General features: G+C 41.3%; 2 protein-coding genes across 3 annotated transcripts; both read right to left on the reverse strand.

The window, feature by feature from the left end:
- Positions 1-4321: 4321 nt before the first annotated feature.
- On the reverse strand, positions 4322-98892 carry sipa1l2 (signal-induced proliferation-associated 1 like 2). Its single transcript, XM_079499964.1, has 24 exons — positions 98678-98892; positions 85982-86085; positions 52146-53806; positions 49586-49713; positions 48261-48449; positions 45428-45602; positions 44819-44922; positions 42478-42635; positions 41625-41811; positions 41112-41507; positions 39860-40134; positions 36669-36911; positions 31388-31534; positions 29822-29901; positions 29316-29410; positions 27346-27764; positions 26266-26481; positions 23302-23425; positions 18733-18967; positions 16566-16697; positions 9998-10045; positions 8979-9090; positions 8403-8484; positions 4322-7657 (listed from the first exon to the last, which is right to left on the reverse strand). Exons 3-24 carry the CDS (start codon positions 53503-53505, stop codon positions 7511-7513), a joined length of 5052 nt encoding a protein of 1683 aa, XP_079356090.1. The 5' UTR covers positions 53506-53806; positions 85982-86085; positions 98678-98892; the 3' UTR covers positions 4322-7510.
- Positions 98893-100439: 1547 nt separating this feature from the next.
- LOC306921788 (uncharacterized protein) lies at positions 100440-118447 on the reverse strand. 2 transcript variants are annotated; one of them, XM_079499088.1, is made up of 13 exons: positions 117696-118447; positions 113024-113136; positions 112622-112727; positions 112339-112416; positions 111459-111574; positions 107909-107999; positions 107426-107560; positions 106720-106872; positions 105675-105901; positions 104582-104765; positions 104104-104259; positions 103641-103982; positions 100440-103343 (listed from the first exon to the last, which is right to left on the reverse strand). In XM_079499088.1, the coding sequence occupies exons 1-13, from the start codon at positions 118173-118175 to the stop codon at positions 101952-101954; spliced, it is 3573 nt and encodes a 1190-aa protein (XP_079355214.1). In that variant the 5' UTR covers positions 118176-118447; the 3' UTR covers positions 100440-101951. The 2 variants fall into 2 exon arrangements, with proteins under 2 accessions (XP_079355214.1, XP_079355213.1); XM_079499087.1 differs by having other exon boundaries at positions 107414-107560.
- Positions 118448-123303: the final 4856 nt, after the last annotated feature.

Below are 123303 nucleotides of genomic sequence, written 5' to 3' on the forward strand. Positions count from 1 at the left end.
CACACACACACGTACACACACACACACACACACACACAGTGCAGAATTTGAGGACCCCATGCAAGGCCTGTGATGGCACATGGGGGATAGAAAAGGTCAAAATTATCAAATGAACTCTAAAACTAACACGCAGCCAGTGCAAAGATGATTTTTGCTGGATTTTTGCAAGGATTTTTTTTGCTATATCCATTTATGAATGCCCTGAAGACAGTTTGTATAAGCAAGGAAATTTCACTGAGGTAAATCAGCTTAAAATGGAAACTGAAGTTGTGTGATCTTATATGATAACCCAAAGCCATATATTGTAAATGGTGAACAGAATCGTGTCAAGCACTGAACCTTGAAGAACACAATGATGCCTGGGTTTCCTATTAATTAAAGTTTATATGGCCCTGGGCTTATTCCGATTGACCTCCCCGTGAACTCTTCAGGAAGAATTAGACATCTTGGAATAACGTGCATCATTAATTATGCAAGGTTGAACATCAATTCAACACGCAGACCAAACACACGCAGCCAGAGCCAGAGATACCTAGAGCTATATACTCCCTTCCTTCACTACTCACCGCACAATCAGTAGGATGCTTCATTTGTTTAGTGGTGGAAAAGTACATTTTTGAAGTATTTTGTAGAATTTGTACTTTACTTGAGTATTTCCAATTTCCAATACTTTTGCTCCGTTACATCTCGGATCCAAATGTTGCACTACATTTATTTGAAAACATTAGTTACTAGTTACTTTGTAGATTTGGATTATTATTTACATTTTGACCATTTGAAATTAGCCAATCTACAAGCTCTCACAATGCGACACATTGTGAGGTTGTACAGTATCTGCTATATTCAAAAGATTTATACATTTGAAAACTTGAAATGTTATTGTTACTGAAAGTACTTTCGGTACTTTAGGTACATTTTTACTTACTTTTACTCAAGTACAGTTTTAATTCTGGACTTTTACTTTTTAAGTATTGGTACTTTTACTTAAGTAAAAATGTGCATACTTTTTGAACCACATTGCATTTATTGCTCAATTTGAATGAATCTGGAGAGAGAGAGAGAGAAAGAGAGAGAGAGAGAGTCACACTCTTGATGACATGAGCTTTAAGCCCCTGCGAAGTTCCCTGCCTTTCCAACATGCACGTAGCACGACAAAGGTGTTAAACTTTCAGTTTATGAATTAATATTTCATTTGAAAATGAAATGATTATTTCCGCTCTGTGGTTGTTATTATATATATATTTATTCTGGAACAAAACATCTGCCAGCAAACTAAACCATCATCATACATGATCACATTTCTTCTTTTTCCAGTAGCCTACATATCTTCATATAGGCTACAGTACATCTTTCAAACATTATTCATACCGTATCTGAAGCTGCTCCAACCCACCTACTCAGAGGGTACAAAACAAGAAATAGTAAAGAGGCAGAAAGAAATTATTGGTGCGAGAGGACTTGTAACCTGTACAGGAACGTTTGAGAGAGCATGGCAATTTCTACCCAGAAATATTCCAATAATTCCAGTCTCTTCATTGTCTATTTAGCAGTACAGTGTTCCATTGTTGGCCACAGAACAACTTAGCTGCAATATCACCATCTACTCTGACATACAGCATAGATTGTATGACACTTTTGACCTTTTCAGATTGGTAGTGTAAGAATCGCAAGGCAAGATTCAGGCAACCAATAACACCTGAAAAGATGTCTTTTAGTGAAAGCACATTTGATTGTGTACAATAGATATATAGATATTATAAAGAAATAAGAATAAATACATAAATAAATAAGAATGTGCAACTTATTCAAGTCAGCAGGCTGAATGGAAACTTGGTAGTAACTCAAGTGGAGCTTGTTTTTTACTCCAATACTGTAGCTCCATATAGAGTAGTTCTCTCTAAACTGCTGAATTGATCCGGTCTCATCTCTCAGCAGGTTTCTTTTTTGGGAATAAGGCCATCAGCCTGATGAATTATTGAAATATAAATGACAAATCCAGGCACTTTGCCATCCAAAAGTCTTTGAAGCTGTGTACAGTAACAGTACATCTCGTTACTTAGAGCTACAAACACTCTTGTATGGATTTTTCGTTCTATTTTATTTATTCATTTATTGCTTTTTTTGCGTGCTCTGCATGCATCTAGGTGTACATTGTGCATCCATTAGGACTTTTGCTTCACCGGGTTGCCACGAGCGACTCGTGCATCGTGCCTCTGTCGCGCAAGGTCACAACCCGGCACAGTAAAAGCATTGCTCAGGTGTGTTGTGTTTCACTCGTCGTAACATACCTTATTCAATCCATAATGGAAATCAGTTCAGTGAGGTAGGACTCTGGGGTTTTGGAAATGTGGGTTAAAAGATGCACTTCAGTGTTGATGATGGAACATTTTTCCTTGTACGTTTTAATGTTTTTCCTTCAAGCTTATGTTAGTCTCTTTATTATGATCTACTCTGTACATTGGAAATAAACATTTGAAACAAAATCCCAACAATCCAATTCAACCCAAAGGATGCATCACTTGTAATATCAACACAAACATAATACCCCTCTAAACACATGCACACACTCACTCCTGCACTGCAACATGATCCTCTGTCACCCTGGAGGATAGAAGCTCTTCAGCTTGTGGCTCCTAAAGCTAGCTAAAATGAGTGTCTTCTTCTAACTCACAACACTGGGAAGAGTTGTGCATATTTGCCTATGCTGTATGAACTCATGCGACAGTACTATGCTTTTAACTTGCCTTGTAGGATTTAGGGAAAGGATGCAAAATCATTCAGACGAAGAATGTATGGCAGATTTCTCAGCTGACCTAAATGTGAGAGGTCCACATTCAGATTCTCAGAGGTCCAGAGAAAACACTTGGTAGCGCTTATAAAGATATAGTATAAGTAAAACCTCTTGTTTGTGTGGATTACAGAGTTAATATAACATGATTACTGTAGAACAACTGACCAGGTGGCTACCATGCTGCTCTACTGAACCAGTGGGCATGAAGCCAATAAGTACTTGTTTGTGCATCATGTTACGCACCAAAAATATCTACAAACTTATAACATGTGCTGTGACATGTTGTGCTTATAGATTTGTTATTTTCAAGTGCACAACTAAGTATGAATCAGGCTTTACATACTTTGCTCAAGGGTACCTAAATCTTTCATTTTCCACTTGGCGCAATAAATTGAAAGTGAAATTCAAGTCAAATCGGCAAAACTCACAGCAAACTTTAAGTTTGCATTTTAAATATTTAGTTGACATTCTCATCTAGAGACGGAGAGGTTTAGTGTTTTGCCAAAAAGGCAGTCCAACAACAGGACATGTACCATAGCTGACAAGGTCAGACACTAGCTGGAGCTACATCATTTAACCTGTGCCCTTGTGGGTACAGGATGGGCTCCAACCACCAGGCTATACTGTGTCTCTGACACCTTAAACCTGTCACAGCCCAGGGGTCCACATGATACAGCTGTGAAGCATTTACCTCATTATTGCTCTACATTATTCAAGAGCTGACAACAGAGGTGAGGTTGTAGGTCATTAACACACCACCGGTCCCTTCAGACCCGGTGAGCTACTAAGCCGATTGTGGTTCACAGGGGTAGCGTTAAAGGCTGGCAAAATTACACATCAAAATTAAGGCCCTTAATATTATTAACTCAGTCTTTTACATTCCACTTTTTTGAGTGGTGCAAACCACTCCAACAACTGGTTTTGTACCCGTGTTTGTTCGTACCAAAAGAACGAGCATGGTTGCTATGGTTAGCAACCAAAAAGACGAGCATGGTTGCTATGGTTAGTATGTGACGTCACTGACATCACAGATATCACGTTCGTTTCAGATGAAACCGCTCCTTCAACGCCTGAGTGACCTACCTTCAAAGGACACTGTTGAGACTGAATTCATGCGGAGAGTACTTATGACACAGATGCTTTCCTGGTTCTAATGTACAGTAACTATAACAATAAAAGTGTAGTTGCACCACTCAGTTCACACAGGTGTGATTTTTTATATAGTATTTGGGTTTTATTTAGACTGGATAGTGAAATGAGAAGTGAATTGAGAATGAGACAGAGAAGCTCTACAGCTGCTTAAGATATAAAGAAACACCTCATTAGAAAGTTGGTATGAAGATGATAACGAGGATTGGTGATGTACAGGTATTTATCCAGAGTAGAAGCTTTATAAATACTTAAGGGACAACTTTCATTCATGCATTTATCATGGAGAATTTGCTGTATTAATGCAGGAGATTCTCCATGATAAATGCATGGATGTGGACAATCTAATTACTACAAGAAAAAACTGCTCAGTTGATTCAATTTGTTTTCCAAAGTCCTACATTTATTTAAAAAAGCAAACACTTTTCTGTACCATCTTTCAACAAAACATTTGACAAAGAAACAAAAGGCATACAAAACAACAGGCTGACTCCTAGCAGCATCAAAATGTTAAACGTCCCAGAAATATCCACTTTTATAAGCATTTATATTTATATATTTTTCCTTTGCCAGCTATACACATAGTTTTGCCAATACAGTTATTTTTTTTAGTGCAGAGAGGAACAAAACTCTTACCAAAATAAACAATTTCAGGAGGGTTAAACAAGCTTAAATAAAAGAGTGTTAAATACACGTCACTATTTTGTTGTATAGTACAAAGCCCATCACACATTTTGGCATTGGATAAAAGTGGTTTCACAGACAAGGTATCATGGGTGAGGCGTGTTCTTAAAAAAACAACTCTGGTGCTAAGTTTAAACCTGTACTTGTACAATGCACAATGCTACATAAAGATGCTGTGAAACCTAACGATTTGACAAATGTTGAGTATACATATACCATTATGAGGTGTATTTGAATCAAATTTGTAAATGGGTAAACATTATACTGTGTGTATGAAGGGATTGGGAACATATAAAGATCACAATGGAGTCGAGCATGCTAATGAGAACTGCAATAGAAGGGTAAATGACATTTCTGCATACCTATACTGTAAGTAAGGGATATCCTTTTAAATTTCATTAAGCCAGTGGGGCCAAGTACAATGATAACGTACATTACTCACAATAACAATATTTCAGAGCCTAATTTATATTTGCTCGCTGCACAATAACCAATTTTCAAATCATAACTTATTTTTGGCAAGTGACAGTCGAACAAAGTATAGTAGACCACAACCTGTCACAAGAAACAAAACAAAGACAAATGTTGGTGTTTCACTTTTTCTTTCTTGAATTCAGGTCTACAGGGTCATTTACTGTATGGTTTTAATGAATGGTATGACCTTATAAGCCTAGACACCTGTTAAACCCCCATTTTGTAGCTATAAATGGCCTCAATGAGATGAGAATTATTTTGTTATATATGGAAAAGTATACCTTTTACAGATGGTCGCTGTCTAAATCCAATGGTATTAAAGGAGTAGTTCACCCCCCAAAAATACTTATTTTCTATCAATTACACGGCCAGTATGTCTGGTATTCAAATTATTCGGACAGGTCTGGTTTGAGATGCCGAACAGTGCGAATAATATCCAGTCAGAATACCAGCTTCTGTCAGCATCGTCCAATCTCAGCTCAGAGTATCAGTCAATGTACTGATATTCTACAGTACATCAGTCAATGTACTGTAGGAAGGAGAGTAGTACTAGTAGTATGTGTAGATGATCTGTGCAGCCACCACATCCACTGAAATATATTTTTTGTACACAATCATGCACATGTGCACGTTTTGACACAAATCTGGCAGCGCTAACTGGAAGTGATCATCATGGCCCTAAAATCTATGAGTTTCTGCCAGAGTTAGATTAAAAAAAAAGATGATGAATGGAAATTACAATGGCAAACTAGCCACATACCATAATGTCAGGCACGTTTTGTTCCTGCTACATAAATATGTAATTCCACAACACAAAAAAAGAGACAAAATAAAATAAACATCAGTGCTAAATAACAGTTTTGTGACTATCACCTTATTATTGCTTGTCTTTATTTCTTCTTCTTCCAATATCAGTGGTATTACTTATAAAACTAATTACAGTACAAAAGATGTTTGTTTCTTTCCAATACAAAGCACCTTGTGACCTTATACTTTGTTGTCCCGTCTTTTAATAACCCTGCAAGCTCAATGTTGAACATACATTAATCAGTTAAATTGAGTGGTTCGCTACAGAGACGTTTTTATTTTGGCAAAGGAATAATGTTCTAACAAGAATGACATTCCCTTCTCTTACACTTGTGTATGATCCCAAATAGCTCAGAATCATGAGATCTGATACATTCTTCTGTTCCTTACGCTCGTTAGGAGTTTCATTTCAAATAGATATAATGATACCAGGACCTTTCTGACACCTCTGCCCAAACATAAAACAAAAAGTTTGGTAGATTATTTTTCTGTTGTAACAATGTTGCTTGGACTTTCTTTTACCAAACATACATTTCCAAACCTTAAATGTAGCTTCAATAATATCACTTATGTTATTTGCCTTCTAAATATACAAAACAGAATTTAGAGCATGTTTTCTTGAGTTTTTTTAAATATTGATCAATACACATCAAGCGTCTTTTGAAAAATGACGTCACATTGTCAAAATGGATATACATATACACACACTGTTTTGGACTGCAACTCTTCCAAAATCTAAAATATTTGATCTCTGCTACTCTAAGCCCTTGTGTCCATCAGGAACCTCTGCTTTTAGCTAGCCAACAGCACTTTATGGATGCTTGTGGGAAAAGCTCCTGCCTATTGGTCAGTGCTGCCCTGCTAGCTAAAAACAGGATTCATTTAATTAACTGTAGGCATTGTGCAACAACACATCCTGTCCACTGACGACAATGAGAAAAAGAAGCTGTACACTGTAAAGAGAAGTTTGTTTTAGACAGCTGGTCTAACCATGTAACGTTCTGTGATTATTGCAGGCAGGTCAGAATGTCAATCAACCCACCTGCTACAGGCTATAGCACTGATACAATTGTTGGCACGCCAGTAATTTAACAATGAACTGCTTGAAAGTGTCTGGTGATAGCATCAATGCCAATACTTCCATAGTGTGTTGATGTTATGTCACTAGTTTTTTGCCAACCAGCATTTAATACGACCCACCCCCAACAGCTGTACAAAAGTCATAAACTTTCACTTTGAATCACAACTACAATCCCGCCCATGTGTAGCCATGTGGTACGGTAGTGCGTGTTCTTATGTTCACACGTTTGTGTATGTGTGTGTGTCTATGCACCTAGGCAGAAGCACACATTTGAGTGTATGCATGTTTGCCACTCTATGTTCGCACCTCTTTACAGTACACGTGTGCGTTCCGTGTATGTGCTAATTGCACGAGAAGTTGTGTATGCATGAATCTACTTTTGTATGCATGCGTCTGTGTGTGCAAATACATCTTTGTGTGCCATAAATTTATACATTATGTATATGCTAGTGTGTGAGTGTGTGTGCTTGCCTGTGTGTAATAATGTCCCTATGTGCATGCGTGTATTGCGTTAATGTCCTCTCTCAGGTCTTCCTGTCGACGGACTGGAGGAACCACTCTGTGAACCTGCGGAGCTGAGCGGCCGCTGTCTGGCTCTCCTCGTGGAGACGCAGATTGTCCTGCCTCAGGTTCTGAACCTGCTCCTGCAGTGACACCTTGTCTTCCTGCTCCTGGATGGAGGAGAGACCGGGGAGAGGAATGCTGTTAAACACTTTCAACCCGGTGTCATTATATTGTCCCCCCAAAAACTTGAATAGTGAAAATAGCCGTTCTACAAGCTTGTGAGCTTGTAGATTGGCTATTTTCACTATGATCTGATGAAGATCCACAGGATTGAAACATTGTCAGACAAATAAAGAAGTCTATTTTTATACCTAATATGGTGTGAAGGCTCCATCCATCTGTCAACTATTTTCACTATTTGTCATAAGACCTGAGTGCTGACATTTGGCAACGCTTAAATCAAACAAACAATCATAGCCTAATATAGTGGCATCTTGAGTTTGTAGAGTTTCCAAAAAAGCATGTTGGATTTGAAAATAAAATAATTTGGTGATGTTATCAGGGAGAGAAAGATGGACATAGACAAGAATGTGTATTAAAGAGAGGGAGGAAGACAGTAGAGATGCTGCACTACGCTTTCATGGCTGTACGTACAAATGTAACTGGTATTCAGTTACATTTGCTATTATTATTAGGGCATTGCACCCTGCCGGAGATTTGTACCGTACTGAGTTGCACCTTTCTGTTTTACGTCTCACTTCGGTGAGCAATGTCTTCTGGATGCCTGTTCCACAGACACCCTTCACACAGACAGCTGCACAGTCTGTGTGGAATCTCACTGTGCTTCAGGTGATGTGTAATAGTGTCGATTGCCGTTAGTGCAGATCCAGTGTGGTGTGAAGAGTAGCGTACCTTTCGCAGGTCATACTGCAGCTGCAGCAGGATCTCTTCCAGCTGGTTGACCTTGCCAGTGAGCAGGGCAGGAGCAGCCTCCCTGCAGGAGAGGAGAGGAGGGGAGAAGGTAGGAGAGGAGACGAGAGGAGAGGATTCAATATCAAGGTAAGAAAATATAATGTGGCTTTCAATTTCTTTTAAGGCAAAACACAATTTTCCAAACGTATGTACGGCCCTAGTTCTCATGAAGGTAGATGCAGAGCCCTACGGTTGTTATACAATAACACCGTATACAGTGCAGTGGTAGTACTAACTGTACAGATGTAGTAGTCTCATGTAGCCAGACTATCAGAGATCTCAAACATACGCCCACTGCTTTTAAAACCAATCCTGATACAGTTCCAATGTGAAGGACCACCATTATATATTATTTCCATTTAGTTTTTACATTTCTGAATGGTTTCTACCCAGTTTTAGCTCTTTCGCTGTCACCAAATGTATTGGTAGACAGAGATATCTGCTCATCTAGTTATGCAAGACTATAGATGTAACACTGTGGCTAGTTAACAGTATCCTATAGTTGCAATACTCTACCTGTCCAGGGTGCTCTCTGTAGCAGCCATCCGTCGACTGAGCTCCTGGGAGAGCTCTAGAGCCTGCTGCATCTGTTCAGCTTCTGACATGGAGCACAATGATGCCTGGTCAGCTGGAGAAACAAACACACACACACACATAAAAGGTGAATGATTATAACCATTTTGTTTTTACACAGGCAGTTAGAAAGATGATGGAAGGCAGTGGAAACGTGTTTACTCGTAGCTAGACAGTTGTTGAGGGAGGTGGGAAGCTGGAGCGTCACACTTTCCCCACCCAAATATTCAGTGTGTGTCAGGGGGATTGGAACCAGAAACCTTCTGATTAATAGAGTACAATTAAACCACACAGTGAAAGTAGAACCGTTAGCTGAAGATCTGCTAAAGAGAAAGAAAATGTGAGGTTGGTAGGCCAAAGGAGTGATTAAAACATCATAACAAGCATCATGAAAAATAACTAACATGGTCTTTGGGTATTTGTTCAAATCGAACAGTGAAGCCAAATCTAAATGTATATGGACAATAAAGGTTAAATTCTAAAAGATCTTATATAATAATATCTTAGACATGTTTTACTGCAGCAGCCAACCAGCAGTCATGCAGGTACAGTTGGGACCTATAGGGACCTATAGTCTAGATGTGTAGAAAGAGATGAGGCCAAGCAGTAAAGCTTGAGAAGCAAAAGAGAAGTGGTTTATAAGTAAGTTTATATTCCAAAATGTAAAAAAATTAAATAATAATACTTTATAAGTGATACATACAGTATACACTATACAGTATCAATACATTAATTATTTTCAAAGGTTAGTTTATATTAATTGGGAGCCAAATAAAGAAAGAAAACAGCACTGACGACCGCAGAAAGTAATAGGCACCCAATCTAACAGAGCATGATTTTGTTCAGTTTTGTTGTATTAGTAAGTCCTGGGAGAGAGAAAGGCAGGTGGAATATATTTAGAGAGAAAGAAAGCAATTTTCAGAAATAGAAGAGTATCAATTTGATCTGGTGTGTCCAGTCACCTCCTTGTGTTGTGTTTTTGGCACTGGCCTTCTTCTCTAGGTCCATGCCTGAGAATACACAGCAGATCAACACAGTTTTCAGACATACATTCAGCAGGATTTCTACTGCACCAAGACCAGAATGGCAGGAGGTTTTAGTTGTGTAAAAACAGCTGACATTAGTTAATATGAATAATATGTTACAGTAAATACACATTCAAGTCAATGCCAACTGACGTCATGAATGGTTTCTGACTTTGAACTAAATCAGCAAATGGAATCTGTGAGGTAGTGAATGAATGAATGAATGAATGCTGTCTGGCTGCCTTTCGCAGGCCATCCCTCACAGGATTATTCAGACACACTTTACAATACATTATATTTCCTGTGCAAACACGGTGAAAAATATTAAACAAAAACAAATATCACACAATGTATACATTACACTGATCGGGAGTACATTCAATAGTCCATTTGGTCAAGATAGAGACTAAAGTGGAGGGTAGTAGGCTAATACAATTCTGCTCCAAATATGGCCTGTTTTCCCTCTTTATTTTCTAAAATAATTTCTACTTTCAACGTATGGTAAATGCAATAATTGCACTATGACATTGCAGACTGCAGATGACAACTTATTTACAACAGCAACTGATGAATGGTGGAATTAGACAAACTGTGCTTTCTTCAGGCACACAATCAATCTTAAAGCATTTATGTGTAGCACATGGAGTCAAAAACCTAACAAAAACACAAAGATTAATGGTGGCCATTTGGGATCGTTTACTAGAAAGTACGTTTCATTTTGGACACAAACGTGTAAAGTGCAGTTTAATAAAACAGCAGTTTGGTCTGTGTATGCACAAATACAGCTCAGCTGCTAGGACTGATGTAAATCACAGAACTGGCTAGTAAATAAATAAAAGGGTAATTTTACTCCAGATTGTAAGATTAGCTACATAAAAACATAATCGGTTGTTGACGCCTGTAGTTTACATACTTACAAACAAGTGTCTCCAATATACAGTAACAGCTAGCTAGGATGCTTCCTCTTCAATAGTAACAAGTTTGTCAAATATCTTACAAGACTGATAGCACCATTTCTAAATTAAGATACTTCCTAAAATAACATTACCCGTAATCACCAACTATCACCAAATATCCTACAGTAGAACACAAATGCTTTCTGATGGAAGTCTTTTACCAGGATGTCAAGAGTCCACAAAACAAAATGCCCTCCTGAAAATCCACAACACCACCACCCTGGAATCAATATTCCAACCAGCCCCATCAGTGACTATTGTAACTATGATAATACGGGTTAATAGGGTCAACCACGCAGATTTTAGAGGTTAAAAGGCGAGTGAAATTGATTTAGCATGGTTATGACCAATCACTCTGGGTTCTGGTCTAAGCCAGCTACAGCACAGCACAGCAAAACCCAATTGATTACCTTCCAGATAGAGAGCATACGACAACTCTGAATGACAAGAGAGAAAGAGAGAGAAATAGGAAGGGAAACAAAGACAGATAGAATGAGCGAGAGAAAGAGACTTTGAGAGGTTATGAGCAGAAGATCTGTGTGACTGGTATCACATATCCACTTAGAAAGCCAGCAGCTTAGAGAGGAAATTGGGGTTAAGCTCTTAGCCAAAGGCCAGCCCCTGCACCTGGGATATTCTCCAGCCTGATGAAGGGAGGTGATGCCACTCTGGGATGAGCAATAAGATGACAGACCTAAAATCGAAACACGGGGATGAGGGGGAGAAGATAGATTGAATTGAAGTCTTAAAAGAAAGACTGCTTTCTTAGAGGCCTAACTGATTTTTTGGTGCACTGAGGGATTTTCAGCTCATCCCAAATTGGCACTTGTGCTATTGGCTGGCTTTTGAAATTGTTGACTTTAATTTAAGACCTTTGGCTGGCTCTCTTAGCTTGAGTAATTGGAGCAACATACGTTGATATGGTTAACATGTATGTATATTGTCATGTGTATGTGTGTATATTATATTGTGAGCTTGCAGATCTGGCATTTTCTAAAAACCCTGCTCAAAATAAGGATTCCAGGGTGAAAGTGGTTATGCCAAATTTCTCCGTCTGTGTCATGCGACACTTTGTGTATTTTAACAAGTCTACAAAAACGTCTGTCTATGAGACCAGAACTCATAAGGTTAAAAGAGTAGTTCAGCCAAAAAATGATTACATTATTGGCTTAGGAATGCGACAAAAACAGTCATAAATATTTGATGACTGGCAGTCTCCTACTGAGTCTCTTATTGACCTTTTGATTACTGGCTCAGAAATGACAAAAACAAATACTGTACATCCCCATGAATTCAAGGCTTCATGGGGTGTGTAATTGATAGAAAATAAGTACTTTTTTCCAGCGCCTTTAAGTGGTTTTCTGATGGACTGAAGGACAGCATTTTAAAAACCCAAACTTTAATGGTATGCACACTGAGAGCTGGCCTGAGACTGTAGCTGTGAACATCCAAACTATAATTACACCACTCTCTGTCTCTTGCCGTGTCTCTCCCACTCTCTCTCCCTTTGCTCCTGATTAGTGCTCTCTGGGTTTTAATTGACACTCTAGACTCGTGTGAATGCTCGGTGACATCAGTAAATCTCACACAGAGGTGATTATTACAACAGAAAACCCAAACCCAAGGGAGGTGAGACAGAGAGATAGGGAGAGAGAGAGAGAGAGAGGTGGAGAGAGGGAGGGAGAGAAAGAGGGCTGAGAACAGAGAAGAATGTAAGAACAGAATGTGAGAGAGGGTGTCAGAGTCCACATTTCAATTATTGGTATATAATTCATTGCTGCTGTTGACAACATGATTGTGGTCAATAATTACTGTTGAGGACAAGACTAAATGTATGATTTCACAAGATGTATTTGTGAAACCAAGTACCATTTTAAAAGTACCAAAGCTTGTTTTAATTGGCAATGGCTCTATGAAATCGGAATCAAAAAGCTCACAACGTCAACTCCTTCCCAAGCATCCAGGGTATTGACTACCAGGGTACTAGAATGCTTGCACTTGGGCTTAGCAACGTAGCCCAGAGAGACAAACAGCCAGTGGTCGGCAAACAATTACTATTACAACCCACACGCAAGCTACTTGACAATTGACAGAATTAATGTTTTTTTTCTCCAGCATTTTCTGCTTAATTTGACAGTGAGCAGAGATAAAGGGAGGGAAGGCAGAAGAGAGTGAGTGGATGACATGCAGCAAAGGGTTCAGATTCTAACCTGGGGCAGCTGTGGGAAGAACTTTAGTGCTCTACAAGGAGAGCCAACATGGCACCCCAAGATTTGACAGAACTTTTATTACGTGAGTGGCCAGTCCACACAACAGCTATGCTGTTGACATGTCACAAGACACTAGATCTGTACCTTCTGAAATTCCTAAAAGGAAGTACAAAATGTCAAGGACTCCCATACACAATAGCAGACAGGCTTTGGACTGTAAACATGCTTTTGACATGTGAATGCATTATGTGACAGTGCTGAATGCACACAGTAAGTGATATGTTTAGTCTACTATGTCTTTCCCCCTAGAATAGTATTATGAGGTCCTATTGTACTTGCACAATGAACAACTGGACTGTGAGAGCTAACAGTATTCTGTTAAGGTATAGTCCTGTCCCATTTGTGAAAGTCGAAATTGAATGACTTTAGCCTGGAAGCCAGACAAATCGGCCAGTGCTAAAAATAAAATAAAATAAAAATAGCTCTGCTGCAGTGATATTGGTCTGGCCATGACAGGCAAAAATGACTTTGCATAGACCTTTACACAGAGAGACAGTAAATACTGTACTCAAAACAAAACATTTTTGGCCCGGAAGGCTGGCGTAGACATCCGGGCACCTAGGCTGCTGCTAATCCAGCCTGACGCGTGTCGTGGGTTTGAATCCTGATCCCAGTGTGTCACTCCACATCTCTCTCTCCCCATTTCCTGTCAGTCTACTGTACTATCAAATAAAGGCATAAAAAACACACATGTGTAAAGTGAGGGGCACCCAATGTATTTATATCGTCCATATGACGTCTTACTTACGCTGTCATTTAGTGCCCTAATAAAACATTAAAGTCCATAGACTTGGATGGCAAATGATTTACGTTATAAGTTTTCTAAACAAACATTGTAATATCCTCAAAGTCCATAGCCTTGACTGGCAAACGATTTACATCACTTTAAAAATCCCATAGACTTGGCTGCAATATGACGTATTCTTCAAAAGCTCAACAAAGCCATAGCAGTAGAGGCTGTTGGCAATCAGACACAATCGGTCACAGCTTCACCACCCGGTCCGCCCAGTCCGTGTGTCTCTGAGCAAGACGCTTAACCCCCCAGTTCTCCTGGAGGAGTCATTCTGTCAGCTCCGTGTTCATCACTGCCCATCAACAGACAGGATGACAGCTTATAATCGCTAGAACCACCCGTCACTGCTCTGACTGAGCTCTACTGTTACCTAATGCTACCTGATTATACACAGTCAGTGTCTGCATTATAAACATATTTTTGTAAAGTGATCGACATAGTGCTGTACTGTATGTCTATTGTATCATGCTGCAACTACTTCACATTCATGTTCAGTATAAAGGGTTCTTCAGACAAGGAACGCCTGCGTTCTTGCTTGGATCCACAAGGTCGCACTGTGCTCCTTGTGTGAATAGACGTGTTTCAGCGCGTCACATCGAAAGAAGCTTAATGCATGCAACTCTTGTCGTGGACGGGCATATGCGTGAGATGACCATGAATGCGTCAGTTTCACGGGAGTGTGCCCGCTTATGTCAGATGTCAGATTTCCTGCGCCTCCCTACTGTACCAATAACAACTGTACTGTATAGTGCAGTATCCTGTAGTAGCTGAAAGCACGCACTGTACAATCCCTAGTCTTTATTAATTCAAGTACCTTTATCTGAGTTAAATTATGATTGTGCTATATGCAGTGGTGGCATTTTTGCATGCATGTTGTGTAGAGTGATATGCATTGTCCACACTGCATGTCTAACACTGCTCCTTTGTATAACTTTAGTACACCCACTCTCTTTGTGTCTCTCTCTCTCCGTTTATAAAATGTACCACTAGGGGCAGACATGCTCCAACATTCTTTCCTGGCTCAGTCAGTACAGAGAAAACCTAATTATTTTCAACTGTTACAGTAACAATTGCCTGTCAGCAGTCTTTATTCAACATCTGATGCAGTTCTATCCCTCGGGTCAAATCAAGAGAACAGACTGGTTTTCAAATCAGATACTGCCATGAGCCAACTACTAAGTCAAATAATGGTCATGGGACAGCACCAGCAACTTTGTCAAAGTAGCCAATCACCATTTAGAGGTCATATTCTCACAAAAATGTTGTTGACTGATAAAATAAAAAATAAAAAATAGCCAGCCAGGGACACAGCCAGCCAGGGACACACATTGCTGGGCAATGGAGTGGCTGCAAAACTCAAAAATATAAATGGTATAATAGTTGGTACATCATACATTGTACTCGATACAAAATAGCTTTAATGCCTGTATTGTGCTGTCAATCAGTGTCAATTCAATCAATTTATTCTGCATTATTTTATTTTTTTTATTTAAGTGAAGAACACGTGGTGACCTCTTTTCCAAAAACATCATTACCAGTTATTGTACTAAAGTACTAAAGACACCTACAATCCTTTTAAGATATCATTATGGGTTTTTTTTGGTCAAAGGACATGACAAATATATAATTTTAACTCATTTTGGAATAGAACTCTCTATTTAAAGTTTACAGTACACCATGCCAATCCGTGTAGGTCAAAGGGAAGTCAGGACAGGAAACCATTTAGTGAAAATGACAGGGGTACAAGTCCCACACACCTATCTTCACCAGAACCACAACTTGCTGTCCTTGCTGCTCATAACCTTTACACATAGCAATCCCCTCAAACACTCTCAGAATGAGGTAGAGGGCCTGTAAATTGCCTGAGACAAAGTGTGTGTATGTGTGCGTGTCAGGGAAAAAGGCTGCAATTAAGACGCTGAGGCGGCATCAAGCCATTTCCCAAAGTGCTTCCTTGGTGTGCTCACAAAGTGATAATAGCTTCGATTTCTCATTTCCCAAAATACACACGCATTCTCTCTCTTAGCATCTAATTATCACCTAGAGGTAGGAGTAGCCTCCTCTCTCTTCAGAGGTAGAGAACACTAAAGACTTGGATTGGGTCAAGATGACCGGGGGGGCCAGCTTAAAAAGAATGGACACAACCAAATTACTTAACTGAAGATTGAATAGCGCATTCAAAATTACTGTCAATAATGGTCTTATCCAGTACATTATATAAAACAGCTCCTATCCAAGTAGTATCAGGACAAGAGTTCAATACCTTTGTAGACATCAAAGAGGAGAAGAAAATAAGGTTGTGAATTAAAGAAGCTCCAAGTCCTGTATAAAGTACTGTATAAATAGGTCAAATAAGCAGTGAGGTTATACCAAGTGGTTGCATTACTGTATATAATATCACACACAGACATGCCAAACATAATCCCACAGAGAGCAACAAAAAAAATCATCTGCGTCATTAAGCAGGTTGAGATCTTAAGCCATACCTTCAAACGCCCTTGCAGCGTCCAACAGGTGAGTCCAGTCCAGATGGGAGGAGGCACTCGGGAGGGGCATCAGCCCAGCCTCTGCCATCTTGGATCGCTCTGCCAGTGAACTGTCAGAGAAACACAGCTCATCTGAAGGAGGAAAAGACACTTTGTCAGTTACCTGCACAATGCCTTAAGTACAAGTTTTTATTTTTAAATTTAACTAGAGGATAAGCCCCTTCAGTTGCAGCATCCCGTTTTCGTTCTCCCTTGTTCTGGCAGTCTCACCTGCTCTTTGCATTATCTTTCTAGGATCACAGGAATATTGTCTGGGGATTAATGGTTTCACACTTTAAGTACAATCCACAGATTGAAGCATTGGTCTATGTTTGAATTTATAGTATTCCACTGAGGATAAGTGCATGAGCTAAATGTCTGACAATGGAATGTCAATCAAAGTGTACTGTAAAATTTGATGTTTTTTATTTTAATAAAAATCAAAGTCATGGTACAACTGTACAATTACGTAAACAGACAATCACAAAATGTACGTATAATGGACATGTTTCCATTATGCAACATGCAATACAGCTACTGAGATGAGATCAGAGCAAACACATCTGGACATGTCTTCAGATCAATATTGGACCCAACTGTGTCATTAAAGACAATTCATTCTCGGTCTGTCTGGACCCCTGTTGAGCTACAAATGAGAATTCCAACCCTGCTAACATCACTTGATCTTTTGTTATTGTCACCATTCCTGCACACTAACCTTCAAATTCAAAGAATAATGAAGATGCTGAAGGAATTTAGAAGGATTTGGATTAGAAGGATTTGACATAATCTCCAGTGTGCACTGAATGGGAAAACATTACATTTCCAAAATGTGTCACCACCATAAGTTCCTGTGCTTTTATTGTGTTGTTTAGAGATCCTAGTAGCAGGTCCTTTTATTGTGTTGTTTAGAGATCCTAGTAGCAGGTCCTTTTATTGTGTTGTTTAGAGATCCTAGTAGCAGGTCCTTTTATTGTGTTGTTTAGAGATCCTAGTAGCAGGTCCCGGAGCACTAATGGCACTGGTAGACATAAGTGGTTTGGTTTCTGGACATCCTATAACCAGAGTTGACATACTACTGGCAGCAACCTCATTTCTACAGACAGCTATTGATATGATTTGACGTTTGGCATTTGACACAGAACATTAAACTGACCTTCTCACCCAGGCAGAAGGAGCCATTAGAAAAGTTAGATTGGGTGTCTTACTCAAGGGCACTTCAACAGGACACATTTCTATTGCAGAGATTAAACAGGACATCCTGTCACCTGAAATTCACTTAATCTATTCTTTGTCTTTGTTTCTGCCAAAAAATAACCGGACCCAACAATCATACCCTCACACAGCCGGCTTGATGCCAGGGACCAGTGCTACATTTAGTCTGCTATAGAGAAACTCCTTATTATACAGGCAGCCTAACAGGAGATTTCCAAACTCAGACACACAATTAACCTGAGCTAAAGAGGGAAACAGCATCTGGGGAACAGATTACATTGTGTCTGTGGGGTTGAGAAGGGGGGGGGGGGGATTCCCATATAGCACAGTTAGCTGGCCACCTATTTTTGATCAGGTGATCAGATTGGGCTACTGAGTTGAACAACCATTTTTTTTTTACACTGTCTGACACGCTAAGTAGCCTTGCCGAGCCATATGGCCCATAGGGCAGGAGCCTATCTCCTGTTTCTGTAGCGTGAGGCAGCTTGATGTACAAGTACACCCCCTGGACATGACGCTAGTATGTCGCAGGGACTTACCCCCAATCCAACCCTTGATGCTGAGTGTCAAGCAAGGAGGCATTGGGTCCCATTTTTAGAGTATGACCCGGCCGGGGATTGAACCCCGACCTCCCAGACTCAGGGCGGACACTCTAACCACAAGGCCACTGAGCTGGTCTGACACGCTAGCCTTGGAAAATGGTCAAGTGATCATGTGCCCAAAAAGGTTTCCCACCCCTGCGGTACAGCTACTATGGTGAATAAACGTCACCATGGTGCTTTAGTCTTACAATCAGATAGACAATGTTAAGCAGCACAGTAAAATCCTCAGTGTAAATGTAACTCCGCTAAATGGACCGTTACGGGTCAATTTGCGTGTGAACCATCAGTTGAATGAGAAAGGGTGCACTCACTCTTGCGTAGTGGAGCCCATAGGCGAAGGCTCATGCGGGGGGGCAGGGTGCTGTGGTAGGGTGCAGCGTTGCTGAACAGGATGTCACTGGGCAGCGCCTGGTCCAACAGAGAGCTACGAGAGCTGACCAGGGACAGCGTTCTCCTATGGCTGCTGCACAGACTCTCGTCCGACAGCGTCCGGTAGATCGTCCGCCGCGGGGATGTCGGGAAAACGCCTGAGACGCAGCTAAGATTCTAAGAGGGGAGAAAGACATTGGTGCTCTGTTAATAATTAAAACTCACATCTAAACAGAGGTTACAATGTTCTTTACAAACATAAGACAAGGGATATGAAAAAAAGGGTGTGGAGATGGTTGGAGAAAGAAAAGATGGATGACCCTTAGAAAAGAATATGAACCACTTTCAAACACTCCTTTCCTTCCGTCTCAGGAGTATTGTTTTACATCCATTGTCATGGACTCTTTAACCCTTGCATTGCATCCCTTGTTGGCTGCTTATAATGTTGCTGTTCTAGGAATTTATTCTTATTCTAGGTTCACACTGTATGGCTGCCATTTTGAATAATAGCCTCAGGCAGCTAAAAGCGTAACGTTTGTACACTCCCAGTTAAATAAACACTTTTTGGCCTGTCTGGATATTATGTTCTACAACCATACTCTGGATCGCACTACTCTTAAACAGACCGTGTGAATAGAGCCGTGTGAATATATTAAATAATATTTAAGCCACTGTAAAATGTGTGCCAGCATGTACTGTGAAACTCAAGGAAGTTGTCTCCGCAAAAAAGTAAAGACAAGTTCCTCTACTACTCGTTTACAAATCAGGAAACATTAACATCTTCATCAGTGCTAAGACAACATCTTCCCTAGCCGTTGATTATCCAAAGCAAGCTGTTAAGTCAGAATGTTTGTTTAGTCCATATGCTATGACAGCTGCTATCACACTCAAGCTCACTTCTCTAACCTTTAAGCCTGATTTATACTTGGCCATACCTCATACGATGGTGTTCTGTGTCAAAAATAGAAGTTCTACAGTCTCACGGCACATTGCAGACCTACCACAACCCCATTTTCACATCATGCTGTATGTGGCCTCACATTGTTTAAGGACACAAGATTCCAGCCATGTTAAAGAGGATACAAATGACCTTTAAGTTGTGTTTCAGCGAATGAGACATCTCTGTCGAGCTGCCCTAGAGCAAGGCACCGAACCCGTACTACGCAGTCAAGGGATGGATTGCTCCTGGCTGGCCCTCTATGTAGTGATGTGTGAGAGTTCTGCATGTGCATCTCAGATGGAGAGATATGCAAGATAATTGCCTTGTAGATGCTTGAGTCCTCGAAGATAAAATAAAATAAAATGTGTATGGTTGTCATAAAATGCATTAAGCCTTGGCTGTGAACTGGCCATCTGCTGTCCATTCTCATCCCGAACCTGTGTTATGCTCGTCATGATGTAGTGCAGTGATGACTATACTGTATTCAAATTGTTTTTGATATATAGTCTATATGTGCAGCGATGAATGTAGTCCTAAATCTGCATCATGTAGTTGTTGTCATCTCCTCCCGCCAACAGACCCTAGCAATTTGGAAATCCACACATGCATGGAACAATTACTTGATGTCTGTCTGGAGTTATTTAAATGGAAAATGGTGCATTTATATAGCGCCTTTATCCAAGGAGCTGTCAATGATTGTATAATTATCTGGATGTTTTCCATTCTCACGAAGCCAGCACCTGAATCATCATAGTGATACTAAATCTATTCCACATCCCGCTTTCTTTTTTTATGTAGCTCTCAGTTTCTTATTTTTAAACAGATCTTTTCTGCCTGAGCCATTTCTGTTCTAGTGGCTACTAACTCTGTGCTGCTCTAATTTATGTCTGGAAGTTGGAACTGTCTACTAGTACCATATTTTAGGAGAAGCCATGTGTTTGTGTGGCAAATCCTGCATGAACATATTGTTGTTGCTGTCTGTTTCCATACATTAATTAGTCATCCTTTAACCACATATATCCTAGTTTATACATTACAATGTCACACAAAAGCAGCGAAATAGCAAGCATACAATGCGTGAGCATGTAGATCTTTTTGAGGTTTTTGTCAAAAATGTAAACCCTATTGAACACCCTTTACGTCTGTGTGTTAATATATCCAATATACCGAGGCTGCCAGGATTGTTTAAATACCTTTGGAGCATACGCCGAAGTATTTGCGGCTTTGATCCATGAAAGTCTGCTTGATTTGTTATTGAGCCGACAAAAAAGCCACTTCCTTGATCCGGGTCTTACTCTAAGAGCAAAGTGAGCTAAGATTGTCCCTACACCATCTTCACTTTGCATGGACTCTGTTTCCCAGAAGCCCTTGCAAGCCGGCGGTTGGTTGATTTCCGCTTACGTCTTCATAACATGTTCGCCTCGTCACCAGGCCCGTGACAAATCCACTATTTATTTTAAATTATTACAAAACGGCGAATTAAACACATACAACAAATAACGGGTTTAGCGTATTAAGCAGCATCAAAACATGGATTAAATAGCGTGTAAAAAGGGTTATGCAGTAGAAGTGTGAAGAAAATATTGAACCAATGAAAAGTATCAAAAAGCGCTTCTGAAAACAAACTCCATTGGATCCTCAAGCTGTCAAACAGCACTAGAGCGGAAGATAAACAAACAAGCGACGCAGGGTTTTTCCCCCCGTAGTCTGTTAAAAGCAACTATGTACCCGTTTATCAAACTTAGCACCGACACCAATCTTATTGGTAAATGGTGCATTTATATAGCGCCTTTATCCAAGGCACTTTACAGAGATTGTGCATTACATTCACCCATTCACACACACATACATACACCGATGGCAGCGGAAACCATGCAAGGCACCAACTAGCACATCGGGAGCAATTAGGGGTTCAGTGTCTTGCTCAAGGACACTTCGACAGTAACTCTGCGGGAGCCCGGGTTCGAACTGGCAACCTTACGGTTACCATCCAGGCACTCTACCCCTGAGCCACCGCCGCCCCCACCTTATTAAATATTCACTTATTTCAAATATCACTTATTTTTTTGTTTTTCCCTGTCCCCAGTTAACCCCCGGGGTAAAAAGATGAAGGCTGGTGGCCCAGCCTTCATCCAATCAGGATAGAGAGGGGCCTTCCACCAATCATGATCGAGCGGGGGCGGGCCTTGGTGTGTGTGCTGTTGGCCTGTCGCGTGTCCCCCCCACTGTAGTGGGTGCATGTGCACATCTTGTTACCGGGGCGGACCGGGGGGTTTTCCAAATCACCCAAATCACTGAATGCTCCTTTAAATCTATTTCTAAAATCTATGTAGTGTTTTCTGAGGACAGCAATGTGACAAGAAATTAGTTAATATAGTATTGCTCTCGCTAGTTCTACTGAATCTGCAACTCTGTCTCCACAAACCCCTCTTTGCAGAAGTTATTGTAATATTTAAAGTCCTGCTTATTATTGTAGGCCTATATAAGCAGTCTCATGAGTATAGTATATATGTATAGTATAGTATATATGTATAGTTAATATGTATAGTGTCATTATATAGATATGTTCTAGTTACGTTCTTAGCTTCTTAGCTTACGCATGTTTCTTGATAAATGCATTTTATATATGTGATGTATTCCCATACTTTTGTTCTTGCCTAATGTAAATCGCTCTGGATTAAGAGCGTCTGCTAAATGCCTAAATTGTAAATTGTAAATTGTATGACAGAGAAAACCTTGAGCTGGATTCGGTGGTGAAAATATGCAAGTATCTGACAATATACAAAGTCACAATACCAACTATGATGAGGAAGTATTGCTTTGATTTTCTTCATTATCTGAAAAATAAACATTTAGTTGTTAGCTGGTTTCTGCCTGACAGCAGATATGTTGCTTAGTGTCACACACTTGATTTTTGAAATTGTACTGCATATTTGTTTTCTTTTGAAAGATTTTACCCATGAACTCATTCCCTGCCAGCGATGTAATTTGACACAGGTTTTTTGTTTTTACACTAAATAACCTACAGTAAGATTCACTGTTCGAGTCCCATTAAAAGCAGGAACCAGGAAATCACGTGGTCTCAAAAACAGCTCCCATCCACTCTCACTGAAACGCCTCTATCTCCACTCCTGTGTTGTTCCACGTCCTTGTCCACCAACATTGCATTTTCGACAGACAAACGCACAGTGAACGGCTCTGTGATTATCAACGGTCTGGGGTGCGATCGTAGTTGAGTTGAATATTCTGTGGCTACTTAAAAGATAAGGAAAAACTAAAAAAGCTGGCAGTTGTTGGTAATTTAGGTATTTCATCTGGCAGTGAATGGAGAAGCCCAAAATATGGAAGTCAGTTTTAAGGTAGTTACTGTAGGTCTATCTGTGAGTTTTATAAATATTGAAACAATGAAAATTATTAAAAAGAGCTTGTGACCAACTACATTGGATGTATCTGAAAACAGGTTGCAACAGGTTTGGAGGTTTACACCCAACAGTGGCAATATGCAACCGCAGTAGACTGTAGGTAAAGGGAGTGGACAGCAGGAGGAGGAGAGATGGAGCTGCAGGCTCACCTTCCCACGGTCTCCTGGCCCAAGGGGGCTGTCGGCCAGCATCATCTTCAGAATGGCCTCCCTGCTTTGGCCTGGCTGGAGCTGGAGATGGAACTGGCTGTCTGAACCCAGCAACGCCTGCAGTCTGGAGGCCATGGAAGCCCCCATGGAGAGAGAGAGAGAGAGAGAGAGAGAGAGATGGAGAGAGTGAGAGAGAGAGAGAGAGAGAGAGAGAGAGAGAGAGAGAGAGAGAGAGAGAGAGAGATGGAGAATTGAAGGGGTTGGGCAGAAGTGGAAGATGGATGGAGATAGGAGAGGGGGGAATAGGGCGTATTGGGAGAAGTAAATGACAAGAGGCAAGAGAGAGTAAAATGGACGAGGAGTAGAGAAGAGGGAGAGGTGGAGAGGCAGACAGATGAAGGTTGTAGGAGAGAGAAGGGGGAGGGAATAGAGGAAGGCATGCAAGAGGTATAGAAAGAGTGATGGTAGAGTGTGGAAAAAGGGAAGAATGGATGACGAGAGACAGTATGAGGTGAGAGTGCACAGAGGGAGAGAATGAATATGAGAATGAGTGGGCGGTTTAATGAGAAAGAATGGGGACAAAGAAGAATGGAGAAAAAGAGAAGGGGGGGGGGGTGTGAATGGATGGATTGGGGGGAAAGGGAAATAACAAAATGAGGGCACTTTATGTACAGGCAGTAAACGCAGTGCTACTTAAAGTAGCAGTTAAAGACAGATTAGCATCATCCAGGGGTACGTACTAGGGGCAGGCTAAACAACATACAGTACAGGCTGCAGGCTCAGGTCCACTCTACTCATTTAACCTAAAGTAGGACAACAGTCTGCGTACGGTAGCCGAGCTAAAAGCCCTCAATTGGTTTACAGGAAGTACTCAACCATACAAAACAACAACAAACTATCCAGTTTTCATATGCTGAACCATTTGCCGTTTCAGGTACACTGCCAACAGAAGCCACTGAAAGCCTTATTTATATAGTTGCGCGAAAATGTTATAACAATAACTTGTAGAGCTTGTAGATCTGCTATTTTCGGTGCATGAAACCGTGCACAACAAAGCCTGTAAGAGTAGGAATAACCGATAGTAAACGTTAATAGTGCTGTGTTGTTTTCTATATGCAAGTACACATAGAAGGTGGTTGTTCAAATTCAAGGCTTTAGCCTAAGTGTTTTTAATTTGAATTTAATTGCCCTTTTTTGTGGTCGTTTTGGTCTGAAATCTTCTTAGCTTTTTTCAATTTTCCATTAGGCAAGATATTTTTAAACCCTCTCTGACCGTTTTTGTTATCTCACCAGAACACACTACCATTTATTTATATCTGTAGGTAACGGTTACAATTTGCATACAGTATGCAGATAATAATTACAAGTTAATTACTGGGGAAAGTGTATGCATTGCTGCAAGCACAATGCATACAACAACACTATTTACATCCAAAGCAAACAGCATAATACAGGAAAGATATGAGCCAGAATAACATGGGGAAAGAAAGTGTGCAGTGTCTAGAGCAGGACAGTGAGGACAGGAATGACATGGCAGATGGACAGAATTCAGGAGAGCATGTGCACTCACACCTCATAAAGGATTACACACTGTACTTTAATTTCACTGTCTGCTCACTGACCTGAGGTATGAACCTGGCAGTTTGTGCAAAGAAACTTTAGTATGATGGATGCCATCATCACAAAATATGCGCTTTTCTCAGAGTCAGGGCTTCTGTGTTTCTGTTTCTGTATAATTTGGTCCTTGCCAGGATTCAAGTTACCACTGTTTAGTGATGTGTCAATATCTGTTAATGGCCACTGTGCTTTGTCATGTCTAATTGTGTAACAATCTATATTAAATTAAACCACCCAGTTGTTTAGAGATGCAGCAAACCAATCTGTGATGTTTTCAGTAAAATGTATGTACAGTAATTATCTGTAAGTAACAGAAATATCAATCTGTCTAAGGCTAAATCAATGAACACACTGTTGACTTAAAAATCATTCATAAAGAATGTGAGATTGTTTCATCAGCCTCCAGTGGGTATATCACCCGCATACTTTCTGGAACAAAGAACATCAGCGTAAAACCAGATGTGGCTTATGAATATGTAGTAATAATATAAGCATATGAATATAGCAGGTACAACTAGGGCAGGACAGTGAATTAAAGTGCAGCCGGGGTAACACGGTAACCATGGTAACATTGTTCTACCTGGTCCTCAGAGTTAACGTCTTTAGAAGAAAAGACAAATCGCATCCCATTCCACTGAACATCAATACAGTGAGGAAAAAGAAAGGAAATAAATAATAATGGTAATAATATTAACAGTTCATGAAAACAGAACTATAAATCCAACTACTTTTTTATTTTATTTTTTAACTGCCCAAAATAGAGACACCAGGATTTATGAGGTTATGTGAAAGTTTGACCAAACTCTGACCCCTTTTAATGAGGGAATGATGTCTAACAGACTGGAAGAGGCAGTCCTGCTTCGGGATAGGGAGTCAAAATGTCAACAGTTTTAATGACATCGCCGAGTTAATGAGTCAGAAAAGGTGTCAAATGGCAGCTCTAAAATAGTTCTGCTGCAAAAAAGGTCCATATTTGTAACTACTTAAATCTTGAATATTTATCTTGGATCTAATGTTTCTGTAAACAAGTGACAGTTATCAATGAAATGAATATTTGAAATTATGCAGTGGAGTTTTGAACAGGTTTGAAAAACATTATAAGATCACCAAATGCATACATCTCTATTACTAACTCATCAACACCACAGTTACTGTATGTGTTTTACTTCTACCATGAAACCAGTTATACAGGTATTGGTATAGTGTAATAATAAATCAGTTATACAGGTATTGGTATAGTGTAATAATGAGAATATACAGAATGTATGACTGTTTGCCTATTATCACATGCCCAGTACATGTGGTAAAAGTATTCACTTAATTAAAAATCCATATCATTTCCCTCACCTGTTCGCTTCCTCCAATAGGGAGGTATTGCCATCCTCTGTTTTGTTCCAACTAATCCGATCTTCTTGTCTTGGTGGTGGCCGTGTCTGAGGGGGGTGGCTGAGCCCTGCTCCTGGAGCTGTGACTCCGGGCGAGAGGAGGTAGCCTTTTGAGGAGTCAGTGGAGGCACTGCTCTTTATGCCACGGTCCGAGGGACTGCCTGACCGCCGTGAGCCACTGTGGAGAAAAACGGGAGAAATATTATGAATTTGGTGTTTTTAGTGTCAATGCTTCATCTAGGTAGTCTGTAAAGGCAAAAGTTAAATTCCCACAGAGTCTTCCATTATTAAATAATCATCTTCTCAACAGATTATAAATATATATTTTTTTACATATCCTCTCATATCACAAGAGAGAATATTAAAGATGTAATATGATGTATATAAATAACTCTGCCTATGCTGCTCATCAATACCAACATAATGTCCAATTCCCAAAGTCCAAACCTCATCTGGGCACACAAGTGCCTTTTCCTCTTGAGTAGATTATTATTTCATTTAATTTTTCAGTACTGAGCTCATTTGTTAATTGAGCCAGGGCCTACACTAGGAACACTCTGTATAATGTGACTAAGGGTGATCGCCAACAGCTATTTGTTTTCTCTATTTATAGTAAAGACCCTGAAGCGCTGCTCTTTGTAAGATAAGATACTGTGATTTTACTAAGAAGGTTATGCTGTGTAGTGTACAGTAGTACCAGCAGTAGTAGTACAGTCAAATCTCAAGTATTACTTTAAATTTAGAGTTAACACATTTTACTCTTGGAGTGTAGTTTTAGGGTACATTTCCATCATTCCTCACTATGTCTGCATTAGTATAGTTTTGTTCGTTGAGTCTGGTTGTCTCTGGAGCACCAGCATAGTCTGTAGTGTCAGAGTGCATCAGCAGCACAGCCACTACGCTGCAGGGAACCTGGATAATGCTGGGGCTACAGAGAGAGAGCTCTTTCACACTGGAACATCACTTTCTCCACTAGAACAGCATGGAACTGGGATCTATATATCATATTATGTCTTAGGCAATGCCTCTGAAAATGTCATACCTGGAGAAAGATGAGATCTCGCTGAGATCCCCCAGACTTCCGTCAGTGATGTTACCAGCCGAGGTGGCCTGGGTGATACTCTGGGACAAGCCACCCTCAGGCGTCCCTGATCCTCCACTGTGGTGGTACCCCTCTGGGTACTCCAGTGCCCACTGTTCCCCTGAGCCGTCCTGGAGCATCGCACGGGGGCCTCCTATGGGGAGAGTAGGGGGTGCAGGAGGAGGAGGCGGCATACATGGAGCGGTGTCGATCCCGCTGTCCGTTGACGCCCCTTTGATGTAGGTGAGGCCCAGTGCCTCAGGGTCCATGGGGTCCGCAGAGCCAAAGTGCTTGTCCTCACTGCCGCTGGAGGCATTACTGGACAGAGTATTACTGCTGGAGCGACTGGAACACTGGCTGGAATAGCTCTTGTCACCAGACTGATGTAGAGACAGGCAAAGACAGACATATGGTACATTCACTTCACTTCATGTCACTCTGCCTTTGTTTAGCCCCATAAATACATTGACTGGAAATATCCTTGAAAAACTTGATTGTAAAATGTTTAGATTGCCTGAAAATTGGACTAGGCACTAGGAGGTGTTGCAGCTGGACAGTTTAACCAATACAACCAATACAAGCAAATTCTGCAAAAGTAGAAGAACAGCTCTTGTAACGCGGCTGAAGGAATGACAGAAGACTAAATTGCTTTGAAGCTGGATGGAGACTTGTTTGTACCAACAGACAATCATAATAATCAACAAACACAAAACAGTCATCAACTGCACTTCCTGAATAATCACAAGACAAGATGTCCAGCTGTTCATGGAAGAGGAACTGCAACAGACCAGAGTTCATATACCTCTGTTTTAAGTACAATTATCAACTAATTACAATTTCAGGACTAGCATTGTATTCCAAGTATAAGAAACAATGCACTAAATATTGCCCCCCCCCCACCCCATAGCAATTATCTGAATGAAGATCATATGACAACAGATGCATTATTTGTAGCCCCATAGCAGTCTTGAGACTGAACATCTGTTGAAAACAATGGGATCGACAGTGAGGATATTTTACAAGGTCTAGAGATGAGGTCATGTGTCCAACTGTCCAGAGTCGTGTTGCAAGGTTGCCTGTGTCATGTATGGAAACACGATACAGAGAGTAGAATCTTATACCTAGACAGTCCTTAGAGCTTGTCTCATGAGACCTTCTAGTATTACAGGACATCACCACTGGGACACTTTCACTTAACAGTCGTTTAGTTGGCATGTCTTTGAAAAACACTTTTTAAACTTTTTTTTTATTAGGGCGAGATCAAGAAAACTTTATTTTATTGTGTTTATTATTATTAAATTACACTTAAAAATGTTAAACATATTTTCAAGTCCCTCCATGTTGTATGACATTATTGTAGAGCGACAGTGGCTCAGGAGGTAGAGCAGGTCGTCCAATGATCTATGGGTGTCCTTGGGCAAGACACTGAACCCCAAATTGCTCCCGATGTGCTGGTTGGTACCTTGCATGGCTTCCGCCGCAATCGGTGTATGAATGTGTGTGTGAATGGGTGAATGTAATGCAATGTAAAGCGCCTTGGATAAAGGCGCTATATAAATGCACCATTTACCATATTGGTTGGTAGTATAGAGCCAAATAAGTGAGCAGAAGAACCCTATAATAATTAAGTTCACAGCTTTTAAGTTAATACTACAGTCATAAATATGTCTACATCAAGCGGTCCTTGATTGCAGGACATTAAACCCCCTATCCAATTGAGCATTCTGTTTCTCTGTGCAATCGTCAGCTAAAAATGCAAATGTGAGTATATTAATTATTTTTCAAACTAACAGGAAGTAACAGGGAAAATGCTATAAAAAGGACAATAAGGAAACCACATTTACCAGGTATTAGCTTCCTCAATGTAAAATGCACGCTGGATAAGATCATGAGCTAAATATAAAAACTCAAAATATCCAAACACTACTCACTCGTAGCTTGTTGCTGGCGTCCTTCCCACCCTGTCTCTGTTGACCTCGTTCTCTCATGTTGATGATCTTGGTTGACGGATGATGCCACTTGGCCTCTGCAAGGGGAGAAAGAGGAAGTCATTTTGGAACCCGTTTGTTTTCATTGAGATCTCACATTCCAATTTTCTACATTCCTGTGGTACGGGTTGATCACACTGTCCGGCACCGGCAGATATGCGGTTTGCTCCACTTCCACAGGATTGGACAAGTCCAGTTCAGACTACCAGCTGGGAATTCTTTTTAGATTCATTCCTCGAGGCAAGGTTTTTAGTGTGTTCACATTCATTGAGCTCGTTAGAGATGTAACCGTCATACTTTAACAGTCCCATGTGTTCTATGCATAACATGGGTACCGGAGTAACGTGTAAAAATTGACCCGTTAGTAAATTGTTACACTTTCTGAGTATATGCTGAGAGTAATGCTGGGAATAATGGCATGAGATGATATCCGTTTCTTCTGTCCATACCTGCAGACCTGGTCCTCTCGAGTTTGGGTTCTCTCTCATCTTTAGTACTTGCTGGCTCAATTAGGGCGGGAGATGGGCATCTAGAGCGAGAGAGAGACAGACACACATATTGAGGAAGGAGCGGATGAAACCCTTTGGACCAAAGGTACTTCAAATGTCTTTGAGGCATTCAAACTGTGAATTTAACTGACTTCCACTAAAGAAGTTGTTCTCTCCAGTTGACTCTGGACTCCAATATGGTTTCTATATTTGGCTCATCCCTGCATCAGCCGACATTCTGTCATACTGACCTTGAGCAAAACACTGAACCCGTATTTGCTCACTCATAATTAACCCAGGATATGATCGTAGCCTATGAGTACCCAAGTAAATCTGTTACAATTAAGTGCAACGTTAAAGAGAAGCATAAATAGGAATGATCATGGCAGCCTCATCTGTGAACATTGTGGTATCACTATATCTAGTCTATTTACAGGGCATTCCCTGTACAGTGTAATGAGATACTTTATCACTATTGCTGGTCAGACACATTTCTAACAACGGATGCTGTGGGATATGTGGCAGGAATGCTGGGAAGCTGACACCTGAGCTGGGAAGATTTGCTCTGGCCACAAGCTTGGCGACAGCATGGCTGTCTGGATGGCGGACGGGACATCGACCTCCAACTAGGGAAAAGTGTGTGCGTGTGTGACTGTGTGTGTCCCTTCAACCACACCAGGCAGAGACAATGAGTGCAATGTGTGTGCTTTTGCAGTTGTGTGTACATTATGTCTGTGAGTTAGGTGGTGGTAGGTGTGTGGGTATACACGTCTTTGTGCACACAAAGGTTGTGTTTCGGTAGATCTGTAACAGTGTGCGTCTGTGATGAAAGTCACATATAGCACTGTGTCTCTCAGTCGATGGAGGGGAGGTAATTGTTTAACATGTGCCAGTAGTTCACTAGTTCACTTTCAATAATTAATAATTTATTAGAAAGCCCACTAGAGCAAGACAGTGTGCTGCATAATACAGTTAACTCTTGAAGACATGCATCCTCAGTACAGTATGTGGGCCAAGGATTATCACTCTGACCGTTGCAATGCCCACATGATAGTTGCTTTTAATGTTGGTCATGTAGGAATTGAAGCTTGTACTAATGCTACACTCATCATATGGCCCTGTGAATAAATGCATAAAAATATCTCTATTTCTTGAGCAGAGACATGATCTGTACGGTATGATGTTTTGATGTGATGACACACAAACACAACCATGCATCACATCCATACAGTGATTCCTATCATGGAAGCTGCTCAGTACAACTAGGGCACTGAACCGCTTCAACTGAGGCGAGGAGACTTTAACCTTCCGGTCACTAGGCTGTTTCTCTCAGCCCATAGGCTATAGCTTACGGTTTTGTGTAGTTTGGGGATCACTGGGGGTCATGGACCCATATTCGTGAACAAAAGAAACACACTGAGGAATTGACAGTGGTCCCTCAGATGAAAAAAGAAAAAGAAAAGGGGCAAAAAATGGTACCCAGTGACCTAAATGAAATTTGTAGTACCCCCGCTATGGTTTACTTACCCATTGTAGACAGCTTTCTGGGACCAGGTCCCTGTGGGCCCAGGGTCACTGGAGGTCGACTGGTTGCTAGGGGAACTGCAGAAGATCTGCCCTGCCTCTCCACGGCCCCGAGGTGCAGATGGAGATACATCGTAGTCCTGGAGGATCCTGGGGAAATAAAGACAGAAAAGAACATTATAGAGAGATGGATAACACTTGAAATAATGAACAGAATGTAATGCAATTTTATGCTTTGATTTGTAAGTCGTAAGCCACATCTATAGGGTTTCATACCTATGAACATGGGGTAACACTTTACCAATTAATTAAACACCAATTAATTGACAAATGGTTAACTATTATTTGAACGCTTAAACAATAGATCATTCATGACTACTTATTTTTTATTAACTTTTTACCTTTTTCTCCCTAGCGATTTGTCGTTTAGTCGCCAACTGATTACTCCCCACACACATTGTGTGTTGTAACTGCTGTTGTATCCTACTTGCTCACCTGCCAGTGAGGAGCCCCCACCCTACAGTGACAAATATCACTCTTTCTGCCCGGCTTCCCTCCCCCGAACACGGGCCAATTGCGTTCGTATAGGCGGCTAGGTGGAATCAAACCCCCAGACTCAGACAGTGGTGGGCAGATACTTTACCACTGCGCCTCATTCTTGATTACTTAATTGCAATTATTATTCATATACAGCATATTTATTTTTAAGTATGTTTGTAGTGCTTTATAAATACAGGCATCAAGTGTTTTCCCCTAACACATTTGGTTCCATTTTAAATGCTTTATTTTGTCCGGACGTGGGGGAGGGAGTACTGTATTACTAAACCACATACTGGCTCTGAACCTTTTACTCCTACTCCGTACCATTGACTGCTTGGAATGTCCGTGATCTAGGAAGTTTTTCTTATACCAGTGCTTACTGTTAGGTCTCTCTGGATCAGCATATATCAGCAGTGTAAATGTGATGTAACTGTCCTGGGACACATAGTATAGTTCACAGAAATATCATGGACAAATATGGCCATGTCCTCCTACACTGCTGTTGTTGCGGTGTCATATTCAGCTGACTGAATGGCACTGTGCTGTGTAGACCCATTCCCAATGACATCACCCCTTTAGGGTAGACAGCTATGTGAGTCAAGGGCCAGACATAATGATGTATGTATGTATGCAGACACAATGTCCCGCTGTTCCACTGTGTGTGAGCTCCTGCTGTCCTTGTGCAATATGCGCCTGTGTTCAATTCTGTAAGTTGGCAACATGTTCCTGCCCCAATGTCTCCAGTTATCATGCACATCTACTGTACTTGCTGAGTTAAGTGATTTTGAACTATGAGACTCTATTCTATACTTAGTCTACAGGAACTCCGGAGTGTAAACCCACTAGCCGGAGTAGACACTACATAATCTCCTGAGATGAAACGGGACCCACCAACACACACATGGAATCCCAAGCCTCTGGATTTTATGGGTCATATGACAAGACGTGGTGTTGTGACAGGGAAAACTACACTTTCTTGTGAACATTTATACAGTATGTCGTTTCAATGCAGCTTCTGTGTTTATCATTGATGTTGCGTTCTTCACCTGCATGCCTTTCTTTACTCAATGGGACAGTTAATCAACAGTTAATCAAACTAATGAATTTAATCAATAATAATAAAAAAATGATTTAGAACAATAATAAATCATCAACAAGCCAAACAACAAGCTCAGAACGTGTCATGATGCGTCGTGTTGTGAGCTTGTGTGACATTGTTGTACGACAAAGTATTTAAAAAAAACTCAACAATTTGTATAATTAAAATATAGAAAATCTTCAATTAATCATACTCCAAATACTGGACGTTTGCATTGTTGTCACTCTAGGAATTTTATCTTCCTCTGCTGTTCAGAAATTATGAATGCAGTGTGAGAGTGTGAGTGAAGGATGAGCATTTCCATATGCATATTCAGCAGCTTCCTAGGCGGTCCTGGGTTCTGTTAAAAGTGCTGGCAGCTGTGAATTGACTCAACCAATTAACCGTCTGGCAACACCGCAAATGCTATGAATGGTGTCAAAGCTATAAAGGGGGAGAGCCTCAACAACCCTTCAACAAGGGGTTTAACTATCAATTCTATAGAAAATGTCATTGTCCTTTAAGTAGTATTTGGTCTAGAGGTTTTGTTTTTGATAAAACAAAATAAAAAAATAAAAATAAAAACATTAAACAAGTAGTGGAACTACACAATAATGAGAGAAATCACCATGATATAAAGACAATTGTTAAATAAGACCAGACATGCTGTCAGTACTGTAGCTCAATACAAGACAAATAAGGTCAGCTATTAATGCACAATATGCAAATTCCATTGAAGACAAATTATTCCCTAGTTCTTTTAATCTCATCTTCAGGTACTTATAATGCAAAGCATCCATCATATGACAAACATTATTATTCAGGTTTCCACCCGTCTGATCCATGGCTATTATTTCTCAACACCGTAACTGAAACAAAGCAGCTCCCATACAGTATATAATATGGTGTGTACATTTTTATCCTAAGTGGTTTAATCTCCATTGAGTGCATTCACGTTGTGAGGTGCCCCCGTGAACAACTCACCATGTCGATGGTACAGTACAGTAGTAAGTGTATTTACAGTAGTAAGTGTATTTGTCCCTAACACAATGACACCTTTAATTAGTGTGAAATTCAACCTAAAACACCATTTCAGATTTGCTGCGGTTACAATTTTTGCCATTCTGCTTGATGCAACTAATGAGAACCAGTTGTCACTCCAAACCACAGAACTATGGGGAAAGCTGCAGTTGCAGAAATGGTGCCTAAATATTGCTTATTGCATTATTCCTTCTCTGCCACCTGGTGGACGAAAGTGCCAGCGATTGACTGCCGACCCGGATGTACTTGTTTTTAGTGTGATGCACATCCGTTTTTGGCGTCCATTTTAGATGCTAAATATTAGCGTCAATGCTAGCGAGCTAAAATGAGGCCATCCTTTCTCTAGAAAACGCCAATGTTCCAATCGGGATCACTGGACAATCAGAAAAGACCTCAGAACATCGGGCGTTTTGTCAAAACCATGGAGAGCTCCGTAGAGTTATTCAGCTTTTCAGGCAGCCGCTATACAAGAAGTGAACGACAGTGCGCATGCGCAAAACCGGTCTAGTAGGATCACTGAAGAAGGAAAGGCCAAGTTAAAAAAAAAAAAAAAAAAGAACAGCGATCCCGTTTGATCAATAATAAAGCTTATATGACGGAGTATTCCGTCATAAGAAGACTTTGTGTTAAGTTGACAGTGTGATCGTAAAGGGTTCCTGCCCCATCATTTGGCAACAGAGAAGAGAAAACACGCCCCTCATTTTAACGAGGAAGGCTGTTTAGGAGCTCCAAAGACATTAGGTTGCCATCTTAATCCGTCTTTATCTGCATCAATCCCGATAATCTTGAAATCAGATTAAGTGCAAATTATTCTACCTTTGCCCTCAAAATAAGTATCTTGGTGAGTGTGGATTGTGTGTGCAGTGGCCTTCATTTTAGACTGCATGTACTGTGTGTGTAGACTACACACATACAGACACAGTACATGCAGTCTAGAGCCATATACAGTATAGCTTGCTAGATTAGCTGATATATACATTAGCAGATGCTCTCTTATCCATGGGTGCAGTCCGCCCACAATGTGGCCCCTGAGCGATTTAGTTGAATAGCCCTGCTCTAGGGTGACATAAAATGTCAAAAACGTTATGGTAATATTATAAACTAATTATCTCCCGGTCTTTCGTTGTGTAAACCACCTCGGGCCCGGCTGCATTATACATGATACAATGGCCCTCAGTTGGGTAAACTCGGGCAAGGGCGATGGGTAATGTACATACGCCATACATGTTTTATGCTGACACAGAAAACCAACGAACCATGTTTTTTTTTTATCCCACCAGATTCTTTGTCAGCTTTCCAGTCAAATTCTCACCACTTGTTAATTTTATGCTAATCATATTAGAGGACCTTGACCTAATTATTTGCACTGTTATGCAAATTAATCTCAGGGCTGCTGATGATTAACTGATAGAGGGCCCCATTGAAAGGTTCATGAAAGGCGCTATTCAAGTTATTATTATTGTGTCCAGAAGGACAGCTCTATAATATGACAAAAATAAATATACATTTAAATACAGAATTAAGTCATAGTACAGTCTGAGGCTTAAATGAAGTCATAGAGATTATTGCTTTCCCTATAAGGAAATTGTAACATTAACATAAGGACTGATTGTCAATAAAAAAATGAATACACAATTTTGCTGTAGTGCACCACTTTGCAACTGAAATCACAAAGTTTCTGCTTTTTTGATGCGCTTATGCAAGATACTTGAAAGATCAATATATCCAGTCATTGTCAATGTCCAGTCATCTTTGGTATACAATGCGAGGACGATTGCCTTCCTAGGACATTAAGCAATTGCAATCAATATCGCTTATGTCACTCTCTCAGCCAGACGTCTAATTTTAATTAATTGGAAGTGGGCTACTCCTCCACCATTTAAATACTGGGTCAGAAATGCATTGCAATTCTTGAAGCTGGAAAAGATCAGATTTGCTTGACGAGGTGCTAAGGATAATTTTGGCAGTTCCAGTTCATGGCGTTACCTTGCTACTTTTTTTTTTTTTTTTACAATTTAAACAGCATCTTTGACTGAACTCTCAACAACTTGGTGTACTGACACTACCCGTTTTATAACTATAACTATATAACTATATTCAAAGTACCATTAACCCTTGGACTGTCACCCCTAATAGCAGCTTTTCAGTGCCTTCTGCCAGCTCTATTCATGATTTTAATTCATCATTTGAATGCCAATAGAAAAATCTGTGATATACACAATATATCTCATTTTAATGCGGCAAGTATATAGTATTAGACACCCAGTCCTGATGGTGGCGGAAACTTCACCATTATGCCGATTTTGACCGAATTCCGAATCTGGCCGTCGTCATTTCCGGTTCAACATTGAAAACATCCGCTATCTTTCTTAACTTTGTGTTAATTCCGTGCGATCATTGTTTTGTTTCATATCTAAGTCAAATTAAGCTCTAATCAAGCCCCGAATATCGCATTTTGAGCAGCTATGCACATAAAGACCTTGTGCGTGCGTGCGTGCACGAGCGTACACGTGAGGATTTCGGCCGGTTTTAGGTGGACGGAATAAAACAATTCCGTCAATTTCGTCAACGGGAGTGCTGGATTTTGACGTCAATTACGTCAATGTGCAGAAACAGAAAAAGTACCTGGTTCCATCCTTTCTGTCAAAGGAGGTACTCCGTGATATAGTTCCATGGGCGTACTGGAACATCTGCTGCCCAGGGCTAGGACCTTGAATTGGTGATGTTCGAGAGAGGGGAGGAGCTCCTGGGATGGCCGAGACTCTGTGCCATGCCTGGGGTGTTGCAGCCATCCTGTAGGCTCCTTGGGGCCCATCCTGCTCAAGCTTATACTCCACCATTGGCACACGGTACACCTCTGACCAGCTCCTGGACAAATCACAAGTTGATGAATGAGTTCAACTTTACAATGCATTACATTTTGATCGACTTTCTCTCTCATCTGGTCCAGAATGTTCAACAAGACATTGTTGCAACATCATGGGTAATGGGTTTGTATACAGTTGGACTCTGACCTATCTTTCCTAGTATTCTGAATTATCCATGTAGTATACAGATTCATACTTAATTCAAGCAGAGATACATTAATCCAGATAGACTAGGGCAGTGGTGTTGACATTTAAAGATAGTCCGTGCAGGTATTAATTTCACTGAGCTCTGTGCTGAGACATAACTCCCCATGAAAAATACAATGGAGGCTTATTTACGCCAATAATGGCATTTCATTAAACTCTCTCAATAACAGGTTATCTTCCAAGTCTCAAATAAACCTCTCCTTCCCTGCAAAGCCTCCAAAACAAAAACACACGCAACCGTTTCCACAACCCAGAATAGGATAATGACTAACCTCGTACATGGTAAATCATCACTGTATAAGACACCCCACTGGTCCTAATGCTGCCGTCCCCTGGCAATTGGATCATGTATCACCAATTTGTAATGGTCACAACAATGCGATACGAAAATAGCAAGGATTGCCTAAGCTTCATTTCTGTGCAATTAAAAGTAAATCAGCCAATTTGTTTTAGGACATCCTGACAGCGACTTGGAGAAACAATGTAAAGCTCTGATATACTCTATATATTATTATTATAACTCTTTAGACTTCCAAAAAGAAGACAGATTAGAGAGACAGCATTGCTACTTAGGTCAGAACCGTTGTTGCAGGTTAGTGTGCTTGCCTATTAGGCAACCACGGTATTGTTCCAGCAATTACAGCACTAATATTGCCAGCCCGTCTGTTAATTGGGGGTTGTTTGTGGGTGACTGGGTGTCACCCACAACAACCCCGAATTAACAGACAGGCTGCAGGCAGATGATGGAGTCTGAGTGAGACATAATCCACTAAGCTCACCAAAACCTGAGGATGACCCGGTCTGCTGCAACAGGAGCACCAGATTCACCACAATTTAATTATGCCACATCACTGGGTATGTCTGCTTAATTTCCATTTAAAATGCACAGAAGGTAAATAAAGAATTAAATGGCTAAAGGTCAAAAACATTTTGTGAATCACCAACCTGTGACTATGACCGCTGAAGGGGACTGTGGTTGTAATTAAATCATGTTTGCTTCTCTGTCTACGACTCTACGGTATGCCATTCTGTGGCTGTTATTTTGGGGGCCTAAACAAAATAACATAATAATGCCAGATTATGTTTAGAGGATTATGTTTTAGTGATTACTTTTAGCTCAACCCTGTTGGAAAGCCTCAGTGATATTACGTTACAATGACAAATGTTTAAACCTGATCAACCTACATCATTCAATTTCCCTAAATCAAATAAAGAGTTTTAACCCAACCAGTAAGACGCCCTGAGGGCAAGAAGCCCAAAAGGGAGAGGTCGTGCTGAAACAACAGAGCTTCTTAATACGGCACAGTTGAGAAGCAGGAGTTAAACTATTAATCTGGTGTCAGTGAGGTCAGATGTAGAGTTGCTGGCCGGCTCCATAGATCTAGTATGTCAAACCATGTATGGCTATCCAGGGTTTGATGAGGTCAGTGTCGTGATCTTCATTATATTAGTCCGGCAGTGGGGAATTTGGTATATAGTCTTTTTATTGGCCTAAAATATTGTCTATATACATACATTCATAAATCCACTTGCTGACCGGCTGTCGGTATAGTGCACATTTTTATAGGGGTTTCTTGTGACCCCACCATTAACATCCTATGTAAGGCAAAAATGTCAAAAATGTTAAACTTTAAGTAGCATGTGACATGTATCCATGAATCCATTCCAAGCATTAGTTTTGCACAAAAAACACTTGGGCTAAAAACAGCCATAGCCACTTGCCCAAATGTGTCCAAAATATGCTGACCTCATCACATTTGTGCTGATCTCATCACATTTGTCATGACAGCTATGGCCATTTTTAGCCCAAGGAGTGTTTTTTGTGCAAAACTAATGCTTGGAATGGATTCAGAATCATGAAAACCACATGCTACTTAAAGCATAAGGAAAGTTTGACATTTTTGCCTTATATTGGATGTTAATGTTAGGGTCACAAGAAACCCCTATAAAAAAACAATTGCTCAATACTGACAGCCGGTCAGCAAGTGTATTCATGAATGTACTGTATGTATATAGACAATGTTTTAGGCCAATAAGAAAGACTATTATACGAAATTTCCCAACCCCCAAGCCCAGCTGCCGGACTATATGGAGACAACCACACTGGTTATCATGAGACTGTCACAATATGACCATATATTGACATTCCCATATATTTCTCCTGTATTTCATTGACCAAAAATGCACAATGAAAAACAGGTATGGCCAGGGTTCATGGCCATATATAGTGTCTTGAGTGTAGAGGGTTTGATGATGTCAGATCGACATCGTCGTGATCTTCATATATGGAGACGGCCATATGTGGAGCGTATCACAAAGCGTTGACAGACTGACAACCTTCAGGAGCGTGTCACGAGGCGTTGTGATCTTCATTAATGGAGACAGTCATATATGTAGCGTGTCACGAGGCGTGATGTCACAAGGCGTGATGGATTGACAAACATATATGGAGGCGTGAGTGACGGCGCGACGGACAGGGTTTGCTGGTTTTCATAGTAATCTGCGACCTACCATCGCAATAAAACCAGGAGCATTTCAGATTTGTGGGTTAGCTATTCAAAAGTAGAAGATATACACACTCACAAACCTTGCACATCTGCTATTTTTGAACATTTTTGAAAAATCTTGAAAGTGATAGAATTAGCCTCAGGTGTGTGTTATAGTCATTATAACCATTTACTTCCATGGTGGACAAAATTCTAACACCACCAACAACACCGGTTTACACCCGAGCCCTCTCACCTTCGAGGATTCCCATCCTCATGAGGCTTTAGTATGACTACGCTGACCACGGCCGATGTCCTCAGCAGATCAATCATCTGCTCATGGGACAGGGTTGCTACAGCGACCCTGCAGATCTCCACCAGTCGGCAGCCAGGGCGGAGGCCAGCCTGCCAGGCGAAGCCGTAGGGCTCCACGTCAGCCACCACACCCTCAAAGTTGACATGGAAACCCAGCTGGCCGAGAGCGTTCCTCCTCAGGGTCAACTCCACAGCCTCACACCCCCGGCTCACCACCTGGACAGAATCAAAGATGACTAGTAAGTATCATGTACAAAAAAGTCATTAATCAAAGCACATACGTTCAGACAAGATCAACAAAAACACGAACCCAAACCCACCAAGCTAATAAATTGATTTGTTTTAATGAAATTGCAGTTCAGTTTGATCACAGACTAAATCTCAGTATGTTGACTCAATACACTTTACATAAGCAGAGACACAAGCATTGGTGACAGTGGCGATGAGAAAGGAGAGAAAGGTAATACTACATTTGAGTTATGTGTAAAGAAGGTTTATGCCTCGACAACACCAAAGGTTTTTCACAACAACAATGTTGGTGTATTTTCTTTAACAATGCTTTCCAATGCAATCCAGCAAACAGCACAAGGAGTATGGCTGATTAACCATATTCAATCTGGCATCCCTATTTTGAGCATGTCATTATAGGCATTTCAAACATTTTCAAAAATAGCATAGCTACAAGTTTACAACACATCGCAATTCACCTTGAAGTTTTTTCTTGGTCATTATAATCCATACACAAATTCCCATGGCAGATTAGTTATCTGTAGTAACTGAAACTATGACTGTTCTATTCACGGTAGACTGAGCAGAGCTTTGCCAAATAACTTGGCAAAGCTTCTTAACAGCATTAGGATGATGGACTAATAATAGACCATCATCGTCGTTAGTTCTACCTCCAAAGGCTTGAGAGAGAAGCACAACTGCAATAAATCCACTAAATGTGCAGATAATGGTCTGAGGCATAATTACTCACACTAATAGGAGCCAAATAGAATTACAGGATTTATGAAAACTCATTTTAAGTGTACACTGATCCAGTATGGCATCTACACTGCCATGAGTGCCGTGAGATGATTCACTAAATTAAGTTAAATAATATGAGTTATGTTAAATAAAAGCATTTGAATATCGTCTAACTATTTTTTATTCAGCGTTCTGGTGCCAGGGACCAACCACAACCCTCTTACCTCTAGCCTCTGCATGATTTCCTTGCCATCCTCCCAGCATCCCTCCTGGGTGGAAAACACGACACAGTCCCCTCTCTCATAGAACACCTTCACAGTCCCGGCCACGGCGCTCCATCCAATGAGGTCCCGACAGTAGCAATGGAACACCACCTCTTTGCTAGCCTCTTCTATCAATACCACCAACTCGTTGGAGATGGCCAGCAGGCAGCCTGTGTCCGTCGAGTGGACGAAGTCCCGGGCCACCACAGCCCAGGACACGGACCCGCTGCTCTGGAGGTGGGCGTTTCTCCGCGGCCGAGTACGCTCTTTCTTCTTCCCTCCCAGTGTGATGAAACTGAACTTGGCACTAGCAGAGCAGTCCACTGGGGTTGCACTTACAAAGTTCTCTGCCAGGTCCTATGAACGATTATGTGTTATTATAAATTAGTATAAATTTTGAATGAGTTTCAAAAGAAACAAATGAAACAAATGAAAAGAAAAGTGAAGTGAAGAGCTCAAAAAACCAGAGTATACCTTGAGGTACTCCTGTCGTGTGCGTGTCGCCATGGCACGGAACTTTTCAGACTTGTGTGCAGCATGCTCTCCGTTGATCATCTTAGCCAACAGGAAGTCTCTAAAGGCTGGGGAGTGAGGAAAGATCAACCCCGGTGGGACTGTGGGGCCGAAAACTGGCACATCCTTTGATCTGGTTACAGCAACGCTAAAGAGAGAGAGAGAAATAATGATGATAATGACATTTTACATTATTTTGTATTTTTAACTGATAAACTACATACAAATGTATGAGTCAGCAGGAATTCGGGAGATCAATCTCATGTCAACATGTGGCTGACTGGACATAACCAAACATTCCCATGATTGAACCACTCTGTTATCCTAATAGCCAGAATAACACACCTGATTACCCAATAAATATGATGATTATTATTATTATTGTTAAATTAATATATTTATACGAGTCTGATATGCTGAGTATGCATGTCCTTTTACAACCTGCACTGCTTCACACTCATTTGGTTACACACCCTAACCAACCTTACTCTGTACAATCACATTCTTGTGTTGTTGGCCACTGGAGAACTTGGGATTTTCTAAATTGTGCTGATGGGCAGCTCGACATTAATATTGGAGAAAAATGTAGTGTTATGCATGCACCGCTCCACCCAGAGGTTTCTTGTTGATCCAGGGATTTGATCCTAATTATCTTCAGTCCATGGTTGACGAAATAATAACATTATGTACGAATGGATTATTTATATTACAAGAGACTGGAAGACTGGAATGTGTAGTCTTTACCTCCCAAAATGGAAGACTGCTTTGGATAAACTCTCCTTATTTTTATTCATTTTTTTACTCATTTACTCACCTGTAGCAGGTGCCGTCTGTACAGGGATTGTGGACTCGAACGATGATGAAGATGTGCTGGAAGTGGGAGCGAATGTTTTTGGGAGTGAAGGGGAGAGCTCCAGGCTCCTGGAAGATGACAGTGACAATGTCGTTGCCGATGTGCCGCTTCCTCAGTAGCTATATAAAGAGAGGAATAAATAAACACAAGGGTCTATGTGTTATTTACAGTGTATAGGTTAAGGGGAAGCACAGGTTAACACACCAAACGCCCAGGGTTATTTAATCCATTAAATCAGAGCACCCAGCAATTTATAGCAGCAGAGCACATTTGGCAACGGACCAGGCGCTATCCCGGATGTAGCTGAAGTAGCTTGACGTAGCCAAAACACTCCCGAGGCAATAGACAACAACGGGAGGTATGATTAATTCTAACATGAGTAGCGACGGGAACGCGATGGGCTGTCTAACACATAATCTTTGCTTTAAATTGGACGGAATGATTTAGATCAAGAGTTATTCACGTTTTAAGATTTTTGGTCTCATCGGCTAAAATGGGGGGGGGGGGCATTTTCGATGACTTCCCACCGGGAAAAAACATTGAATGTTGCGCAACAGACGCTCCCAGCCTGTGAGCGATGCGATTGGTTTTGATCAATAAATCTCCGTCCTTTTATCAATCTCCGTCCTGAGCACTGGGCGTTACTAATTGATTGAACGGAGAACTCCGTCCTTGCCGCTCGGGGTGTTAACTACTTGACAATTAAAATGGATGCAATTTATATACATTTTGTCCTGATCAGTGGACCATAGCTTTTGGTCCCATGCACTGCTCACAACATCTCATCTCCAAATGAAACCATTCATGTGTGTCATGCTGCCCGAATGTATAAGCTTGTGGAATAACGAAAGAAGTGGTTAGACTAGACTAGAGCATATGCCTTTCATGCGGAAGGTTGTGTGTTCGAATCCTGCCTGGGGTCGACGTCAGCAAGGGCATGTGGTCGCAACGGCTTCCTAACGCCAAATCAAATGGGTTCAGATCTGAGCCAAGTCTCCTGTGGAGGCGCGTCTGAAGCCTGTCCTGGACGGGGTATCCGGACGTAAAAACAAATCCATCCAATTATATAGACTACTATTATATGGCTTTATATCATGTCCTGTCGTTGCAGTACTACTGTATACTATGTGTCATTATGTATGGTCTCACAATGTTACTGGCACCAATATCAAGACATTCCTTTAAATGAATTTAATCTTCCATTTTGTAACGTCTTGATGTGTTCCAGATGAGATGTTGGTCACTAACCTCTGGATCAGAACAGGATTGAGAGAGGAACAGTATGGCTCAATGAGGGATCATTCAGGGGCCTCCAGAGGATTCATGGCTTATCCCAGACTATCAACCATGATCTAAGTATCCAGCACCAAATCCAAACAAATCCTTCTAATCAACAACACTAAGACACATGCAGGCAACGCATCCGAGCATTCGTTGAGAGCTCAAAGCAAGCAAGGACATTAAATCGTGACCTGCTTTCCACGGATTCCAGCTATTGACTTAATACTGTAGCCAGAAGGCTATCTCAGATTGGCATACTGTACTACATACAGTACATTCTGTCAATCCAAACAACCCACACGAAGGATCAACTCAAGGCTCTAACACACATTACCATTATTAAACCATTACCGTTCAATCTACACTTTTATTATTAAATATGTTTGAGGTCCCAGGCGTTGGGATCAAATGACACCATTGTTTTTGAGCTGTGTTTGTGTCTGCTGGTCGCCCTCATCCGGTCCCAGGCGCATAATGAGCAGATCTCACCGGGAGCATTAATTGGCGGTTGCATGCCGAATCGTTGCCACGGCAACATCTCCAGCAATAGAAATTCCAATTAACAACTGACTGAAGAAAGAGGCTGCCTGTGAAATGAGAAGTGCCAGTTCTAATGAGGAGAGGCAGGGAGCGACTAAACGGGGAGAAACCACCAGCAGTTGTGTTGTTATGATGAAAGAAACAACTAAAGTTAATTATGTACTTTGATTATGGCAGACGTTGGCCGTAGTGACTATTATTTGACTCTCGCAATATTGCCATTCTTGAAGGACGCATGCCTAAGCTGCGGGCCCCTTTATCCATCATGAGGACCATGTTAACCTCTCCCTCGTCACAAAAGAAGCTTGTACCCAAAACATGATGCAGTGTGTTCAGACTGCACACACACACACACACACACACACACACACACACACACACACACACACACACACACACACACACACACACACACACACACACACACACACACACACACACACACACACACACACACACACACACACACACACACACACACCTGTTGTCGGTTGTTGGGTGTGTAGGGCAGCAGGGTGGAGACGTGGAACATCAGTTCATAGTCCTTATAAGTGGTGTACAGAGAATGGGTACCTGTGGAATCAGCTGGTAGACAAACAGAAAGCCTGACATCAGAGACAGTCACTTGTTTTTTGAAAACGTTCAAATTCGTATTAAAAACTGTACAAAAATAGATAATTACGTTGCTACATGTACGACAACAACTAATGAGACACAGAGGTAGCGCCCGGATTGAAAGTTATAACAACGTATAGGTTACAACACGACTAAATAGGTTTAATAAACCAAGTACCTCTTGGCTGATCTTTATTTAAAGCCCTTTCTTTTTAAAGCGCCAACAACTCAAGGATGAGTAAAAGGTAGTTTATAATCAGTCCTATCCACTTAAACCTTCATTTAGTAAAGTTGACCTGAGTTGGCTCTGTATTTGGTCTGCTCTTTTTACTCTCTATAGATACCAAATCTCTTAGCGGAAAATATTCCGAGTGATGAGAGATTATGTCTGTCTTTCCAAATGAAATTCCTTCATTTTCATCTACTAAAGAGAATACAGTACATGTGTACAGAACAAACACAGTTTCTTCCTTACTCTTGGTATCCAGTTGGGCTTTGTAGTTGTTGAAGCCCTTCAGGCGGACCCTCTGACCTAGCAGCTCCATAAACTGCTCCAGAGCTGGACTGGCACTCTCATTGTTGTACATCTCCTCCTCTGTACTCTGAGCAGCTCTGCAGTACAGGATGCCCACCTTGTGCTGGAAACTCAGCTGAGAAAAAATAAATAGAAACAGATAAGAGTATGTACTGTACAATTTAGGCATAACATTAGACACTTAAACCTATACCCTACCTCTGAGGGGTCTATACTACGGCCCCTACTATAATTTCCCACTAGACCAAAACCCTTAGCCAAAAATAGCCAATCTACAATCTCACAACACGTTGCAACTCAACATAATAGGGACATTAGGGTTCAAGTGGTTGGTAATTTGTCTAAGGTGTTTCTACTGTATATAATGTATACACTTATTCATTTAGTGATTATCCGTCTACTGTAAAGATAAAATTCTTTACAGTACATTCTAACATTAGATCCTTCTAAAAGTAAGTTGCAATGGCCCCTAGGCCCCCAAACTTATTTCTATAATTACATATGATGAAAAATATATCTCCCCAACAATTACATTTGTCCTCTGCTGTCAGTCATTGTCCTGTCCAAAACCATGTATCCAATGCAGTAATGATGTTATTATTTAGTCACTAGCTCTTGTTAATACTTTTCGTTGGTTAAATGTTTATAAAACCAGACAGTCTTAACCACTTTCAACCTGGCACCCTATAATTTAAGGCATGAATTGATGAAAAAACCCAAAAGATGCAATATGGAAATAAAAGGTTTCTGTCCGACAGCAACAACATACAGTACATACGTATAAACTGTATGCAATATGGAATAATGATGTAGTCTCTTGTGATTTAAGTACTTCTCAATGTTGCAGGGATGGATTATTTTGATGTCTTTGAGGTTTACAACACTTGTATGTACTATACGGTTACGGTTATACAGTAGAACCTTATCATCACCTTCCTTCCATAAAGTGGTTTGTGGCTGCAAGGCCACAGGGTGTCAAATTAGCCTAAAACGCTCCGGTAGCAGCCGGCTAGACACCGTTTGACTTGATAAGGCATTTCATCTCCGGTTATCAATATCCATTACCTGACTCTGTGGGCTGAGAGAGGAAAGCTAAGTGTGTGTGTGCTATCAGTCCAACCAGGGGAGTCAGCAGCACAAAGGGAGAGTAATTACATTTCCACTGGCCCCACAGTCAACAGCAAACAGCTGCTCTTGAATTATGTATGAGGCTTGGAAAAGAAAGCTTCAACAAGTGATTCTCACCACCCACCAAGTTATTTAATAACTTGGTGGGTGGTTAGAATCACGTTTTATTTTCACAATGGGATATCCACCATTAAAAAAAAAGACTGTGCAAACTTTAAACCAATGATGGCTCTTTTTGACCATTAGGTCAACAATATTTTTATTAAGCTATTAATGATGAACATCAAGAGTTTGGTTCCTCAATGATCAACGTTTTAAAGAACGACATTCGACAGGGGGATTGTAAGACAATTTAGGTCACTGGTTGATGATTAAATTGATATATATGAAGATGACCAACATTTTGACAAAAACAATGCCTTCTACTATTTGCATCGTGACTACGAATTGTGTGACCTCTCGTATTTTCTGTTCGAGTTCATCTCCTGTGGTCAGCACCTCAACACTTTGTTTGTTCTAAATTGATATATAAAATACCTATGCATAAAAATATTATTCTATGTTTAGGAATATCTAGGCCTACATGTTCATGTTTTTTAAGAGGCTTTGTTCAGACGTTATTACGTCATCTTGAGTGGACCAGGTGCATCTCTGAGATGACAACCCCAACATCACAAAATCAATTTATACAGTAGGACAAAATGTCAATTCATACAGTAGGACAAAATGTCAATTTATACAGTAGGACAAAATGTCAATTTCATGTTGATTCTTGGTGGTCACCATCTAACTTGCAGCCAACACTGTCGTGATCAGTGATCACTATGACAACAGTACAATCAGCCATGCATGTACTGGCAATCATTTTTGACTGGGGGTACAGGACCTGTGGCATTAAGGACATGATTCAAGTGAGCACAGCAAAAGAAAGACAGGCTGCATTTGAGACACGACATTACAGCTACATCATGTTACATTTTAAGCTTTCAGACAATATTCTCATCCACAGGTCCAGTGCCCAGCTCAGTGTGAATATCTTTACGCAGTCCTATACTGTACTGTGAATATCTTTGCGCAGTCATATACTGTACTGTATGTTTGTGCTGATCTATAGTCTCTGCTGCAATTTTCAGAGGAAAATAAAGTGATTCTGAATAAGCTATACTAAACAGTACATAAACAAGTACATTGGAAAGAAAATATCCATGTATGATTGTAGCTGAGATTAATGAATGAAATGAAAATAGAAATGATATTGGCCTCTATATTCTTGGAGGCCACCGTTTTAACCTAATAACAATAATCACATTTGTTTCTTTCCTAGTTCCATCCATCATGCTAATTAATGAAACCGACAAGGACTTTATTTTATTTCATCACAGCAGCCCAGCAAACACTTGAAACACAGGCATTGAAAAGGACTGATTTATCTCAGCATATAATTGAGTTATATCACTTGTTTTTCATCCCCTCTGGAGAAACAGACTGGGCTTATATTACTACCATTAACATTACTTACAGTAAGAAAGGAAAGAAAGTGATTTTTCTCAATGTTGCAGCCAGGGCATTAGGGCCTTTTTCAAACTCCTCGTGTCCATGTGTATATGTACGCAAACACTTTTATAACAGTGATTGGTTCACTCACCCCTTGCTGGTCCAGTTTCAGTAGCTGTTCTGGGACCTTCGGGGAGTGGGTAGCCAGGCGGAGACACTGGATGTTGAGTTCAGGGACCACATACTCCAGCACTTCCTTCAGAGGAAGGCCTCTAGTCGTACCGTGCTTGGAGGTAGAGGGCACAGCGTCCTCTAAGATGGCGCCACGCAGAGTGGTCAGCTGAGAGGAGAAGGAGGTGTCATGGGCTTCATTTAATTAAACATCTGTGATGCTGTGCAAACTCATTACAAAAACAATGATATGTCCCTTATAATTCACCCTCCCTCCTGAAGGACAATGTGAAAAACCCTGCGTATTCTGATCCAGAAGGTGTGCAACTAATGATCAGAGGCAAAAAAATAAATACAAATCTTTTCTTTTTCTTAATAATCCCTGGTCAGTGATCACCCTTACTGACCAGTTCCCATGAGTATATGTTGTGCCATCAATAGAACATGATTGATTGAGAACCATTGCACCTACTCACCTATCCACCCTGCTGCCACAAGCCAACTGTATGCTACATGCATTGACCACTGCAGGCATTGACCGCTGATGTACAGTATAAAATGTATGCATTTAGCGGAAGCACTTATCCAGAGTGACTTAGAAGAGTGAGATCGGAATAAGCAGACTAAGTATGAACTCTAGACTAGACAATAAACAACAGGGTAAATCATCAAATAGTCACCATACAATGCAGAGCCTCAAGTACATAATGTGTACCGATTTGCGTGTACTGATTGTGTGAAAAAGTTTTTTTTAGCAAAAATCGGCCTCTTGGTGGCACTACAATGTGAAAATTGGGGCAGAGGTTCTGCTCTGGCATGTGTGCTCAGTTTCAAGTCAATCAGCCAAGGGTGTGCAGAGATTAGCATGTACACAGACGGACGGACAAACGGACACTTCCAAAATCCCTGGCTTCCTGAGTTATTAAATGAACAATGTGTGTGCTGTCGAGTTCAATCACTGCACATCTGGACAAACATTTGCTATTAAAGCTGGAACCAAATGGATTCTGTTCATTTTTATACCTTCAGTGGGGATTTCATGCCATTCCTAATTGACTGATATGGAAGATATTAAGCTAAAGTGTTTCTTTCTGTGTTCTTTGGTTCAGAACCAAAATGACAACCAGAGACCATCTTTCTCTTTGTCTATCATTATTACATTTATTATTATTCATCTTTTTCTCCGTCTATTGCATTTGGATCTCCCATCTTCTATTTCATGTTTGTCAAAATCCTCGCCCTTACTACTGTGACAACCAATTTTCAAATACAGTTGGTCTTCTCTTCTAAAAGTGATCTTCTTACCTCACTGGTTCTGAAGATGAGCCGGTAGTTATACTGTGACCCATCCTTGCCTTCCTCCAGCTTCTCCCTGCGGATGCTGAGTGACACCGGACCCAGGTTCTCATCAATACCAAAATAATTCTGGTGCTCTGATGGAAACAGGAGAAATCTAGTTATAGATACAACCAATTATTTGTCCTTCTTGCTGCAAGTATTACCTGGATGCCAAACAACTATAGGGTAATGACTGATTTATACTTGCTTGTGTGTCAAGCGCACAGAAAATATCAGAACTGCAAGCTGTTTTTTTTCTCTTTTTGCAGTTGTGAGCTTGTAGATCTGCTATTTTTGGTGTGCAAAATGAAACATGTAGAGGTCTCTTCCTGTGGTTACAGTTGTAAACTAAACATCTCTCTGCATTTATCTCAAATTACTCTGAACAGAGATGACGGTAGACATTCACACTATGGTAAAACATATCAATAAATGTGTGGATGGATCTAGTTCCATGTAGCTAAGTATCGTGTACCAGTCAATGAGCGTACTGACGTCAGGGACATACTGTAATATAGATATATCAATACAGACACTGACACCAGGTATCAGGACTATGCCAGGCTGCAATATCGCATCAGTATCTTTTTTTAACTCTTGGAGGATGTTCGATCCATCTAATGGAGAATAAAATTGATTGTAGAACAAAAAGGTTTTGTTCAATGACCCTAAAATAATGTAGGTCAATATAATGAGATAAAAGCGCTGTAGACACACTTTTAAAATGTGTGCGTACGTGTGCACAGAACCACATCAATACATAACACAGCACATCACAGCAAAACTAATTGGAGGGAGCCGCCCCCACGTGTGGGAAGAGGCCCCCCACCAAGGCAATGCTCCCCCCAACGTGAAAGTCAAGTATATTTTATTTTAGCACCAAATCAAAACAGAAGTTACCAAAAAGCACTTCATAACACTTTTTTACATGTGTATCCAACTTGAAAATCCTACTTTGTGAAAGACTTCACAAAGTACTTCAATGGAGAAAAATAAACATACCGGTAATTAATTTGTTCACAATAATGACTATTATGTATTTCCTAGAACAAAATGTAATTTTATGTTTTTATTTTTAAGATTTTGTTTAAGCATTTAATGCTTTACTTTAGAGATAGTCAGTGTCGACTCGAGAGACATGAAAGCAAGGACTATGTTCTGTGCACTAACTGGCTAAACCAGTGGTTCTCAACCTTTTCAGGCCGTGACCCTCCAAGAATAATGATATTTGAACTGGGGACCCCCCACCCTGAAAATCACTTAGAATTGTAGGAGACTAGGAGTTGAATCATTACATTTAGTTTGACTTTGTTCCACAGATAAATACGCCATTATATATTTGAAGATTTGGCCAATGTTTGGCCAGTTTTTATATTATATAAAACTTTATAAAGTAAGGACACTAGCTAGATTATAGCTAGAAAGTCCCACTAGAAGGCTAGAAGAAGGCTTTAGTCTTTTCAGTTTGAGCTGCAGTGGCAATCATTTATAATTATTGCTGTGCATTGGTGTTATCATGACTGCTGCTGAGTGGCTGTTTCTGTTTGGCTATAAAGTTGTAAGCAAAATCTAAGTACATTATGTAGAAGATTCTACCCAAACTGCCTTGATGTACCATGAATGCCAACATTGTAGGCAAACTAGCCATGGAGATATAGTACCCCAAACCCTGGCAGATTCAGTGGCATGCCCTACTCGTTGAGCTGCATTAGGAATGCAGCCCCAAACTTTGGCAGTGTCATTCTCAAGCTCTAGCCATTGGTCTAAATGCATAAAATAACCATATTACTTATTCATTTACCAATGAATAAAGAATATGAGGCACAATGTTTTATCTGACTGGAGATTAAAGTTACTGAGGCTGAAAACAGATGTGTTAAAAATTCCTTTCCAGTGGCTTCAAGCACATGCATGCCTGAAGTTATTTTCTTGACCCGTCTTCAGATTTAAGTGGGATTACAATATGGTTAGTGTGTGAATACATTACGACTTGTGTATTTTCTTCAGAAACCTTTTGTTGTGCAAAATGTTTCACTTTGTGAAACAGTTGTCAAAATGTGTCTGCAGTGTATAACTGTCTTTGTAAAACTGTGTAGAATTCTACAAATGAATTGTATTTCTCAACTCATGCATATAGCATGTCAGTCAACAAGTAGTGTGAAGATTTTTTACAAACAATCTCACACACTTTGACGAAATTGACAGGCAGGTCAATCAATGTAGCTCAAGTAAAACATAATATAACAAGCTTGGATGAATTCAACATATCCTGCAAAAGTGTTTTGGGCAATGCTGTAAATTACAAATGACTTCAAAGTTGGTCCTACACTGAAAACCATGAGAGCATAACATTCACACTTTTGTTTGGAAGATCATTATCATCATTTAGCCATAGTGAAAAATCTTGAAATCAAATTGATCTGCCAACGCAGTATGATCATTTGAGTAGTAAGTAGCAAGTAATAATCACATATGAATTGAAAAAACTAAACTAAAGAGTAACTTTTGTCAAAACACTATTTCTTACCTTTATTGTAGAAGTACTTCTGGTAGTAGTATGCCCCTTGGTCAACATGCTCTATGGTGTAGCGCTTCATCACATCCCTTGAGAATGCTTGGCTTTCCCTCGGCACCTCCAGCACAGACACCCCCGCATTGGTGCATCGGCTGCTGAGTGTGGATTCGATAGAATAACCTTCACCCCCACTCCCATAGGGGGCACTGTTGGATCTGCATAAGACCAGTTTTCTCTCGCCTTCTCCTCCAGTCTCGTTGCGAAAGAACGGGCAGTTGAGCACCAGGTTGTTGCTCTTCCCATCCCCCTCGTCTGCATCCATGCTCGCTTTGAGTCCGAGGTCCTCGCAACTTCCTATTGGGGATTCAAAAATGGGCATAATGGGGTCAACCCCCATCCCACCTAAAGAGACCTGGCACTGGGAGGCGGCGGATGCCCCTGTGGTCGTGTTCTTCCTCCGTGCAAGGTTAGCGCGGTTAACAACGGCCTCGCTGATGTTAAAAAGCACACTCTGCACATCGTAGTGGGAGAAACACTTCTGGAACGTCAGTGCTCTCCCACCAAATTTCAACTCCTCTGGGTCCACATAGTCCCCGTCACTGTTTTTACTCCTCAACCTCCGGAAGATGGATGTCTCCGTTTTCTCACCCGACTTTGTCCTCTGGACAAAGGCGCGTTCCCTCTCCCGACTGTAGAAGAGAGAGCTGTCCACGTAATCGTAGCCGGGGATGCAGACAATGTCACCCCGCGCAATCTGTGCAGCGGTCTGCAGGCTCGACGAGAGAGGCGGTGCATTGAAGCGCAGGAGTTCGGGGTAATTCTGCTGCTGCGGCGGTGCGCTAGGCTGCTCCACCGGGCCAGGCTGGTAGGCCTGCACAGTCGCTGCGAAGCCCTCACTGGACAAACCCTGGCACTCCAGGGACGAGGCGCTTCCATACTCGCGGCGCAAAGTAGCTCCCGTGTTGGGATTGATAGAGGTGTGATCCATATCCTCTGCACCAATGTCACTGAGAGTCACCTCGCTGTTACTGCGCTTGAACCTTGACATACCCCTCATGGTAGAGTGGCTCAGGAGGTCACAAATCGGGTATCTGGTTTCCGGGAATTCTGAGCCATCCAACATTTCCTGGCTCTTCTTGAGCAGGGCAGCGGTAGCAGCAGGATTAGGAGGTCCATTGGGGAAGCTTGGTATCAGGCTGTCATATCTCATAGGAGGACGCACCTCCCAGCCGTCCTTCCGCTGAGGCCACTCTGTAACTCTTGCCCGAACGCCCATCTTGGGCATAGCGGGTGCTCCCTGGACACTGGCAGTAGGCGGTCCCATGCTCTTTAGACCTCTAAGTTTCTTATTGAACAGGTTTTCGGACTGCATCAGGCAAACTACAGCCTGTTGATTATCTGGCGACACTGTTTAGTTATGGGATGTCCTCTGATTTTTGGGGGCTAGGTTTGTTCATACTCTGTGGGTACTCGGCACGTCCCAGCCCTGAATTTCATGACTCCAGTTACATCTCTGGTGGTTGCACAATTAAGAAACAGGAAAATACTTTGGATTCATAAGGTCCATACTCCATTGAAGGCCAATAGGTGAACTACAAGGTAGCATGAAGTGTTCCTCTCTGGTTGGTGTGAAGCTCAGTAAAGCCACGCTGGGGTCTTCTGTGGACACCAATCTGACAAGAGACAAAACAACAAAGCAACTTTAGTGAAAAGTGCAGAGCAATTTAGAATTTAACATACTTATTTGATTTTTTTGAATATTCATGGCAGTCTCCAAATTCGATTTAAATAGAAAAAAATCGATATATTTCTCTCTTCTTTTTTAACAGCCAAAAAAAGCTATTAGTGGCAAATACTACTATACAGTCAATCGCCATTGATTCATTGTCAAAAGTAACTATGAGGATTGAAGCTGTACAAGATCTCCACAAAATGTACTCATCAAAACTGGTTATAAAACTGTAACCATCAAAGCATGGACAGCACTCAACAGGTAATGTTATGTGACCATGTGAGTATAATATAAAATATATACTAACTTAAAGGTTTTATATGAATAGCATGTTTGTTCATTATATTTAAAAAGCTTGAAACAAAATAGGAAACAAGACTCATAAAAACTCTGACCAGCCGTTTGAGAGAAAACAAATCATGAAGACTTGGCACTTCCTCGATTTATCATGGTTTGTAAACCATTCCTGCCTGAAGATGGATAGTAGCAAAGAATATTGGTGAGTTTTACTTTCACCAAGTATTCATTTTGTCTGAGAGGAGAGCATATTATGAAGTGTTATTTGTTCAAGGTTGTTTCATAAAACTTCCAAAATGACCCTGTTTGAGGTTATTCTAAGAACTCAAGGGTGTAGTTTATTTTGTTCAAAAGAGATCCCAAAAATGTCCAAAACTAAAACTCATTTTCCCAATTGCAGACATGCTGTTTAGAACTGAAAGTCTCCATATACTGGTTGTTCCAGGTAGTTTCACTTGATCCATGTTACAGGTGAGACAAATCAATTTCATTCTTAACCCCATTTAAAAAGATCATAGAGTAAATGTCCTTGATAGACATTGAATCCCATCCGTTTACACATAACAAAAAATACCCTACTGTAAATGTCCCAAAGTAGAACAGCGACTTAAAAGCCAAGAATTCACGAGTGATTTTACCAACCTCTCTTTCATACAAAGAGCTTAATTACATAAAGGAGATCAACCATTTGAACACTGTCATCTACACAATAATTGTTGATATAAAAAGTAGAATGCAGCGTGGAATATTATTGAGGTTATTAACTTGAAAATGCCAATATCTCATTATCATCTCTTTTTTTTATCAAGCCATGAGGCACCATGCAACTATATTTTAATTGATAGTGTTTTCCACAGAAGCCATTCAGGCTATATCAGTAATGAGTTTGTACTGCTCATTAACGCCTTCATCTGTTGACAAATCTAGGACAAAATGAGTAATAATCTCCACTGTAACACATATTTCAAAATGATGTGTGGATGCAGATTGCACAGCATAACAAGTTCTCACAGTTCTATTTTTTTTTAAAGGAAAGAAAAACAAAACAAACAACCACATAAAAGCATTGATCTGCCCAAGGAAACGACAGACAAGGTTATGGCCATTTTACAAATACATGTATTTTCTGTGCCCCCTCACCCAAGTCCCCCCTCACCCAGCCTATAATCCATAAAGACAGAGATTAGAACCGTTGGACTTTGTGCCTCCAATCAATCAGCTCTCTCTGGCTGACTGGGCCTGTTTCCAAGCAGAGTGTGTATGTGTGTGTCTCTGTGTGTATAGTGTGTTTAGCGGTATGCAATCGTGCATTCTAAGCACTAGGGGACTATTCCAACACCCTACATGGGTAGCACCCGTGCTAACCTGGCAACCACCGCCACTGGCACCAGCCACCATTTGTACAGGCATTAAAGAAATGGACTCCGTCCATTTTCTCCCTTTGGGTTTTCCTTTGTCTTGTTAGGCCTGATTTATACTTTGTTGCGTGCAGGTGTCTCGCACAGAAAACAGCAGATCTACAAGCTCACTTGTAGATCTGCTGTTTGACACCTGCATTTTTCATGTGAGACGAAGCACAACCAAGTATAAATCAAGCGTTAGTCTAGAATCTCTTACATTCCAGTTTCACAGAGCAACTGATACATATCCACAGTGAAGATCCAACCCTGTAAAATAGCTTCATTTTAAAAGGAGAATTTCAGACTAGAAGGCTTTCTTACCTTTATTTGTAGTTGTTACGTCCCCACCAAAGAGGTCCAGGTGTTATTTTGTGCAAAAGCGCATTATTGGCTATTTCCCCTATACCATAAGCCCTCAATGAATTGCATTGAATTTAATTGAATGGGGCTATGGGGTGGTGTGCTAATTCGCTTATTTCCATCACTCAAAAAATAAAAAATAAAATGTATATATCCTCTCTTCATAATGTAAATAGTATCCCAAGCGGCACACTTTACTACTTATTTTGATGGAAATAAGCGAATTAGCACAAAAACCCAACCCCCATTGAGGGCTTATGGTAGGGGAAATAGCCAATAATGCACTTTTGCACAAAATAACACCTGGACCTCTTTGGTGGGGACGTAACAACTACAAATAAAGGTAAGTGTTGCGGCGGTTTAAAGGCCGCCACGAGGAGCTAAACATGAGAGTAAAGAGACGCTTGTATGACACGCACGCAATGAATTCAGGTCCATTCCAGCTGTCAGTTTGACCATTTATTCAGTCACCACACAAACGATACAACTGTTCCCAGGCTTGTAGCTATATCTAAACGTGGATGTTAAGATGATAAGGTGCGTTAGATACGGTCAACAGAAAATGTCTTCTCCCACGCTCACCTCCTCTCTCTGTCCAACTTCCCTCACCCAAGTGACAGGTAAACGCCATGAAAGTAGCCCCGGTGACACGCCCACTACCTGTGCAGTGCCCATTAACCCATTCTGAACGGGAACCCCTTTTGGTGTTTTAACTAAGCATTATGTTATAATGCCACCGAGTGGCTCGCTACGAGCTTGTAGGTCTGCTATTTTTTTTTAATCGTGAAAATGCGGCACAAATCTTTGAATATATATTCTTTCAGAAGACTTTTTTTTTTAATTTCGACGTCAGGTCTGAATGGGTTCAAGTGACATACCTTACGTCAATCATAATAGCACATTAGAATCCAAACACATTACGGCTCATACAGTAAGAAAGCCTTCTAGTATGGAATTCTCCTTTAACTCCAACTCCTAACACGGGAGGGATTTGTGTTATCTATAGTTATCTATACTTTAATTCACAGAATCTCAGTGTGTCATCCAGAAATGTGTCCCTGGCATAACTTGGAATGCGTCCGACCATGAATATTTGTATCTGTCAGGCGGCAGGTCTGAGAAAGACTGTTTGGTAGATTGTATGCGCATATTAGGCTTCCCTGATTGGCCAAACCAAACCGCCGGCTTGATTAGACAGATTAATTAAATGCATAGAGAGACAAAAAGAGACAGATTGTTGAATGTTGTGGATCATCTACTATTCTACTTTATTCCCCCACAGTACAGTGCCTCTCTGACTTCTGTACCACTGCCAGAAGTGGAATTTCTTCTAGGGAACAAGAGAGACGTGAGATTGAACTGAGATCACATATACACATTTCACCATGATCACACGCACAGCACATGCACGCAGCACACGCACGGTTCCCTGCCAGAAGGTAGACTGAGATATTGTGGAAGTGTGTGCTTGTATCTAGGCTGCTAGTATTCATGCATGTCAACAGCCTGTATTATTGTATTACCACAAACTGCATACCCGGCGTAGGTAAATGGGGCATGTGAGAACACCTCTCCTACTGCTTATGCCGGCAACTTATGTTAATTTCCCGAAAATGTAACGGTATCCACTGTCTATATCTGAACATAGCTTAAGACGATTGCCTCGACCGGACTGAAAATATAGCAATTCAGTGCATGCATGTAGGAAAAAAATATATATATTTTTTTTTCTACATGCATGCACTAGATTGCTATATTTTCAGTCAATGTAATAAATGTGACCTTGTTGTGGTCCAAATGTACTGTATAGCAGTGTTTCCCAACCTATGTGCCGCGGCACATACCTGTAGGTTGACATGAAATTTGGCTTCACGTTTACTGGGGATACATCTAATCCGATTCCACTGCATGTGCATCATTTGTGGAGACAAACAGCAAACGGCGCCATGGTTCCCAGTAAGCTGAAGCGTCACCTTCAAACATGATCAACTCGCTACAAAGGACAAATACTTTTTCGGGAGTTTGAATTAAGTTAAAAGGAGAAAGACACAGCGAAGCAGGCAAGTGACTTGATATGCAGTACCACAAGGTTTCTGAAAAAGCCTTGGAATTAAGCTACAAAATCACAGAGCTCATGACAAAGTTAAAACATAAGAAATGAGAATCTGCTTACAAGCACCAATAAACTGCACATATTTCGGACCAGACTCACCCTCTGGAGGCAGGCTGTGGACAAGGGAACTGGGCAAGCTTGACATGTTTCCGTGCAGCAACGCTGGATACCCATGCAAATGCAATCGTGATTTGTGTGGGGTCATTTCAGACCCCACACAAATGTTTTTGTTTTTTTGTGTTTAAAGCTGCTATAAGCAATAATATGTCAAAATATGAATTACCTTTTTATTTTTTAGGTATTCAGACAGCCAGCAATGGGTAAAACGCTCCCCAAAAGAATGTAGTCTCTGTGACACATCTATTGGTCGAAAAAAAAACGGTCGCAGTGACTAACCAATCAGGAAGCAGACAGGCAAATCGACCAATGACAAAACTTCTAGGAAAATCTTTGAATGCAGTTTGTGGCCCCTAGATGTGTCACAGAGACAAAAAGATTTTTGGGAGCATTCTACCCATTTCTGGCTGTCTGAATACCAAAAAATAGATAAATTAAAAGGTCATTAAAATGTGGACATATTATTGCTTATAGCAGCTTTAAGTATTACTTTGCACTGACAAATAATTGAACATGTGTGTGCTATTGTATATGTTTCTCTATTATAACATCAAAGCAAAACAAGTTTTAAGTTTTCAAAAATATATCAGTGAAACTGAGACACTGGCCCTTATTTATCAACGCGGTGTACATCCAGAAACACTGTTGTATAGTATGACAGTATTTTGAAATACACCACAGGACTGCACTGATCACTCTCCAGAAAACAAACCCATGGTCCATAATGCATAATTCAAGTTATTTCATGCATCTCTTCACACCAATGCAGTCCTGGACGCTAACACTAACCAGGGCCCCTTTGCAGCTGCAACCATATGTCATGTTGCTGCCTGAAGGTTGAATATGTGTATGTAGAGTGACATGCATACTATACCATATATTGTATTTCTTTTGCTGTCCCTGCGCTGCATGTGACACATTGTTGTCCTTGTACCATTTGTGCCACCATGTACTTTATTATTACGTGTCATTGGTTGTCAATAGATCTCTGCAAACAATGCCCCCAAGGCAAGAATCTATACTGAACTATATGTTATTCTGAACGAGGGATGATTAAGTCACAATGGGGTCAATTGTTCGGGGTGGGGGCGGGGCGGGTGTTTATACAAGAAGTTGACATCTTTGGAGCTGAAGGTTTATAGTGTTGTTGCCACCTCAACATTTGCTTTATAGCTAACCAAGAACAAATAAAAGCTGAAGCAATATGACATGGGGGCAACGTCATGAATGCTGAAACATACTGTGACAGTTTAGTTATTTTATGCACAATGCTGGCTGCATTAACCAAAGAGATGACACACCCTTGTTTGTGCAAACTGTAAGTGTTTCCAACAACCATTCAGCTGAACAAATAACAGAATAACTGATCTCCACTTCAACTGGGATGGGAAAGATTGGCCTATTAGGAGGTTCAATGTTCTTTCTTTTGTTACATCTTGGGAGTAGCATTTGTGGTTCAAATTAAATCACCATAGAGGTGGGCGGCAAATTTGTTCTTCATCGTATGACTGTGTTACTAGTATTTTCAACCGATTTACGACACCCAGTCTTGCAACTAGTATAAATTAGACTCAACATTAATGCACTAGCTACAGTTACAGTATATCTGCTTGTTATGGAGGCTATCTAGTCCCATACATGCTGTCAGTGTCTTGCTGACTGTGTGCGTCAGAGCTCCTCTGGGGCTTTGGCGAGAATCATGCATTGAGTTTCAGAACTGCCAATAGTGCCTTATGCAATCAATGCAATCTGTACCAGTTCTTCTCCCCCAGGAATTATTATTCCTGGGAGAATTATTATTATTACAGCCAGCAAATTATTATTACTTATTCACTTGTTCATTCATTAATTTTTCATGTAGTTAAAAACTGGAATATAAACAAGGAATCACAGTTATGTCTTCCTTATATCTTCTAGTGATTGATTATTATGCATCTACGGTATATTGTGTTGGTTTTAATTCTACCAAGGTGAAGCCAAAGGCATGTGCCTTTGGCTTTTCTGTTCCATTACATTCTATTCTAATCCTTACTTGTCAGGCTGTATCGAGACTGAGAGCGTGTCTCTGTTCTCTGGCTGTTCCCTGTTGGCTCCCATCAGCTGTTCAAATAAATCACCGCCAAGACACCAGCAGAAGCTCCTCTCCCGTTGCCGGGAACAGCCCCGCCAAGCCAAGAGCTCCCAGCTGAGCAGGAGGCAGTACACATCATGGGAGGTTTGAGGTGTGTTTACACTAGATAAGCTCCTGAAACCTCCAGGAAGAGGCATTTCTACGGATACAGGGCACCTTGGACATCTGGGCACCTCAAAGTAATATTGGCTATTTTGTCCAAAATGTAAAAAAAAAAAGCCAATATTTTAAAAATGGTCTGCTACCATTTCTACAATATGCCTGTCACATAAACGAGATCATCGCAATTATTTTAGCATAATCATCATAATCGGAACTGAAGTGAACTGAAATATTTTCATAAATATCGGGTAAGCAGATTTACAGCTCACAACTTGCATCCATAATGTTATCCAAATGAAATGTTCAATACCAAAACACAATTTAATCGTTAATCCCAATTATTTCTATGACAATTAATCGTCAACAAAAATGTCATGATTGTGACAGCCATACAGCCATGCACAGCAGCAATAAATGATGAACTAGAAAAAGCGCCCTTCTGGGCACAGGTCTCCACCAGGAGGATAGGACTGTGTGAGATGTTTGGCAAATGTTTAGGAGTAATATAAACATGTTTTTGTTTTTTTTGCAACAATTTTCTTCATTTTGTTGAGGAAATGCAAAGCCAGATCACTCATATCATCTCTGAGCGAGGATAGAATTCTGGATGAGCAGGACGTGTGCAGCATTTTGAACGAAACGGGCCACACAACTTTGGAAGGCAATGTTAGCCAATCTGTGTAGAATCTGAGAAATATAACCGGCAGATGTGGAGGGATGCAGGGACAATGTTTTTCCATGGCCTCTAGGGAGTGTGCATATATAGATCGATGCAGTTATAGCTAAAAACAGGAATTGTCCTGTTATAGCGCCACCATGAGGCCGATTTGGAAAAAAATGAGTGGCATGTCGTCCTCGGCCTAGTGGAAATGTGCGTGTATAATTTCACGGAAATTGCACACTGTGTTTGTGATTTGTGGCATTTTGTTCGAAACGGACCAATCATGTGAGCTTTGGAAGCCAATCTTAGCCAATCAGGATGGAAGATGGGAAATGGTGCAGATCCGTGTTGATCACATCACTATGGAGATAGTGTATACCGAATTGTGTAATATTGTGTGATAGAATGTGTACGAGTAATCTACAGAAATGTGTTTTGCCTAAATCGGCCTCATGGTGGCGCTATAACAGGCCGTTGAAGAATATTTGGGGCAGAGGTTCGTCGTTGGCATCCAAGGAGTGTGTGTGCAAAGTTTGGCATGTAGTGGAGATTAGCTGGTAACGGACGGACGGAAGGAAGGAAGGAAGGATGGACACACACACACACGGACGGAGTGCAAAACATACTCTCTCCCCATGCCTTCGGCCTGGTGGAGAAATTAAACCACCAATATACAGTTTGCCTAATTTCTGTTCAAAGTTCAACTAGGGTATCAATGGCCCAGACAGTTAGTAGATCAACCGTCTGGGCACCTAGGCTGCCAAGCCAGCCGGACAGAGTGTTCCACTCCCGAGCCCGACGGCCTTTGTCGCATGTCACTCCCCATCTCTCTCCCCCTTTCCTGTCTGACAACTGTTCACTGTCAATAAAGGCATAAAAAGCCCCAAAACAAATCTTTTAAAAAAATGAAAGAAAAGGGTATCAATGCATGCCCCAACAGCACCTGAATTACTAATAGCAGCTAAAATAAAGCAATGCCTATGGTAGATAAGTAATGTATTGCATTTCATAAATGCATGCCAAGGATGAAATTGATGGAGGTGGGATATGGATTTATCTCACAAATAAGAAACTTAAATTGGCCATTTAAAGTCAAATGTATGCTTCAGTGCAGTGGAAAAGTGTCATAGTACACGCTAAAAGATTATGTATATTATTCACCTGAAAGTGAATTTGGTTTCATCTATTAGAACTGATGTCCACTCTGCTGTTAATGTCCCACTGGATAAAAGCATCAGCTAAATGTCTAAAATGCAAACGCAGATCTAACTGTAGTAAGAGTGAAAGCTACTCTCGGCTAAATTCAAATGTTTCCTGTTGTGTGTAGGTGTGTCATTAGTTTGTCCCACCATCTGAGTCTTTTGGCTGGAAAACACTCTGACTCACACCTCTCTCCTTAAAATAACTCAAGATTTTCATCAAGCCCAGCAATCAAATTAACACACACACACACACACACACACACACACACACACACACACACACACACACACACACACACACACACACACACACACACACACACACACACACACACACACACACACACACACACACACACACACACACACACACACACACACACACACACACACACACACACACACACACACACACACACACACACACACACACTCTTCGGCAGCAGTAATTCTAGACTTCCAGCCATATGGCTCACAGCAACATCAGTGTTTCAGAAGGGAATTTTAACACTTATTTTAACAGACGGGTTAACTCAGGGCAACGCATTTACAAGAAGGCCTGGGGGAGGAGCACGTTGAGGAGTGGGGGGGGGGGGGGGGGGTAGGGGTGTGAGGGCGAGAAGAGAGGTGAGCTGGAGTGTGAGAAGGGGAGGCACAAAGAAGAGGTGAGCAGTGGTGGGAAAAGTACACATTTTTTTAATTTTTTAAAGTAAAAGTATCAATACTGCAATGAAGAAAGAAATACTCAAAAAAGTTCGGAAATCCAAATTTTGTCGAGTAAAAGTACAAAAGTATTGGCCTCAAAATACACTTATAGTACCAAATGTAAAATTATGCAGAATATCACGTTTCACAAGTTATTATAATGTATAATGTTATTATGTTTGTATACATTTATTTAAAAAAATACGTTTGAAAATAGCAGATCTACAAGCACACAACGCTTGTAATTCTTGAGTAACTTCGTCCAAACAGATATAATGACAATAGCGTACTAGAGAATGCAGATTGGCCAATGTCAAAGTTTAAAAAGAGCTAAAGTGGTTAATGTACTACCGTAGTACCTAAAGTGGTCAAATAATTGTAGTGGAGTAAAAGTACAATATTTGCCTCTGAGATGCCTTGCAGAGTCGAACGTAATCGAAGCAAGAAGCACTACGCAATGAAGGGTGAGAGAAATTTCTCCCCTTGCGTCACGTCACGTCAGTTATGTGATCCGTCTGCCTGCGTCGGGTTGGGATCTGATCTCAACCCGACGCAATCGTTGCGTCCCGTTGAGTCGGGGACAGCAAAAGTATCCCTGGGCAGCAGAGAGCAGAGAGCAAGAAGGCTTTCCTCCTCTGCTCGACCCCTCTGAAAGAGGACACCTCCGCCGGCACATTGAGTTGTAATCGTAAACACAATCAGCATGGATATATCACATTGAAAGTTAAACAGGACAACATGACATCATCGTTCGAAGCACTGCTTTGCAAACTCTGTGATAATTTTTTTACCCAGTCCAGCCCTGGTGTTCAGACGAGAACTCTGGAATTACAGCTGAGAACAGCTTGTGTGCAAGCACTGACAGTATATTTTAATTTATCGTATCCTTTGCTTCCATTTGGTGACAATTTGACCGTTTACAGACGCGACCAACAAACCGTGTTTTCCACTGCAGATGATAATAATCCACTAGTAATGAACTTCATGTCGCTGGCTTCCTTTGACAATGAATGGTAGACTGCAATCTGCCCCGTGTGAACGCAATGATTATTGATTACATCACTAGCAAAAGACGCAAAACTGGGTCAATTCAATTAGAATAAACAAATTTAGTGCGGTGTGAGCTTGTAAATTGGCCAGCACAGGCAATGGTATATAGCCTACTTCAATTATGATATAGTGTAAAACTCACTCTATACAGTTTTAACTAACTACATCTCAACTCGTAAAAGAAAAGGTGGCACGTGTATCAGTAGTTTGTACAATGATTCAATCTGTCATAGCTGGTGGACGAGTAGATCTAGTGGACGAGTAGATTAATAGTGATTATAGACCAACGTAAACCTACACTAGTAGTACACGGAAGGACTATATAATGATTAAAATAAACTTGCGTTTTTTGTGTGCGTTTGACTCCCCCACGCAAGGCACAAAACAGACTCTGTCCAGGCCTTTAGTTGCTTTCCACCACTGGAGGCAAGAGAGCGGTATGAATGGGATCAGATGGAGACAGAACGAGTAGGTTACATGTGTTCTGTTGCCACTTCACCATCCGTTCATTCAACACACATCTTATGATCTTGCATCTTGTCATCCAGCATCAAATATTCCTGTGTTTATAGAATAATCATGCATTTAACCAAGATAATTAGAGAGACAGAATGGTGAATAATGTGGGTATGGTGAACTAGAGAGTGAGGGGGATTGAGAAGTGAGGGCAGCTGTGAAGAGAAAGATGTGAAGGCTGTTGGTTCAGAAGAACCAACAGCCTGTTTTTGTTATTTAGTAATCTGGGGACAACCCAAAATAATCTGGTGACCCCCAGAGCGTTCGCGACCCCCAGGTTGAGAACCCGTTATAGAAGATCGTGAGAATTGCATTCTACAGATTTGAGTGACAAACACATAACGATTGTCTAATCAAGATTTGAAATCAATTTTATTGCCTGCAAACCACTATGGACAGTACGCTACAGCTTCCAGGCAAGACTAATGCACAAACCCCACAGGACACACAAGCATAAGTGCACAGACGCTGATTTTCTTCCGATCCATGTCAATGAATGCAGCCATTCTCACTGGCCTCGCACACATGATTATTTTTTCTGGGTCTGGGTGGAAACCTGCGTTGGTGGGTTCGATTCGATGCTTAAACTAGCAGGCAGCTTATAGGCCCAGAGAGGACACTAGGACAGGTGCTCAAGATAAGACTGTTTGCCTAAGATAATTACCCATCCACCCTCCCCACAAACACAACCAACAACCATACACAAACTTCTAAACCCCCTCCCTCCCTCTCTCTGTTTACCAAACAGTTCAACTGTCACTGATACAAAATCTGCAACAGAGAATGGCCTGCAAAGCATTCACAGCCTGGAGATAATGCTGCCCTGCAACAAGACCCTGCAAACATGTAGAGCACTAACTACTACAAGTCACGACTGAGTAGGGTTTAGATTTCACTTGAGCAAACATCAATAAATAAGAGATAAAAGTTGCAGGTATTTTCCTCCGCTTCAACATTGCTGTTCTTTAACACAGAAATAGGTCGTAGTTGCCTGGCTGACATGACACTGCGATTAGTGGTAGCATCCTAAACATGGCAGCAGGCCACTGAGTCATACCTGTTGATGTTCAGTAGCCCCAGAGCGTTTGTGTGTGTGCGTGACCGGGCTGGACGGAGCAGACAAAAACCCTGTTCCCTGGTATAATTAATTTTAGCGCAGCCAACCAGACAGGCACACAACGAAGTGAGAGACAGAGGAGAGAAACGGTACAAGAAGGACAGAAAGAGGAACAGGCGGAGACAAAAAGAGACAGGGAGGGTGCGACACAGACAGAGAGAGACTGAAGATATTCTAGTCCCCCCATGGCCACGAGAACAGCAGGTAGCTGGCCTGAGCCCAGAACTCTGCTGTGATTCAGTCAGTCCCACCACAAGAAACACCTATACACCAACCATCTGCTGTGTGTGTATGTGTGTGTGTGGGGGGGTCTAACTCCTATCAAATTCTTGTCTTCTCCCTTCCCCCTCTACTCTCTATCTCCAGAGTTCCTCTGCCTCCTCCTCATTAGCATAAAAACACACCACCGAAACATCCCCAAATGACATTCTTTCACCAGCTGAAGACACGTGTATGGAGAGAGTGAGAGAGAAAGAGAGAGAGAGGTGGGCCAAAGTCACAAAATGGACGATTATCCAGCTGGCTAGCAGCTGGATATATAATGGATCTGGTAGCCCAAAAGTAAACATGCTAGGGATGTTTTAACCCCTAATTAAGGCTGTGGTTACATTTGGAGCCTTTCATTCCAAATGAGACATTTGGATACATGACTCTTACAGTGCAAAATTACAACAAATTACAAGGACAGTAGGTAACTTAAGTCCTCGGTTGACAACATGATCATGCACCCTGGATGTTCTGTATTATGTATTTTATGCTAACTATTTCCCACGAAAATAGTCTCGTTTGTGATCAGCCGCAGTCAATGTCTGTGTGTTAGGGCTGTCAAATAAATAATGAAGACTCAAATAATCCGCAACTTTGGGGGACAAATGTGCAATTGATTGTAAAAACACACATTTAATTAATAGGCATGGCTACTACCCAGTGTTTCATAAAGGCAACTCAACCAAAGCACCGTGCACTTTGATCCACCACTGTGCAGCCTAGATTTAGTCTGAAACATCACTCGGTAACATCACACCATGTAAAATGTTTTGTATGATTTTATTCTAGCCTTTCTTTTATTGTGGGTACTGAAACCCTAGTAAGATTAATGTACCAGTAGGCTACAAGTCATTAATTTGTATTATTACTTTTAGCCTAAATGTCTGCTGTACCTCGTTCCATTTACATTTCTGACTAATAAAGTATTCAATCAATTGTATTATGTTTATGTTTATGTTTGACGACAAGTAGAACTATCAGAAGGTGTGAGTGAGGTAAAATAATGGGTCTCTCTACAATGGTTTAGCAGATTTCGGGTACGGGCTTTAGTTTAGACATACTATTGGTCCGACTATCATTAGACCAACAAACCCTAACCTAACCATAACCGCAAGCACGGGAGCAGCGCATGTCCGACCGCATGTCCGACCGTTGTTTCCGCACGCCGGTTCGTTGGTGTGTTTAATCTGCGTGTGCATCCCATAGATTTCCAATGTCAGATAAACTCTGAGACATTAAATAAATATTAGTTCAATTACCTACAGTACCTCTTATAAGCTTGTTCTCAACAATCGGCCACAAGCATCCTCGTTATAATACGATACTGTACTGACCAGTTCTAACATTACATATATGTGTAACATATGCAAGATATAATAATAACTAGAAGAAGTGTCCCTCGAGGCACAGGTCTTCACCAGGATTGAAATTTGGATAAAATCTGAAGTCCTTCAGATTTTTAATATAAAAAAGTGTTGCATTCTGACGTTTTTCCTTGGGCTGATGGTGTGCAGTTTTATGCAGATTGGTGCAGTTGTATGTAAAGATGCGACTGGGCCTGTTATAGAGCCACCATCAGGCTGATTCGAAAAATGTCAAGTGGCATTTCTTCCTCTGCCTAGTTTCACCGCAATCGGACACTGCGTTGATGATTTGCGGCATTTTGTACAAAACGGGAAACTCCTGAAAACTTTGGAAGCCAATCTTAGCCAATCATGACGGAATATGAGAAATGAAACAAACCCGTCGTGATCACATGGCTATAGAGATCATGTGTACCGATTTGGATAAAAGCTGAAGGAGTAATGTAAAAAAATATGTTTTACATATTTGGCGCTATAAAGAGCAGATGTGAAAAATTCCAGGCAAAGGTTTTTCCTAGGCCTCTAGGGAGTGTGCATACAAGGTTTTACACAAATCGGTGAAGTTGTAGGTAAAAACACGAATGGGCCAGTTATTGCGCCACATTGAGGCCGAGTTGAAAAGTTTCAAGTGGCATTTCTTCCTCTGCCTAGTGGGAACGTGCATGCAAAATTTCACGGAAATCACACAATGTGTTCATGATTTGCAGCATTTTCTTTGGAAACGGAGCAGTCCTGTGAACTTTGGAAGCCAATCTTAGCCAATCAGGATGGAGTCTGAATAATCTGAAAGTCCCGTTTTGTGTTATGGCTATAGAGAGACTGTGTACCAATTTGCGTTTGGACAAAATCTGTAGGTGTACTGTCAAAAATCTTTTTTTGCAAAAAGTGGCTTCCTGGTGGCGCTATAACAGGCCAATGTGAAATATTTGGGGCAGAGGTTCAGCTCTGGCATCCAGGAAGTGTGTGTGCAGAGTGTTGCTGCGATCAAGGCAACGGTGCCAGAGATGCGCACGCCCACGCACACGTCCTTCCGTTCGTTACCAGCTAATCTCCGCACCGTTTGCCCCATCCATGCCAAACTGTGCACACACACTCCCTGGATGCCAACGACAAACCTCCCAAATATTCCACAATGGCCTGTTATAGTGCCACCATGAGCCGGATTTTGGCAAAAAACATTTCTGTAGATTACTCGTACACATTTTATCCATACATCACACAATTCGGTATACACCATCTCCATAGTCATGTGATCAACACGGATCTGCAACATTTCCATCCTGATTGGCCAAGATTGGCTTCCAAAGCTTGCATGATTGGTCCGTTTCGAACAAAATGCCACAAATCACAAACACGGTGTGCAATTTCCATGAAATTATACAAACACATTTCCACTAGGCCGATGATGACATGCTACTTAATTTTTTCCAAATCAGCCTCATGGTGGCGCTATAACAGGCCAAGTCACGTCTTTACATGCACCGATCTGCATAAAAACGTGTATGCACAAAACATTGTGTGCACAGTCCCTACAGCCTAAGGAAAAACATCTGGCCTGCATTTTTCAGAATATATTTTTGAGCGCCACCAGGAGGCCCATTTATGTGCAACACTCTTTTTTTTATATTAGTCCTTCAGATTTTATCCAAATATCAATCCTGATGGAGACCTGTTTCTAGTTTACACTGACGCACAAGCATGTATTCATTTTTATTGCCATCTCTCTCTTTCTGAGGCAGACAAAAAGGATAAAGACCACCTCCACCTGACAACACCCCACCCCCCCCCCACTCTGCTTTTTCCCCTTTTCAGACAAAACCTTTCAGCGGCCCAAGCCAAACGCAATTTGGAGTAAAGATTTGCATGTGTATGGAGAGAACAGCATCGGCCTGACATTCAGCTCATCAACGCGCTGATAAAAACCTGATTGTGTTGGATGCACAATAACCTTTAGTCCCCTGTGTCAGCCCCTCAATTTTCTGCACTCTGAAAAGAGGCCTTAGCGGATGAACAGCGGGGCTTGAGAACAGCCCTTTTATTTTTCCTTTTTTTTCCCTCCAACGTGGAGCAAAGAAAAGCCAGAGCCCTTCAAACTTCCTGAGGTTTTTCTTTTATGGAGGCGGCTCCAAGAAGGACCGTCTATAGACCATATGCTGCGTCTGCAGAGTCTCTGACCCCCAGTGGTCCAGAGGAAAGAATGGGACAAAGGTAGGGAGGAGGGGAGGAGGTATTTTTGATGGAGAGGAATGCTGACTCAAATGCAAAATACAATACGGACACACGCTGGGGTCACAGACAAACTCTGTCTCCGAGTGTGTCTCATGTTCATGTATGTGAATAAAATCACAGAGGAGACTCGGACTGCAGAACTGTCCAAATAAAAAGCTAAGTAAGTTACATGTCACAGATGTCCTTTACCTTAAAATGTCCTTAAATCATGCTGATCCACTTTAATTCTACTGGGTGCATCTGCTTGTTTCTGGGCATGTGCAGTGTGTGTGTGTGTGTGTGTGTGTGTCTAACTGATACATGTGCCTGCCTGGGTCTATATGAGTAATGTGCATGTATTCCTGTATGTCTACCAGGCCTGTGTGTCAATGAATAAGCGTCTAGTCTCAGCCTGTCTCCCCGAAGAGGGCATTAGAAGTCAGACAAGAGCTAATCCAGGTCAAACAAGTATGCTTCAAAAGAAACACGCTCTACAAACTCCATGAACAAAAGAATTATACTTGTACCCTAATCCCAACTCAAGCCACTAGACAAGATAAATACTGCAAGACTCTGCACAAACAAACTACTTCTTTGTCTGTTTTTACAGTCGTTTATACGGTATTAACTAATTTGGTGAGATCATAGAGAGCCAAGAAAAAGGCGCTGCTTCTTCCGATTGACTGGCAACAGACACATAATAAATGGGAACTAGAGTGGTTTTTCCACCATTAGAGTGTGCTGAGCCGTAACCATACTACTGGGAACTGGTACTGATGAAACACCAAATCATTTGGATACTGGCCTACTTTCAAAGGCTGGTGGCATTGAAAGCATTGATGTGTTTCTTTCTGAATGCTGAAGTCATGCACAAACAGGAACACACGTACAGAGTGTTCCAGTGGAAATGTAAATGATGCTGATAACTCTATATTGTGGTCAGGGCCTGAGGCGCTACCATTCAAGTGTACCGATACTTCGCCAGAAGCATCATATGTCCAATATGGGTACAGAATGCTCTGGTCTGGTAAGAGGGACTAGTCCGGTTCTACTGATGCAATGGAGAATCCAACAAAATAGCATTTCCATGTAAGATACTGGAATAATCAACTAATCGTTATAGTAGTATAGGATTTGGTAACATTGATAGGTTGATCAACTAGAAAATTTGACGTGAGTTTCCAAAACAGATGAAGATGATTTGTGATATGTAACAGAAGGTCTTCTGTTATTGCAATATTTAACATGTCGCTTAGTCCTGTCATAGCATGTATGTATTGCAATGTCCCTTCAGTCTGTTGGTGAGGTCCTGTTGTCACGTAAGTCTGAAATTATGTGATTTTCTATACACACGGTGCAACCCCAGGGAACAGAGGAGAGGACCCTATCAATAAAGAGAAGTCAACACTGAGAGCAGGCAGGATGAGCCAAACAGACAGCATCTGGAGCCAGCCAAATTGTTTGGCAACACTGCGGCCATGACTAATTCTATCTGCTGCCCCACTCCTGTGAACACAGGCAGCAGTCTGCATGAGAGAACCATTAGATCAGTCTCCCATTCAATAACCTTCATTTAAAAACAGGCAGGGATGACTGCACACATGCTACTGGGATGTCAAATTAAACGCCCTGTTTCACTATCGTATATTTGTTTTACTCAGTTGTGTCTTTATATAAGCAGGCCTTTTCATTTACATTTAACTTCCCACAAATAAATAAGAAGTGGTTTGGCACTTAAATCAAGAACAATAATTTACTATGAAAACATCTATTTACTGTCAGTCAGTTAGTCAGTCACCCCAGGCATGACATACCTCGTGACATCATGTGACATCATCAGGGATGGAGATCCCTGATGTCATCAATATTAAGCCCATATATGGGAATGCCCATCCTTGATGTCATCAATATTGGCCAGCAACTCTACATTTGACCTCAAACCCTTAGATCTCCATATATGGAGCTGACCTGTTCTGGCATCATGGCATGCCATATGTTGATCCTTCCCCATCCATCCTTCCTCTTCGATGTCTCCCTTTTGACTGATACCTGTCCATTTAAACTCTAGACGGGCCTGCCCCAAAATTATTAGTGCAGCCGCGCCCGGCAGCCGGTGAAAACTAGAGTTCTCAACAGACCTGAAAATTAAGGCCCAGCTCTGCCTGGGCCCTCATCAAATCCTGCAAACTCAAGACACTGCCCCCGCTGCCACCTTTAAATCTCCATATATGGAGCTGACCTGTTCCGACATTCCATATGTTGATCTGACCTCATCAAACCCTCTACACTCAAGACAATAATCTCCATATACTGTATGACCAGTACAGAAGTACAGAATTCCATATGTTGATCTGACCCCCCATGCCAAAGCGCCAGCGCTCTCCCAGCAGTCTGGTGTTACCCAGGCGGATGGGTGCACGCAACCTCACTTCTCGCCCTTTGGGGGCGAGGTCGCTTCTCGCCCTCAGACGTGTTACTGGTATGGCTATTCAAGAGACACAGGAATATTTATTACATAAGTAGTGAGTAGGTCGGAGTAGTGCCTTATTGTCAGTATCGGCCGAGAACGAGGGAGACTACCGTCTATCCACTTTGAAATGCCCTAGAGCCCTGGGAGATGGAGCACAACCATCAGCTCACAGTACTTGGTTAGCAATAGTTACCCCAGCCGTGCAACTCATACACCGAGTTATTATCTATTCTACGTCTAAGCAAAACTACTTTTAAAAAGGTTTTTTTTTGCTCTCTACATGGTAATTATTGCTATAGAGTAGCCTACTAGGTTTGTAAAAAAAAAAAAAAAAGTATTCATACTTTTTCTATAATAAATGTCAAAAACAATACAATCTCTGTTCTTCATATATTTGTTAATATCAGTTACAATCAGTTTTTCAACTCAAGGCCACGCAGATGAGACAACTCATAATAAAATCAACTGATCCCCACTCTGTGGCTGTTATGATGTGACTATCACTTGCATCGCAGCAGCTGCACTATGCATGCACGTGTCGATGTAAACACTACCAGTGAGAAGACATTTATTATGAATAGATGAATTACTGATGGCCATATGGTCGTATTAATGTTTTATTATTTTTCTCTCTCCTTTGAAAAACATTTGAACAATATGTGAGTAGTTTAAAATGTGTGAATTTTGATAAGAAGTCTTATGTCTGCCTGTAAATAATTTGTTAAAATACCTGTACCGTAAAGAAAAGAAAAGAAAAAAACAGCAACGTAACATTAGTCGAAAAAGAACGTAGGAGTGGCGTTTGGCAATAATTTGCCTATGATTAATTAGTATTAATGCAGATGGAAAGGCAGCAAAGACCAGCATCCAAATCTCTTCAAAAACTTAAAAAAAAAGAGTAAAAAGTAAAAATTGCATCATCATTGATGAAAACCAAGTGGCTTACAAAGCAGAAATGCAGTGATGAGCTTCACACGAAACACACATGCCAAAAAGAATAGATATTCAACATGTGTCACAGTTCTTATCAGCAAGTGATACTGCTGTGTGAATCGTGATGGAGTACAAATTTACAATTATTGTCCTGAAAAACTAAAGAATAGCAGCATCGTTTATTACAAATATATTGTTCAGTGACAGCACTGTGTGTAGGGCAAGTTCCTTAAAGCAAGGAAAATTATGTTTACATTTAGGTAGTGGAGTTGAGTTATGCGACTTTCGGTAACTTACAATGAGTACAACAGTAGAAAAATCTAAATTCCTATTATTATTTTACTAGTAATAATTGAAAAATGCAAAATTAATATGCCTAAGACAACACAGGTCATAGACATGTGACGTGGGACCATGTCCCAGAATGACACTGTCTGTCTGTTCAAATTAAACTCCATGGCTTTGGGGCTTTTTAACTGACAGGACTACCCACTGCTTCCGTCACAGTAAGACCCTTTCGGGCCCATTTTGACAGTTTCAGATTTTGCTGTGGTGGACAGGCACTCAAAGGATGGTCTTTACAGAGCATGTATTTATGTCAAGTTGAGTCATCTCTATTTATTTTATATGGCGCATTTAAAAACAGCAGCACTTGACCCAAAAACAACATGATAGCCATATAAAAAGCCAATTAAAAACAAGTAAATCCGACTAAACAAACAAAAACAAGCACATTACAGTAAACATAGTTTAGGGGCAGCAACAGAAAAAGCCCAATCACCAAGTTAGAGGCACATAAAGGATGACAACCTGCGAGCCATGGGGGCAGAATTTAGAGTTAGTTAGCAGAATGCAGATCAGTGATGTACTGAGGAGCAATCCATTTAGGGCTTTAAAAACAAAAAGTAAAAACTTAAAATCAATATTCTGACCATATTTCACTGATAGCCAATGCAACTGGGATAAAACAGGAGTTAAGTGTTGTCTTCTCTTTATTTCAGTTAACATTCTGGACCATCTGTAGGCGACCAATACGATCCCAAATACAAAGAGTTACAGTAATCCAATCAAGAGGTAATAAAAGCTGTCCTTTTGGATTTAGTTTTTCCTGGTTTCAGAGTTGATAAAAACTACCCTCTACAACACTACATACAGTACCCGTTTATTAAAATTCAGAGAGTAGTCCGAAAAGACAAATACTGTAGGTTCTTGACCGTATCATGCACATTTCAGACAGTGCTAAGGGAGGTGGAGTTTTTAGGGCCAAACATAACTACTTCTGTTTTAGTGACGTTTATCCTCCATCCATCCATCCATCTTCAACCACTTATCCGGAATCGGGTTGCGGAGGTAATAGTTCCAACTTCCAACAGAGATTTCCAGTCTTCCCTTTCCAGAGCAACATTAGCAACTTCCTCCTGGGGGATGCAGAGGTGTTCCCAGGCCAGTGTGGAGATATAAGCTCCCCATCTGGTCCTTGGTCTGCCACAGGGTCATGCAGCAAGGACATCCCTAGGGAGACCCTCGGAAGGCAACCGTATTAGATGCCAAACGTGCAGCAAGGACATCCCTAGGGAGACCCTCGGAAGGCAACCGTATTAGATGCCCAAACAACCTAAGCTGGCTCCTTTCCAAGTCAAGGAGTAGCGGTTCTACCCGCCACGGCGGCCACCCGTCTGAGAAAACTCATTTTGGCCGCTTGCATCTGTGATCTTATTCTTTCGGTCATGACCCATACTTCATGACCACAGGTGAGAGTAGGAATGAATATTGCTCGGTATATCGAGAAACTCTGACTCTGCTCTTTTCGTGTGCAGTACAGCGACTGCAATACCGCTCCTGCTGTTTCGAATCTCCGACTGATCTCCTGCTCCGTCCTCCCCTTAATCGTGAACAAAACCCAGAGATACTTGAACTCCTTCACCTGGGGCAAATTCTTGTTCGGAACAGTGCACAATCCATCGGTTTGTGTTAGCCCCGCCTGAAACTGTTTTTTTTTGTTCCAGGGACCACCAGAAAAGAAGATTTGTGTTTTTAAAAAAATGTAAAAAGAAATGTTCAAAAATAGCAGATGTAGATAAAAGGATTAAAATGATTGTGAATGATGCTGTATTACATTTTCTGGGAACCCTCCTGGACACCCCCACCCCCCAAGGACTGTGGGGGTCCCCACTTTGAGAACCACTTAACAAAATACCAAAACCCTCTGCAAACACTGCATACAAAACACACATTAGCGTGTTCGTGTGTGCGTGCGTGCGTGTGTGCGTGCGTAGCGTCTTGTGATGAGCAGCAGATGTTTGGACCAGTTGACACTCCCATGAACAGAAACTGTGCTGCAACTGGCCTGGTGTCAGCATGCCAAAATCAACAAGCTCCAAACCCCACTGAAGAAAGATGGGGTGTGTCTGTGTGTGTGTGTGTGTGTGGGGGGGGGCGTGTGCTAGTTCATGTACAGTACAGTATGTATGTTTTCATGTCTTTAATTGGGTAGAGCTGTGTAGTGCCTCTAGGAACAGGAGGTAAACATTCAGCTCAAAATCAAATAGAACATTATATCAGTGAAAATCGACAGGAGCTTAGAATAACAATGGTGTAAGGCTGCGGGAAGTCCATCTTTTCAAGACCGGTTTGCAGAAATTGGCAAGGTTGCTGCATATGAAGAAATAACGTATAGGACGTCTGACAGATTGGATAAATATATCTGTAAGTGGGGAAGCTATGATGTATATTGCTGTCAGAAATCCAAATACAACATACTTTTCTCTTTTTGTGTTCTTTTTCTCATTAGATATATTGGATTTACAAGTGTTTTTTTCCCCCCACGAACACGCAGCGAATGGCTCTATCATTATCAACGGTTCGGGATGCGAAGATGAATATTCTGTGACTACTTAAAAAGTAAATATGAAAAAAGCCTGGGACTGGGTAGCCTGGCCCAGCCTGTGTGATCTCTGGTCCAGAGGGGCAGGTGCCGGCACGAAAAAAAAAGAGGTGGATCCTATTGGTCCTCCCCTCCTCTCCCCAGTAGAAAATAGCAGCGAAAACTGTTGGCTCCCACTTCCTATGCCACTTCTTCCAATGCGTTTTCCCAGGCTTTTCTTTTTGAGCCGAATGCGAACGAAAATAAAAGCCTGGGTACCGAGGCTAGGTGCTGGGTTAGGCTAGGTGCATTTAGGCATTTAATCTGGCAGTCAATGAGTTTAATTGAAGTGAAATTGAGTTAAAAAGCTTGATTTGTCATGACAGCATTCATGCCACCAAAAAAAAGAATATTATTGAAAAGAAAACTCTCTCCTACAGTCAAACTCTCGTAGAATGACACTCTCATCCCTCTCTAAGACTATTGTTGAGTTACTCTTGAGTAAGTGCTGATGTGAAAGCATGCTGTAGTCAATTCATCCTCTCAGGATGAATGAAAATACATAAGGAGGTTTAGAAGCAAAGGCCCCCCCTTATCAATCCCTTATCAATGGCAAAGTCAATTTAGCTTGAGGGTTGGGTGAACGACCCATGCAGATGCCTCACTAACACACACAGCTCATGTACAGACCAGACATTCTACAACTCATTTTAAGCCACAGACTCTTCAACGGCCAGACATCGACTTGGTTAACCCATTTTGGGCGGGAACCCCTTTTGGTGTTTTAAAGCATTATGTTATACTTTAGCTATTGAAAAATAGCAGACCTACAAGCTCGTAGCGTGCCACTCGGTGGCGCGCTTTTGAAAAATCGTGAAAATATCTTTGAATATATATTATTACAGAGTGAATATTTTAACTCAAATCTTTGCTTCTGGGGAGGTTCCTGGAACAACATATTTTCAGATGGGGGGGGGCGGAGGCATATCATATATAATTTTTGGGGTCCTTGACATGAAATATTGAGCACCACGGATACAGAAACATTAGGTTTTTCAGAAAACTGTCAGGATTAAGAAGACAATTTTTAAATCAGGCCTAAATGGGTTAATATAAGAGCAAATAATACTGTAAAACAAGTATCTTAAATGATTTGTTTGCTCAGATAATTGAATCACTCCCTGGTTTATTGCCCACAAGGGAACAAAGACGATGCAATTCTGGCAACGTTTGCAATTTTTATATCTCTAGCATTAACTAGAGCTTGTCTCAGTGGACTGCAAGGAGCAGGTGCTAGGCGAGGCAAGAGAGGCCAAAGGTTTTTCTGTCTCATTCTTTACCTGTAGCAAGCCTACCTATTGAAAACACACCATTATTACATGATTTAAAGCCACCACTTGGTATGGCATAGTTACATTGCACCGTCAGCATCCCTTGGTTTTGCACTAGAAAAATGAGCAGGTGTCTGTGCAGAAAAAGGACATAATGACAAAGTCTCTGCCAGCAGCCTTAGAAATTGACCGAGTTCCAAATAGTTTTGGCAACTGTACCAGCAAGCCATGCTTGTATCATAACCGTAAGCAGTGGTTCTCAATCATTTTCATGTCAAGGACACCCAAGTTGATATGCATACCACTGCCCTCACCATTTGAAAATAATTTGTGCCAAGAACCAAGAGAAGATTTGAACATCTACAAGGTCACAACATGTTATGAGCTTTTAGATCAGCTATTTTCGAAATTGTAGCTTAGTAGGTCGGGTGGAAACACCCGGGAAGACCCTGAAGGGCCCCTGGGGTCCCGGCCTGGAACCCACTTTGAGAACCAGTGCTGTAATGGACTAGTCTAGTGACTTGATGAACAGGTTGTACGCATACCGGCATGACCACAGGCACCAGTAGCGTATTGCACACTGGTCCTACTCCTAACAGAACCTACCAGTACACTTCCACTGAGACATTCACGGAAAATACTGTGCCAGTACGGGTAAGAAAAAGGTAGGTATATGTATGCGTTTGGGGGGGGCACTCCTGTGCAGCTGGCAGGTGAGTCAGTGTGGTTTGGAAGTTCCCCTGAGGATGTTGTATTTTCCAGGCCATACCACCGAACTGCAAACTCAGCAGGTGATTTCCATTACAGCACACCAGGATCATTAGTTCTATCCATTGTCTCCAGGTGCTCTGGCTCCACCTTTGCATGCTTTGCTGTTAAAGTTATTGGTAATGAAGGATTTGTATGGGGAATTTGTTTTTGCTACCGCACACTTTTTTGCAATCATGCAAAAAACATATCAACATAGTTTAACCCATTCAGAACGGGAACCCCTTTTGGTGATTTAAGCATTATGTTATACTTTAGCTATTGAGAAATAGCAGATCTACAAGCTCATATAGCGTGGCACCGAGTGCCGCGCTATACAAGCTTGTAGATCTTCTATTTTTGAAAAGTAATGAAAATGTGGCGCAAATCTTTGAATATATTCTTTCACAGTGAACGTTTTTAACTCAAATCTTTGCTTCTGGGGGTCCCTGGAACAACACCGCAGACAATACAGATAATTCTGTGGGTCCTTGACATGAAAAGGGTTGGGCACCACTGACATAGAAACATCGTTTTTTTTAAAAAAACTGTTCGGATTTAGAAGCCTTTTTTTTTTAAATCGGCCTCAGATCTAAATGGGTTAAAAGCTATGGGAAAGTGTTCCCATAGCTTTTGCAGGTAAAGAGAACGTAGTTTATAGAAAAGGTTCATAGAATTGCAAGCCACTTTTCTTTATTTTAGTTAGCTGGCCTCACTAATCTCCGTCCCCACCACAGGCTCGCTCATTGATTTGAATGGGAATATCATGGATTTTCCTCCATTTTTTTAACCAGAACTACAAAATCTCTTCCAAGTCGCTTCAGCAAGGCTTTTTTGCTTTGTTTATTCGCATGACATACAATTTCTTCGTGTCCGGTTGTGAGAGTCAGTAACTTGCTTAGCTGCTTGCCTTTGAACCACAAGGTCACGATGGTAGGTGTTGCACTCCACCTCAGCAATCCATCAAGCAGGGAGCTAGCGCATTGTAACAGGGATAGACTCTTGACGTTCGCGGCTGAAACCAATAACAAGCCTTTCTGACAAACTTACTTATTTTATTATCATTATGTATTGTTCCCCATTCAGACAGATTCTAGGAGATGACTGGTGTCATATTTCAATAAAACAATAGCTAACACCACTGCCTTTCTTCATAATGTTGAGATAATGTAAGAGAAAAACGTGTGGTATTTTGGAACAATATCGATGGGGTCACTACCGACCCCATGGCCTAAGTGGTCAATGGAAGATAATGGGGTGATGAATGACCGATCGAGTCATTTGGAATGAAAATCGGACGATTTAAATCGGTGGCCGATCGATTGAAGCATCACTTGCAAATAGAAAGCATTATAGATTGAGTGAGAGAAACAGACAAGAATGAGAGGCAGATGGCAAGAAAGTGAGCAGACTGGACTGAAAGGAGAGCTAGCACTAGCAGCAGGACAGAAACAAGACAGAAGCAGAGAGTCCAGACAGACAGCTAGATTGTAATATGAGAGAGAGAGAGAGAGAGAGAGAGAGAGGAGAATGCATGTATGACGTCTCACTCTCTGCGCCCTGGCATCCTCAGGCCATTCTTCTCTTAAATAGTTTTAAAAGTTAGGTCTGGCAAGTACACGCATGCATGCACGGCCACACACACGCACGCACGGCCACACACACGCACGCACGCACGCACGCACGCACGCACCTCCAAGTGTTCTCTTTCACCCACTAGCCTACTTGTCTCCCCTGCATCTATCCATCCAAAGTACTTGTGAGGGCCGTTCTGAGACTGCTCAACCTGCACAATGTGTGTGTGTGTCTGTGTGTAGAAATGCCTAAAATAATAAGACTCAGGGCTGTAACATACTGTACTTCAAAAGTACCAAAAAAATCAGCTTACCAAAACAGAAGAAAATTGTTTTATACTCATGTGACTCCACTGAATGAATGTTAAGTTGAGTCCATCAAGTATGGAATATAATTTTTTGACCATCCATCTTCAACCGCTTATCCGTGGTCGGGTCAGGGGGGCAACAGCTCCACCAGAGAGCTCCAGACTTCCCTCTCCAGGGCAACATTAGTGACTTCCTCCTGGGGGATCCCGAGACGTTCCAACTTCCAAGGCCAGTGAGTCGATGCGTTTCCTCCAACTGTGCCTTGGTCTGTCCCGGGGTCTCCTCCCAGTGAGACGTGCCTCGAGGACGTCCCTAGGGAGACGCCCGAGAGGCATCCTAACCAGATGCCCGAACCACCTAAGCTGGCCCCTTTCCAGGCGAAGAAGCAGCGACTCTACTCCGAGTCTCTCTCGCGTGACTGAACTTCTCACCCTATCTCTAAGGGAGATGCCAGCCTCCCGTCTTTCTTTTCCTGTAGGTTAGCATCTAAGGTTTGAAAGTACCATTCATATTTACTTTAAGCCTGTACTTTGTACTGTACTGTACTGTACTGTACTGTACTGTGTGATTGGTAAAAATAAAAAATAAAAAAGTACAGTACAATGTTTGTATTGATGCCATCTTTGCTCGTTAGAAAATCTGATGGCACAAGTGCTGAAAAACAACATTGGCAAGGGAATGATTTCATTAGTTTTCTACTATTGTATGTTGACTAGGGCTACACAGATTTATCAGTTGGACGATATCAGACAATATTAACCTATTACCGAAATATCCCAGAATTCTGACGATATCTGCTGATTCGTTTTATTTATTTATTTAAACATATTTATTATAGTGCCAAACCATAGCATCTCGTCAGGTAGTAGACAGGCATAAAGCATATACTGTAGACTAGAGGGTATTATATCAATAAGGGCCAGGCTAGGCGATATGACTTAATCATATCCATATCATGATTTGAAACTTTTACCTAGATTCAATTAGTATTATATTTTTAACTGCCAAGGTCAGTACAGTAAATATGTTAAACTGATATTGCATAATCACAAGTTTGACCCCTACACTTTCAATATGTCCCTGAATGAAACAATTTGAAGCCCCTTCCTGGAAACTAGTATTTTTCTCAAGATTAGAGCATCTACCCAGCTGAAATGTAAATGTAGCAGATTATCTGGCTGTAACGTATCTAAGACGCTGATCTGGATTAAATGCTTACTCGTCAAGTCTAACGGCGCCTGACGTGTGACAGAATGAGTTACTGCCTGAGCTGACTATAGCAAGTTAACCTCCAAACAGTGATTGCTGATTCAGAAGGATTAGTGGGCAGCGCGCACGCACCCCCCCCCCCCCCCCCCCCCTAAACAACCCTGCGCTTTTTTGAAACAATTATTCATTTAATGACAGATTTCCCAGGCTTAAACTCTTCCTATGCAATATTTTATCTACACTAATAATAAGTAAGTCTAGCCCGCTCAAATGGTGTTTGTACTGGGTTGAACTTATGAACGTCCAATGCCAGCTAGGCTGCATCATTATAACCAGTAAGACGCCTGAGGGCGAGAAGCTGGGTGACAGCTTTGGCATGGGGGGGTCAGAAATGAATTCTGTACTGGCCATAAATGGAGCGTGGAGGTGTACAGGGTTTTATGGGGTCAGATCAACATATGGAATGTCAGAACAGGTCAGCTCCATATATGGAGATCTAAGGGTGGCAGTGGGGGCAGTGTCTTGAGTAGGGATGGAGCTCGTTAATTTGTATTGATAACGATCACCTTATCGAGCAGGCTTATCGAGCCGGGTCCTTATCGAGCCCACTATCGAGCATTTGCTATTATTTTGTGGAAAGCTGGGAGACAATACAATCTGAACAGAACCTTATTTTTATTGGCCAGTTCAACCCAGTTGTGAGTTTGTATGCCATGACACACACACATAATATGCATATCTTTTCGAAAAATCTTCAAGAGAAGATTATAGAAAAGATATGCATATTCTCTGTGTGTGTGTGTGTGTGTGTGTGTGTGTGTGTGTGTGTGTGTGTGTGTCATGGCATACAAACACTCACAACTGGGTTGAACTGGCCAATAACAATAATGTTCTGTTCAGAATGTATTGTCTACCAACCAAAACATCCCTTGCACTACATTACTTTTCCTTTTTCTAACAGACAGAGGGAACTGTTCATTGTGTACCGTCACTTTAAAAGCGTAATGTATACGTCATCGTACAACGGTGTCATGCACCAAAAAATAGCCAATCTACAAGCTCACACTGCGTCTGGTTGCACCGCGTTGTGAGCTTGTAGATCTGCCTTACGATAGACTGAGAAGTCGCACATTGAATTATTATTAGAACTCTATGGCAAGGAGAGATATAAATTATGGCGTCTTTCTGGGCAACAAGCACCACATGTGTTGGTTGGAAGAGGACGGTTATTCCACTTGCAGCAGCCGAGGCTCCCGTGTTGTTTCGACTCGGTGCAGACATGCAAAGGTATCGCATTTGGGTTTAATACAATGCATTATTGACAGATGCCTATGCATTGTCGAAATGTTCCCTTTCGTGCATATACTAATTAAGTTAACAACTGTGCTACATTATTGCATTGCCATTTAGCTCCCCTCTTGTCTTTTTAAACATGTAAACCAAAACGTTTTCACTTTGTTCCACCATACTTCCACGGCGCAACCATAACGCAACCACGCGTTGATAAATTAATGCCGAATTTTCTGGCCTGTTCCCTGTTGAGAACTCTAATTTTCGCCGGCTGCCGGGCGCGGCTGCACTAATAACTTTGGGGCAGGCCCGTCTAGAGTTAAAATGGACACCTAAAGGGAGACATCGTAGATTCCCATATATTAATATTGATGAGGGATCTCCATCCCTGATCACGCAATGTCACGAGGCATGACCATATAACATACCGTATATGCCGGGGGTTGACTGACTGACTGGAAATGCATGATTTCATAGTAAATGTGACCTGTGGTCGCAATAATTTGAACCAATATGCTACAAAAAAAAGTACAATCTCTTGTTTTGTATAATATCCTATTCTAGTTCCAGGTGCTGTATCTAGCAATCCTTCGGTGCATTGAGGCTCTGACTCCAGTGTGCTGTGAAGTTTTTATACTTTTAGACACGGTTCCCAGACATAGTGGATAGGCAGACTGCTCCTTGTAAACCTTAACATCTCCACCATACAGTTAGTATCAAATGATTGATTTACTCTCAAGGTCGTCATGTGACAAAAAGAATCGGAACTTTACTACTAAGGAAGGCATGTGAGAACGACTCTCACTCTCTCTCTACCAGCATGTTGCTGGTACTGTTGTGAAAACATGGTAAATGTCTTTCATTAGAATAAATTAATTAAACAAAAAAACATTGCTTCGCAAAATACAAGCAAATAATTCCCAAATCGCTGGGCTCAGGAAAATAAGACATATAATTATTATAATTAATAAATATAACATTAATTGTCTGCAGTGTTGCTTTTTGATGTGTACACTGTGTAATTGCATAGAGGTATCTAAAGAGCACAAAGTACGTTTCTGAACATATCGCGAGACTGTCCACTGTCCTGTCTGGCAACCAAATCTCGAGATACAAAACATCCGAGACAGAAATGATACCTGCCGCTATTTAGATGCCTCAATAAAATGATGTAGGCCTACTGTGCACATCAAAAGCAAGTGATTAGAAAACAACCTGTGATATGTCTTCTTTTATATTCCTGAACCGATTATATGACAAAGGTCGCAATCGTTCATAAATAGCGTTTGTTCATGAGCTGGTCCAGATGGCTCCATTCACTGCCATGTATTTCATGGAACTTCCGGTGCGCGGTAATTGCTACCCATGAGCGGCATGGCGCATCCCCGGCGTCCAGTCACGTGACTCACGTCCCTTCCTTTCATTACGTTCCTTGGCTCTCAGACAAGGGTTAATGCATTTCCTGACAAGCACAGATCACAGGCTCAGTCACCAGTGTAATTAGGAATCATTTTCTTCATACAGCTCTCTCACACTCACACGCAGTCACGCAAAATCCTTAGTGTTCATTTGACTCTAGACAGGGTTAGGGTTCCTACACAATTGGAACAGGTCCAGGATCCATTTGTGCACCAAATAAAATTAACACTGATGATTATCTCCTCCAGGCAAACAGCCTGTCCATGTATATGTACATGTCTGAGTGTCCGTCCGTCTATGCAAAGCTAATCCCGAACTGTTCAACATCAAACGTTGCATGCACACTCCCAGTAGGCCAAGGAACACACTTGCTCTGCCTCAGGTACACTTGAGTGTTGCTGTGGCCTGGAATCGAACCTGAGACCTTTGGCTTCTCATGCAGGTTCTCTCTCCATTCAGCTATGGCCAGCAGCCGCCCCAAATATTGAGGACATAAGATAATGTCCTCCTCACATCCAAAGTAATTGATAATATATTTGTCACAAGTGGACAAATACAGAGGAATAATCTAATTAAAATATTTAAGAAGACACCACCAAGTTCTTTCAGCCTATCGATAATGTATGAGGATTTCAATGAATGTATCCTGTAGTAATATGAAAAATGCAGCCTTGTTTTTGTTTTGTTTCCTTTTTTTGTCCCTTGCTTTGTTTTGTTGTCTTTATCAATAAAAATTAAGTAAAAAAAAAAAAGAAGACACCACTTTCTACAACATTCCTGAGATAGGATGAGTTGAAGTGAAATTAGCTTGGAGTATATCAAGTCTATCCTGAATTGATGGGTGAATGAAGATAAATTAAGATGGATATTTGTTGCAGTGGGGTCATTTCATCCGGTCAGTAGTCAGATGCTTCATCTACTACATTAAATCTCAGTCTAATTAAGCTAGAAGAGAAGAGTGCTGAGCGATTGCTCAATAATACAAATTAACCCTGGCCAACCTCCGCCATCTCCAGCCTAATGACTGCCTGTGTTCCTTGAAAAACCACGGCATGCTTGCCCAGGAATTGACTATAAATGTGAACATGTTGGTGTTACACATACACAGTATAATTTTCATTTGGCAAGATTGCCTTTAATCCTGGTCTTGAATTTGAGATTTTCTATATACTTTATTTTCAGTTTATATATTATTTGTTGCGTTTCTTTTAGTTGTGTTTGTATTTACAGCACATTTCATCAGCACAATAACCTGTATTCTTCTACACATGTATTGCTCCTTGCACTATGTAATCGTGTTCTTTCCATTTTACTTATTGTAAATTGTAATTGTAAATTGCTTTGTGTGGACAGAGAGCTGGGAAAAGACATACAGCAAACGTTCCAGTCGGCCGGGAGTTGAACTGGGAAAGGCATTTTGAATCCATGTGGCACACTCCCTAACTCAGGTCGCCCCATAACTTGGGTGTTGAAAGGTTCTCTATAAATGAAGTAGACTTGAGTGTCGTTGTTATTATCATAATCAATTGTCTTTCAGTGCCAGAAATTCTGAGTTGGCGATTACACATTAGACCCCTGCTGGCTCTAACCCTTAACCCCCGTGCTGTTAGTGCCATGCTCTAACCACTGAACTACACATGGGTCAAGCTGACCTCTAACAGCTGTAATGAGGCATTGATAACTTTCCAGCTAAGAGGTCAGCGGGTTAATGGGCACACTGAGTGGTCTCTCATCAGCAGCATAGATTACGTTTCCTACTCCCGTTGCCAGATTGCCAGACCTCTCCCATTTTCAAATGCTTCCGTCATACAGTCAGGAGAAACGGAAGCTCTATCATGAGTAAAATATAAAGCTGAAGTGGAGCCTATATACTATACTATTCTATACACATAGAAATCATCCAAGCAAATATAGCTTGCTGCTTAGCAGAAATAGAAATACAAAAATAAAATGTAAAGATATTTTAAAATATATTTTCGTGAACGGAAATGACAGCTTCCTTACTCAGATTTCGGGAGGTGTAGTTCCAGACTCCATATAGCATTCGGAGATTGTGGAATAGTTCTGGCTACGCAAAATAATAAAAGTAATAAAGTAATAATTATAGAAAGTTCAATCCAGCCATGTGTCCTGTCCTTGTCTGTAAGCAAAACGACATACTGTAACCATGATGATGCATGGTGAAGCACAGGCCTGGCCTGTGCCCTTGTGGTCTGTGGCCACCATAATATCAACCCGATTCATATTCTCTTCAATCAAGATTGCCATGTTGCTGTAAAAACATCAAATAAGGACTATTTCACAGCCACCAAATCAGGACTATTTCACAGCCACCAAGTATTACAGAGTCAAAGTACTTACCATAAAAATAAGGCTAGTCCTCACAGCTGATCCTAGGTCCAATCTGACCGAATGCACTTCACCGCATGTCACCTCTCTCTCTCCTGAATTTCCTGTCACTGTATCTGAAATAAAACATAAAAATGCCAAAAATATAAATATAAAATAGGCAGTATAAGGCTCATAGTTTCAGATCTTACACTTCAGATCCACTTTGCTGGCATTTCAACAAACACACTCACAGTGTGTTCCATGCTATAACACTGTGTTATAGCATGGAATCGTTGACCTACACAAATATAGAAGCAATGTTGAAAATCATGTGGGATCTATTTTGCATCAACAGTCTTTCCTGGGAATTCCGACTAGGGAGGTGGGATCTGATAACACACTGATAACACAAATGTCACAGATTTGAATGTTAACTGTCAAAAGCATTCTTATGTCGACATGTTACAGCAGCCGGGGGTGATAATGTTTCATTTTCCCAGCATAGTGCCCTTTAAAATATTCCCACAGCGTAATTGTAATTCACTGCATGCCATGTTATTTTTAACTTTTACTGTTGTACAGTGAATTGTGCTTTACGTGTTCACTGGCCAGCAAAAACTAATATTTCCTTCACACACATAAGGGAATGAATGATTCAAGTAAGTGTTCCGTCTTATTCCCCATTGATGGTGTAGTGATTAAAAATCACACCCGTGTGAAGTGAGTGGTGCAACTCCGTGTGTGGGGGGGGGGGGGAGCTCCAGACCCACAGGAACGCACCCAGGGTACCGCCCCGATTCCGGCAAGCCGCCCCGCGTCCGAAACGGTTGAGAAATGACAGAGTTACCGTGTGGGGGTCCCTCTACTGTACCCTCCACTGTACTGTACTGGTACACGTGAAATCACCATATATACAGTTAATATGTGCGTGTGTATGTGTTAGGTTGCACACAGGTGGTGAAAAACAACCATGCTGTTTTCGTGCTCAGACGCACCCGCCCACCCAGCCAGCCAGCCACCCAGCCACACACATAGCTCTGTAAGGGAGTGGTTGCACCACTCAAAAAAGACGTCTGGGACTGAACCTCACTGATGCCTTCTTCCTGTCCCTCCCCTACACCATATCCGCTCCTGCCCATCTAAACAGATACAAAATATACCATATGGGAGTGGACTACCCACTCCCCTTTTAAATAGAAGAAATGTATTTTTATTCAATTCACTACAGAAAACAGGTATACCACAATACGCCCAGCCATCTGAGTTATCCATGAGGAGTTAATGCACACAGTGATCAAATACACACAGCATGAATTATATATTTCTGACCCGATCCGGCTCCATAGTCAAACATAAGACAGGAGTGAAGCTCTTCAAAAAAGACTCAAGCTGGTCTCTGGGGCAAGAGCCAAGAAATGGAAGCGACCTCAATGTAAACTAAGTACACACTGGGTGACAAATACCTTATGTTGCGTGTGTTGCAAATGCGATGAACATGGATTTTACATCTAGGGTTAGCCAGCATAAAGCATAATACATGTGGTGCTCACAACACAAATAAAGCTGTACTCAAAATATTTGCATGATTACTAAATACTAGAGCAGGTCCAGATGGACTGTATATGAACTGAACAAAACGTATGCTTTCTCTGTTATACTGTATGTATTGTATTGTGATGAATAGGGGTTTTAAACACAAATATTACTGGTCATGTATACAATAAATACACACATGTAGTGCTCCCCAAAAACAAAAATGTAATATAATATATAATCTAAATATCTGTATGGTAACAATAATATTATAGATAACAGGATGAACCAAGACTATAGGCTATAAGACTATAGTTTCCAATAACTAGACAGAAATGGTGGCATATAATGAGCATTAGTGAGGACCAATTATATGAAGATAAGGTTTAAAATAGGTGAAGGGCTCTTTTAAAATTGATTGAAGCATATTTTTTACTTCTCAATTTTAAGTGTTTTTAGGCAGGCTGTGGGATCTGTTGTGCCAGTTGGTCCCACGTGCCCATTATTGCACATAGTTTGAGTGCCACATATTCCCTGGGTATGGACTAGTTCCATTGGGTGCACATATTCCCTGGGTATGGACTAGTTCCATTGGGTGCACATATTCACTGGGTATGGACTAGTTCCATTGGGTGCACATATTCCCTGGGTATGGACTAGTTTCATTGGGTGCACATATTCCCTGGGTATGGACTAGTTCCATTGGGTGCACATATTCACTGGGTATGGACTAGTTCCATTGGGTGCACATATTCACTGGGTATGGACTAGTTCCATTGGGTGCACATATTCCCTGGGTATGGACTAGTTCCATTGGGTGCACATATTCACTGGGTATGGACTAGTTCCATTGGGTGCACATATTCCCTGGGTATGGACTAGTTTCATTGGGTGCACATATTCCCTGGGTATGGACTAGTTCCATTGGGTGCACATATTCCCTGGGTATGGACTAGTTCCATTGGGTGCACATATTCCCTGGGTATGGACTAGTTCCATTGGGTGCACATATTCCCTGGGTATGGACTAGTTTCATTGGGTGCACAACTGCACATATTCCCTGGGTATGGACTAGTTTCATTGGGTGCACATATTCCCTGGGTATGGACTAGTTCCACTGGGTGCACATATTCCCTGGGTATGGACTAGTTCCATTGGGTGCCCATATTCCCTGGGTATGGACTAGTTCCATTGCGTTAATATTGTTTCAATGAACAGTAAACAAGGTCATTGTACAGTATGTAGTACTTGACAATAGCAACTAACAGTAATAGTACAAGTAATAACTCTGCATTACCCTTGACACACAAATATCTGATAAATATACATGATCCTAATGGGAGTTTCAAGTTGAACTCTACTGCATTAATATGCACAGTCCAAAAATGTGCCTCTCTAAGATCAACTGATACTTTAATATTGCATAGTTACCTGCATCCGTTCATCAGTCTGCCACTCTGCCACCAGCCCACCACATCAGTACATAACGGGCCCCTAACAAACTGCATACAGTCTGCAATTTATCTAAGAACTGACATCACAGGATGTGATGTAGTCACAAATTAAACGCAATTAAGTTAGCAAAGATTTCACTCAAGGTCAAATAACATACCTTTGCTAAAGCAAGCACATCTGCTTCCCAACCTCAATTACCACAAACATGTATTTCTCTTTCGTTTCTTTCTAATTGACGGTTTTCTGTATCCACTTCACTTTTTTTCATAGATGACATTTTGCGTGCTACTCTAAAAGCACTGTTAAATATAAATGTGCTGACGTAACTAAACTAGTGAAATAAGACGGTTAGAAACGAAGGAAGAAGACATGTTGTGCCAGATTCCGGCTGGATGTTCAGATTCCTTCCAAACTCATTCATTTTTTTTTACGTCATCATAAAATGCTCGACTTCCCCACGACCCTTCCCCTCCCCTGGCAACACTTGATGTGACCACTTCCTGTTTGATTAAATAATTAGATCAGTAACACAGAAGAGGCAGGGCAGGGGCACAAGGCCCACAGGGAAGGTTCCTATTCAGATGTCGTTTCCGCCTAGACGGGGAGAAAGCATTCACAAACTGAAGCTAATCTTCCCTTTATCTACCCCACTGAAGAACCAAGGCGGATGAGGTCATCCCTCCTCCTACTGCTGAGCTAGCATCGAAGCCTGGGATTTATTTTTCACACCAACTTTGTATCACAATCACACAGGAGAGAGCTCTTAATGTGTGTATTGTACCCTGACAACAGCCTAGCCTGAATGCACCCACGCACCTTTACCCAGGTCACCTTCAAGTAAAAGGAATTGAGCATACCAACATAGCATTTCAATCTTAAGACTGGCACAGCAGGGTGACACTTGGTTAGAGAGACTTGTCTTGGAATGGAATCCTGTTGTGATTGGCTACAGCAACTGGCATTCTTTAAGCCACACAGGGTGGCAGGGGGTGGCTGAAGAGGCAGCCTTACTACATGAAGATGACAGGTTTGCCCTGTACAAGGAGTATCAATCAACAGCCAGGTGTCCTGTCAAAGTGTCCTGGAGCAACAAACTACTACCTTGTACCTGTTAACCACCTGCATGTTGCTCTGGAAAAAAACATGAGATAAATGTTTTTGACTCTCCGGTTGCAGGACAGTCTCTCCAAAGACTTGGAAACGCAGCCTCAAATAACATTGTCCCCCAACAGGGATTAAACCTAGTTTCACAGTGCAGGTGCTGATGGTGCAACCAGGTGCTTACCCAACTGAGCTATTTCTGCTATTCATAGCTGGCACTGGAACGAAACCACCTGCTCAAATACATTTAAAACATGAGACATGCACACAAACAAGAAACAACCGTTAAGACTAAAGGTGTGCAACTGTGTGCATCATGTGGAGTGTTAAAATGTTAACAGCTAAGTTGACAATATGATTCTGATTGGCTTAGAGTTGAGTTACGTATATATGAAAAGTTGAAATGCTTGGTTTTGGAGTAGTGTGAATCAGTAATCTCCCCCCCCCCCACATGCTATTTCGAAGGCATGTGCTGGATTTTCTACTTGATTTTGTAGTGCTTAACGACAAGCCATTGAGCTACACAAGTATTGGCACTGTAGTGTTAGTTACATGCTACTCACACACAGGACCAGTCTAGCACTGCAGTTTGATAGAAAGAAATGTCAGACTAATTCCTAGCTCACCACAAGATGAGGAGTTCGATGAGTCATCCAAACTGAATGGGCCACAATGTATGATGGGACATTATTTTGTGTATTTGCTGAAATGATTGACGTAGTATGTTTTGTATCAACAGACTCAGATGAAGTTACCAGCGTGCAGGTTGCCACAGGGTTGAGTAAATATTGCTCAACCCTCCACTCATAACATACAGTAGGAACAGGATGTGCATAAGAATAAACAGCTTCAATTAAATTAAAAAAAGGTATGTTCATTAAAAAAATACATGCAGCATCATCTCATTTCTGTTAAGTAACGACTTCAATTATCTTTCAATTTTGTGTTGTGTTTTTGTTCAAATAGTGGAGACCTCATTTTTACACAAAACCCCAAATACTGTCTGCAAAGTGCAACCGAGAAGTCATAATGTGTTGGTTGGCTCAAAACAATTGCTTAAAAATATGACAGATAGAAAAACATTAAATATAATGTGACTTCTGTGTGACTAACTTATTTATTATAGCATACCATATACACTTACAGTGTATACACAGTACAGCAAACACATACAGCAAAGACTTGTCCTTTGCTTGGTATTACCATGGAATTAAAATTGTGTTTCCACAAAATTGACTGAACTAAAGTGAAGAAGTAGTCTCTCCAATAGGGTGTACTAGTGTCCATAACCAGTTTAGAATACTGACAATAAACCATTGTTACAGTAGGGTTACATACAGCTCTTTTGTTTGGCTTTCTGCACAAGTTCATGACAACAAACCTGGTGCTTTCCTGCACCACCCGTCTATCTCTGGGCGGGTGCTGTGCATGTTGCTGCAGACACTTACACAAGGCCCCTCAATGTGCATTGTGTTCCTTCATACAAACACAAACATGCACACACCTACCTATCGAGAAGAGTTAGTCATCAGCTGGTTAGCCGGATGGAAACTGGGGAAGTTGGAAACATCTCAAACTTTGATGCAAATGACACAAAGCAGTCGGTTGAACAAGATCGACTAAAACATCTACCAACATTGCAGCACTTCACCTGCTTCATGCAGTTTGAAGGTCGTTCTTGTTTTAAACTTTAGCTGAAAGGGTAACTTATAGAGACTATGCAGATATAGAGCGTCGCAGTCCCGCCCCCTCCCGAGGACCAGAAGTGAATTCCCCGTTCATTTTCCTCAGAGACTTTTCAAAAAGTATTTATATAGTATAACTCGAGTTGTGACACATCATGACAGTAAACACAATGTTTTGGGCCGATCAAATAATTTGTAAGAAGAAAAACATGGCAGGTTACAACACATTTTGTTTTGTTTTTCGTCTTACAAATGATTTGATCAGCGAAAAACATTGTGTTTATTGTCATGATGTGTCACAACTCGAGTTGGCGTAATTGTCTTTAAATAAATACTTTTTGAAAAGTCTGAGGAAAATTAATGAGGAATTCACTTCTGGTTCTAGCGTCGTCATGTAAGGGGGTGGGACTGCGACACTCCATTGCTCGAGGATATTTCAACTGGGACTGCCCATAATTCCCACATATACCATGGCATTAGAATACTCCAACTGCATGGCTTCCCGTGTGGTTAGGGATAGGGTTAGTAATTCGGCGAGTCGTTAAAGAGTGTATGCTCATGCATAAAGTGAGTGGCAAATCGAGTGGCAAAGTGAGTGGCAAAGTGAGTTTAACGTCAGTTAACATTGCTTAATGCAATCACAGACTTTTCTGTTTGGATGTATGGGCTGTCAAGGCCAGAAATTCGTTTTTTTGCCACTCAGTAGGCATTCCTGCATAACTTCCTGGTATGATGATGTCATGCACATACCACGGCACCATTTCAACAATTATGTTGGGTGTGATGGTGTGCAAAGAGCAACCACGACGCAACCATGCCACAAACCTGTTTTAATATCCCGAAATAGTGTCTGGCAGTAAAAAGTAAACAGCTACATGCAATGGATTCCAGAATCAAATGCAGAAGCAAACAAAGATTTAATCCTATTTTGTCGCTTTCCTATCAACTTGTAAAACAAATCTCCATCATCAATAATTTCTATATTTTCACTGGATACGATGTGTGCTGATGAATAGTCACGAGTCACGACAGCACATAACAAATTAAGCCAAGCCAGAGCAAAGTCCCAGCAGACTCCTTTGATAAACAAACACTGGTACATTGTGAAATATTGAAGAGCTCAGCAGCAGATATTGTTCTTGACCCAGAAAAGAGAGGATGGATTCGATGGAAGTCAAATTCCTTCGGATGGATAGACAATAGATCAATAGACAATGGCAATATTATATCACTGTGTGTGAAATATTATATCACTAGTGTCAATTTGGATTTGGAAAGGATTTTCAAGAACAACAAAAACAAAGATCATATGCTGGGAAAGGTAAGGAAGGCCATGGTACCAGGACTAGTCTTAAGAGTTTCCCCTTGGCAACAGTGATACAGGGAAGCTTAGTTTGTTGGTTTAAGATGAGGTACAATACACTTTAATTTAGTCCCAGAATGTAAATTTGTCTTGGACATTGTGTTGACAGCACAATTAAGGACACAGAAACAGCACATCCAAACGGCAACAAAGCAGTCATTAACTGACAATGATTAATCACTCACATTGAAATAGCTCTGTTTTTCTTTTCTTTTTTACCAGCCTAATGAGCTTATACAACCACGAGTCACCAGATGAGGTCAAATAAAAATAAATCAACCATATTTGTTGATTTTATTTTACACTTTGCTACAGAAATATGTATTATGGGTTTCATCAGTCATCAATTGCCAGAGACTATGCGAGTACTGTAGTCTCCAGTTGGAGTGTAGCCAGTTGGAGTGCAGCCTCAGCCCTCAGCGTTGGTGTCAGGTAGCCTGACAGATGGTTGCATGGCACTTCAGACGGCCTTCTTTGAGAAGGACCCACAGTGACATTCACAATTTCACACTGACCATGGCTTGTTGAAGACAGGCAATGAGAATACTTTGAATTGTTACATATATTGCCAAGACACTGTGGCTCTGGCCATTGTGCTAACTATGTCATGTTGATTTTTTCTAATGTTATTTGAGCTTATTCAGTCATTAGAATTCACTCAGGATGACAGCATCAGTAAAATACACATTAAATCTAATGAGGCAGAGGAAGACTTGCATTGACTGGACACTCAATGTTCCATGCATAACATCTACATGTCTGATTTCAACACATTTTGTACATTTAAGACTAAAATGCACTGAATCAAAATTCAAGCTTGACATGTGCTCCCTGTGTGCACCAGTGCAAGTATATGCCAGCCTAATTTTCTGCACTGCAATATTTTACTTTAAAACCTTTACAAACATTTCACCAGATATTTAAGAACACATTTCAGTGTCTTAACCACCAACCATTATTCTTTATATAAACCGACCAATGTTCCAACCAGCCACTTCATGTTTTAGGTGCACAAATTACTATGCAGATTCAGTAAGAAAAAGCTTGATAATATGTGCAGAAATAGAATGATAAAATTACCATAGATAGATACTATAGTTAGATAGATACTAATAGTCTATTAGTAATAGACAGACAGACAGACAGACAGACAGACAGACAGACAGCTTTATTGGCAGTTTATTGGCAGCCAAATGGACTATACACAAAAAGACGAAACTTGTTTCCATTGTGGTCCATCATGTGAAAAAACTATACACAAATATACTGTACAATCTTTGTGTATACTAGTTATAGTTAAAGGATACAGTATATGAAAGTTACAGCATGATCCAGGAAGATGCAATTATATCAACAATTATATCAACAACTTTGCTTTTGTTGACACATCTTCAAACACGGCAGACTATCCCTAGTCCCACATGTCAGATCTGCCTTATTTATAACTGGTGGTAGTAGTGCAACTTCGTGATTTTAAGTATTATGTGCTGAGCTGAACCTCTTGTCAAAACCATGTCTGCACCTGCTGCTAATAGCAGATTCCTTAACTCAGCAAAACCTACAAAGCTGTGAACACAGTTAAACATGGTAATCCATTAAAGTCCTCTGAGGCTACAGGTCCCAACTCAGTGCTGATGAATAATGACCAGTAGTTGGCTGCCTGAATAGCTAACGGACTGGGTGACTATTTGGCTGGTTGAAGCATAAACACACTTGACTAACTCCCAGACTGACTAGCAAGCTGAGTCGCTGGCTGGCTGACTTGTTGCGTCTCTGGCTGGCTGCCAATTCTGTATGAATGTCATAGTCAGTTTGGTGGAAGTGAGAACAGCTCTATTCCCAGGCTGGCATTGCCTCTTTAAGTCTACTCCTGTCACACAGAAAAAGCCATCACTACACAGCGCTCTGTGGGCCACCAGAGTAAGTCAACTCAGCTCCAGAGAAGAATCAACAATGTGTTGTTGCAACTCCTCCTCTCCTTTTAAAATCATGTCCAAGAGTCCGACAATTAAGGCAAGCGGGATGTGTAGTAGCTAAAGCGTTAGGCTTGGTTACCACAGCAACCAGGGTAATTTACACCTGATCTCCCAGTTTGTTTGCTTTTCTTTCACCCAGTTTTCCCTGGATCTGATTTCTTTACCTTGATGCTACTGTTACTGCTACTAGGAATACATTCTATTATTGCAAGTCTCCCTGGAAAACATATTATAGACCTGGTGTAACCTATATATTGTTAGTTGTTAAACCTTTCATGATGGGAGCTACCTCTGTGTCTCATATAGCAACATCATTTTTTATTTGTTTTTATAATATGAATTTGAAGGTTTTCAGAAAACCTTAGGTTAGGTTTTAGAAGGCGTTTTTATAATCGGCCTCAGGTCTAAATGGGTAACTTAATATCTTGAATAATTTGAGGTTCAAATCATTTTAAGTATTAACTTATCCAGAGAGCTTTACATTTGAGTCAAATGTAATATAGGTCAATTGCTCAATTCACACAAACACACAAAGCTGGGCATAGGAGGGGCTAGCGCCCCTCAAAAAAAGAATGTGACAGTGAAACGTTCGGGGCCCTGCTGCCTATCTATGAACAAATTGCAATTAAAGTATTTGGTAACTTGTATTGATCCCCATGGGGACATGCGTTCTCTGCCTTTGACAGACTATTGGGAACAGCGCTCAGGCACTTCAGCACTCTGGGGACACTTTGACAGAATAAAGCCAGGAATCAAACCGGGGACTGTCCATTTCCCAGATCTACTACCTCCTGAAACACTGCTGACACATTGACCCAATATATATATTCATATTGTATGTGGATTCTGGGTCAGTTAAATGAGTAATACCGCTTGCAGGAGTGACAACTTGAAATGATAAATGGGATGAAATAAATAAAAACTGCTGAACTGCATTGTTGCCATTTGCCAAGTGCAATGAACGTACAGTAAGAGATGGGTGCCGTTACATTGCTGCCTTACAATCTTGTCCAAAGTGCAGATACTGCTGTGTAGATTTACAGAGATGGGAATGTAGCCTATGACATCTTGTTTAGTCTCCTCTCTACTATGACCTGGTTCCAAGGGAAACATGACACATATAGGGGTGTATTTGCATTTCATTATAGTTCATACCAGGGATGCATCAGTACCATGAACGATGCAATATTTCATTCCCTGCTGCATTGAATATTGCTGGTAGGCCCGGATTTGTTGATTCACTGGAAGCGTACTTATTTGTGATAAGATGCGATTAGCGCTCCGTTTGCACTAGAACATTTTGGTTGTACTACAGCAGGGGTGCCCAAAAGGTAGATCGCGATCTACCAGTAGATTACATAGGCTGTGCAAGTAGACCACATGACATGCTCCTAAAATATATAATAATAATAAAATTCTATTTTTGGCATCTGCCATTTGAATTAAGGACACTTGATTGATTGACATAAAAAGGACCTGTCAGCTCAAACCCACAAAGCAATATTGTTTTCAAGAGCGTTGCAGACAAACATTACAAAGTTACAATATATTAAAAACCCTAGCAATTCCATTTTGCCTTTCTATGGGATAATATTTTTTGGGTTGGGTAGATCTTGTTGAGCTGGCCAGTTTAAAAGTAGTTCTTGAGTCAAAAAAGTGCAGGCACATCTATACCAAATGAGTGAATTATACTAGCTGCATGGTCACAGCTACAAATATTTATGTTAACAAGACATTTAATCATGTATGCATGAAATACAGTCTTACAATTCATGATGCGTTTGAACTAGCACGTACAGTAATTCAGGATTTACCCAGTTTGAGCTTGAACATTTTGGACCAACAGAACAGACTGACACAGTGGCTTTTACCAGCGGCATGGTTGCAGAGTCTACCTTTCTTGAATGGCGTGTCTGAATTTAAAGACACTGGAAACTTATCTGTTTTAAGAAAAATGATTAAAATGTTTATTTTGTGGTTGCTTTGCGATCCCAAAAATCCCACAAATGTTGGCTCAGGGGAGAAAACAGGGCTTTAACTTCAGTGACTGCAACAGTGTAAAGCTAAACTAATGCCTTATTATACTTGTGCCGAGTCACGCAACGAAAATAGCAGACCTACAAACTTACAATGTGCCGCGCTGTGATGCACTGTGAGCTTGTAGATCGGTGTGCAACTAAGTATAAACGACCCTTAAGTAAGCCTGTATTACAACACCATGAGTCAAGGTCAGAGTGGAGCAGGATGAAGATGAATGGATTAAACAGTTCTCCCATAAGCATCTTGTTGACTACAACTGTCATTCCACAACCCAGAGGAGACTCTGCTGGACCATAGACTGTTCTGGGTTCAGATTAGCACTGGTCCATAGCTCTAATGCATCAACGCATTAGAGCTATGGATCAGAGCTAGGTTCAGATCCAAAACTACATCTACAATCTTTTTGTCTTTAATTTTGTATGGTGTAGACTAGGTTGTTTCAAACAAGTTGCCTCATGCCAGATATGCCTACAGGTGATCACTCGTTTAAGATAATGTCACTCAAGTCAGAAAAATACGTTTGCCACCTTCATTTGCATTGGGAAAATAATGTCACACCATAGGCAGGTTTGTCACTTGAGGAAAAAACAAGTGCTAGTGGTAGTTTAAATAACTTTCTCGCAGTGTGGGTCTATAGACAGGAGTTGGAAACCAGAGCTAAAACAAAAGCCTTGCCTTTTAATTAGCTTTCCTTCACTCAGAGAAACTTGGAGAGTTCCCAGGGGGCTGTCATTTAAAGGGCTGAGTGCCGACATCCCCTCCTGCCAATTCAGATAAAAAGAAAAGTCATCTGTTCAAGCGATTTACTCTTCAGCTCGTCCTCATTCTCAGGGCCCTTTGGCATTTGGTGAGCGATCCATCTTCATGTGAGGAGACCGATGGCACAAGTCGTTTGCCAGGTTAACGAGGGGGGGATTTTCGGCAAATGTATCAAAAGACTCATGTGCACAACAACACTTGGCTGACGCTTATCAATGTGTTTCTTTGTTTACCGACAAGAGCACGGATAGGAAGAAAGCGCTTCGCCTAGATTGCACGTAACGTGAGTGTTTTTGTCTAACTTTGCAAGACACCCTAGCTTGCAAGCAAAGGCACACTATCACTCCGTAAGCAACCCTAAAAGCAAATGTTTCTACAGCAGTCTACTTCGATAACATTTTGCATGCGGTTGGCTGGCTTTATATGGGATGATGTGGTTTGAACTGGACAATGAATGTTAAATAACAAGCAATTGAATGTTAAATTAACCGTATTAGGGATCAGGATCTCATCACTGAACTGAAAGCATTTATAGTTCATGAATGGACGAGGGAAGCGAAGCCGTTCAACACCTTTAAAAGTTGCTGTTGACAGTAGTCTTTACTCGACGACTCTAAGCGCTCTAAACCAACATAAGTACGTGATTTTCAGTTGTTCCATTACTAACACAGTACACTAACACTCAAGACGCTTCACTCGCCATACAGCTCCCATTGGTAACACACAACCAACAGTGAGTTTTTCACGGGATTACAAGCAGTTGAAGCAACATCAGTGCAACAATAAAGTTATTAGTTCTGAAGAATTGTCTTACCTCAGACAGCACAGGGGATGTCAATTTCCAGTGAATCTCCTTTAACAGTACTGCTCCAGTGATAGTTAAAATCCTTACTTCTTTATCAGTGGTTGGTTACAAAAAGCAGTGAATACGTACGACGCTCTGGAAAAACTCCGCTTGACTCCGCTCTGAGTTGCCTTTGCTTTGCTTTGAGTGCCAGCGAGCAGTTGCTGGTGTTACTCCGAAAGTAGTGACCCGTCGAATTCTGTGGCCACAGAGGCCACTGTTTTGCAGTAAACATAACGATATATTTTTTGTTGTTTTGGAAACTATTTAATTTATGAATGTTTATTTATTTGGGGTATATATGATTATATAGGCGTTTTATCGCTCCCCGTTTGCAAGGCCCCTTAATTAGCCTATTTTGTAAACTGCAAACTAGTGCCATTACTATGCTACATCTTTCGATAGGTTCCTAATTATGTGTAACAAGAACGAAATTCCACCTCTTCCACAGTTATTTCAGTGAAAGACGTACAAATGAACCGAATTCTATTTTTACCAGTGATTTTAGCTTGTTCTTAATTCATTGTTGGAAATATAGCCAAGACTATCTAAGAAAAGCAGACCAATCTCAAATTCACTGTGAATGAAATTGACTGTCTCTAGGGCAGGCAATACTACAAATGACAGTCTTGCTCTGGATTCAGATCTCTCAGACTCCAAACAACAAACATCATTGGTATCAACAAGAGTTGATGTTATACTGCCCCCTAGCCACACTATGTGGAATGAACTCGGTGGTTAAATATCGTACTTTTACTACACTACAATGATATGAAAACGTAGCCTACTTATTACTTACTTATACTAGCTACTTTGTAGATTTTAACTTTAGATTGTGTGTGTGTGTGTGTGTGTGTGTGTGTGTGTGTGTGTGTGTGTGTGTGTGTGTGTGTGTGTGTGTGTGTGTGTGTGTGTGTGTGTGTGTGTGTGTGTGTGTGTGTGTGTGTGAGAGAGAGAGAGAGAGTGAGACATGGGCACTTATACATTTTCCCTCTACACCAAATATTTTTGCTATAGCCAATCTACATAGTTAAGCTCATATATGGAAGCCAAGGTATTGTGCATTTTATGACTAAAGCATGAAACTTTCAGCATATCATCTACACACCCCAAGGTTTGATTTCAGACGTGGAAACACTTTCTGACTGACCTCCTGGTGACCTTGAGGAGTCATTGACCTCAGAATTGCATTTTTGCACGTTTTGCTCCATTAGTCTCCACTATAATAATTTATGTTTGTTAAATTGAAGTTCATGTCAACTTTTATGATATAAATGATATGACATTGTTATAACATTAAAAACATCTAGAGAAAGAGAGAAAATAAAGAAAAACATCATTGGTAAGTACTAATGCAGCATACAACTCCAAAAAGGACTGTACTGTATGAATTGGTATAAGAAATTGGAAATGGTCAAAGCCAAGAAAGCAGGAGCATGTGGCAGCTAACAAAATGACAAGAACCACAGAACAGATAGTTGTCGTCAATTTAACATTATTGTATTGGTCTTTATTTTTTTAATGAAGTTAGGGAAGAAAAAATGACAGAAAGACTTGATTGATGAGTTTGTTTGGTTTTTATATCCAATATCGTTACAGGGGCAAAGCAGTGGTGGCCATTTTCTGGTTCCATCCATCCAGACCCCATCCATTTTTCCCATATAGAGATTTCCAAACAATATTTATATCAATTATTCTAAGCCTATAGAATCAAGCCATCCAGGATCCTGGTAATGTGGCGCAGCCAGAAATGCGATTCTAGATGGGCCTCGCTATGGCTAGGTGGGCCGGTACAGGTGACAAACTCTGCTCACTCACTGTCACTTTGAATAAGAGCATGCGTTAAATTACTCAAATATATATCCAACATTTGCCATTTTCATTTAGCATGTTTTATTTATTTTTTATTTATTGTTTAAAGAACAAATAAGTAGCAAATTCATTCCTTTAGCGATATGTCCACAAAGAAATATATAGAGCAAGTATAAAAAAAATAATCACACCACCAATACTGCAGATCATAAAGTGACATCAGAAAATTTGCACTCCAATTTGGAGGGCAGATCTCTGCAAGGCTGGGTTGCCTACCCAAGGCTGTGTCCGTCATGGGGCAATCTGGGAACCCATTTGTTTAAAAAAAAATCACACCCGTGTGAAGTGAGGGGTGCTCTTATCATCGTACATCATCATACATCATCTCATCTCATTCTGGCCAATCACAATTTGCGTCCTCACCTTCATCATCAATGTTTGAGTTATGCAATGTTTGTGTTTACACAAACACTTAAAATTGTCCATTCATTGTCAAAGGCATTTTAATGTTTGTGTAGGACAAACTATGTGCACACACACACCAAAAGCTGGACATAGGAGGGGCTAAAAAAAAGAAAGAAAAACAAATGTTGTGGGGTGCAGCCATCAGGACATGAGGAAGCTACAGTACAGGGGGAAATAGAGTTTATATGACAGAGAGACAGACGGGCAGACTGACTCACAGGGGTGAAAACATAATCTAACACAATACTATTTTATGTTGAGATACTGGTTTTAAAGGTAGTGTAAGTGATTTTCTTTAGTTAAAATAAGTGTTTAAAAGATCTATATTGTGATTGTACTCATTGCTATATAGTGTTTGTTGCAGTAACAGGAGTCTCCATGTCTCTCCAGCTTTTTATTGCATTTTCAGAAACCAAAACTGAAACTAGGACACCAATTTTATCCAATTAGGATAGAGAACGCAGTCAGGGCACAGATTAAACAAGTGTAAAAGTGAGAACACAAACAAATTAGCAGACAAAATTAGAACTGGAACAATATAAAAATGTAAGCTCATAAATAGCTATTCTCTCCTGATTGGCTGAAATTGAAATGAAAATGAAAAGAGATTTGTAGGCAAACTTGGCTGCCATCTAGTGGAACACAAGAGCCAGTGCCCTGGTGCCTTCAAGTTCTCACACATTAAATCCTTTAGTTTAATGGTCATGTCTATGTGTACAACAGGGGGGGTGGTCAGCTAAATGCCCAAACCCTCACAAGTTGTTTTGAGTAGGCTATGGTGTGTATAATGTAACCTGTGGTGGTCAAACAACCACTGGAAGGCAACTATACAGAGTACATACTGTGACACTCATATACATATGCTGAGTCTTTAGCCATTTCAACACACAGGGATTACCAGCCTAATGACAGAAAGACTATTAACTACTACTAAGAATATTTTCATTTTGCATTCTCTGGATACAGGTCAGGGAGCCCTCTCCCGGTCTACCGCATTCCAGATGTCCTCTAATTCATCCTCCACCTCTTCAAACTGCCAGTGGTCTGGATGAACAGGATGTAATCCCTTCACTGACACTTGGCTGTGTGGGGTCTCCTTTCCTGCTGCCATCCTGGGGGCTGAATCATACGAGCACACAGCACAGTTTTCCTCTGAGCAGACCACAACACGACTGGCTCTTCCCAAGCCCGGACCCTGCAACTTCAATGGTGCAGGGGAATGACCCTCCTTCACTGATTGGGTGATGAGACAAGTTTGGCGAGCGAGTGGCTGCTGCTGCTTAGGAGAGCAATAGATATGATCTTTGAGGTCACAAATCTTTGTATGAACACTTAAACATTTGTGACGAGTGTGTACATTTTTGGTGCAAGTGTTTTCAGGTGCAGACTGAGTGCATTGGGCAGGCTCAGTGCTTTGCCTTCGCACAAATAAAGTACCTTCTTGTGTGCTAACTTCTTCTTCAACTTCTTCACTGAATCCATGGATGTGAAAGGAGCTTGACTGATGCAAGGCAGGGCCAGCCTCTGGCTGGCTACAATGATTGCAATCTTTCTCCAGAGGGGAAGGATAGATAGAGACACAATTTGAGACACTGTCCTGTGGATTGGCCATATCATCTTCCTCCGAAATCCTGCTCTCTGCTTTTAAACCCAAGGTCTTTGTGATAACTTTAGATGGCATTTTGGCATGATCGCTTTGACCTGGAGGTCTTTGTAGAGTAGCTGAGAGACCATTTGTACTGACGAAGTCCTCAGCTCTATCTATGGGCTTTCTTCCAATGTTAAGGTCTTTGGAGGTGATGCGAGAGATGCCCTCCCAGTTTGTGGGCAAGTCGAAGCTTAGCGTTGACCCCAGAGGGATGCTGTACGGGGTCTTCTCTGAATCACCGATCGTCCCTGGGGACTTCATGGAGTCCCCTTGTATGGTACAAATATTAGCTAAAATATCATCTTCTGCCCTTGTCACCAGTGAATTATTTTTTATGTACAGCTGGAGCTCTGTGTTTACTGGGCTGGTAGGTGAGATCTTCCCACTTGTCTTTAGAGGCCAGGTGTTGGCTCTATGTGACACAGCAGCTCCTCCCTCTATGCAGTCCACTTCAGGCAGGCCAGTCACTGTATGCCGGTGGATGGACTTCTTCCTCTTCTTGGCTGTGGGCTTCACATTTAAAGTGGAGAAGGAGTTGGTGGCTGGAGATGTAGGGAGGAGCACAGTGCTGACTTTGGGTAGGAAAGTGGTGGCGGCGGTAGACATTGTAGGTGGGTTGGATTGTGTCGTGGCACATGTGTTTTCCAATGTACCGTCTTTGCAATCAGGGCTCTCTTTGTTTCCATCGGTGACATGTAAATACGTACTGACCTGTTAAATGGAAAATGGAATATGTAAAAATGGAAGCAGTGAGCACTTATACACAGTAGATATGTAGATATTCACTGAGGAACTGCTGTGAATCTTCAGTTCATCTCAAATCTTCAAGTAATGAGCTTACATGCACTATTGTATACTAATACACAATAATCTTATGCACATGCCCCAAACAAACCAGTGAGCAAGTTATTTACCTGTTATATATAATGTACTGTATAGACTGTTGTATAGACTTAAACAGTACCCAACATTGAGCATAAATAAATGTGTGACTAAATGGGCACCAACCCTGTGTACAGGCTCTGGCGATATCGGCTGTTCATCAGGCCTCTGGGCCTGGCTTCCCTCAGGCTGCTGTGGGTCAAGGGTTAGAATGACACTGATGCTCCCCCCCAGCGGCGTCACTGTGGTACAGGGCTCCTCCAGGACAATACTGGGAGAAATGGTTGACTCATCAGAAGGGTCTCGTTGGACAATGAATGCCAGTTTGCTGTTCTTTGCTCCCTGAAAAGCAGTATCTTCTGTCGGTTCTGCATGAGGTCCTTGGAGCTGGATGGCTGATGGCGCCTGTGTGTGCTCCGGACGGAAACTTCCTAAAGGTTCCATCGACACTGATGGTGTAGGCTGAACCTGTGAAGAAGGAGCATCATTCTTTTTTTTCTTTTCTATTTTTTTTTTTTCATTTCTTTTTTGTGGACTATATATGTACTGATAACCAGAACCCACTTATATGTGCACCAGTATCTCCTACCTGTGGCCCTCCGCCTTGTGTAGGTGCTACTTTATGTTGATGATCAGACTCCTGTGTTAAAGCTGGCTTTCGCTGACCCAGCAAGGCTTTTTGTGCCTTCCAGTGGACCATAATCCATCCCAGCATGCTTTGCAATTCCTCAGTTCTTTCTTTTATCTGTGGAGAGAGGAGAGGTTTGTTTTGTGTGTGTGACTCAAAGACACTTCTGCTTTCCCTCTACTGTACGTACAGTATGGGTCAGAGGTCATGGTCAACACAGAGCATGCAGCGGGTTGTGATTATTTACTTTGCTCAAGGACACTTTGGCAGAGTCAAAACTAGTGGCCATTTAGGATCATGCCCCAGACATTGCTTACAGGATAGTCAACCTAACTACAAAACCATCGTAGACAATAATGAAACATCATAATTAATACAAAGAAATCTCCACAAAAACAAATATATAAGTACATATTTCTCTGTTTGTGGAAGAACTTACGATGTCTGCAAGGTGATGTCGGTCTTTGACAATATTTTGTCCAGCTTCTACGAGTTGATCAAAGTCTTTAAACTTCTGCTGAATTCCAAGGTCCAGGTCAGAGAACTCAGTTGATTCTGCTTGTCTCAGCTTCTGCATTGAAACTTCAGAGAAAATGGATGCTCTGGTTTCTTCAGCCCAGGAGCTGGAAAGGAAACAGTGGTAAACGTGGAGCATCTTGTGAAGAGTGACAAGTTAAGTTCAGAGTGACAAGTTAATTTCCAATTCCATACACTTTTACTTTGAACAAAAATGTATTCCTAATGTTTATTATTCTATCTTTAACCCCTTCAATCTAGGACAGCATTTGTGCCATTTTTAGTTGTAGCTATACAATAACATATCAGAAAACAGTTAGGATTTAGAAAGCGACCGAAAACATCCACTATCCACTAAAAAGCTCTCTCTGAGTAGCTGTCACATTTTTCAAATGGCCCTATTGGAATAAACTATGTGCATGACATGGAATAATAACAGGTATGTGAAACAAGCAGATCACATTGTCACGCTTGACTTCCAAATAGATGATAATACTAAATGTACTGCATTTACAGTTTAATAATATAAAGTACATTATAGGACAAAACAAAGGTAAAACAAAAATATAAAAAGCACACTTGTGAGAAGTGAGGGGCGCTCTTATCATTATACCAGAGCCATAGAGTAAGACAGAGTTACGACAACTCCGTTCACTTCATGGGGCCAGTCCAATGGCTCTTCTACATAGACTTCTATTGGTTTGTCCCCAATTAAAGGCTTCAAACGGGGACCGGAAGTTTACAGAATGGAGTCTGGCCTTGTACATGAACCACGTGACCAGGCTGTTTTCTGCCCCCTCAATGTCGTAACTCTGTCTTACTCTATGGCTCTGCATCATACATCATCACATTCCTTTCTCAGCCAATCAAATCATCACATTCCGTGCAAAGTACAAACACACACACAAAGCTGTGCATAGGAGGGGCTAGTGCCCCTCAAAAATAAATGAAGGTGAGATGACAAAAAAAGGATAATAAAGAAATCCTTTGTAACAGCAAATAGTGGAATGACTCACATCATGGCCAGATAGGCCCTCAGAAAGTGCTGCAGTTGTTTGAACTGTTGTAGTGAGAACCGGTTCTCTGCCAAACTACACCCTAATTCCTCCCATGCCTGCAGGGTGGACCGTGCCTCTTTCAGAAAACGGACCTCTTCAGGAGACAAAGCCTGGAGGCTGCAGGACTGCTTCTGTATCTGTACCTCCACCTCCTGCACATCCTCTCTCATCATCTCCTGCTCCATCTAAAAGCCATACAACAGAACCATATCACACCAATCCTTTTTATGCCCCCAGCATATGCCGCAATTATCCCCTGTCTTATTAAGTTAGAGTAAGCGCTGACTTGACAGGATTGCTGGGCTGGATGATAGAGGAAACGGGGGTGAGGACCCCCTTGAAAATGATGCATCTCAAGGAGCTTATCCTCCAAAGACATTTCAAATGAATAAATAGAAGGTGAATGCAGGTTTATCATTTGGATAGTCAAGTAGGAACATCCCACAATGCAACAATACATTCCTGACTTGCTCAACACCAAGCCAGTCTACTCTGAACTAAGCATAGACTATCACTGTTACAGAACACACTAGTTCAAGATACTATACTGTGCATCATTCTTTTTACTACAAAGCAAATACTCCTGAATAATTATCTTGAATATTTCCTGCTGAGCTCACTTCCTTTCTTGAAATAAACAAGCGAGATGTCAGAGTACAGGAAGCACAAGAGGGAAGGCTCTGATAGGAGTCTATCAAAGGCTAGCAAGGGTTCATGCAGTTCTAAAGACAAGCATCTTTATCACTTGAATCCCAGCATCCATATTCCGGGGGGAACATTCGCCAAACATAGCAGATCAATACAACGCTTGTGTTGCGACATGTTAGGTCCAGTAAGTCAAACGGGCTTAGGTGGTTATTCACTTAACTACCTGCAAGCAACATAGATTTCATAGTTTCATCAGAGAAACTTCCACCAAGCTGGATGAAACCTAGGATTAAAGGTGGGGAGAAAAGTATTGTTTTGTTGATGAAAAGCTCCTCTATAGTTCATTTAGTCACACCTCTAGTTTGTCTTGCTGTTCTTGTAGTCCGTCGAGGTCAGAGTTTGCCGGGTCACACCTGGACACCAGTTCAGTTTCTAAGTCCAGTATGTCCATGCTGAGCTCAGCACATCTGGACAGGAGTTGGTTGATCTTCAGGATCAGAGTGGAATCCTGGGAGAAGAGACATTATTGGTAACATTTGGTGGACCTCCAAAATGTATTAGATTTTCATCACGTTTTTGGACTCTACACAATTGCTGAGATGCAGAACCCCTTATTAAAGTTGCAATAATAAACTGACAAAGTTAAAGTTTTCAATGTTCAAAAGGCTTGAGGGATGTGAGGATAGGAATGTTTTGTTTTTGGAATGTTTGAAAACATATTGACACAGATAAAATTAATTACAGATATGGCAAAACATGAATAATAATAATAATAATAATAATAATAATAATAATAATAATAATAATAATAATAATAAATACATGGTTTGGTTTTATTGACTGAATACTTTATTAGTCAAAAATGCAAATTTGCCATACAAGGATAACACAAAAGTCCTGGTGATGTTTTTGGTGAATATTAACTGTTTACATGTTGACATACTACTGCTTGTTAGATTTGTTTCCTCTATATTTTAATGACCAAATCATTATATTATTATAGAATAAATATATAGCATTATGGATGTGAACACTTGGTAAATGCTTACTCTTAGTCTTACATAACAAGGTCTATATCCAGGTCTCATTGACTTGACCTCTTCCTGTGTCATACTGACTGTTTCAGGACAGTTGAAGCTCACCCGGTGCTGAGTCGGGGCTATCATGGAAACGTTGTCTTCCAGCCATGATTGAGTCTTTGAGAACAACGAACCAGAGGAAAGATAACACTGTGTTAATAACCATGACAGGAAACATTGTGGTCCGAAAAGGCCACAGTGGCTGGAAAACTACACAATTAAAGTCAACAAGCCAATTACAATGTGTTTTATAGAAGCAGTATATAAAAGACAGTATACAGAAGAAAACAAATAAATGATAGAACAAAAGTACAAAATACAGTAAAACAAGGTAACAAGGTTAAAACATGCAGTTAATGCCATGCAAGATAAAAATCTGTGTTGGGGATTGTTTTGTATATAATGACAACTGGATTAAAACAAAACAAAACAAAAACAATATGTGACAGTGGGCAGAGCTTGTACCTTAGCAGCAGATGATTTGGATTCCTGCAGTGCAGCATCAAGTTGAGCATGACGTTCAGCGGGACTATTTAAATGATCTGCTTTTTCATTTCTGTAAAAGAAACATGTACAGTATAGTATACTATTAAACTCTGTCAGGGGATGGATGGATGGATGGATGGATGGATGGATGGATGGATAGATGGATAGATGGATAGATGGATAGATGGATAGATGGATAGATGGATAGATGGATAGATGGATAGATAGATAGATAGATGTGGAAGTGTTCTTGAACAAGACACTGAACTCCAGTCAGTAATTCATACAGTACAAATGTAGTTAAGACCAAAAACAGAATGAAACCAGTCTACACATATAGAATGTGTAGACCAGGGGTGCCCACACATTTATGACGTGAGATCTACTTTCAAAATGACCAGCTCAACAAGATACTGTATACCCACTGAAAAAATAAGTGTACCATTGCTGAAAATAATTTAAATATATAATGTACCTGGGGGGACTTTGGAATAGGGAGGGGGGAGAAATTATGACAGGCAGTTTCTGCTGTTCCCCCGTATTTAACTTAAACGCCCAATGCATTCTCAATGGCAATAGCACAAACTTTGCCATGCTACTAGTCCTACATACTTACACCTAGAAACCCCATTCAAACCTATTTAGGTTCATCTTAAGGTGGACATGTTTGCCTGAAAAGAAATCTTTGAAATGTTTCATAGTTTTAGAAATATAGTGCTTTCAAATTTGAGAAATTCACAATGGGGCTCAATGGCAGATATTGGCACGTCAAAAAAGCACTTTCACCTAGAAACTCCATTCACACTTTTTATAATTCAGCTTACTGTGGAGACACATGCTGGAACTTTTTACTTTGAAATGATTTGTAGTTTCGGAGTTATTTAACTTAAACGCCCAATGCATTCTCAATGGCAATAGCACAAACTTTGGCATGCTACTAGTCCTACATACTTACAACTAGAAACCCCATTCAAACCTATTTAGGTTCATCTTACGGTGGACATGTTTGCCTGTAAAGAAATCTTTGAAATGTTTCATAGTTTTAGAAATATATAGTGCAAGGACACTTCGACACCAACTCTGGGGGAGCCCGGGTTCGAACTGGCAACCTTGCAGTTACCATCCAGCCACTCTACCCCCTGAGCCACCGCCACCCTGTTTTGGTTTGGTTTTACTATAGTTTATGACAGAATGGAGAGAGAAAGCTAAATTCATTGACAAAGTACATTTGGAATTTGTCACCCATCCTACACACCCTATAGACTGTAGATGTATCAATTGTGGTCCAATTTCAATTGTGGTCCAACAAAACAAAAACACTGTCATGTCTGTCGTCGTGTCATCTATGTATGATTGTTTTTCTAAAAGCATGACATGTCCCTACGTGTCTTTGGGAATGTGAGTCAGAACAACAGGATGTACATTAGCTAATGTTATGCTAGGTAACCGCCGTGACCTCGACAGGCAGACAAGACAGAGGCCTTTGTCTCTCGGGTGACGGGCGGCTGGCAGGGTTCTAGAGCATGATGTCATCTCACTGTGAGGAGGTGAGCTCATGGTTTCAGGAAGAGGTTCAGTTGTTTTGAAGGAGAGATAAAAGAGGGAGGAGACAAAATGGGAGGTCTTGGAACCAAGAGGCCAAGACAATGCTTGAGGTTTATTTTAATTGGCTTGGGTTGTCCTACTTGTCTTCTACATGTTTTACCTGCTTTCATTTTGTTATGTCATCTACTACGAAAATCAGTTGCGCCTTTACTTGTCAGGTTGATTTTGTATCTTTTTAGATGAGATATTCTTCCAAGGTGCCGCTTGATTTATGCACTATGCAGATATGTTTTCTTTTAATATTTGAACAGATTTACTTTAGTATTTGGTATCCAAAAGAAAAAGGAAATCCATTTAATTGAAATGGTTTTGGAATTTTGTTCTCTTAACAGTTTAATTACAGCTGACACTGCTTATGCAATATAGACCAAGCAGTTCAGTCTTGGTCAAGGACATTTCATTGGAACATGTGTGCCTGTTTCAGAGATCGAACTTTTGTGTGTGACCATACAGGATGGTATCCCTATCATTCTGCAATTCCACTGCCAACTCCCTTACATTATTTACACATTACTCAAACCACTATTCAACCAACCATTGCATTAAGCATCTCTGCAGCTGGCTTTATCTCAACATTAATTAGGAATATGACTCAAACAATCCAAGGAGAGATGAGCCCCATAGGAACGGAACTGACCCAATCTGTTCTAAAGCTGTAGTCATCTCACACATGCATGTCATACCACACTTCTGAGTAAGATACACTTCTCACTGGACCATACCACGATTCTAAGTAAGATACACATCTGGTGGAGAAATTAGGAGCTATATATATTATCACAGGAAGTCCTTTCAAGAGAACAACGTATTGCTTACTGCTGTTGGGTAAAACCTGCTACCCCATGTATGATTTTGGCATCATTGAGAATAAACAAGCACTCTGTTGTTTGCTGAAAAACACATTATTTGAATATCCAGGGTTTTTGTCATGTGTAAATATTTTCTTGGCTAAAGCTTTCACAAAACATACATGATATTATCAGTATATTCAATTTGCTGATAATAGCATATGTTTGACTCAGTCAGGCAGCTGGCAGCTCAGCCATTACACATTTTAGAGAGAATGTCAGGAATTAGCTTCCCTCATATCAGTGTCATGTTGTTTATCTTAAATTTGCACTGAAAAGAAACTCCCAAGCTTAATAGGGCAAAACTAATCTCAAAATCGACTTCAGTTGCTATTAAAGGTCTCTTCTGGGCAAAAACACTTTGTTACATAAGAGCCAGCACTCTGTTGTTTTATTCGCAGGCAGTGTTTCCATGATTAATTTGGTATAATTATCCTTTTCATCTAGAGGTTTGTTTTCCATAAGTTCATGGGGATTGTTTTAGTGATGTCAGCTTTTGGGGACCGAGTGTTGGATATGAAGTCATAATTCAACCATGCTTTGATCCTTTGCCCAAGCAGGGTGTTGCCAAACACTCAACAGAGCATGCCCAGAGAAATACTCCGCTAGCTGCATATCACACAACACTCAATATAAGTATAGCCTGGCTGAGTACATTTAGTTTAGTGAAGCTAAGTTCTTAGCACTTTAATTAAATGCCTATTGCAGTATTGGTATTTCCTCAATACACAATCTTGTTATGATTATGGTAATAATAGGGTGTGGGCACTATGGCTCTGGTCACAGTAGTAGTCCTTACTATTGGTTGCTTGAAACAGCAAGGTTGTTTTTCTAGGAACTGAAGCTTATTCTACTGTTGTACGTGTTAAGAAATATTTCCCTATAGGTTATGTAATTGATTCTTTATGATCTTTATATAGTTTGTTAACACCACCCCAGATAGACTATTTTGTTTCATCGTCGATGACCAGGCCTTGAACAAACTCCAAAGACCATTGAATATTCTTGAGAATACAATGAATGTATTTATTTTACAGTAACTAGCTGCTGTGAGACGGATACAGTACTGTATGTACCTGCTGTGGTTCTGCAGAATGATCCAGCTCCCCTGGACCTCGGCCTGTTTCTGTGTCACTCTTGCTGCCAGGGTGGGATGAAGGTCTGACAGACGTAATGCAGTCTCTTCCAACATCTGGAAAGAGCATGGACCAGGGTGTGTGTGAGAGAGAAAGAGAAACTGCACTTGTGGCTGTTTGTGTTTATTGGGGTGGCAGTGTATTGTGTGTGTGTGTGTGTGTGTGTGTGTGTGTGTGTGTGTGTGTGTGTGTGTGTGTGTGTGTGTGTGTGTGTGTGTGTTTGTGCGAGGGCAGAGATGAGGGTGTGTGTCTGTGAGCATGGAGCATAGTAGTGTGTGTGTGTGTGTGTGTGTGTGTGTGTGTGTGTGTGTGTGTGTGTGTGTGTGTGTGTGTGTGTGTGTGTGTGTGTGTGTGTGTGTGTGTGTGTGTGTTTGTGTGTGCACACTTGCGTGTGTGTGTGTGTGTGTGTGTGTGTGTGTGTGTGTGTGTGTGTGTGTGTGTGTGTGTGTGCGTACGTGTTTCTTTATGCATGTGCATGTACGTGCGTGCGTGCGTCTGTATGCATGCCCGCATGTACGTGTGTGTGGGGGGGGGGGGGTTGCAATGGAGGGAAATGACACAACTTAACTGCAGCAGGTTTACAAGCTTCAAGAGACCCACTCACTTCAAAACTAGACCAAGGACAGATGGAGGCATTACATAACAACCACGATGTGTGGAATGTACAAAGAAAGAAAGAAAGAAAGAAGAAAGAAAGAAAGAAAGAAAGAAAGAAAGAAAGAAAGAAAGAAAGAAAGAAAGAAAGAAAGAAAGAAAAGGATCGGTAACAGAATAAGTTAAATACAAAAAGTATAGTGTAGAATAAAGATGTAGGACTTACTGCTATCTGAAAGGCAATCTCCTGAATGTCAGGTAACTCCTTGCTTCTCAGCTTAGCTGATCCAGTGAGGACACTACTCTAGAAAATTCAAAGGTTACAGAGATTGTCCTAAAATGTTATGTACACAATGTCCGACGCAATTTATTTTTCCATGTAAACAAAACAAAATACCCCTAATAATAATATCGTGAATTAATGATGTATTATTAATTATTATTATTGTTATTATTATTATTACAATTGGTATTACTATTAGTATTGCCATTAGTATTATTATTCATACCTTCTTGTTGATGTTAGAAAGTATGGTGTCAGCTTGTTGGTAGAAGGACGACACGTCCAGAGCTAGCCTCACATCCTGCTGGTAGTTATTTAGCAGCCAGCGCAAACTACATGACACGTGCACACACACGCACGCACGCGCGCGCGCGCCGCGCGCGCACGCACGCACACACACACACACACACACACACACACACACACACACACACACACACACACACACACACACACACACACACACACACACACACACACACACACACACACACACACACACACACACACACACACACACACACACACACACACACACACACACACATCAGTACTCTTCTAATGTAGTCTATATTTCATTCTTTTGAATACAGTATTTGTATTGCAGGAGCGGTCAGAAGAGACCTACAGGTGCTCTGATGTCTTCTCCCCAACAGGACTCCTCAAGGTCAACTCCTCCTGCCCCTTCTCCTGTCTCAGGTCAGTGTCCAGTTGTCCATGATCTTCATCCTGAGTGGGATTCTATGCAGAAAACACACCATTGCATTAACCATTCAAATGATGGTCCATTTGACATCCAACTCCTTGTCATTGACATGGAATTTAAACAGCGGAAAACAAGAATATTAGTTAAGTTATATTTATGATCTGATTCTACAGGAATACCTTGATACCATGCCAGTGACTTATACAGAGAGCAGCATTTCTGGTTAGGAGATGTCCTATCATGCCATGATTGTATGAATCATGAGGTGGAGTTCTGACTGAATGAATGAGCTGTCCTTATTCAGCAGTCACGATGAAAAGGTTACAAAAGCCTATTCTCTCTGTTTTTGTAAGTATTGAGCTTTTTGCGCCTCATATTATGTACTTTGAGCCCCTCAGACTCTTTATTATTGTGTTGACTCAGACCTCCCCTTCTAGCTCTGCTGTGTGGCTCTAAAATGTCTAAGAGCACTTCATTGCACGAGCTGTGCGACTAAGAAGTATTATGTGATACTGTAGGTTGATTTCTTGCCCAGCCCACAGTCTTAATAGAAAAGGGTAGTATACCGCTTATTAGCAGTTACTGTATGGATATATTTTGATGACGGGAATTCTACACCCTAACCACATTTGCTCTTAAAAAGTAACTCCTGCTATTCAACTTTGCAGGGCAACATGGCCGGCCTTGCATTCTGTCCCAATGACCACATGCACCACAGAGACTTCCAGGACCTCTTACATCATGTAATGTGCAGCTGAGTCTGTGAGGCCGCCAGGTTCCTGTGTCTCCGGCGTTATCTGGAATCTGTTAGCTCTGCTTCTTATCACACACACACAAACGGCTGTTGTCAGCAACACATTATATACTATAGAGTAGACTGCTGCCTCATTCTGCTGTGGATATACTGTATGGACTGAACACAGGTGTCCGCATTGCTGTTATCCATCTCTTTAAATGTCACGAGGATCTCTCTTGGATGCAAGTACAATTCATAGTTGGGGGGGAGGGGGTATTCCCCTTCTTTTTTTTCTTCTGTTTTGTCTTTATTGTATATAATTTACATTTAGCTGTGACTCTAATTAACCAGCTTTCACTGTATTGCATCGTGTGAAGTTGTTTTGTCTCTGCAGTATATAATTAAGTATGTACTGAATATATGAATGTGTCAACATCTCTGCATCTATAAAATAGAGACAAAGACATACTTGTTTATTTAGTGGACTTGATCCAAGTTAGCAAAATTATGGACCAATAACATTATTTGGTTAGTAGCAAAAACACATATATTATACTTTACACAATGGGTTGTTACCATGTGATGTGCGTTTTCAATAAAGACATGAGCTAATGTGTCTTTTTTGAATCTCTGACCACTCAAACAAATGTGAAGGGGCTTCCAGGTACCATAGGGTTCTCCAGTGTAAAGCAGCAAGCCACTAGGGTTCCTTGAAGTACCCCTTCATAAAGGATTCATGAACTCTGACACCACTCCCATGAGGTCTTGTGCTTATTATTGGCTCCCCTTTTGTATCTCCAAACGAACCCTTAATGAACCCCCGTTTTTAGAGTGTGGAGTCTCCGCCTACCTCCTTGGGGCTAAGTTGAAGGGTGCGAGTGCCAAAAGGATGATCTCACCTCCAAATAACTGCTCCTCTGTTTGCTGCCCAAGTTCCTTTCTCTCTCTCTCGATCTCTCCCTCACCCCCTACTTCCCTCCCACCGCTGCCTGGCAGGCCTGGGTTAAATATAATTTACAAATAATTCATAGTGTTCTAACATGATTGAATAATCAGATCTTGATGTTCACCACAACAGGACAATAACCTGAGATAAGTTACCAATCCAGCGGTTCAATCAGTTAGGAGTTGTAAGTGATATTTTTTATTAAAACTAAATATTTGTTATAGGCGTGGGACGACCCAATACCCTAATGCTTAGGGCACGTGCTACAGTAGCTATAGTAAGTATATAGTAAGCAATCTAAGTGGGAACTTGCTTCCAGTTCGATTCCCAGGCCTGGTGGACCATTTGCTGCATGTCATCCCCTACTCTTTCTCCCAGTTTCCCGTCTCTGACTCTTTCTCTCTCACTGACTACTATCAATAAAGGCAGAATAAAGGCCCTCTCTGTCATAATGTTGATGATCGAAACTCTCTCTCTCTCTCTCTCCTCTCTCTCTCTCTCCTCTCTCTCTCTCTCTCTCTCTCTCTCTCTCTCTCTCTCTCTCTCTCTCTCTCTCTCTCTCTCTATATATATATATATATATATATATATATTTATATATATTTATTTATTTTTTAATCTCTGATTGTAACTTGCTAAATTGTAATTATTAAAAAAGGAGAGCGAGAGAGAGAGAGAGAGAGAGAGAGAGAGAGAGAGAAAGAGAGAGAGAGAGAGAGAACATGTCCAGGTCTTTGTGGTGCACACATGGAGCTGTAAGTGGAAAATAAATAAATACGGTAGACATGTGACTACATTTTGTTTTATTTTGTTTGTTCAATTACAGGGGTCTCCCCATCTTCCCAGCTCTTTAGTTTTACAGGACACCAATTTCAACCAGGAGTGAGAATTATTTATCAGATTACATTTTATAGTGTTCCAGTACCAATCGTGTCTACTCATGTTTTTGTTTCTAATTTTGTTGTTTAGCCTTTTTCATATGAGTTTGTTCTCTCTCTCTCTCTCTTCTCTCCTCTAATAATTAATTACATTAATAGTAACTAGAAAAATGTGCACAGGTTTCCGCCAGACCTGCCCAGGGCCTGAAAACTTTGTAAGGAAGTCATAGCCAGACACTTGGAATGGGCTCATAATATCTTGATCACAATACTTCAGAGATAATGTGTACCGATTTGTGTGAGCTTTGGACAAAGGTTGTAGGAGTTGTAGCAAAAGGTGTGTTTTAAAGAAAAAGCTAAATTATGGAAAATGCATTTGGCACAATTAGTCAGGATCCAAGGAATCCAGGGGACAGGATATTTTGATTGTGCGACCTACGGCTCAAATAAATGTGCTTTTAATTATGTAGCACTTTTTATCCAAAGCGCTGTATATAGATTGTGCAATCACACACACATTCACACACTGATCTGCTCATCAGGAACAATTAGGGGTTCAGAGTCAAGGACACTTCGACACTAACTCTGGGAGAGCCTGGGATCATCCGGCTGTTCTACCAGCCACTCTACACCCATGGCCAAAATGTGAAGGGCCCTGTTATAGTGCCATCATCATTGAAAAACTTGGGGCAGACTGGTTTTTACCAGTTGGACCGATCGGCATGAAACTGTGCACGCATACTCCTTGGCCTCCGTGCACAGTTTCATGCCGATCGGTCCAACGGTGCCAGAGATTAGCTGCTCACAGACGGACAGTCGGACACACGTACAGACAGGGGCGGAAAAATATCTCAGCCACGCCTTCGGACTGGCGGAGAGCCGAGACAATAAAGCAGAATGTCTTATAAACACTTTCGTCATGTCAACTCTATTTGGTCGTATATTGTCAAAATTGGTAAATTTCTCACGTTATTTTGAAAATAGCCAGTCAGTCTACAAGCTCACAATGCGATGTGACACGTTGTAAGCTTATACATTGTCTATTTCTACTATTACACAATTGACGTATTTAGCTATTGCATATACTGACTCACAAACAAATAAAGCCATAAGAATATCTGCAAATACCATTTCACCCAGTTTGTTTGTCTCCCATGCCCAAAACTTAATGACTATTGCTGGGGGCCAAGAAATCAATAACTGCTCATAAGCATTCTGAGCACACTATGGCTGTCTATTGTTTGAAGTCCTACATTAGTTTATAAGTCAAGCACAAGGTTTGCATTTTTAACAGTGTAATGATTCATGTTCATACGATTTGAAACACGAGTATTTCTGGGTTGTAGTTTACTAATTGATATGTGGAAGTTGGTGTTACACACAGATGTGGTACCTTGCTATTTTCAACGCCAAAACCCTTCAATTATCTATCTATGGTATCTGGAGTCTTTTCTGTGGACAGATTCAGCAGTAATTAACTTAAGGAGAGCCTTCTAGTGATTGGTGATGCACTGAACTGCCCAAACAAAAGCAACTGGGCCAGAAGTTAATCTGAGAAAACTTTCAATTGTATCTGGAAACAATCCAAGGGAGTCATAGCGACCCCAAATTTACTAAATCGTTGTTTCTGAGGTCAAATTAAAAAAAATTGTAAGTACATATTCGTGAAAATGAGACTGTATAGGCATGAGGCAGAGCCACAGTAACTTGCCAATTTGAATTCTATTAGTTATCTATCTATTGTAAACTGATGGTTTTGTATTTTGACAAATTACTGTCATTATATAGTTTACCATGACCTATTTACTATTATCTCATTTTAAGCAATCTCCATCCAATTCCATTTTAGAAATGATATTACATTTAATTTGCTATTTCAATTTTAAATTAAAGCCAATGAAATACATTTCTCATTCCATATAGTGACAATTCAATTTGAATGGACTAGTATTTATGTTTCTTGGTTTGACACAGCTATGAAAGACACAATAGCCAATGAGATTAATTGAAACACAACTAGTTGCATGTACCTACCTTACAGTGTGAGTTGCTCCTCTTAACGAATTCTTCCTCTCCTGGTACCAGCTGTGACAACGGATGGATGCTGTTTTCCTTGTCTGTTGTTTTGTCCAGGACCCCAGTAGTATCATAGTCCCTGGATGTCGTGGCAACAGCTTCAGTGTTACTGCAGATGGCTATCTTCTTGATGGAGCGAGAGGAAACGGTGGGGGACATGGAGTTTCTGTCTTCTGTCTCATCATCGTCCATCACCTGACTATTTACCTGTTCGGCCACATCATGGGCATCAGTGATATCAGGACAACTAGTCTCGGTATGGCTCTGGCTGGCAGCAACAGATTGTTGTTCGTCCAAGTTGCTCTGTTGTTCCGAGTTATTCGAGGCAGACTTTGGTAAATATAAGTCCACAATGTCACAACATTTGTGCTCAGTGGGGACAGAAAGTCTGGTCCCAATGGTAAACGGTTGGACTTTCCTAACAACTCCGCCTGACATGGTGAGGCTTTCTCCTGGAGATTTGTTTTCAAGCCAACATCACAGACACAGAGGGAACACAAGATGATAACAGATCTGATGAAACAATATTAATAACAGAATATAATTTGTCTGTTTAAAAATTTCAAGCTTGAAAGTAAAAATAAATCTCTTCACTGTTTTGTCTTGTAAGAAATCCTAACTTGGCCTGCAAAAAGGAAACAAGTGTCCTTGCGCCTTCCGCTACGCGTGAGGAACAGCATGTGTCTTGCACTCCCAGCTGCTTGTGCCGTGTCAAGGAAACTGATGGAAGGAGAGAAGAAGAGTAGAAAAAGAGGAGTGCCTCATGAGTAGACAAGCCACAGCCAAGCAGAAGTGTCTGGCAGCCTGCCTGAAAAGAAAGGGGGGAAAAATGTGGAGAGAAAGTGAAATGTGAAGGGGAGGGGGTCATTATAGAGGGATGAGGTCATCCTTTTCTTTCAAGGGGAGGGAGGCTCAGAGGCTGTAAAAAACACATCCTCTCCAAAAACAAGCGGCTGCATACAGTCAATGGAGTTGACTCAACTTATATAGGCACGCTCAGTATTTCTTATGATATCTACAGTATATCTATCCCATATCTGCCCTTTTCTACTGAACAGATAAGTATAGCCATGCTCTAGTGAACATGAACACTACATAGCTCTGTGTGGCTTCCCATCTATCTCTCTGTCACTGTCCAAACATTTACCTTGGTAACGTGTAACACATTTACTTACTTACTAAGGCATCGAGCCACAGTTGATTTGAACCAGGTGTGATGTGATCTCAGTAACAACAATAGGCTACAGGCTTGTTTCAGGCTACTGTGATGGGCCCCATGTAAATACTGTATAATTGAAGCCCTGCACTATCCTTTGGGCAGAGGCGGTTTATGAGAGAAAGGGCCCCTGGGTACAGACAGACTTGTAAATGGTAAATGGTGCATTTATCCAAAACGCTTTACAATGTGCATCCATAGTTCCCCCCCCACACACACACACACACACACACACACACACACACACACACACACACACACACACAGACAGTGGAGTAAACCATGCAAGGCATCAGCCTGCTCATCGGGAGCACAGTTCAGCATCTAGCACAAAAACACTTCGGCACTTTAACTCAGGGGAGACGGGGATCAAACGGTAACCTCTCTGCCCCCCCGGCAGGCACACTGTCACAGTCAACACCACAATAAGTCTTTTCAACTGCAAGTGTGAAGCATATGCTACACATAGGCAAACACCACATTAACACACCTGCACCTCACCTACAGTACTACTTAGCCTACTTAGCTTACTTTAAAATACTAAAAATCTTTAATGTGGTTGAACGGAGGTCTTTCTACTACAAAGCCCCATTTGATTGGAATAATCTTCCTCTATCTCTTCATCCTTCAGTCGCTTCAGGTCCTACATCCACATCTTGTTTCAACTTGTTTATGTTTCTAATCTGACAAGTTTGAGTAATGACAAGGATGTAGGCCTATTTGAACTGTGCCCTTCTTTCTCCGTTGTTTAACAGCTGATGATGTGAGGGTGAGCAAGCTATTTGTGTATGTATCTGTAGATTATCTGTATTTATTTTGTGTACTGTATGTTTCTATGTATTTTGTTCATGTGGGTCCCCTCGAAAATGAGATGCTTCATTTTACAGGTTACATTGGTGTTTTGCACTTGCTTTTTAGATGCCCCTCAATAATCCTATCATGGTGGTTTCTTTCTTGTGACATCTACAAAGTGAATGTTAGCTAGGCTATTCGTCAAGGGGCTTAATAACTTAATAACAGCCCCCTGAGCTCTTGGGCCCCTGACCCTGAGTCTGGGCCTGCCTCCCTTGACTCTACTCTATAACAAAGGGCCCTGGACTAAAAGGCCCCCTTAAATATGCATGCAAAACACATGGTCATTTATTTTAGATACGTTTAGTAAATATAAATAATGGCATTACGGTATTATCATATGCTATCCTGTGATAAAGACAGACTGCTTTTCACTGCTTTTCACTTTTCCTCTTGAGCCACACATGTTTAATTGTATTTCATTTTCATTTTCTGTTTATCATAACCTCATTACAATATATCCTCCTAACCCGTTATTATTTTCCACATTTTCTGTCAGAGTCACTGTTTGCTAACTATGCCGGCTAGGTTAGCAATCAGTTGTTCTACAGTTTGGTATACATATATTCATTTATTTCACCACATAAATTGGACAGACAATTGGTTGGTCAAACATACTTTTATTTATTTCAACGTCAAACAGTTTAAGTAGCATTACTATATTGTCAACCACACACACTACTCACACCATCCTCATTTCCTGGTCAAAGTTGCACAAAGGAGTCATCACCGAATCCACTGCTCCTTTTATAGGTGGAGGATTCAGATTGGGTTGCACCATTTTGAAGGGGTGCATGTATCTGGTAATGCATACTATTTAGCATGATTACAAAGGGACGGGTTGTTTAAAACCTGGGTTGTTAAATTACTTTGGATTGACAATGTTATGGTAAAGGTTTGGAAATGTTTTCTGGGTTACATGTTCACTAGATTTACAAGTGAATACTTTGAGCAAACCTGTCACTAGACAGATGGTTCGGGCCACTAGTCAGAGGCCTGGGTTTGGAATGTAGGTAGTCATTCTATTGGGGAGAGAGAAGGGGCACCATGCGGGAAGCTCTGCCCTACAGTGTTAGGACTGGTAATGTCCAGACTGGATGCTTGAATTTAAGCATATGATGTAAGTTTGTTGTGAAAGAATATTTTTCCTGAGAAAGTTTTTTTGAACATTATTTTTTGGAAACTAATTATTTTTGGAGTAAATAAATTCTCGGCAACTTATTGAGATTTCTGGTTTGTCATTTTTCTGTGCACCTAGCCCTCATCAAACGGACTCATTTACATATGGTGGCAGTGGTGGGATGGAGGCGCTCTGCAGCTCCTGGAGGAGGCCCTTCATGAAGGAGAGGTAGGCGTCAGGGGAGTAGGACATCAGGCTGTCACACAGCCACTGGAAGGCCCACTCGTTGTCCTTGAAGGTGTTGACCACAGGGATTGCTGGCACCAGAAGGCTGTTGGTGATACGCATGGCCAGAGCCTCGGTCATCATCAGCAGCAAGCCTTGGCGTGGATACATGGCCATGAGGGCTGCTGGGACGCAGATGTTGTCCATTTGCAGTCCCTTATTCAGTTCGTGCCTGACTATCATCCTCGCATCCTGTAGGTACTGAGTGCTGGGTTTCTCCAGGGGGACAGGTGTGTCACGGGGCGTGTTCACCATGCTGAGTAGAGCCTCCCAACAGCTAGAATCACTGTAGATGGCCTTTTGGATCTTCATCACCCTGAGGGAAAGCACCACCAAGCGGGTATGCAGCTGCGGCTCCGCACCTATAATTTTCTCCCACTTGGCAGTGGCCAGCGTGGCCTGTGTGGGCAGCTCTGCGGTCAGCACGGGTGCAGTGCCGGTCTCCAGGATGTGAAGGTACAGCCGGAAGAAAAACGGCGTGAGGCGGAGGGTGGGGCATCTCCCCGAACTCGTGGAGAACTGGCTTATCGCCTCCGCAAATTCAGCGGTCCAGCACATATACAACGGGATGAGGTCTGTCACTTCCTGAAATCTTGTTGGCTCGTCCGAGGATACACCAGCACACAACACGACTCGCAGGTAACGATACAACTCCCGGTACCTGTAGTGTTTCTGCAGGTACTGTACTCTCAGTAGGATCACAGGCAACTCTTCGTACAGTGTGTCCTTCTTGCCTCCTTTGCCCTTGACCCCCAACACATTCTGGCCCCTCAGCACAGACACAAGGAGCGGGTCGTTCCAATAACGCATTTTCAACCTCCACATCAGTGCAGAAGGGAGAGCGATTTTGACCTGGTAGAAACAATTCAGTTTTCCACTTAATACATGGTCAATACAAGTCAGCCAGGACCATCTGTTGCTGGACTGCCGCTATGACCCTTTCAATCAGCAGTACTTTGGCTGTAGTTGCACTAGCCTTGGGACAGTGAGAGATTGACGGCCCCGCAGGTTGAGTGTGTGCCATGAAACGCATGGCCGATCCCAGCAGTACCTCCATGGTCACTCACGACATCAATCTATTGTCTCACGAGACGGCACCAATCCGTCAGTCCAGCTACCGAATTCCAGCCACCTTAGTCCCTAGACTCAAGAAGGAGGTGGACATGATGCTGGACATGGGCATCATTGAGCCTTGCACCAGCCAATGGTGTAGTCCCGTGGTGCTGGTGCCAAAGAAAGACACCCCAGACTTGAGGTTTTGTATCAATTTCATCAAAGTGAACAGTGTTTCTGCCTTTGACCCCTATCCTATGCCACGGGTAGATGAATTGATAGAACGGCTGGGGAATGCAAAGTATTTGACTACTCTTGACTTGTGTAAGGGCTATTGGCAGATTCCCCTTACTGAGAGGGCCAAAGACATTACCGCCTTTCGAGTGCCCTCTGGGCTGTACCGTTTCACTGTGATGCCCTTCGGCCTACACGGAGCAGCAGCTACGTTTCAAAGGCTCATGGACGATGTGTTGAGAGGGGCGGAGTCCTACTCGGCAGCCTACATCGATGATGTTGTCATTTTCAGCTCTACACGGGAACAACATCTCCAACACCTCTCTGATGTCTTCCAACGCATTCAGCAGGCCGGGCTAGTCGTCAATGCCAGGAAATACCAGTTGGTAAAGTCGGAAGTCAAGTACTTGGGGTATATAATTGGGGGAGGCCAAATTCGCCCACAGGTTGACAAAATTGAAGCTGTTCAATCCTGTCCACCACCCACGACCAAGCGTCAGGTCAGATCATTTCTGGGTCTAGCTGGGTGGTATAGAAGGTTCATCCCCAATTTTTCAGACAGAGCGGCCCTACTTACAGCACTGACACGAAAGTCCTGCCCTGTGAAAGTCAAGTGGACACCAGAGTGTGATGCAGCCTTCCAGGACCTCAAACAGTGTCTGTGTCAAGATCCTGTCTTACAGAGCCCTGACTTTTCATTGCCCTTTACCGTGCAGACCAATGCATCTGGGGTTGGTCTTGGGGCGGTGTTACTACAAGGGAGGGCAGGAGAACAGAGACCTGTACTGTATGTGAGCCGCAAGCTC

The sequence above is a fragment of the Electrona antarctica genome (assembly GCF_951216825.1).
Source record: "Electrona antarctica genome assembly, chromosome: 4".
Taxonomy (NCBI): Eukaryota; Metazoa; Chordata; class Actinopteri; order Myctophiformes; family Myctophidae; genus Electrona; species Electrona antarctica.

Coding starts and splice junctions, on each gene's coding strand:
- LOC306921788 (XM_079499087.1), bottom strand. CDS start 118,175: ATGTCAGGCGGAGTTGTTAGGAAAGTCCAACCGTTTACCATTGGGACC. Junction 112,728..113,023: donor GAGAAGACATCAGAGCACCT/GTAGGTCTCTTC, acceptor CGTGTCATGTAG/TTTGCGCTGGCTGCTAAATA. Junction 112,417..112,621: donor TTTCTAACATCAACAAGAAG/GTATGAATAATA, acceptor TGAATTTTCTAG/AGTAGTGTCCTCACTGGATC.
- sipa1l2 (XM_079499964.1), bottom strand. CDS start 53,505: ATGCAGTCCGAAAACCTGTTCAATAAGAAACTTAGAGGTCTAAAGAGC. Junction 9,091..9,997: donor CAAAAACACAACACAAGGAG/GTGACTGGACAC, acceptor TTGTTTCTCCAG/CTGACCAGGCATCATTGTGC. Junction 8,485..8,978: donor ACAGAGAGCACCCTGGACAG/GTAGAGTATTGC, acceptor CCTCTCCTGCAG/GGAGGCTGCTCCTGCCCTGC.